Source organism: Mytilus californianus, unplaced genomic scaffold (assembly GCF_021869535.1).
Source record: "Mytilus californianus isolate M0D057914Y unplaced genomic scaffold, xbMytCali1.0.p SCAF_5, whole genome shotgun sequence".
Classification (NCBI taxonomy): domain Eukaryota; kingdom Metazoa; phylum Mollusca; class Bivalvia; order Mytilida; family Mytilidae; genus Mytilus; species Mytilus californianus.
Genome location: NW_026262701.1, coordinates 110,182,135 through 110,319,099, shown reverse-complemented (window position 1 = coordinate 110,319,099; position 136,965 = coordinate 110,182,135). Strand labels below are relative to the sequence as shown.

At 33.1% G+C, this 136,965-nt stretch overlaps 2 protein-coding genes across 4 annotated transcripts; both read left to right on the top strand.

The window, feature by feature from the left end:
- Nucleotides 1-23,626: 23,626 nt before the first annotated feature.
- Nucleotides 23,627-109,658, top strand: LOC127700596 (uncharacterized). Of its 3 annotated transcripts, none has more exons than XM_052204144.1 (11): nt 23,627-23,706; nt 33,640-33,715; nt 35,059-35,264; nt 46,082-46,174; nt 47,049-47,261; nt 49,674-49,879; nt 89,257-90,172; nt 90,731-90,770; nt 98,128-98,255; nt 105,314-105,445; nt 106,766-109,658. In XM_052204144.1, the coding sequence occupies exons 2-11, from the start codon at nt 33,640-33,642 to the stop codon at nt 106,817-106,819; spliced, it is 2,064 nt and encodes a 687-aa protein (XP_052060104.1). In that variant the 5' UTR covers nt 23,627-23,706; the 3' UTR covers nt 106,820-109,658. The 3 variants fall into 3 exon arrangements, with proteins under 3 accessions (XP_052060104.1, XP_052060103.1, XP_052060102.1); XM_052204143.1 differs by having other exon boundaries at nt 23,627-23,711; XM_052204142.1 differs by lacking the exon at nt 23,627-23,706 and adding an exon at nt 23,721-23,847.
- A 21,200-nt stretch (nt 109,659-130,858) lies between these two features.
- Nucleotides 130,859-136,370, top strand: LOC127702866 (tyrosinase-like protein 1). The gene is made up of 3 exons (XM_052207170.1): nt 130,859-130,891; nt 132,504-132,619; nt 134,435-136,370. The coding sequence occupies exons 1-3, from the start codon at nt 130,859-130,861 to the stop codon at nt 135,687-135,689; spliced, it is 1,404 nt and encodes a 467-aa protein (XP_052063130.1). The 3' UTR covers nt 135,690-136,370.
- The last annotated feature ends 595 nt before the right edge of the window (nt 136,371-136,965 follow it).

The following is a 136,965-nucleotide window of genomic DNA, read 5'->3' as shown; positions in this document are numbered from 1 at the left end:
ATAGCTCTTCATATTTTTAATAAGCTTTGGATTTTCAAATATTTTGGCCTCGAGCATCACTGAAGAGACATTGATTGTCGAAATGCGCATCTGGTGCAAAAAATTGGTACCGTTTATGTTATTAATAATAGCATCAGAAGCAACATAAGTCAGATGGTCTCAGGGAAGATAATATATAATATAAATCAGTGCCCATGATCTCAAAATAGAAAGGGACAGGTATAAAACTTTATATATAGAAAGAGATCAAAGGCTTTGTAAGAAATGTACCATTAATTTGGTTGAAGATAAACAACATTTTATTACTAGTTTTCCAGCATACAAGATGACAGGGAGATATTTTTCAAGTTGATGAACAGTATTTCACGGTCCGAAATTTTCATATCTCTCAAATGAGTCAAAATTTGTTTGGTTATTTACTAATGAAAATTTGTATGTCCTGAAATATTTAGGGAACTATATTATTATTTGTCCAGATGTTAGACGAAATGTAAATCAATATACGTAATGACGATGATTATTGTAATGATTGTATGGTTCTGGTCCTGCCTGGAATTAAATTTTCCATGATTTATATTAAATGAAAAAATATATGTAGCTTTATCATGATAACATCTATATGAACTTTTAATATTTCATTTCAATGTAAAAAAAAAAAAAAAAAAAAAAATGTTACAAATCACAATGTATTGTTTTGTGTGTATATAATTATGTCATGCTGCTCATCAAGGGCACTTGATTGGAATAATAAGTATTCTTATTCTTATTCTTATACTCACACCTGATGATGAAGAAAAGTCAAAATTAGATAATTGTAAAGAAAAATCTACAAGAGAACAAAAAAATTCTGGTCTCACATCAATGGCCAAAAAAAAAATAACATCACTATGCTTAGACAAAAGGAAAAAGATATAATTGACACAGAAGGAAAAGCAAATGTATTGAGCCAACAATATGAATCTGTATTCTCTGATGTTGACTTCAACCAATATATCGATATCAAGTATTACACCAACAAAACATTTAGACTACCAGTTCTACTTGATGGAAGCAGGTCTAGCTCAACAGGGAACAGTCCTTGGACCCGAGGATTAAAAAATTTCAATTTTTGCTTTCCATTAATGATATTGGCCGGGAACAATCTCAGTCCGGGAACAAGCATATGACTATTTGCAGACGACTGCTTGGTGAACAGAAACTCCTAAACTCCTACAGATACCAAAATACTGCAAAAAGATCTCGCAGGGCTAAAAAGGTGGTCTCTAGACTGGAAAATGTCTTTTAACCCTAAAAAGTGCTATGTACTCCAGTGACTACTGTATGAGAAATATCGCGAACTTCAAACTTATCAGTAAAATGTTATGAGAAACGGGTGCGCATGTACGAGTGAATGAAGCAAGAATATTTTTGACGAGAGAAAAGATTGAATATTTTACCTATTACTTGTGTGATATTGAACTACTTATGTGTTAAAACAGGATTCCAAGAACTATTTCAGTCCAACGCAAAACATTGTCCTGAAAAACTGTTAAACTATACACAAAATCTTTATTTTCCTTCGAAAATTTGGTACCGATTTTTGAAAAATGGCGGCATAGTGGCCATTTTGGTAACGTGGTCAGCATAACATAGCAAAAACCCTCTATGTCTCCTGCCGTTATTTATTCCTTATATCGTATATCCATGGTATATGCATACAATATAATGAATAACAATATTAACATTTTCAAATATATATATCAAGAAAACTGGCATAATACCCGTAAACTCCTGGTTACAACAAAACTTCCTGCTTCATGTCGGTAAACCGATTAGTGAAATTTCTCGGAAAACCTAGAATACAACAAGGCAACTTAAAGACCATACCCCAGTTGTTCTAAAAGATAGTAAGGGAACTTGGCTATAAAAAAAAAGGCGGAACGTAGGTCAGAAAGGGATATCATCTGGTGGGCAAAGAGCTCTGACAAAATTTAAAATCGTTTTGACTGGCTAGAAGTAAATATAGAGCACGGAATACAAAGATTAGGAAACATCTGGTTATACGTATGGCTAGGAACTTGCAATCTGACAACCAAAAATAATAAATTTATTTCCATTACAAGTCCACAAGGGGATGACACAATAGACTGTATTTTGTCATACTACAGGAAAATAGTACAATTAATGCAAAATCACCCAAATAGCCGAGTCACATTTCTGGAAATACCACTTTATTCTATCTGCGAGTATAATAAACAACAAAATCACACTGATGTGGACCAGTTTACTGAACAGGATACTGAACTAAACAGGCAGGTTTACAAATTAATCAGGAAATGAGGGAGTTAAACAGAGTTGCCAACTCGCATTCACCATCATTTACTTCGGACCTCATATACAAAACAACTGTAAAAAAGGGGGATCACAGAAGAGCTGAAAATAAGAAAAAGTATAACTTTCAACTACTAGTAGATAGAATTCATCCTACCAATCGTTTAGCCAAAACCTGGGTGAGGAGAATGACCGAAATATATATAAGGAAGACATAAACATAGGCTCTGTCTTGCGTGGACATGTTGTTTTAACTATTGCTATTACATTTTACATTCATCATTGTGTTGTATATAGACATCATAATAGTTTTTAGATTTTAAAATCTGCCTGAAATTTTTATATAGAAATCGTAGTAAAATATTTGATTTTACTTTATTGTCAATATAAATGTGGTACTAGTAAAGCACAAAATATGCGACAGGTGGTTCAAGCCAACCGCAAGCATTACGCAGAAGCCAGCGATCTAATACCAACCTTATGCGTCAAAGCTTATCGCCTCAAAAGAACCACGCTAGCTTGGTACATAAAGACTATAAACTTAACCCAGAAGTAGCAATAAACAAAAAGAAGATTAATTGTTTATCTGCACCAATCACCTGTGAACTGAAAGCCAAAAGCAATTTTATTGTCAAACGTAAAATTATACTGCTTCCTTTGAGTTGGTAAAGACTAAATCATATGACATCTTATTTAGTCATGCTTTCCAGACAGACTATGTTGTTAGCTCTGAAAAAGGGAAAGACAATTCACAAAGTGAAGTTGAGCTTAGATACAAGATACATAATAAAAGGAAAGATGGAAGTACAGGCACATACCACAAGTTCACAATCAATGTTTACAACACTAGCCAAAACAACAAAAACTCTCAGAGCTTCTTGACTAAACAACAGTCTGCAACTTTATTCCAAACATTAGCAGACTCGCCAATCTTAGAATCACAATCTCGAATCATAATCCACTCCGGTACAACTCCAGAGATAAGTCCAGCCAAAACTCCATCATCAGTGGCGACCTCTGCACAAAATAACTTTCCTGCGAAAAAAGTTATACAGGGACCTAGAGATCACACAGGTGAACCTAAACAGAGCATAGTTCACTCAAGCTCATCTATACAAAAACCTGTTGTAGAAACTCCTAAATCTCACGAATCAAAAAGCCACTTCAGATAATCAGATGAGACAAAAAACAATCGGCACGGCAAAGAACCACAACCAAGTCTATAGAAAATAAAACCTATATAATGGAACTGGAAAAAAGAATACGAGAACATGAAAAAACTATAAACCTCTTAGAAAAAAGAGAAGAACTAAGATCAGAAAATAATGCGAGCTTTACCCAGATGAATAGACCCTCAAACTCATGTACCTGTATTAATCAAAACCAATCTTCTCCAGACCTTTACTTTCTCAATATACAGAGACAAATGGAGATTCAAGCAATGGAAATGAGATTAAAAGCCTTAGAAACACAGACGATGCAAAATCTTTCGATCCAAACAGCTATGACAACTCAATTAGCTCTACAAATTCAACAACAGACGATAGCAAAATTGCAAAATTCAGCAAACTTACCAACTTATATGGCGCCTCCATCATATACTCAACCACAAAATTATAACTATATAACACCAGCATACTTTTATCAAAATATACAACCACCACAAATGCCATTGTCAGGGTCAACCATGTCTCATCCCGGACATATGATTCCACAAAATATGTTCATGAATCATCCACCGCCTCTCCGTCAAAACTATAACATGGCAGCACACTTGCATATGAACATGAGCACAAATCAGCAAATTCAATCAAACAGGGAATTTTCATTGCCACCACAAGCCTCAACTGCTCAGCCATTTAGAAGTAATGCAAAAGTTCAAAATCCACAAATTCCGAAGCAACGTCTTTATGATTAAACTCAAATCCATGGTTGGAATAAAAAGCCAACTGAACAAGATATAAAACAAAGAACAATCATTGACAGCTCCCAAAATGAGATACATCAAAACAAACAGAAAATGAGTTCTAATGAGGCAAAGGATTACTCTACAAATACTAGTCAGGAAAGTACAAAAGAACAACAACAAGATCTGTTAGACCAGTCAGCATGGATGTTCCAAGCTAAACTGGCTAATAGGTCTGGAAACAAAGATTGTACCGTTAATGCCAACCATATAGATCAAAAGAAGCAAAACCAAAGGAACGAAAGATCAGACCAGTCAGCATGGATGTTCCAAGCTAAACTGGCAACTGATCCTGATAACAATTACCCAGTGAGAGATCAATCGAATAACAAACCTAACCTAGGACATCATTTTTTATACCTTCCGCCTCGGAAAAAGGTACCAAACATTGCTCAAGACCAATTGACTTACAACCGGGATTAAATTTAATGACTTTTAATATTGAGGGGGCAAAAACTAATATCAACTATTTAAAAGATTTGGGAAACGATCATACACTTATTATCTGTCTTCAAGAACATTGGCTGTGGGGATTCGAAAAGGACTTTTTACAGAAACATTTTTCATTATATTCTATATTCATCCGCTCTCAAGACGAAAATGATCCACTTCTCAATTTCAAGGCCCCCCGAGGACAGGCAGGAACTGCAATAATGTAGCCACAATCAATGAATAACTTTATACAAAAACTCCCAGATGGAAATGACCGAATAATGGCTATCAAGATTGAACTTAGAAATCAAAACCTATGCCTTATCAACACCTATATGCCTACAACAACTTCTAATTCGGAGGTAAAATATAAAGAATTCCTGGATATCATCACTCATATAAATGAAAAATATACTGATTTAACAACGATACTGTGCGGCGATCTAAATGGTACGTTAAAAACCTCACGATCAAACCAACATGATAAAATCCTACAAAGATATACTAGTACCCAAAGTTGGATAAATAAATGCCACTCACAAAAAAAACCACTTTCTCCCATCACAATGGTAGATCAACATCTGAAATTGACTATATTCTTGCCAAGAATGAAGACATAATTGATAAAATCACAATTATGGATATGACAGGTATAAACCTATCAACACATGTACCAGTAATTAGTACCCTAGCTGCCAGAACAAAAAATGGAAAAACCCAATTCAAGAAACAGTCTACTGTGAAATATAAAATAGAATGGGACCGGGGAAACACAATTCAGTATAAAACAAAGCTAAATGAATTATTAACACAACAGATATCTAGTCACAATAGTTATCAAAGGTCTGACAATCTGACAACAACAGTTGTAGTTGCCATTATTATTGACTGTTTAAAAAAAGCAGAGAAACAATCAATTCTATCTAGGATCATAAAGCTAAATGGGCCAAAAATTAAGGTGTCGCCTGAGGCAAAAAGGCTGCTAATTTTGGGACATAAAGGGTCGTCCAATGCCAAACGTCAAATCATACATTGAACTAAAGGAAGCAAAATATAATGCAAGGAAAATCCTCCGCAAAGAAAGAGCCATAGAAAAAGAAAATTTTTACCAACAACTTTAACAAAAAAATTCAAATAAAACATTTTTTTAAAAATAGAAACATGGGCAGAGAAAATTTAAATACTCCAGTTATTCAGCATGAAAATAAGGAAATAAGATGCCCAGATGAACAGAAAGAAGTTTTGGCAAAATATTATGAACATTTAGCTACACCTCAAATTTCTAATGAAAATGACAAAGAATATCTCCAAACATGTCAGCTTCGATGTAACATCATTAAAGAACTTGCTCAAAACAGCAAGGACAGTAGCGTCGACTTCAGCGAGAACGATATCCTAGCGGCCGTCCAAAACCTTAACAGTGGTAAAGCAGGAGATCCATATGGCTTATTTGCAGAACATCTTAAATTGGTAGGCACAGAAATTACTCCGGTATTGAAATTGGTCTTCAACAGAATAATTAAAGAAAAGAGAACTCCCGAACACTTCAAAACAGGAATTATCACCCCGGTATGCAAAAAAAGGGAAAAGACAGTAGCCTGTTAGACAGCTATAGAGGAATAACAGTCTCCTCAATATTAGGAAAAAACATTCGAACATGAATTACTCAATAAAATTATTATCTAACTTGAAAACCATTCATCTCAACAATTCGGCTTTTCACAATGATTATCTCCTTCTATGACAGCTCTACTAATTTCAGAAGCACAAATGAATTCAAAACAAATGAAAGAAATTTTATATTTGGCAACTCTTGATACTAAAAAGGCATTTGATGTGGTAAATCACGATATTCTCCTAGACAAATTATTTCAAAGGGACATCCCACTAGACATCTGGGAAACTATTTATGAAATGTATCATGATGTAACTTCAAGAATCAACTGGAAAGGAAAATATAGTACAAGTTTTCCCATAAGACAAGGGGTCCGCCAAGGAGGTATCCTCTAAACTCATTTCTATAAGGGATATATTGAAGATCTCTTAATACAATTTGAGGAATCAAATGTAGGGCTACATATGGGAACGAATTATTCTTGCTGTCCGACTTGTGCTGACGATATACTTTTATTGTCAATCTCGGATGAAGATATGCAGGTTATGTTAAACACCGTTAACAGCTATTCTAAAGAACATCAATATACAATCCATCCATCAAAGAGTGTTTTATTAAAACAGAATCAAACCTCGTATAACAGTGGAAAAGAGACGTTATCAGCATGGGAATTAGAGAAGATGGAAATTACAATATCTGACCAAGCTACTCATCTAGGAATAACAAGATCCTCCAAAAAGAAAAATATGATGAATGTTGATGAAAGAATAAGTTTGACGAGAAGAACATCTTACTCACTGATGAAAACAGGCGTTCATGGAACTAATGGACTGAACCCACGCGTATCCTACTATATATACAGAATATATATATTGCCACGCCTCCTTTACAGCTTAGAGGTCCTTCCACTAAATATAAGGCAACTAAAAGCACTTAGTGACTTTCACTCAACATTCCTGAGAAACATCCAATCTCTGCCCGCCAGAACAGTTTCAGTAGCAATTTATGCGTTACTTGGTGTCCTCCCGCTCGAGGCTGAGCTTCATAAACGTCAACTCAGTCTTCACTCCATTCTTATCTCAGAAAATCAAAACCTGAAAGAAATTTTACTACGACAATATCGTCTCCAAGTAAATCAAGGAACTTTTCTAGAAAAAAACAGAATCTATTCTACAAAAATATAATCTGCCTACTATAGAGGAACTTTGGGAAATACACCAACTAAAACTAACTGGAAACACACAACAAGATCTGCAATCATAAAATTTTAGCATGAATGGATAAAAACAGAAATTTCTCAAAAATCAACTCTTCATCGTCTTGACATTAACTCAATAAATATTGGAGAAACTCATGCAGTCTGGAACACCGCTTTGAATTTACCAAGAGAAACAAAAATGGCAATACTTAAAGCAAGAATTCTTACTGGAACTTACATGCTTCAAGCAAATAAGGCAAAATTCACAATAGATAACGTAGATTCAATCTGTCCAATCTGTAGGATTGAAGAAGAAAACCTCATCCACTTTATCACTACAGATGTCCTGCCCTTGAAGGTATCCGTAGAAACCATTATGGATCCATCGAACAACAGATTGTGCACAAAATTGGAAGTAGTTAGTGGAATAGTAAGTTCCGTGATAGAGACAATGTATGCCAGTTGATAACAGACTGCAGGAAACTTACTGGAGAATATCTGCCTCATGATGTAGAGCTTATGAACAATATAGAGATTATATCTCGTAGTATGTGCTATGAAATGCATGTTAAGCGACTTAATTCAATGAACATAGATAAATTAAAGTGAATATGTGTATTCAGTATTAACCATAGTGACTAATCGATAGATGTTGTTTTATATCATCACCTGTGTGCTTGGACTTTTGCACGCTAAACTATAGCATTATTGAATGGCTTAATCTGTGTGGATTGGTATGCCTGCTAGAATAACAGTATTATTAGTGGCCTTGTCTTGCTATGTTGTGCTGATAACAAAACCATTTATATGATAAACTTTTCATCTTTTTAAAAATTTCAGTCTGAAATTTTTACCTTATACAAATATTAACATTTAAAACAGTGCATACTTTTAAGTTTTAAGTGACATACTATGTGGAATACTTTCGTTTATAAGGGACGAAGTCCCCTATAACAGTAGAAAAATCAATAAAAAAAAAAAAAAAAAAAAAAAAAATCGGGAAAATTTCCCGAAATTTTCATTGTACTAATAAACTCAAAATCGTTAACTTTTTTTTTGTAACTTTTTTTAATTCCCGCATTTGCGCAGAAATCTACTTCCTTCTTCCGGTCTCGTTTGTCATGAGAATTTTAGTGAAATATATATTTATCAGTCCAGTAAAATATAGGAAGGAACACAATAACAATTTCATTTCAAATTATTCTTTGATATGAAAAAACGTTACCTGATGATAGCGTTTCTTTGTTTACATTGAATATGACGTCATAACTAAAATAACGTCACAACTAAAATCCCTAACAACAGAACCAAAATCGGAAACGTTACGGTATTTCCGTTTCTTTTTTAACAGATTTAGAACTTAAAATATGTTTGAATTAAAAAAAAAAAATTTATATAGACTTCGTCCCCTTTCAAAGGTAATGCCTGCCTCATATTATGGGGACGAAGTCCCCAATTACGGTAGAAAAATCAATAAAAAAAAAAAAAAAAAAAAAAAAATCCGGGAAAATTTCCCGAAATTTTCATTGTACTAATGAACTCAAAATCGTTAACTTTTTTTTGTAACTTTTTTTAATTCCCGCATTTGCGCAGAAATCTACTTACTTCTTCCGGTCTCGTTTGTCATGAGACTTTGAGTGAAATATATATTTATCAGTCCAGTAAAATATAGGAAGGAACACAATAACAATTTCATTTCTAATATTCTTTGATATGAAAAAACGTTACCTGATGATAGCGTTTCTTTGTTTACATTGAATATGACGTCATAACTAAAATAACGTCACTACTAAAATCCCTAACAACAGAACCAAAATCGGAAACGTTACGGTATTTCCGTTTCTTTTTTAACAGATTTAGAACTTAAAATATGTTTGAATTAAAAAAAAAAAATTATATAAACTTCGTCCCCTTTCACAGGTAATGTCTGTCTCATATTAATGGGACGAAGTCCCCTATGACGGTAGAAAAATCAATTAAAAAAAAAAAAAAAAAAAAAAAAAAATCGGGAAAATTTCCCGAAATTTTCATTCTACTAATGAACTCAAAATCGTTAACTTTTTTATTTTCAGACTTTTTTATTTTCCCGCATTTGCGCAGAAATCTACTTCCTTTTTCCGGTCTCGTTTACATGAGTCTTTGAGTAAAATATATATTTATCAGTCTAGTAAAATATAGGAAGGAACGCAATACCAATTCCATTATTAATAATTCCTTGAATGGCTTGATATGAAAAAACGTTACCTGATAGCGTTTCTTTGTTTACATTGAATATGACGTCATAACATAAATAACGTCACAACTAAAATTCCGAACAACAGAACCGAAATCGGAAACGTAAGGGTATTTCCGTTTCTTTTTGAACAGATTTTGAAGTTAAAATATGTTTGAATTAAAAAAAAAAATTCATACAGACTTCGTCCCCTTTCACAGGTAACGCCTGCCTCATATTATAAACTATATTGTTAGATATAATTTCAATGAAGTTATTTCATTTAGTTGAAGAATATATATGTTTAATCCAATTTACAGCCTGTCTAATTGGCAATCATATCCTCACATTTATTACAGCTAAATAATATTAGAGACATTATTTAGTATATATGCCTCTGGTAATAATTTAATGTCAATCAATAATCTTCGATAACATACATAGCACATTAATGCATTTGCCTGGGACACTATATAGGACTTAAAATATGTTTATTATCTATAAATTTAAAAAGATAATTAAAAATATTTGAAAATTATACAGCATTTTTAGGTGTAAAATTCCTGATTTCACATGTTTCAAGACTGTAGTTTTTTTTTTAATAAATAATATCAGATCTTTCAAAGTTGTAAATTTAACCAACCATTCGCTATAAATTAACAAATTATTTCAGACAATCCTTAATTATCTTCTTAAAACATACTTATTAATAAGCCAAATAAAAATATATATTGGCCGATCCAGAACTTTTCATAGGGTGGGGGGCACTAACTGACCTAAGGGGGTGCCTCTCCAGTCATGCTTCAGTGATTCCCTATATAATCAACCAAAAATTTTCCCACAAAAGGGGGGGGTTGGATTTACCTTAATCAGGAACGTCATGCCTAAATATTTAAAGGCCAATGATGTATAAATATGGAACAGACCCTAAAAGAATAGTCGAATTCATATTGAAGATTGATACTTACCAAAACTTAGGGAACTGTTAAAGTATTTTGACATTCATAGTAAAAATCTGACGTTTCCATATTAGGGAGCTTCCATTTGATTTTTATGGGGGGCTAGGATGAAAAATTTTGTCCTGCTTGTTTTTTAGTTGTAATCTCTGTCCTGTCTTTTTATTTTTTACTCTATTCGGTCCTGCCTTTTTTTTTACTAGTTTATCCTGAATTTTTTTAACCAAATTGTTATCCTGCCTTTTTTTTTTACCAAGTTGCTCATCCTGCCTATTTTTTTACTCAAAACTCCTGTCCTGCCTATTTTTTTTCAAATTTCATCCTAGCCCCCCCCCCCCCCCCCCCCCCCCCCATAAAAATCAAATGGTAGCTCCCTTACGAAATTCAGTTTCAATTTTGATTTTTGCTCACATATGATTACTCCAAATCTTTATTCTCTTTTCCTCCACAATACAAACAACGCTATGATTTCGCTAAATGATATTTCGTGTTTACAATCATAATTTAGAATGAGAATGGAAATGGGGAATGTGTCAAAGAGGCAACAACCCGACCAAAGAGAAGAAAACAGCCGAAGGCCATCAATGGGTCTTCAACACAGCGAGAAAATCCCGCACCCGGAGGCAGGCTTCAGCTGGCCCCTAAAGAAAATGTGTACTAGCTCAATGAAAATGGACATCACACCAAACTCCAAAACATATAAATGAACTAAAATTAAAAACAAATACAAGACTAACAAATGACAGAGGCTCCTGACTTGGGACAGGCGCAACAATGCAGCGGGGTTAAACATGTTTTGTGAGATCTCAACCCTCCTCCTATACCTCTAGCCAATGTAGAATAAACAAACACACACCAATACGCACAGTAAAATTGAATGCTTCACTTTAAGACACATTTGCAATAATGATTCATTTGTTAATTTTCTTTACCCGAGGGTATAATATTATTCACAACTGTCTCCGAATTAGTACGTGTGTAAGGATAAATTCTAATATTCAATGTTCAATATATAAAATGATATTTTTTCATAAGCCTAAATATTATTTTATCTACTTTCATAAAGGGAATGATGTCATCGTAACTTAAAAATTTAAACATTTGTAAATATCACATAACTGAGAGGGTGATAATTAAAATCTGGCATTTAACGTGACGTATAATAATGAAAAGTATTACACGTATCAATACTGTAGCAGATCTAGATTGGTTAACATTTCAAAATTGAAGCATGTGACCCTATTATTTTTCAATAAAAAGACAATGTATATAGCAACATATCTTTTTTATAAATGTTTGTGGTTTTAATTGGAGATTTAATGATTGACAATCAAATGGACGTTTTCCATCAATTTTACGTGTTTTATTTACAAAATACACTAAGGAATTTGGCTTTGATACATAAGTTGAATTGGTTTTTTAAACTATTATTACTGTGCTGCATTTCCATATCGCGTTGTATGATATATAGAGAACAATACATGGCAAAATCAGTATCACATGCCGGATCATCCCGAGATACCAATATCAGCCCGAGGGCCTATAGGCCCTAGGGATGATATTGGTCGAGGGTGATACGTCATGTGATACGGATTTTGCCATGCTTTATACGCTTTATCATATATTTAAACAGGAGAGTATATAGGAACGGTCCGAGAGGCTCCGTATAGAATACGAACGAGAAATCCAAGTAGGGGTGCGATAAAGGGGTGTGATAAAATGTGCGCATCAAAGTTGAACGATACGGATTAAACAGCAGGCTATTTATCAAATATTCAAAACTACTGTATTTACTACTAAATATATGATAAATATATATATATATATATATATATATACCATACAAATGTAAGATGTGTTTGTATCACTTGTTCCTCATATCAGACTTAATTTTATCTACTGTGGTAATATCGGAAAAGGCGACTTAGTGATTCAATAGACTTAATCTACTGTGGTAATATCGGAAAAGGCGACTTAATGATTCAATAGACTTAATCTACTGTGGTAATATCGGAAAAGGCGACTTAATGATGCAATAGACTTAATCTACTGTGGTAATATCGGAAAAGGCGACTTAGTGATTCAATAGACTTAATCTACTGTGGTAATATCGGAAAAGGCGACTTAATGATTCAATAGACTTAATCTACTGTGGTAATATCGGAAAGGGCGACTTAATGATTCAATAGACTTAATCCACTGTGGTAATATCGGAAAAGGCGACTTAATGATTCAATAGACTTAATCTACTATGGTAATATAGGAAAAGGCGACTTAATGATTAAATAGAATTGAGTATTATAACTGAAGAAAAAAGGAGAATGATTGTGCAACATATGTGAATATACTTTGTTGGTTTATGTATCATTGTCATTTTTCTTGGTTTCTTCTGTTGCCTGTTCTGACATCGGACTCGGACTTCTTTCGGACTGAGTTTTACTGTGCGTATTACTGTGAGTTTGTTCTACATTGGCTGGAAGTGTAGGGGGATGGTTGGGGTCTCACAGGGCATGTTTGACGCCGCCGCATTTTTCCACCTGTTCCAGGTCGGTAGCCTCTGGCCTTTGTTAGTCTTGTGTTTTTTTTTTTTTGGGGGGGGGGGGGGGGGGTTATTATTTTGGTTCATTTATATGTTTCGGAGTTTAGTTTGACATCCATTTTCACTATACTAGTACACATTTTTGTTTAGGGCCAGCTGAAGCCCGCCTTCTAGTGCGGGATTTTCTCACTGTGTTCAAGACCCATTGGTGGCCTTATTTTACGATCATATTTATATATTTCTTTTTTCTCACTGTTTTTTACGCAAATTAAGACAACGTGGTGGTTAAATTCCCGAGTTTTCTTTTATTTACAGTTATCTGATTTCAAAAAATGAATTATTTAATATTTAGTCACAATGATTCGAATATATCTCTAATCATGTAGAAAAACAAAATTGTGTCTAGTCTTCAATATCATATGGGAGTTAATCTGACGATTTTAGTATGATTCCTATCCATTAAAACCATTATTCGCATATACTTCATAATCACATCCATGAAATTATCTTTTTCTCTAATGTGCTAAAAATAACAATTGATTTAATCCCAAATGAATCGTTTGTTGTTTTAAGCTAGAAAATATTCTTTTCGAAGACTTGTGTGGAAAGAACTAACAGCAACTCACCATAAAAGATTATAAAACGATTAGTATAATTATTACATTTATTATAATTAAGTTAACTACCTCGGAGTCCGTAGAATTCGATGGAAGAATTTTGGAAGCGTTTATAAAAGGACGGCTGTAGTCATAAGCGACTCGTACATCGGATTTTTCGAAGAACATTAAGGTAAGGAATGAGTTTTTTTTACTGATATACAGTTTATAAAGTAACAAAAAGGGCAATGTGCTGATTAAGAAAAAAGATGAAATCAATATTTTTGCTGCGTTCGAAGTTCATTATTAGATTTACCTGCAATAGGATCGATCAAATAAAAAAAAAAACACGCTTAAAAAATTATAAACTTTAAACTGCAACCTAGTATGATGATTGCCGCCTCTCCATCAAACGATCACGTGCTATATATATTTTCGACGAATAGAAAAGGTAAATAAATGTAACATTATGCATATTCCCAAAATGTTATTTTGAATAGGCGCAGGTGACCGTGGAAATAAAAGGTTTTTTTTCTGGTAATGGAAAGAAAAAAAATGTTGTAATATCTTTCTTATTCTATTAGGGGTTACTATATTAAAGTATGATAACATAAACGGTACCAATTTCATTGCACCAAATGCGTATGTCGACAATTAATAATGTGTACTTCGACAATTAAGGTCTCGTTAGTGATGATCGAGGCAAAAATATTTGCAAATCCAAAACCTTATAAAATTATTAATAATAAGTGATTTCAAAAACGAGAAAAAGATCGAAAAGGACATTGAGGCTTCATTTCCAAAATGATATCTATGATATCCATATCATCCTAGTGTCCGTAAAACTTTCGAGAAAATGGCTTTTACTTAATCATTTTGACTACTTAGTGTAACACTCCTAGTAGAGCAGGTACTTCTAAATAATTAAGTCTTGTTTTAAAATCATCTTTGCTGAATTCATACATGAATCTGTAATAGAATATATTTACAAATGAATTACTTGTAAAACAGGTTTGTATTTTAACAACCAATAAACGGTACTTTTTTCTGCCCCTGTTGAACATTTCGACAATTAATGTATTAAGAATTATACTGCCGAAGACGAAAATGAGACAACTTATTAATTGCCGCCATTTCCGTCAAACGATCACGTGCTATGTATATTTTCGACGTGCAAACGAACCTAATTTGGTGAAAATGGTGGCAACGGCATAAGACTAAGTTTAATATAATAATCTATTATCATAATGGACACGTTGAAAATTAAGCTGATATAATCGAGAAGGGCCGAAAGTATTGCCAAACCAAACCCGGAAAAAGAATGAAAGCCATGAAATGAGTGGGGCGGGTACATCCATTATTTTAAAATGATTTTATTTCTCCAAGGAACGGAGAGCTTATAGTGCAATTGTAATAACTTTTTTTAAATACTCTTTCTTAACCAAAAATGAAAATGAATTATTTGCAGGATGCAACGCATATTATAAAACTGCCTTATGTGATCCATTCTTAAAAATGAAATAGTGTATTAATTAATTAGGTTAGGGAACCAATGAGACAGTAACTAATAAATGTATTGTAATTACAAAAATACTGAACTATAAAGTAATTCAAAAAGTTGATAGAGCTAGACAAAAAAGGATAAAAAAAAACATCAAATGTCACAATTTAACAAAATGATCCGGCCTTTATGAACATTGTCTAAGACAACTCTTCTCTTATGACTTATATTATTGGGTTATTTTTTGTGTTTTTTTTTCAGGTCTGCAATGAATTCATTGAGTTATTCTGCTCCTTTGCTTTTGATGTCAGCTTCTTTATTCTCGTATCTCGCTATAGTTTCCTCGAGGTTATCCCCGGGAACTTCGGAACTGGAAAATGAAAAGGCTGATGTAACATGCAAATGTGAGAATGGAGATGTTGGATTAAGATACCTTTGTGAAACTTTCACAACTGATATTCAAGGATGTATGATGTTTGCTACAAACAGTGTACGTGCTGCATACAAAATTAACGATCCTCATGGTTCGTTTAAGCGTATGAGAAAACAATTGTCGTTCAATGGAGCAATTTCATCGATAGTCAGTTTGTTGAATGGAGAAAGATCGAGAAATGATGGCGAATCTCTCAGATCAAGAATTAAGATGATGGGTTAAAATAGTTTAACAGAACCAAATTTGAATATTTTTTGCTTAATGACAGTTTTCTTGAATGTTTCAGTAAATTTCATTTCATTAAACTTCCACAACTAATAGATAGTTATAATGTTTATAAATAATCTATATTATGTATAAGTCAAACATTGTAGATTTTAGAACACAGTCTGTGCCTAGAGCTACTTTTCCATTTTTATTTTAATGGTAACAAAATAGATACTGTATAATTATCTTGGTTTACTTTTTACTGAATTTTTGAGTTATGGTGATATGGCAAAAGCGGTGGCAAAATCCGTTAGTAGATCATTAGGGTTGTTAATATCCAAGTGTAAAGCAAATGGAGGTTTTCAGTACTCCACATTTACAAAACTTTTTGATTCACTAGTTTTGTCTGTAATTGAGTATGGTGCTGCCATATGGGGTACGAAGGATTTATCATGTATCAATAGTGGGTAGAGCCATACGCCTTTTTATGGGTGTCGGTAAATATACACCTAATCTGTCATTATATGGTGATATCGGTTGGATGCCTAGTAGTATTAAACAATGGTCTTGTGTATTTAGAGTAAATGCCAAATTTATAAGTCTTGGTATGAATTATTTACAAAACTATATATAATACGTAGAACATTTACAGGATTTCATTAAAAACATACAATATTGGACAGTTCAACAGACCACGCTAACCACAACACCCGACTCCTCATATATAATAGACAATACACATAACACAAAAACACATGGTCCAGATAGGCTGACTTTCAAAATGTGGTAGGGTTATCCCAGTTTTACGTTATTATTGTGTGAAATTTTAATAATGACTGTCTTGATACCCATCATTTGAGTGTCGATTTTTCTAGTATCGTGTATAAACTCCTAAACGAGAGGCGAAAGATACGAAAGGGACATTCAAACTCAAAAGTGAAAATAAACTGACAACGCCATGGCTAAAAAAGAAAAAGACAAACAGACAAACAGCAGTACACAAAAAAAACAACAAAATAGCTAGAAAACTAAGACTGAGCAACACGAACCCCACCTAAAATTTGGGGTGATCTCAGGTGTTCCGGTTAGGTGAGCAGATCCCAATCCACATGTGGCACCCGTCGTGTTGCTCATGTAAGTACAAACCCGGTGATAAGTTTAGTTCGGTAAGTAACATTCGGGGAAAAGGGGACGGGCTTGTAGTTACGACAATTTGGTCTTTAGACACGATAAAATAATCTAACACATTATCGTTTATATTATGAATTGAATTAAGAGACGTTGGGTAAACTCAAATGTAACAGCAAAAGTACAAGAAAAGAAATCAAGAGGTTATTATACAGCAACCAACAAAAAGTATATATTCACGGGTGTCATTCGGTATAGTGAGAAAAATTATCGTGAAAGAATAACCGACGGGGGTCAAGTTGTGTGACTGTGACTGAATCGTGAAAGCTCTGGTAAAGCATATAAAGGATCGTGAAATCTTATCGAGAAGACATATTCAATGTGAATTAAGGAAGGACAATTTACTTATAACTTCAAGGGGGTGGGGGGCAATGTTATGGTTTTTTCCTATAAAATCTGATCCCCAATTTGATCGGAAAAATAATATTGTGGTCAAGCAGATGACAAAAAAAAAAAAATATTCTGAATTCAGATTTTCCCCATACCTTATACATGTTATAGTGTTAAATTTAAAAAAAAATAATTTGATTGATAGCGTCGAAAAACTAAAAAAAAAAATGTTCGCGATTTGTGCGAAAAATAAATCTTACTCAGACAAAAACCATAACCCCCCTTGAAGTTAAATGGTTGCTCCCTTACTAATCTAATGTAATGAATTATACTGACAAAGTTACAAAAAAATAAAACTGTCTGTCAAAATGGTTCAACATTATGATCAGTATCTGAAAAAAATCAGGGTTTAAAAGTACACATTTTTTACAAAATTACAAAGGGCAGATTGCTCCTCGACATTTCAATGACATTAAATATGTAAACAAACAAGATTTTATTCATAATTCGAATGACTAAACAACTTTTCTTTGTAAAATGTTATTCCATTGTAATGATTCAAATGGTTCTTAAAGTTACTTTGTGTTAGCATAATCAGAAATTTCGCAAAAAATGAAATATTTATAAAAAAAAAATGATTTTTCGGATCATGAAAGATCGCGTACCGCTTTTTGAAGATCGTGAAAGATCTGATACTACGAAAACGTTCAAATCATTATTTAATTATAGGATAATTTATACTTTTAATTGGTATAGCAAATACTGGATTTGCATGACTCATGCTGGTTCTATTTTGTTGGTGAATAAGGCTACAATTAATTGTTCAATGCCATATTGGATCTGATTATCTGATAATACCATACCGACTAGGTGCCTTATATTAATATCAGTCTATTTGTCCGTTCTTCATAAGTTTTGATATCTCATACAAATTTAAGATTAAGAATAGAACTTAATCGGCTAAATTACAGTTCAAACAGGGCATCATGCACAATCGAGATACGTTGATTGGCAATTTCCCCATTAAGTTGAGTACAATGACGTATAGCTATTGTGAACAGACTAATCAAACAATCAAGTAAAAATAACGTTATCTTGGTACCTTTGTAGTTTATGTCAGCGCAGCCACGAAATAAACATTAAATTAGCCAATATTGTCATACTATGTACGCACGAACGACACTCCATGTAACTGAAAGTATCAATCCTTATACACACAAAAAATGCGTACACATGCATATATTTCCAGGGCGGATGCATTAGGCATTATAGATACATATATACTTTTACTTTTCGACAATTTACTCTTCAGAAGGTTCTTTCATCTTGTAAATCTTCTTATCTAGACACGTGTTTAGTTATTTAAATAACTTCTAAGGGAAAGTGTTGAAATAAAAACAAAAGTGAATATAAAATGAAAGCATTAATGTTCGTTCTTGTTAAAATAAAAACACGCTTCAACTAGTTGCAAGTATATCAATTGGTAAAAGAAATACTGTTTTTGATTATTAAGTCTTGTCCGGCGCGGGATGTTTGCGGGCAGCACATTTGCGCTTTTTTAATGGACATTTGCGCTTTAATTTTTTGGACATTTCCGCTTTTTGAAAAAGGACATTTGCGCTTTTTCAATAGGACATTTGCGCTTTATCAACATAACATAAAAAAAAAAACATTAAATATAAAAAAAAACATTTAATATAAAAAAAAACACAAAACATTCATATATATTAATACACAGCTAGAAGCATCAACCTTTCCCCATCATGCTTGTGTCAGATGAAAACGACAACCATCCAAGAGCGTAGATGGGAGTAAATTCCTTATAACAACGGTTTATTCCTTGAATGCCAACATCCTTTGATCTACCGACGATTTACCTGTAAAATTATGTTGGCGTTCAAGGAAAAGGTGTAAGTAGTTATCACAACAAAAGTGCATGCTTATCAAAACAATCATACTAATTAAACAGATAGGTAAATTACAGGTAGCTAAATCTAATTCATGTTTGTCAAGTTGTTGAATATCATTTTTTGCTTTTACTGCTTGAACAAATATGGATTCTCTTAAAATGAAACTTTGAAAAGTGTTGCATCACAAAGTGAACATGTGCATATTGTCAGGAATTCCAGTTTACTCAAATTCTACAATAGCCTCTTTAGTCTTTGAAGTTTTTTTTCAATATTTCTATAGTTGTGTGTGCTGTAATATCCTCCCATATTACTTGATGGAATTTCTTGAAACTTTGTATCACGTGTTAGATTACAATGTTTTTATTTTGTTCAGTTTGTTCAGGATATTTTTCTTGATAATAATACTACACCTTTTTTTGATTGTAATTGATTCATAAAATAATATTGTTTAGGTGTTTAAAATGTTCGCAACTCATCGGAATTCTTGTTTCCCCATTATTATGGATTTTCTTGAAACTTTTAAAGTTTCCAGCTTCGAAGTTATCAAATTTACTTAATTAGTTCTGATGATTTTTGTCGAGCATGCGACTTTTGTCGCAGAAAGCTCGACATAGGGATAGTGATGCGGCGGTGTTAGCTAACTTCTTAAAAGCTTTGTATTTTAGAAGGTGGAAGACCTGGATGCTTCATACTTTGTATATAGATGCCTTATGTTACGAATTTTCAGTTTGTCACATGTCCATTGTCCATGACCTCATTTTCATGGTTCAGTGATTACTTGAAAAAAAGTTAAGATTTTTTGTAATGTTAATTTCTCTCTTATAATGAGTAATAGGATAACTATATTTGGTATGTGCGTACCTTGCAAGCAAGGTCCTCATGCCCATCAGACAGTTTTCACTTGCCGTTGACCTCATTTCATGGATCAGTGAACAAGGTTAAGTTTTGGTGGTCAAGTCTATATCTCAGATACTAGAAGCAATAGGTCTAGCATATTCGGTGTATGGAAGGACTGTAAGGTGTACATGTCCAACTGGCAGGTTTCATCTGACCTTGACCTCATTTTCATGGTTCAGTGGTTATAGTTAAGTTTTTGTGCTTTGGTCTGTTTTTTCTTATACTGTATGCAATAGGTCTACTATATTTGGTGTATGGAATGATTGTAAGGTGTACATGTCTAGCTGGCAGGTGTCTTCTGACGTTGACCTCATTTTCATGGTTCAGTGGTCAATGTTAAATTTTTGAGTTTTGGTCTTTTTTTCTAATACTATATGCAATAGGTCAACTATATTTGGTGTATGGAATGATTGCAAGCTGTACATGTCTGCCTGGCATGGTTCATCTGACCTTGACCTCATTTTCATGGTTCATTAGTCAATATTTAGTTTTCTTGGTTAAGTCTGTATCTTAGAAACTATAAGCAATAGGTCAACTATATTTAGTGTATTGAATGATTGTAAGGTGTACATGTATTTCTTGTTTGGTTTATATGACCTTGACCTCATTTTCTTGGATCATGTTAAATTTATGTGATAGTTGTAGTAAAGCTTTATATTTAGAACTATCAACATAATATCAATGATTAGTAAAGAAGGCGAGACATTTCAGCGTGTGCCCTCTTGTTAAAGTTTAATTACTTATTCAATTGAAATCTTCATTTAGTTCATATTAACCATAGTCTATATAATATAATATTTAAATTGATATGGAATTAAATAAATCTCTAATATCCTTTTTTTAATGTCTTATGTTAATAAGCATTTCCATTCTCAAAATATCTTTTTTTTTAATAAAAAGTAATAAAAATGTTTTCATCTTCTTTATTTCTTTAAAATTCATAATAATTTTATCCTAATGTCTACTATTTTTTCTTATCAAAAAGTGATAAAATGTTGCAATTTTATCAAGTTCACTAATTATTTAACAGTTAAATACTTATAAAAACACCTATTGTTATTATATAAACATCCATTGAAATATTTTTGTTGGCATTCAAGGAATAGGTAACATATAAAATGTTGGCATTCGAGGAAGACACCATAACAACCATGGCTCTTTCTCAAAGTTACATGTAACAGGTACAGCAGGTGGTTTAAAAATAAAATTTCGATCTTCACAAATTGAAACAAGCTTAGATAAACTATGATGGTACAGTTCATCGGACTATTCATGCAACAGATTGGACACAAGAGGAATATAGTTTCCAATTTTAAATCCACTAATTAGAAATTAATTGAAGAATTTCGGTCAAAATTTAAATGTTCCATCTATAAAAGTTTCGGTTTCTCTATCGTTTACCCAGAAACGTATACTATATTTTTTATAATATGTCTGGTTTACCCGAATAATTTGTTCTGATTTTGTCGTTTGTTCGGAAGAATTTTCAAAGAATCCATGACTTTGGTAATTTTTCTAAAGATTACAGGTAAACTATTATAGCACAACTTTTTGAAATTTTAGGTCCTCAATGCTCTTCAACTTTGTACTTGTTTGGCTTAATAACTATTTTGTTCTGAGCGTCACTGATGAGTCTTAAGTAGACGAAACGCGCGTCTGGCGTATTAAATTATAATCCTGGTACCTTTGATAACTATTTACACCACTGGGTCGATGCCACTGCTGGTGGACGTTTCGTCCCCGAGGGTATCACCAGCCCAGTAGTCAGCACTTCGGTGTCGACATGAATATCAATCATGTGGTCATTTTATAAATTTCCTGTTTACAAAAGTATGAATTTTTCGAAATACTAAGGATTTTCTTATCCCAGGCATAGATTACCTTAGCCGTATTTGGCACAACTTTTTGAAATTTTAGGTCCTCAATGCTCTTCAACTTTGTACTTGTTTGGCTTAATAACTATTTTGATCTGAGCGTCACTGATGAGTCTTAAGTAGACGACACGCGCGTCTGGCGTATTAAAATATAATCCTGGTATCTTTGATAACTATAGGTAAAAAACGCAATTGTCTTGTCAATTTTGTACAGGTGTATCAAAGTTTTAAGCGAAAATGTCCATAGTGTTTGAAGCGCAAATGTCCTTTTGTGTTACAGGTAAAAATAGCGCAAACGTCCTGCGTCCGTCTGATCACGGCTTGTCTTTCACGATCAAGATAATGCGTTGCCCGATCTTTCACGATCAATTTTGATGAAAAATCAACGAAATTCAATGTTTCAAAAACAAAATGAACGGTTTCAAGGAATAAAAAACTTTTATATTACTGTATTATCTGACACACCAAAGATTCAGTTTCAAATATATCATTATATATATATATATATATATTTGAATGTGACCATTACAAGTACAAAACATTTTTTAATGAGTCCCATAGACTCCCAGCAAACACACGACGTACTCCCGACGTCGGTAAATGGTCGTCTGAACGTCATGTCTTGAGTTTACGTCGTACCAACGTTGTGGGGACGTAAAAACCCAACGTTGGATACAGACGTACAGACGACGTTATAAAACTACGTCGAATTTCACTTAGTACCCTGTCAGCACGTAACATTTTATTACGTTGTGACAACGTGCTTATAACTGTAATAATCCGTTTCTTTGTTTACATTGAATATGACGTCATAACATAAATAACATAAATAACGTCACAACTAAAATTCTGAACAACAGAACCGAAATCGGAAACGTAAGGGTATTTCCGTTTCTTTTTGAACAGATTTTGAAGTTAAAATATGTTTGAATTAAAAAAAAAAAATTCATACAGACTTCGTCCCCTTTCACAGGTAACGCCTGCCTCATATTAGTGGATTTTATTGCGCCCGTGTAATACAAGCCTTACATTCTATGTGGATATTGTGTCCGTGTAATTTAAGCCCAGATTTTAAAATCCTTTTGGATGTACTCCTCATTAGCAGGAGGAAGATACAGAAAAAAAGAAGAAGAAGAAGTTATGCAAGTCCCAGACTAGTCTTAATCATTTGTCATCATCCAAATAAATATATTCTTCAGATCTATATATTGATTGGGAAAATAAACAAACTTTGGAAGTCATTTTAAAGAATATATTGCTTTTTTAACTCTTAACTATAATACAATCAATGTTGTCACCAACACCTACCTTGTGCATTAAATGTGTAATGGTAGGTTGTAGTTTGAAATGTTTTGTTGGTGTTTAATTATATTTTGAAATGATCCGGGAAAGAATAATCTTAATACAACGTGAATCTTTACGCTGCTAATTATCCGTAACATCTATATCTGGAACTGTTCTGCATTTACACACGCCTATTAACTTTTTGAAATTAGCAACTTGAAAGAAAAAACGTTTTTAGGAGCTTGATACAGCACATGTGTAAAGTATTATGCTTTAGTTTTTGCATACTCTTGTTTGGATTGTTCTTGACTAATAATTAAATGACAGATTGGCACATATATAATGATAATTCTCAGATCACATTCACCAGAATGTACATTCATAGACCATGTAGAGGAGGTTTGTATCGTGTCCGTTCGCTCCCAATACACGTACGCGCCATACACGTTCGCATCCCAACACGTTCGTCCCATGGGTGCGATCGCACCCTATTCTTATTTAGATACTGGTTGTTTTTTTAATGTATTTATCAAAATATTCAAACTTTTATGAATAAAAATTCGGGATTTTTAATTGAAATCCTGATCCTGATCCTAAGGTCAATATTATGACACAACTGTTCTCTTTGTGCTGGATTTTTTCATCCGGGTACTTAATTTCTCCGTTAGTATTTTCACCTGGTACTTATTGGTTAATTTGTTAGGCGCAGGATCGGGGGTTTTCAGGGATAAATGAATCTTTAAATCGCCCTGAACTTTTTACATATTCTCCAATTATATCTGCTGTTCTTTCGTACGTCTCCTTACTTGCTGGTGCTAACAGGGTTTGAAGATCTATTTTGATGTTTTGAATTTCGAGCTGTCTTTCCATTTCTTCTCTTTCCTGGTGGTATATCGGACAGTTTAGTAGGTAGTGTTCAGTGTTTTCTTCTTCACCACATTCACAGTATGGCGTGAGGGATTGGCCTATCTGATGGCGATATTTATTTAGCCTATTGTAGCCGGTTCTGAATTCCGACATGATTCTCCCTATAGTTGGGTTTCGGATAATCAAGTGGATGGGTCTTACCTACAATAGGAACTAATTCATGTAGTTGTCTCCCAGTTTCACTTCTAGTCCATCTATTTTGCCATTTTAATTTTGTTGACATCTTGACTGCACTTTTCACATCAGACATTGTTATGACGTTGTACTGGTCATTTAGATTTGAGGCCTCCTGTGCTGCATCTTTTGCTAACTGGTCCGCTATCTCGTTCCCGTCTATATTAGAATGGCCTGGGATCCAAGATAGGGTAGTTTGTATGCCGCCTCTCAGGAGGGTCCCAATGCTTTCTTTGATGTCTGTGATAGTGTCGATGTAGTTCGATGACTTCCAATTGAGAGTCAAGATGCCAACAGCTGTCTGGCTATCTGATAGAATATTTATTTCAGTGAATTGTTCTCTAAGTGTGCAAATGCAGTGTTCTAGGACCATAAGGATAGCTACAAGTTCTGCTAAGAGTATTGAGCCTCTGCTTGCTACTGGTCTTTTTAGGCTCGTTCCTTGGTGGTTCTTAATATAAATAACTGCTCCTGCTCCACATGGTCCTGGATTTCCCTGACAGGAGCCATCTGTAATTTGTAAATGCGATAGCTGTTGACTCTGAGCTTTCTCCTATCAGTTCTTGTACTACTTGTTTACTTTGGGCAGTTTGTTCTGCAGTTCTGTTTTTCGAGCTTCCTAATTGGCTCCAGTAGCTTGGCGCTCTCATCAGCATAAAGTCTATTCCTGCCTTGTAGGTAAACTCGGGTTCTATCAGTTTTATGTCTACTTTTGTTGTTTTTAGCATATCCATAGCCTGATTAATAGCCTTACCAAATGGAGATTCTTGACGTTCATATGTATCATTGTTGGTAAGATACTCCTCCAGCTGTTGTTTGATTGGTTCTGCTATATTTTTTGATTGGATTTTTGCTATTTCTCGGACTGAGATTTCTTCCATTCGGAGGTCGATTGGTTGCATATTTGCCTCTACTTCCATTGCTTCTCTACCTGCTGTTCCTGGTAATCCGAGGCAGACTGATAATCCTTTTCTTTGTATTGCTTCCAGTTTTTTCATACTTTCCATTGATGTTATCTGCCAAACTGGGCATGCATATTCAATGATAGATCTCACCATGCTGTTATGTATCTGCAGAAGTTTTGTTCTTGAGATTTAACTATGCCTTTTATTTCTCGTATAACATTTAATGCATTGTTTGCCCTTTTCTGTACTGTATCCGTGTGTATGTCAAATTTGATTTTTTCATCTAATGTTACGCCAAGTAGTTTGGGTGTAGGACTGTATTTGAAGTTGAAGGAGTTGACAGTCCGAGTTTTTTGTGTTATATCTAGATCTTTAGAGAAAAGACATACTTCGCATTTGCCCATATTGACATTTATCCTCCATTGTTTAGTCCATTCTAAGACTATATTAACGTCCTTTGATGTTTTTTCTTTTAGTTCTTTAACATCGTGTCCTTTGTGCCACAATGTGCCGTCGTCAGCAAATTTGCAATTTTGTCCTGCGGTGTTATCCATAATGTCTGCTATAAAGATGTTGAAAAGGGTAGGTGACAGAACTGACCCTTGTGGTAAGCCAATTTTTGTTTAAAATTGACTCCCAGAGAAGTTATTCAGTATGCATCTGGCTGTCCTATTTGTGAGGAAGCTGTTTATCCAAATCCAGATTTTTCCTTTTATTCCTAACTTATGTAGTTTAACCATCAATCCCTCACGCCATATTGAGTCATATGCCTTTTCCAGATCTACTAGCCTAGCCAGAACCGATTCATTACTATTCAGAGCATCTACTATTGTTTGAACTAGTCTAAGAAGGGCATTAGTTGTTGAATGATTTTTTCTGAATCCTTCTTGGTTCAAATCAATCAGTCTGTGTCCCTCTATATATGCAACTATTCGTTCTAATATTACTCTTTCCATAAGTTTGCATATAATGCATGTAAGACTAATTGGCCTGTATGAAGCGGTGGAGTAGTAGCTTGTTTTTCCAGGCTTTCTCAGGAATTTTACATCTGCGTTTTTCCATTCTGTTGGGATTTCGCCTTTTTTTCATATGATGTTCATCATAACTACCAAAGCCTCTATGAAATTTTCACCTGCATTTTTAAAGAATTCAGCAAATTGTTGGTCTGGCCCTGGAGCTGTCCCAGTCCGTAAGCGATATACTGCCGCCTCTACTTCTTCCTTGCTGATTTCTCTGTCAGGCCCATCCCTCTCCTGTTGTGATCTTGTTTCTTCTTTGTACTGGTTACTTATATGTTAGTATACTCTTTGTTGATTTCTTCAAAGAAGTTGTTATCAAAAGAGTCTGCATTTAGATGACTGCCTCCGAAAAAAATGTTTTGCAGGATTTTTACTTTGCCCTGATCAGTCAGGGGTACTACTTAAACAAGTGATCTCAGAATCACTTCCTCGAGTGATTTTGGCTGTGAAATATTAAAAATTTTCACACAGACTTTTTAAAATCACTGAAACAAGTAATTTTAGAAGTTAAAATGTAATCACTTTAATAAGTGTTTATAACATTTTCTTGATATTTTTCCAACAAGCTTGATTTTTTTATTGGTAAAAAGACAACAATTCCATTGAAAAAACAACTATGTAAATGCAGAAATTGTCTTTTGCTTGATAAGCCTGACACTTTTACAGTTTTTTTAAAATATGCAAAAACTGGAATAGTTTGTAGATCAGGTCATAACCTTGAAGTAGATCATTCTAACTCTAAAGAAAACCAATCAGGTTACCTAATATTGTTGATCTTTGTCTGATAGTAAGAGTAGTTAATGAATTTTTGATTACAGAAAAATTCCCAAGGGTACTTTTAAAAGCTTTAGCGCACTAACTTACTGCCCAAGCGCACTGGCGAAATTAATATACAAAGAAAAAGGGATAATTGATTTATGTAGGAAAAATTTAAATTATAGAAAAGATTGTGAAAATATGGAAAATCAATGAAATTAGCATTTGAAGATCAAAGAAAACACTAAAATCACTTAAATAGGTGATAACTGAATTTATCAAATCACTGAAATAAGTGATGATGAAATCACTTGTTTAAGTAGCACCCCTGACTGCTGATTATCGAATATTGGATCTTTATTTGCAGCTATCAGCGGTAATACAGAGTTATCCTCTGTTTTTCTGGTTATTTTTTTATATGTGTTCCAGAAGTCTTTTGAGTTTTTGGAATTGTTTAGTTCGTTTACCAGCTTGTTACTCCAGTTATCTTGTGCTTCTTCTTTTGCTTTATTAAGGTTGTCTTCAGCAATTATAAGTCTCTGTTTATTCTGTGGGATATTTCTCATTCTAAACTGTTTCTGGCAGTGATTAAGGTGTTTTTTAGCAGATGTTACATTACTATCCCACCAGCATGGTATTTTATTTGGTGATTTAATTATTCAATTCATCATTAAATGTTAATTACATATCATTACTGTTAATTGGTATTTACCAAGACAAATTTGGGGAAGCAAGTTAACTCGTACCACGTAAACTCGTACCAAAAAAGTTAACTCGTACCAACGTAAACTCGTACCACGTAAACTCGTACCAAAAAAGTTAACTCGTACCAACGTAAACTCGTACCACTGGGAAGTCGTACCAATCAGAACTCGTACCACTGCAAACTCCTACCATTAAAAATATATTCAAAAATACGAATGTTTTATGATTATTTTTTTTTTGGTAAACTCAATAAAAAAAGTTGAATTACTTGAATTTTATACTAGATTTTAATAAAAACTTTGTCTTAGACAAAAATATGAATGTTTTATGATTATTTTTTTAAGCTTTATACAAAAAATTAAAATATCTTTGAATTCATACCAGATTTTAATGAAAAGTTAGACAAAATAATATATGATATATATGTGAATAAAACATAAGGTGTATTTCTTGAGAGAAAAAAATAGTAATATTTGATGTTTTGTTAATTTTTTATACATGAATGTTCTTGAAATTGTGGTAAATAAAGCATCAAAATGAAACATATTCTTTGTTATTCTGCCAACACTACCATTACGCCTACTGGTCATTCACAATACCATTAGACACATCATTAAAAAAGAGGGGAGAAAGATCTCAGGTAGCAATACACAGTTAGGAGTTTGGTTTCGCATTTTGGCACTGGTGGATTTTTCAAATATGAAAGTTATTGTGTAATAAAATTCATTTTTAGACAGCTGAGTACTAATTTAGCCTTCAAAGGTGGTTTATAAGAACATCAAGATTATTTTTTACATGTTTTATGGGCTATTTTCTGTTTGACTCTCCGTATTTTCATAGCTAGACCGGTCATCGATATGATTTTCATTGGATTTATTGAAAGATATATGTTAACAGTTTCAGAAAAGGTATTACTTGAAGTGATTGAAATTCTACTTTTGGTCAAATTTTGGGAAAATATGTGACATCTTTTCCCCCCTTTTTGCTATATTTTATAACAAAAAAATGCAGATTGTTGCCATGGATACACCAAAAAGAAATTATATTTTACCATTTTATATACTGGATATGAAATCTATGGAAGATTCTGATTACATACATATGCACATATATGACACAAACAGTAAGCTTAATATTGCAAGAAGGCAATGAAAAGGGGATGGTAAAATTTATGAGGGAAAATTTTAACATTTTTTCCTAACTGTTTATTGCTACCTCAGGTGCCATTTCATCTATAAAGATGCATAATTACCACTACAGGTGATAATTATAAATGAGAAGAATGATAATGACCTATTATTTTTAGATATGAAATAAAAGCATGGTCATATACTGCTACAAAGTGCTGAATATTGTATAAAAACAAATTTCATACTTTCTAACTGTTGGTCATAAACAATTTTAAACCTATAAAACACAATAAATAAATTCTTTCATTAAATAAAATTCCTTTTAGAAACTATAGAAAAATACCCAAATCTATTCAGTGTTACTGATTTGGAATGATTAAAAATTAAATCAAATAGTTGTCAGTAAAAGTTTAAAAAAGAGTCTATTCAAGGGAGACAACAAAGCCAATCTGCCACGGTTTTCTCTATCCAATTAGACAAGGAAAATTAGCTACAAATTGGTCATTGTAATTTCAAATTATATACATTTTATAGACTTAAGAGGTATTGAGTGATATTTAAGTATATATTCATCATTAAACTCAATTTAAATGTATTTAAATAAGTTGGTACGAGTTTATAATGGTATGAATGTACCGTGGTACGAGTTAGCAGTGGTACGAGTTTGCATTGGTAAGAGTTTTTTTTTAGTGGTACGAGTTGACATTGGTACGAGTTTACAATGGTACGAGGTAACTATAATTCCACATTTGGTATTATTGTTCTGTGTTTTAAAGTCATGGTTGTTGTTATAACTAGATGTTAATACTGCACGTAGTCGTAGTCAGCTTGGTATGAGTAAACTCAATGCAGAATTGGTATTTTCCACCTTTCATTTACAATCTTAGATGAACGAACTTAGCATTGGTCATCACTGGGACACCATATATTGTATAATAGTCCAAGAACATCATGACATTTTTTTCATCATGATTCATTTCGTCAAAATAATTAATAAAACACTAAAGGAAACTTGTTATATTTTTATAATGTCACTTTATTTTGAAAAAAAAAAACATATTTCTAGGAATACACTAACTTAAACATGATTAAATATTTATTCCACACAAAACACAATAAAAGGGTGTGAACGTGAATGGGAGCGAACATGATTTTGGGCAAACAGACCTGGAAACGACGAGGATAGACTGGTACCCAGCCGTTTTTTGACAAGTTTGACAATAAGTTAATATTTGTTTATTACGAAAGGCATACTGAATATTTTATATTTTACGGAGGGAACCAACCTAAGACGAGGGTCCATAATTTTTGTATTCTATAATTTTTGAGGCCATTTTTCTCCATTCTTTATATTTTTTACCTACATGTATTATTCTCTATTCTTTACATTTAAGCACCTCATTATTCTTTATATTTTTAGCCCATTATTCTCTATTCTGTAAACCCCCATTACCACTCCATAGACACTTGTCCCTGATTTTTTAATTAAATATATCTTTATAGTAAAAGTTATGATAAAATCAACCCTTATACGGAAAATCAGCATGTGCATAAAAGATGATGTCGTCCTGTTAATTTTGATACAGATATTCGGTTGCAGTCCGGTCCAATATGGAAAAAACTGTATTACGCCATGGGGACATTCACTTCTGATACAAAATATTGTAAGCCCCACCTAACTTTTGACGTATTGTTATGCATACAATACATTTTTATCATATTTTCTATCTTAAAATAATGATGTATAGTCATTTCGAATCCTGGCAAAAACCATTTCGTACCTTGACCATTGTTGACCATTTTGTACCTCATAGAATATTTCTATGTATAAAATTGAGAATGGAAATGGGGAATGTGTCAAAGAGACAACAACCCGACCATAGAGCAGACAACAGCCGAAGGCCACCAATGGGTCTTCAATGCAGCGAGAAACTCCTGCACCCGGAGGCGTCCTTCAGCTGGCCCCTAAACAAATATGTATACTAGTTCAGTGATAATGGACGTCATACTAAACTCCAAATTATACACAAGAAACTAAAATTAAAAATGATACAAGACTAACAAAGGCCAGAGGCTCCTGACTTGGGACAGGCGCAAAAATGTGGCGGGGTTAAACATGTTTTTTTGAGATCTCAACCCTCCCCCTATACCTCTAGCCAATGTAGAAAAAACAAACGTACAACAGTACGCACAGTAAAACTCAGTTTAAGAGAAGTCCGAGTCCGATGTCAGAATAGGAAACAAAAGAAAATAAACAAAATGACAATAATGCATAAATAACAACAGACTACTAGCAGTTACTGACATGCCAGCTCCAGACCTCAATTAAACTGATTGAAAGATTATGTCTTCATCATATGAATATCAGGCACAATCCCTCCTGTTAGGGGTTTAGTATTATACCATCATAAAATATATGAGAAGAACATAACCCGTGTCATGCCAACAACTGGTTTTAGAATAAATATGTTTAATTCCGATGCAAAGACCCTATAAGTGAATCAATATTAAAGCCAAAATATGCAATCTTTAATGACCTGACAACAGTATCGTAACTATATCCCTTCTTAATAAGTCTGTTTAAAGGTTTTGTTAGCTTTTGAGGTGAATACTGACATTTTTGTGCTTTGTAAAGAATATTACCATAAAAGATTGGATGTGAAATACCCGAACGTATAAGATATCTGCATGTTGAGTTATATTTACAAATGATGTCCTTATACCGATGATAAAATTTAGTAAATGTTTTGACTAGTTTATGATATCGAAAACCCTGGTGTAATAATTTTTCAGTAATACATAAATATCTTTTGCCTTTTTGTACCTCACGGAAGATTTATATGTATTCCATACCTCAAGGAAGATGTATATGTATACCATTTCGTACCTTCTGGAAGTTTTAAATGTATTGATTTACATACCATATTGAAGATTTAAATGTGTGTCATTTCTTGGTAAAAACTGTTTCATTGATGTTTACTCCACATGTCCTTATTAGTATTACTGAATCATCATGATCATGTATAAATAAAAAGCAAACAAATTTCTTGAGTGAATATCAGCTTGTGTCCTTTTTCACTGCAAATCCTTGAAAAAACAGCTGTTGATAATTATAAAATAAGTTGCAGATTGTTATTTTTTTGTTGGTTAATTAACTTCATATTTTTAGAGTTGAAAAATTAATTAAGGATAAATATTGCAAACAAAGTGCAATAAACATTATTACAATTCCCAAGTACTGGCCTGCACAATTATGAATTAAACAAATCACAGGTCTTAGAAAATTTCTACTGCTGGAAGCATTTTGTTAATGTTGTAATATCTTTTTTTTTAAATTAAAATCATTTCAAATGATTTTTTTAACATATATTTTACCTACATGACCTACAAACATGACAAATGTATATATATCTAAAAAAATAACACTTTACAAAATTTCAACAATTTACAAATATCATGAATATATGATACTAAATTAAATAGTAACCTGTATTTAGTTTATGAGGTACGAAATATTTGGTTTACTCAGTTGGTGACAGACCATATATATGTATAGGGTACGAGTGGTTTTGATCAGGGGTACGAAATGGTAGATTTTAGGTACAAAAGGGTAATTTTGGGTATCAAGGTATGAAATGACTTGCTACCAAAATAACATAAAAAAGTTTAAACCTGTATTTAAACCATTTTAAATGTAAATATTCCGCAGCCTTTCTTAGTAAAACTTTTGATTACTATCACTGTTTCATTTCCGTCGATCAATCATCCAAACACAGACAATAAAGATTAAGAAAGTTAAAATGTTTGGATTTATTCTTCCCACATTTTTTTTTTGTCCCAGCAAGGATTTATATATTTTTCAATTCCACAGTTGTCTATCCCAAAACTTATTATGCCATAAATCAATATTAGTTTTTCTACACAATGGTGTATAACATGCCTACCTTTGTTATCTAAATTAATTGTGGCATGCCTTCCAAATAGGCCAACCCTAAGCCTTGTCTTCTGTATTAATTACAGCTGCAGGTGATTAGATTACCTAGGCATTGCCAATGGCTAACCGTTTGCTAACAGGTGTCAAAGTTTAACTACTATAACAACAGACCCTATTAAATATTTACACAACATGAAAAAAGTAATAAAATGGATTTTTGAGGACAATAAATTATGGCACTGGCTATAAAGATTATGTTGAAAACATCTTAATAAAGAAAAAATATGTTACTGTACATTTACTACTGATTGTAGAAATGCAAGGTTGGGTTAGGAAGCGATTATTTATGGATGTAACAATAATCATGATAATGTTTCTGTCTATGGTATAGGGGGAGGGCTGCTGCCCCCTTTATCATGTTTATGGAGGTACATATGATATTTATGTTAAATGCATAGATTATTTTCACAAGTATCACTCCAAACATTGGCTTTAATAACAACAATACATGAACTTATCAGATATTGAAGCACTGCAGCTGGTTACCCACAATGCATTGCTTTAGTAATCTCTCAGAATGCTTTATTCAAGTGTTTCAAGGTGGGCCATATCATCTAGTTTAAAATTTCGTTTCATTTCAGATGGATACTAAACAGAAAATTTTAACCTGGACATTAGAGTATGCTTGTAAATATAAATTCCACAACGTAATTTCTGGTAAGTTGTGTTTTCATGTAGTATCCTTTTAAATAAAGATATATACAGTGTACCACAATTTAATAATTCTAGTATAAAGTTACTTAGACAAAGAAAGCCATGCATTTTTGATATTGCTTTAAATGCAAGTAAGATTTAAAAGTTGATAGTTACTGATTTCAAAACATTTCATTCTTTGGTTGAATTCCCACAATGAATAGTGGTGATTGTTGGTTATTCACTATGTGAAATCTCTCTGTATATTAGTAGGTAATACATTGATTGATTGATTGGTGTTTAACACCATTTTCAGCACTATTGTGCTATTTCATGGCCTACAGTTTAATTTGGTGCAGGAATCTGGTGTGCCAGGAGAAAACCACCAACCTTTGTTAGAAAAACTGACAATCCTAGTCAATTATGCCAAATAGCCACAAGCGGGATTCGAACTTACAACCTTAGGTGTTGAAAGAATAGTGATACTGTAGTTTGACTACTTAGACCACTTGGCCATTGAGGCCCCCACTTAGGTAATATATTACAGGGTTGTAAATCAGAGTGTTGTCACTTTATATCACTCTGTTTCACAGTGAATCGCTCAACACCAGCAAGAGTGAATTTTCACAAAACTTCCCTGTGGGTAGTGTAGTACATGTGTACCTTACATGATTCTCATGATTATCCAACACAACATTGGAGAAAGGATATATGGTAATACTGATTGTCTTTCTATTTTATTTATCTTCAGATCTAAGTCCAATCAAGTAATATTTATAATTATTCACTGGATTTTAAGTTCCAAAGACATGTGCATGAATAGGAAAATATATAAAATGACAAACTTATACTAAGTGAGAAATGCTGAGTAGGAACCATACAATTATTTCAGAAGATGGTGTGGATTTTATAGGCAGAAGTTTTGGTAAACATTATCTATTTGGTTTTGATCACATGTGATTGTATAAATTTGATAATTTATTTCTAATTATAATGCATGTTATACAGCTTGCTAAAAGGTTCTTCTATAAGAGATATCACTGGACTGTAGCATTTGTGAACATAGTGAAGAAATGATACAGTTTTTCATGTAACTCATGGTCATAACTGCTGTATTTTGTGTAACTACTATTACAAGAGCTAAAGAAAAGTCACAAACTGTACCAGCCAAACCAGCACTAAACCAATGCCTGTAAAATATCAGATTTGTCCATGGTAAAGTTGCAGAAAAACAAGAAAGTTTAACTTAATTATTTACTTTCACCTGGGAAAATTGTTATTGATATTTAGATAATTTGAACTGAAATTAGTTTAATATACTTTTTAATTGACCATTTGAATAATTAATATGTAAAACGTATTTTCAGCTGTATCCCAGAATGCATCAGACATTGAGGATTGGAATGTTTCAAGGTTATATTTAGTAACAAGTGGTTTACACTGCATTGTGACCTCGGCAGACTATAACAGTTATCCTCAAGCCATTCAGTTCTTAGAATATTTATATGAGAATTGTATAGAATTCATCCCATTCAGAGCATACTCCAAATTAGTCACTGGGATTAAAATGATGGTAGGTTATGTCAAAATAATTCTTGCAATTTAGCTATTTGTATAAAAAAAAAATTACAAATGGAACAAATTATCACTATTTTACATTGTATATATAACAACCTAACATACAAATTTAGATAAAAACTTTAATAAAAAGCAGACATCTGCATCCGTGATGATTATGCCTAAAAACTTTGCACATGTGGTGCAGACTTTCTGAGGTCATGGATGACAATAGTGCAGTGGGCCATCTGAGATGTATTTTAATGTAAAAGTTGTATTATTCATGGTATAATATAACATATTAAAGAAAAACTGTGACCAAGTTCTTTGCAATCACACTAGTTGATCTGAAAGTTAGGCCAAGGTTATATTGGTCAAACAAGTTGATAATCTGTTCTCAGATATGGTTTTGGTGACCTTTTACATCAGAAGAAAAAAATTGATATTACATAGTACTCTGACTGCTTAAGTCACTCAAGGACTGTTATCATGGTTATGATCTTTCTGAAATAAATGTGGATAGTGTCCACATGTGGACACAGATGATGCCCCCGCTTGCATATCATATAGTTATAAAGGGACATAACTCAAGAACGGTAAAAGTGACGCTACCCAAATTTGAACTTGATCTGAGTTTTGTGGTAATAAGCATTGTGTGTAAGTCTCATAACATTTGGTTGCGGCTAACTTAAGTAGAGAACAGAAACTAAAAATTCAGCAATTTTTCTATTTGTAAACACGCATAACTCTAGAACGGTTGTGTATAAGTTTTATAACATTTGGTTGAGACAAACTAAAGTTAGAGAACGGAAACGAAAAGTTCAGCAATTTTTGTGTTTATAAAGGGACATAACTGAAGAATGGTAAAAGTGTCGCCACCAAATTTCGTACTCAATCTGTATTATGTAGTAATAAGCATTGTGTATAAGTTTCATAACATTTGGTTGAGGCAAACTAAAGTTAGAAAACAGAAACAAAAAAATTGTACTTGATCTTAGTTTTGTGGTAATGAATATTGTGTATAGGTTTCATAATGTTTGGTTGGGGCAAACTTAAGTTACAGAATGGAAACTAAAAATTTTGCAATCTTTTGATTTATAAAGGGGCATAACTCAATAATGGTTAAAGTGACACTACCCAAATTCAACTTGATCTGTGTTTTATAAATGGAAGTCAAAATTAAACATTGCATTGTATAAAGCATTGATTGTAGTTGATTCAACTATAATCATGGACAAAGGAAGATAACTCCAATTTAAAAATCACTTAATATTTAGAAGAAAATAAAAATTTTGCAATTTTTCCATTTATAAAGAGGCATAACTCTAGAACAATTAAAGTGACACCACCAAAATTCAAACTTGACCTGTGTTTTATGGTAATAAGCACTGTGTATAAGTTTCATAACATTTGGTTAAGGCAAATTAAAATTAGAGAACGGAAACAAAAAATTCAGCAATTTTTATACGCCCGTTTACGGGACGTATTATGGTATACCGTTGTCCGTCCGTCCGTCTGTCCGTCCGTCGTCAACATGTCGGACATTAACTCAAAAACTCATTAACCAATTTGCATAAAACTTTGGTGAATTGTTTATATCTATTGACGTGAGCTCCCTTTCGTTTTTTATAAATTTTAGATTTTACGTTTCCGAGTTGTGGGGTTTTATTCATTAAAAAAAGGGGGATTTTCCAGTTTTCGGACAATAACTCAAGAATGCTTTCACCAACTTGCAAAAAATTGTGGTGAATTGTTTATATCTATTGACATGAGCTCCCTTTCGATTTTTATATATTTTAAATTTTACGTTTCCGAGTTACAGGGTTTTATTCATTAAAAAAGGGGGGATTTTCCAGTTTTCGGACAATAACTCAAAAATGCTGTCAGCAATTCTCATGAAACTTTGGTGAATTGTTTATATCTATTGATGTAAGCTCCCTTTACATTTTCATAAATTTCTAATATGACATTGAGAATTAATTGAACTTTATTTGTTTATAGTCTGACAACAGATTTTCTAAGTATTGCGCAACAGTACAGTATATTGCACAACAGCAAGAAATCTTTTCATATAACCAATTTCAAGTTCTTTGACTACATTTATTCAGAAACCTATAATATGTCAAATATTCAATACAATCCAAATTTAGACCTGTATCAAGCTTGAATATTGTGTCCATTTTTGCCCCAACTGTTCAGGGATGGACCTCTGCGGGCGTATCCAGCTGCGCTCAGCGAAGCAGTTTATTCCATTTGTAAAGGGGCATAACTCTAGAACGGTAAAAGTGACGCCACCACAATTCAAACTTGATCTGTGTTTTGTGGTAATAAGCATTGTGTATAAGTTTCATAACATTTGGTTAAGGCAAATTAAAATTAGAGAACGGAAACAAAAAATTCAGCAATTTTTCCATTTGTAAAGGGGCATAACTCTAGAACGGTTAAAGTGACGCCACCACAATTCAAACTTCATCTGTGTTTTCTGGTAATAAGCATTGTGTATAAGTTTCATAACATTTGGTTGAGGCAAACTAAAGTTAGAGAACGGAAACGATAAATTCAGCAATTTTTCCATTTGTAAAGGGGCATAACTCTAGAACGGTAAAAGTGACGCCACCAAAATTCAAACTCAATCTGTGTTTTGTGGTAATAAGCATTGTGTATAAGTTTCATAACATTTGGTTGAGGCAAACTAAAGTAAGAGAACGGAAACGATAAATTCAGCAATTTTTCCCTTTTTAAAGGGGCATAGCTCTAGAATGGTTAAAGTGACGCCACCAAAATTCAAACTTGATCTGTGTTTTGTGGTAATAAGCATTGTGTATAAGTAAATAACATTTGGTTGAGGCAAACTAAAGTTAGAGAACGGAAACGATAAATTCAGCAATTTTTCCATTTGTAAAGGGGCATAACTCTAGAACGGTTAAAGTGAAGCCACCAAAATTCAAACTCGATCTGTGTTTTGTGGTAATAAACATTGTGTATAAGTTTCATAACATGTGGTTGAGGCAAACTAAAGTTAGAGAATGGAAACCAATTTTGGGACGTACGTACGTACGTACAGACGGACAAGGGTAAAACTTAATGCCCCCTCCGCTACGGCGGGGGCATAAAAATGTGATCATTTGCAGTTCATAGTTGAAGACCGTAGTTGCCAAGGTGCAGTAAAATCACTTATCCTTTGGCATAAGGGCATATAAGATTGTTGTTTCAGGAACACTATTTCTTTGATATATATGAGATTGTTGTTTCAAGAACACTGTTCCTTTGATATATATGAGATTATTGTTTCAAGACCACTGTTCCTTTGTCATATGAGATTGTCGTTTTAATAACACCATTCCTTTGTCATATGAGATTGTGGTTTTATAAGGAACACTGTTTCTTTGTCATATGAGATTGTTGTTTTATTAGGAACACTGTTCCTTTGTCTTATGAGATTGTTGTTTAATGAACATTGTGTTTTTGACATATGAGATTGTTGTTTGAAGAACACTGTTCCTTTCACATGAGATTGTTGTTTGAAGAACACTGTTCCTTTCACATATGAGATTGTTGTTTCAAGAACACAGGCCTTTGACATATGAGATTTTTGTTTCAGGAACACATGCCTTTGACATATGAGATTGTTGTTTCAGGAACACTGTTCCTTTGACATATGAGATTGTTGTTTCAGGAACACAGGCCTTTTACATGAGATTATTGTTTAAGGAACACAGGCCTTTGACATATGAGATTGTTGTTTGAAGAACACTGTTCCTTTCACATATGAGATTGTTGTTTCAAGAACACAGGCCTTTGACATATGAGATTTTTGTTTCAGGAACACATGCCTTTGACATATTAGATTGTTGTTTCAGGAACACTGTTCCTTTGACATATGAGATTGTTGTTTCAGGAACATAGGCCTTTTACATGAGATTATTGTTTAAGGAACACAGGCCTTTGACTTATGAGATTGTTGTTTTAAGAACACTCTTTCTTTGACATATGAGATTGTTGTTTCAGGAACACATGCCTTTGTCATATGAGATTGTTTTTAGGAACACCTGTGACAGGTAAAGTGATATCAATTATGGAGAATAATTTTTATTGTGTGGTCTAACTGAGAAGGTCAGAGGTCATTGCTACATTTTAACTTGTAAAACTCTGTTAGTATTGGTATTGAATTGATATTTAGTGTATACCTAGGAATAGACAATAAACTACACTGCTGAACTGAGTGAATGGTTTCCTTGATTATAACGTGTAAAGTTTAATAACAAACTAAAACGGTTATAAACACAGACATCTACATCTATGATGATTATGCCTAATAACCTTGCACATGTGGTGCAGACTTTCTGAGGTCACTGATGACAATAGTGCAGTGGGCCATCTGAGGTGTATTTTAATGTAAAAGACGTCATTCTGAGGTTTCTTTTTAAGTCTATCTTTCTTATTTTATTATATTATATATAGATAGTAGCACAGAGTTAGATTCTCTGCAATCACAAAAGTTTGATTAAAAAAGTAAATTATAGTTATAATAAGGAATAAAACATTTTTTAAAGAAGATGTGGTTTATATCAATTAATTTTAAGACAGCAACCCAAGGACACAAAAATAACCGAAATTCATCTAGAACTCAACGTACAATCTTCAAAAATAGACAGGTGAATAAGAAAAAATTATTAAATTATCTCCACATTAATATCATAAAATATCATCTACAAGCCACAATGTAAACTTTTTTGGAGAGCTTAGTGCAGGAAACAAACAAAAAAGCTTTAGATTGTGTTGAGCAGCTGATATTCAATGATATCTTTATGCAGAAAACCTACTAATCTGTTTCTTGTGGTAGTTCTGTAAATCTGGTCTATTTCACCTTCATTAGATAGTTTTACGCTTGACGTAAGTAAGATTGGTAATTTCTTCTCACACTTTGTTACGTCTGGGGTGATGTTGCTGATAAGTTCTACTTAAGTCAAAGAATTGAGATGAGATTCTCTGAACAACTGTGGAGGGTGAGACAGGTGAAGAGAAAGACAATGTAAAGCCTTAGGTCCCACTGAGTCTAAAAAAGTTATATTCTGTATTCAATATATCATTTATGAAGAACAAATTTGATTTTGTAGTCCCCTGTAGGTCAGGAAACAGTGCTGCAATTAAACTTATGCAACTCTGTTAGTACATGTATTGGAATTAAAAAGTTGATAAAATGTATGATCAGAAAAAATTGTTTATTTAAGTGAATGTTAACTGCGATTATTGAAAAATTACCTAGATTTCAACATTACAAAGTTGAATAATGAACTAAAATGGTTATAAACAAAGACAACTGCATCCATGATGATTATGCCTTGAAACCTTTGCACATGTGGTGCAGACTATCTGAGGTCATTGATGACAATAGTGCAGTGGGCCATCTGAGATTTATTGAATGTTAATGTCATTGTTCTGACATATCTTTTAAAGTCAATCTATCTTACAGTATTACATTTAGATAGTAGCCACAGAGCTAGAGCAAGGTGTGAAAGGTGAAAGAAAGACAAGGTGTAATTCCCTCTAAGTCTGAAAATGTTGTGATCAAATTAAAAAGTATCAAAGGCATATCCTGTATTCATTTATCCTTTTTAGCTCACCTGACCTGAAAGGTCAAGTGAGCTTTTCTCATCACTTGTCGTCCGTCGTCCTGCGTCCGTCGTCCGTAAACTTTTACAAAAATATTCTCCTCTGAAACTACTGGGCCAAATTTGACCAAACTTGGCCACAATCATCATTGGGGTATCTAGTTTAAAAAATGTGTCCGGTGACCCGGCCAACCAACCAAGATGGCCGCCATGGCTGAAAATAGAACATAGGGGTAAAATGTAGATTTTGGTTTATATCTCTGAAACCAAAGCATTTAGAGCAAATCTGACATGGGGTAAAATTGTTTATCAGGTCAAGATCTATCTGCCCTGAAATTTTTGGACCAATCAGACAACCCGTTGTTGGGTTGCTGCCCCTGAATTGGTAATTTTAAGGAAATTTTGCAGTTTTTGGTTATTATCTTGAACATTATTATAGATAGAGATAAACTGTAAACAGCAATAATGTTCAGCAAAGTAAGATCTACAAATAAGTCAACATGACCAAAATGGTCAGTTGACCCCTTAAGGAGTTATTGCCCTTTATAGTCAATTTTTAACCATTTTTCGTAATTTTTTGTAATTTTTTACAAAAATCTTCTCCTCTGAAACTACTAAGACAAATTTAACCAAACTTGTCCACAATCATCATTAGGGTATCTAGTTTAAAAAATATGTCCGATGACCCTGCCCGCGAACCAAGATGGCCGACATGGCTAAAAAATAGTACATAGGGTAAAATGCAGTTTTTGGCTCATATCTCTGAAACCAAAGCATTTAGAGCAAATCTGATGGGATAAAATTGTTCATTAGGTCAAGATCTATCTGCCCTGAAATTTTCAGACCAATCAGGCAACCCGTTGTTGGGTTGCTGCCCCTAAATTGGTAATTTTAAGAAAATTTTGCTGCTTTTGGTTATTATCTTGAATATTGTTATAGATAGAGATAAACTGTTAACAGCAATAATGTACAGCAAAGTTAGATCTACAAATAAGGCAACATGACCAAAATTGTCAATTGACCCCTTAAGGAGTTATTGCCCTTTATAGTCAATTTTTTACAATTTTCATAAATTTTGTAAATTTTTGTAAATTTTTACAAAGTATTTTCCACTGTAACTACCGGGCCAAGTTCATTATAGATAGAGATAATAGTAAGGAGCAAAAATGTTCAGTAAAGTAAGATCTACAAACACATCACCATCACCAAAACACAATTTTGTCATGAATCCATCTGTGTCCTTTGTTTAATATGCACATAGACCAAGGTGAGCGACACAGGCTCTTTAGAGCCTCTAGTTTAAGATCAAGTTTTATTTGTGGTCTCCTGTATGTCAGGGATCAATGCTGAAATTTAACTACATTTGCTATTCAACTTTATTAATGTTGGAATTAAATTGTTATTAAAATGGAAGATCAGACAAACAGTGACTAACTATAAAGTAAATGTTGACTGATTATTAAAATATGACCTTGATTTAAACATTATAAAGCTATATACTGAACTAAAATGGTTATAAATAAAGACAACTGCATCCGTGATGATTATGCCTAAAAACTTGCACATGTGGTGCAGACTTTCTGAGGTCATTGATGACAATAGTGCAGTGGGCCATCTGAGGTGTATTTTAATGTAAAAGTTGTCATTCTGATGTTTCTTTTTAAGTAGATCTTTCTTATTATATTATATATAGATAGTAGAACAGAGTTAGATTCTCTGCAATCACAAAAGTTTGATTAAAAAAGTAAATTATAGTTATAATAAGGAATAAAACATTTTTTAAAGAAGATGTGGTTTATATCAATTAATTTTAAGACAGCAACCCAAGGACACAAAAATAACTGAATTTCATCTAGAAGTCAACAAACAATCTTCAAAAATAGACAGGTGAATAAGAAAAAATTATTAAATTATCTGCATATTAATATCATAAAATATCATCTACAAGCCACAATGTAAACTTTTTTGGAGAGCTTAGTGCAGGAAACAAACAAAAAAGCTTTAGATTGTGTTGAGCAGCTGATATTCAATGATATCTTTATGCAGAAAACCTACTAATCTGTTTCTTGTGGTAGTTCTGTAAATCTGGTCTATTTCACCTTCATTAGATAGTTTTACGCTTGACGTAAGTAAGATTGGTAATTTCTTCTCACACTTTGTTACGTCTGGGGTGATGTTGCTGATAAGTTCTACTTAAGTTAAAGAATTGAGATGAGATTCTCTGAACAACTGTGGAGGGTGAGACAGGTGAAGAGAAAGACAATGTAAAGCCTTAGGTCCCACTGAGTCTAAAAAAGTTATATTATGTATTCAATATATCCTTTATGGAGAACAAACCAGATTTTGTAGTCTCCTGAAGGTATCACCGGGATCATTGGTGCAATTAAACTTATACAACTCTGTTGGTACATGTATAGGAATTAAAAAGTTAATAAAATGTAAGATCAGACAAAAATTGTTTAACTACCCGTTAGTAAATGTTGACTGTGATTATTGAAAAATTACCTAGATTTCAACATTACAAAGTTGAATAATGAACTAAAATGGTTATAAACAAAGACAATTGCATCTGTGATGATTATGCCTAAAACCTTGCACATGTGGTGCAGACTTTCTGAGGTCATTGATGACAATAGTGCAGTGGGCCATCTGAGATGTATTGAATGTTAATGTCATCGCTCTGAAGTCAATCTATCTTACAGTATTACATTTAAATAGTAGTCACAGGGCTAGAGCAGGGTGAGAAAAGTGAAGGTAAAGACAAGGTGTAAGTCCCTGTAAGTCTGAAAAACTATTAGTTAATTATGACTGACTATTAAAATATGACCTAGATTTCAACATTATAAAGCTTAATACAGAACTAAAATAATTATAAACAAAGACAACTGCATCTGTGATGATTATGCCTTGAAACCTTTGCACATGTGGTGCAAACTTTCTGAGGTCATTGATGACAATAGTGCAGTGGGCCATCTGAGATGTATTTTAATGTAAAAGTCATCATTCTGATATTTTTTTAGGCAACCTATCTAACAATAATATATATATAAACAAGTCGAAATTGAAAACAACGTTCAAACCTATGATTGCGTTGGATAAATATATATATATATATGAGCTGCGTCAGATATAAATCGACCTTTTGCAAGTGCACGTATACATGTACATGTATAAGACTTTTATTGATTTTGGTACATTCAGATAGGTATACGTAATAAAAGATGAATTTTGGTCTGTTTTGTGAGGTTTTTATATCAACTCAATTTTTAAAGAGTTCAGTTACAGACTTTGAATAGAAATTTTTCAACCCAAAATAAGTTAACAGATGTATTGATATTCCTTTTTATCCGTGTTCCCACGGTCTGTATTGTTCTTCCAGCTCTCCATGAAACTGCATATCATGGCTTTGTGACATCATATATGTCAACCCGGCCTTAATAAAAATGAACCAACATTGATAAGTTTGACCCAGATTTATCAAGTCTTGTTCCAGTTTGCTGGTGGAACAAAGAAAAGCTCTTGTTTCTATCATGCAAAATACACATAAATAGAATCTGATAAATTGATTATCAGATTGTCATCATATTTATATTGTAAAATATCAGCTGCTCAACACAATATGAAACCTTTTTGAACTCATTCCCTTGGCTCAATCAACAATAAGCTTCATATTGTGACTCGCAGCTGATATTTTACAATATCTATATACGGTACAGACAACCAGATAAACAATACACATAAGGGCGATTTTTATCCAATGCAGCTTATATATAAGTATCCACAGAGTTGGATTTTTTTGAAATCATGAAAGTTTGATAAGAAAAGTAGACTAGGGTTATAATTAGGAATAAAAGAAGATGTGGTTTATGTCAATTAGGCAGCATCTAAATGATATCTTTACGCAGAAAACCCAATAATCTGTTTCTCATGGTATTTCTGGTCTTTCCCCCTTCATTTGACAGTTTGACCCTTGAGGAAAGTAAGCTTGATAATCCCCCCTCACACTTTGTGATGTCTGGGATGATCTCACACACAGTTTGACATTACTGATAAGTTCTGCTCAAATCTCAAAGAAGTGAGATGAAAATTTCTAAATGGCTGAGCTGGTCAAGAAAGACGAAGGAAAATAAGATGCCAAGCTTTAATTCCCTTGAGTCTAAAATAGTTGTGATCAAATTAGAAACTATTAAAGTTGTATTCTGTATTCATATATCCTTTATGAAGAACAGATTTGATTTTTGTGGTCTACTGTAGGTCAGGGATCATTGCTGTAATTTAAATAATGCAACTCTGTTAGTATTGGAATTAAATAGTTATTAAAATAAAAGATCAGACAAAATTTGTTTAATTAAGTGAACATTGACCTTGGTTATTGAAAAATTATGTACATTACACAGTTGATAATAAATAAAATAATTATAAAAAAAAATCAACTGCATCTGTGATGATTATGCCTAAAAACTGTGCACATGTGGTGCAGACTTTCTGAGGTCATTGATGATAATAGTGCAGTGGGCCATCTGAAATGTATTTTAATGGGAAAGTCATCATTCTTCATTTGTCAGTAACCTTCAATTTATAATGCAATTTGACCAACTTATCATGTTATTTTCAACAAAATGTAGACCGTAAGACGGAAACTATTTTGAGTAACTCAATCCTGTATGTAGGTATGTGTTGTTCAAAATCTGCTTTTATAGAGGTACACACTCCTAGACAGGGGCGTAACAGTTTGGTCCAAACTCCCTAAAAGCAAAAAAATTATGAATGCCTATTTAAGAGACAGATAGAAGTTTGACAGTCATGACCCCAAATCCCCCCTTTTTTCCACCCCCTTTTAAGAGGTATCCTGGCTAAGGGCCTGACTGAGGACACCATTTTTGAGAGATGATAAAAAAGTAAATCTTTGGTTTAAAAAAGGTTTTTCATTGTGTGTATTGATAGAGAAATGAAAGTGTATTTTCAAATAAAATTTCCATCCCTTTTAAGAGGTATCCTAGCTAAGGGCCTGACTGAAGACACCATTTTTGAGAGATGATAAAAAAGTAAATTTTCTTTGGTTAGTAAAAGGTTTTTCATTGTGTGTATTGATAGAGAAATGAAAGTGTATTTTCGAATCAAATAGCCAAATGTTTATGGTAATTAGAACTAGGTCAAAGTTGAATGTTGTAACACAGGTTATTTAATACAAGTTTACTTTGACACTTCAATTTTGTTGCAGGTACTACTGAAAATGTTGGAACTTAACAAAGAGGGTGTTCTTGTTAAACTAAATGAATATTTTCCGAGGTCAGGGGCAGACTACCCAGGTGCTGTGAGTATACTCTTATAACATTTTAGGATGCATCAAACAATTTTGTGGTAAAAAATTAGAATAGTCGAGAATGGCATCTGTATGAGCAGGTTTGCATAATTCTGTTTTTTTTATATAAATAATTTACTCTCAGTCTAAAACATGACAAGATGTAGACAGGTAGCCGTCTTGAGGTTTCTGTAGGGTATAAGAATTATGGATAGCCTTTTACTTACTCTGTTTTTTCGAAAGCATTTCTCCCATCCCTGTCAGTTAATATCCTGCCTTAAGGAAATTTAATACAATTAAGATCCATCATTGATTTTTTTTCCTGAAAATTTTAAAAGAAACACTTGACCGATAAATGTCTTAATCATCAAAATCAGACTCCACCTGTAGTTTATGATCCATGACATTGTGTTCAAATTTCAGCAGATTTGGTCAATTGGTACATTTAATTTTATCCAGATTTTTTTTAGGCATCTGAAGGGCAACATAAAATGTTAATCTATGCAATGCTGTTACCTACCCACTACTATTGTACAATATGCCTTTAAAAGTTAATGAGATACCCAATTTTTCACAGGATAAGATACTTAAAAATAGACATATGAAACTTCTTCATTCTTTAATCACATTATTTTGGGTTTAGATAAAAACTTTCCTTACTTACTGAATTTAAACCAAATAAGAATATAAAGATTATTCAGTGTATTATTATAAAAAAGTATTTCATTGAATTGATGATATTTTTTTAATATAGTATGAAAAATAATATAGAATTAATTATAAATTCTATGGTAACTGATAAAACTGTGGATAATTATATGGTGAAATGAGAATTTTGATAATATCAGTATCATGTCTGACTAATATTGTTGTTGGTATATTACAGGATAAAAAGGAATTAAAACGTCTGTCATCTGTATACAGTAACTTCAGAAAGTTTTACTTGCCATTAGCAGCAGAAGAGAAACTCCGTACTGCCTATTTTGTAGAGGAATTTCATGAGGAATATGGACCAGAATTCCATGCTGCACTCAAAAGACTCACAGAAAATTTCCTGTCTAAGATTGAAAGCTATCTCCCAGTAACCGTGCTTGAAAGGGTTTGTATTTCAAGAAAACAAAATTATGTGTGTTTCATTCATAGTTCAATTATAAAAAGATTTTATGACTCACTAAAAGTAAAAGTGTTAATAAAGATTTTCTATATTTGCTTTGTCAAATGAAAATTGCTATTCATACTTGAATATTTATAACCTTCAGTGACATATGTAAAACACATTAACAAATTAATTACACAGACTGCGAATTTTATGAAAGGAAATTTTAGTTTGTGGTTATAATGAATTGTGTAAACATTATTGCGAACCCAATGAAAGTTTTCCACAGTGCCATCTCTATCTTGACCAGGTATTTAAACTTTTGTAAGTTCACCTGTCCTATTGAATGAATACAACAGCTATTGTTCTCCATGTAGTTTTTTCACTGGGACCTTTAAATTTCTTCTAAGAGAAATCTTTCACTCATTGATTAATTTACCTGAGTAAAAAAAAAATCTTGTAAATAGAGGAAAATAGATATAGGAAGATGTGGTATGAGTGCCAATGACTTTGAGACAACTCTCCATCCAAGTTTTATACTCAAAACTGCATGTGATGTTATATTTATGCAATATTGATAATATATTTTCAATCGGTTGAATGTAAACAGTGATGCAAAGTTGAAACATTAATAAAATATAAAAAAGAAGATGTGGTATGATTGCCAATAAGACAACTCTCCACAAGAGACCAAATGACACAGAAATTAACAACTATAGGTCACTGTACGGCCTTCAACAATGAGCAAAGCCCATACCGCACAGTCAGCTATAAAAGGCCCCGAAATGACAATGTAAAACAATTCAAACGAGAAAACTAACGGCCTAATTTATGTACAAAAAATGAACGAAAAACAAATATGTAACACATAAACAAACGACAACCACTGAATTACAGGCTCCTGACTTGGGACAGGCACATACATACAGAATGTGGCGGGGTTAAACATGTTAGCGTTGATTTATGTTATATTAATAATATATTAATAATATATTTTCATTCAGTTTAATATAAAAATTGATTCAATCATAAAAAATTGATTTCTGACAAAACTTTCAACATTGTTCCTTTTAAAAAAAATTTGTTTGACATGAATAAAAACTTGAAAATTGTGATGTTCAAATTAAGATCTTCTTAAATGTATTCTATAACTGGACAAAAAAAAATCAAATTTCAATAGGAACATTGATAAAACTTTTGTTTGAAATCAACTTTCTATGATTGAATCAATATTTACATTAAACCGAATGAAAACATATTATTAATATTAGATAAATACATCATCACACACAGTTAATGAGTATAAAAAAAGTATTTTTGTCTATATATAAGAAAATTTTTTTACTCAGGTAAATTAATCAATGAGTGATAGATTTCTCTTAGAAGAAATTTAAAGGTCCCAGAGAATAAACTACACAGAGAACAATAGCTATTGTATTTATTCAATAGGACAGATGAACTTGCAAAAGTTTAAATACCTGGTCAAGATAGAGATGGCACTGTGGAAAACTTTCATTGGGTTCGCAATAATTGAATGGATTAACAAATAAAGAAGGTTTGATAGATGATTGGAACTGTAGTTTCATTAGCAATCAGTTGATACATGTAATTCATAAGTATTTAACACTAGATGAAAATATTTGATTGCTGTTATCTCCTTTAAATTTGGTGCATATGCCCTGTTATATCAGTAGTAGCATGCTTTGCCCAGAGGTCAAGTTTTATTTTGAATACACCTATGAAACTAACAGACTTTAGAATTCAGTAGTTTGGCTAAAACCAGTACAATGAAACACTCTTTTACTTATAAGATAGCCCACAGAACATGTAATGCAACTTATGAAACTTAATCATGTTAATGAGGTGGATTCAAGGATTTATTAATAATATTATACTTAAAGAGGCCTAAGGCTGTGGTTTATTTGAAATGTTTTTGGTTTTATAAATCTTTTTCCCATTGAATTATAATTCACTTATATTTTTGCTAAAAACTCAGTTTGTTTTCTATCATTAATTTGCTTACAATTAATTGTTTTCATTGATTTGGTTGTGTGCCAAGTGTTGGAACCTAATTTTTGGCCACACATCACATAGCACCATTAATCATAGAACATTCCTAAGGATGTCAGATAAAATGAGTAGCTGGAGTCTTTAGATAAGCATGATAAGTATAATAGACATGCATTTTTCATTTTAAAGCCAAATCATAGTCATTGATATTGTTACTTTTTTAATCTGAGTTCTATTTTTACTACTTTATTTTTTGTAGTAATTTGAATTCAGTATAGCTATTTCTGCTCTTTTTTACCAGTTGTTAAAATCATATCTGCTATAATGAAACAAATGTATCAGTTGTGACTTCTAAAATTATTACGTTGATTTGACATTTGTTAAACACCCCTTTTTCCCTTACAGTTCATGCAGTGCAGTGAAGATAAGTGCTACGAACTACACCAAGATTCATCATCGGCAGCTTTTGAAATTTTCCTTGATGTTATACTGACCAAATCAAAACTTAGTGAATCTGATTTGATTCATATGTTGACCATGCTTGGGACCATCACAGAATGTGACAGGGTACAGCCTCTTGATCATACTGGCTTACGTACCTCATCTGAGAGGTGATTCATCTACAAAGATGGCTTATTTACTGAAAGTTTGTAAATTTTCTAAGGATATACTGCTTTCTATTTATAATATATCTAAAACTTTAAAAGAGAACACATACGGAGTAAATGGACATATAATATAAATTTAAAAATAAACTAGCTGTCAGTAACTGCTAGTACTCTACGATCTGTACTTAATGTCTAATGTAGGGATGTACACTACCAACAATTTGCCTAACGTTTACATGTACATTAAATGCCGCTATATAAATAGTACTTTTAGGAAACACCACTAATCAGTACATTAAATACCACTATATAAACAGTACATTTAATGCCGCTATATGAACAGTACTTTTAAAAAACATCACTAATCAGTACATTAAATGCCGATATATAAACAGTACTTTTAAGAAACATCACTAATCAGTACATTTATTTATATATCATTTTTAGTAATGTTGAGAAAAATTGTTTTCGGTACTGAAAATTTCGGTCACTTTCCAGTACTGAAAATTTCAGTAATTTTTCAGTACTGAATATTTCAGTCATTTTTCAGTACTGAAAATTTCAGTCATTTTTCAGTACTGTAAATTTCAGTCATTTTTCAGTACTGTAAATTTCAGTCATTTTTCAGTACTGAATATTTCAGTCATTTTTCAGTACTGTAAATTTCAGTCATTTTTCAGTACTGTAAATTTCAGTCATTTTTCAGTACTGAATATTTCAGTCATTTTTCAGTACTGAATATTTCAGTCATTTTTCAGTACTGTAAAGTTTAGTAGTTTTTCAGTTCTGAACATTTCAATCAACTTTCAGTAATGAAATAGTATTCATATTTTATACCTAATCAAAAAGTCATCTAAGAACTATACTATTGTAAGATGATTTTTGTTAAGTATTCTTTCATTTAACTTTCCATTTTGCCTTGAAAGTTTTTTCGATGAACCACATGCTTACGCTGCATTTTGTTTATATATCTTATTAACCTTGTTTATATCTTGTTTCATTTTTGGCTGCTGCTTTAATGTTAAAGTTGAATATTCAAATAGACACTTCAGCTAGAACAGATGTGTCTCCTAAAGGTAAGGAGTGTTACACTAACAGAGATTTGAGTTTCCATGCAATATTATATCCTCATTGTTAATGTGTATGAAAAGCAGATTTTCAGCAATGTCATTTATAAGTCACAATGCCACAGTCTTTAACAGTAGGTAGTCCATGCCATGCAATAAGCTGCGACTTGCTTCAACAAAAATTAAAATGGTAATACTATTCTGACGTGCAACACAAAATTTCACTCAGTAAAGTAAATGCTAAACTACACAATTACATACCAATGGCACTATGTCCTTTTTTGACTTTGGACAGACTCATATAAATGTGGCGGACTTACACTTTTGCTGACCTCAAATGTAAATTACATTATGATTACTGGTTACTCCTGTTCTTTGGTTGAAAGATTGCAATCCTACCACATGTCCTTGTTTTTTATTACCACATTAAACTATAGATTATAAAGTAGTCCATATCAGAACTGTTACTGTTTAAACGTCAAACAGTGGTTATAATGATAAGACAGTTTACTTGTTTGAACTACTTAAACTGCAAATCCAGTCTTAAATGTAAAGTTCACATATTTCCTTACTAGATACAAAGTTTTTTTTCTGGTACATTGACTATTTTGTATGGTTATATTTTGCAAAGGTACTTTTAAGAAAGTACACACCTATCAATATCTCTTGGCCCAGTTTAACCAATTTTTTGGGATACCTCATTTAAAGTGACACTAGCAGACATTGTCCTTTGACATTGTAATGTCTAATATTTGCAGGGTATTTCCATGGAGAATTTTGTGGAGACGATACCCATGTTGACTCCATATCAATACGGATGAAGTTTTCATGATTTTTTGGTTATGAAATTAAGCACGCAGGGAGAACTTGACAAAAAAATTAAAATGTTCGTGATTAAATTGTATTTCAGGTATCTGACAATTGATTAATTTTTTACAAAAAATCTTTTTTTTTAAGAAATGTCTTGAAATACTCAACATTAGTATTTTGTATTCAACGAGAACAAATTGTAAACCGACTTTATGGTTTTCTTATCTTTTTATTTGTGTTGTTTTAATGTTGAAGGACAATTTTGAATGAAGAGCTGAATAATTTTAGGGTATTAAGGCATCATTCGTTTATACTAATTTGAATAAAAAGAAATGTTAGCTAGGTTATTGCACATGCACATCAATTTTTAACAAGGATATTCAAGTTAATTACATATTATAGTTATTAACCAAGCAAGTCTGTATACATCATTTAATCTGCACGGCTCGGGTGACCCTAAATAACCCGAACAATGTAGGACGCCTATCTGTTGTTGAAAACAATACTATACGTTGTCCTCTGGTAGTCATTAGTTTGGTTTTTTTTGTCATTTGCTTGCTGACTTATTGACGTACAACCTACATCTCCTACAGTTTTAGTTCCGTTTTGTGTACTTTTAAATCGATGTATGAAAAATCATAACTGAAAGGGTTATTGAGTATATTAATTTACTTTCTTTCCCTCAATAATATGCTTAGAGGAAGTGAACCGAGGAGAAATTTACCAATATTTGAAATATTAAGTAAACAGAAAAAAAAATGTTTCACTTTTCAATCTTTGACTTCCCCCGTTCCCCCTTCAATTTTTTTCTACTGTATTAATTTTTAAGACAATTCGCATCTAAACAATTGATCTGCAGCTTATTATCCCTCGCCCTGTTTGAGGTAGTTAAAGTTGCACACGTTTGCTGTGCATTATCCAGATTATAGCACAGTAAGAACGAAGAGATTTCACCCATTTGATGTGTTAACCAGATGTTATTGTACAGTATATATGCATCAAGACTATGCAAGGTCCTAAAAACTGTCCACATTTGAGTACGAACATGATTAAATATCTTAAGAAAACATTAATCCAAATAGTCCAACAACAATGAGTTTCAAGTTTTTTATTGTTCTCTTTCCTCCCTCCTTAAGAGTCCTTGGTAGAGGGAAAAGGCGTGTTTCTTTTTCCTTTCCCTCAATTTCAGTATGTAGACCTTCCACCTTTCTCCAAAAGGTTCCCTTTGGCGGATTTTCTCTATGAAGAAATCTCTATAAAATAAATGAATACAAAAATTGATTTAATTCCCACTAAAAACAAAGGAATTTCCCGGCATAATATTTTAGTAATAAATTAATAAAATGTAAAAGAATTTTGCAAATGTTTGAATAGTATTGTTATCAAATATATCATTTCAAGACTGCGTTCAATGAAATCCAAAAAATGGCGGCATAAACAGGCATATCAAACACAACGTGAAAATGACATATCGTAAGGTCAGACTTAAAGAACATTCCCATCTCAAAATGATTAATCAACTTTATCTTCATTTTCCGGTAAAACTCTTAATTTTCAAAACAATTACAGTACCTAAAAGTATTTGGTCTTGTCCGGAATATGCCTGAAATATTTGCAACTTGACATTAAGCAAACCATCAATCAATCAATTGGTATTTAGTGTAAATTTAAGTATCGTGTCTTTCTTAAGTAACAGAAATATTCATAATAGAAAAGTCATTTTTTTTGTCAATATATTACAAGAATATTTTGTATGAATGCCAATCAGACAACTCTTTGCTGGTGATCAAATCACACAGAAATCAACCACAATAGGTCACCGTACGGCCTCCAACAATGAGCAAAGCCCATACCACATAGTCAGCTTAAAAAGGCCCCGAAATGACAAATATAAAACAATTCAAACGAGAAAACTAACGGCCTAATTAATATACAAAAAATAACGAAAAGAAAATATGTAACACAGCACAAAACGACTGACTTGGGACAGGCACATACATATAGAATGTGGCGTAAATTTTATATGTGATTGAATTTGTTACTGGATGTGGTGGTTTTTTTTAATGAAAATTCTTCTTATTTACCATTATCAACACCATTTGTTTTCTGTAATCAACAACTTCTTTGTCTGCTGTTGATGCGTCGGTGTAGTTTCCGAACAAACTCCGTAGTTGCTTCTCTTTAGTTTGTTCCATAGTTGCTCTGAGCTACAATACGAAATTTTAAATTGATCATGTGACAGCATGCAGTGTGGAAGCAAATGTAACTAGTGAATACATAACAGATTTAGCACTTAGCAGTCAAATGAACTTCTACGTTTTTTTTCTTTTTCTTAAGTTCGAGTAGATGCAGGTGAATGGCATTTTCTTGAACTTAATGTGAACTTGCTGACTGTGAACTTCATGCTTTGCTTAATCTTAGCTTAATTTCAGCCTTCATTGTTAAGTGATAATTAAATTTAGTTGCAGTTGATTTGGATATTATTCAAAATATACATTATTTGGTTTTGTGGTTTGGTTTTTATTTATTTTAGTTCATTTATATGTTTTGGAGTTTAGTGCGATGTCTATTTTCACTGAGCTAGTACTCATTATTGGTTAGGGGCCAGCTGAAGACAGCCTCTGTGTGTGGGGTTTACTCGCTGTGTTGAAAGCCCGTCGATGGCCTTGGGCAGTTTTCTGTTCTGTTGTCGGTGTGTTGTCTCTTTGACACAATGCACATCTCCATTCACAATTTCATATTGTTAGTAGATAGGTATAAAAAAAAAATCTGTTTTTTTTATTGAATTGTATGACAGTAACATAACCTAGCTTTATTCAAACTACATTTACCGTTCTATAAATGGCTGGCCTGTATTCAGTTGAATACTTTCTTTTTACAAAAGATAAAGCTTTCTTTATTTCGGAAATTTTTGCCTGCCTGCCCATTTCCTCTTGTATCAATTCACTTACTTCAGTCTACAAGAAGAATAGAAAGTTTTCCTCCTAGACCTTATATTAAACAAGATTGCACACGCTGAAATATCTTGCCTTTCTTACTTACCATTGATTTTATGTTGTTAAGCTTTAATTACTACAACTATCACATAAACTGAACTGGATCCAAGACAATGAGGTCAAGGTCAGATAAACCCAACTTGAAATACTTGTACATTTTACAATCAATTCATACACCAAATTTGCTTTGAATATATTTGATATATTGCACAATGTTTCTATGAAACAACATTTAACAAGGAAAATTTAACATTGATCAATGAACCATGAAAATGATGTCAAGGTCAAATGAGCCCCGCCAGACAGACGTGTACATCATATATTTATTACATGCTTTATATATTGTTGACATATTCCATATCATAGAATCTGAGAAACAAAAAATAACTAGGACAATTTAAGATTGACCACTGAGGTCATGGTCAGAACATTATTGCCAGATAGACATATACACCTTACAATCATTCATACAACAAATATAGTTGGCCTATTGCTTTAAGTATTAGACACCCGTCGTGACTTTATTGAGCGAAAATACCATCAAAACGTAGAAAGTCACTGTTCATGCAATATATGAAGCCTCAAATAAAGTAATCCATTACACAGTTTAAAGATCAGCTATAAAAGTCTATCTTGTTCAAGTAAGTGTGTTAAAAACGGCCATTGACTATACTCTTATGGATACAAGTTTCCTTTTTAGACTCGTATCTTATTAACGAAATAGACCAAGTACCGGCAATCATATCAAATAAGAAGATGATAAGTAAGTATCGTTGTCAATGAGACAGCTCTCCACCAGAGACCAAATAACGTAAAAGACAACAACTTTAGGTCACTGTACCGCCTTCAACCGAATGAGAAAACCATATCGAAAAGTAATTTATAAAAGGCCCCAAAATTATAAAAGTAAAAAAATTCAAACGAGAAAACTAACGTCTTTATTGATTTACAAAACAATAAACGGAAACAAATATGATATACTACACCAAACGACATTCACCGATTTACAGGATAGTGACTAGGGACATACACATACAAAATGTGGCGGGACAAACATGCATGTATGCTGACCTGAGACAGTTGTGTAACAGTAAAACATCAGGACAAGCTATAAATACCAGATCGATCCAAAACACAAATAACGCAACTTACAGAAACACCAAAGACACAAAGTTTAGAAATACCCGTCGATACTGAAAGCTTCTTGAAAGCCAAAACAAGCAATAAAAAGGTAACGTTTATGATGCTAAAGTATCAAACCGAAGGATTTAACATATAGTCGTCATTAACAGTCATAGAAATACATAACTGTGTGCAATGTTTAAATATATACATGTAAGTAGCGACAGATTGTAGGACTGTGAATGCTCATATGTTCAGATTGATATGAATTTACTGACAACACAATTAAATTGTATTGAGCACCGACTAAAAACCAGCAAATATCGAATATAACAGCCGTTTCCACGAATTCCGAAAATGATAATTCCTGGTTGACAAAATACAATCAATACAATAAAAACTTTATTATTATAGCACTCACTTTGCAAGCATCCGGAATTGAGAACATATTACGGCCAAAATACCGCTTTGCAATTACGGCTATATCCCTTTTTATCTGGCCTTCTACCCTAAATTGATGGCTTTGTTGCATGGTCTGATGCATAGCCTTAATTTCCATTTCCATGTCCTGTAACATTTTGAAGATGTTTCCGTCTGTAAAATAATACATTACGGCTGTTTGACCATTTGCTTTGTATGTTTTAATATATATGCCCCAAAAAGAAAGTGTGAAAGTACTAAGGAACCCAAAAAAAGCAATTTTAAGATAAATACCTTGACATTATTAAAGTCGAAATTTACAGGGCCGTAACTAGTCTCTTTTAAAAGTGAGGCAAAATATATTCGGCGAGGGGTCTGGGAAAAAGCTTTGGAAAAATTGACGCAAAATTGTGCATTTTGAGCGTTTCTCGGACCCGTTCTCAATCTGAAACGCAAGTTTTGTTTTAATTATGTTTTCGACAATATTCTGGTCTCAAAGCAAAATATATAGATTCATTGTAAGACTCTTAGTTTTTAAGGACAACATCAAAAGACCGATAAGAAGGATTAAGCAAAAATCGTATTTCACATAATTAAATGTGTGGCTGCTGTTTTTTTTGGTTTTTTTTGGCAGGCAGAAAACGTATTGTACCTGTCAATTATTTTTTTAAGAGTTAAGAGGGGGCTGATTATCATTTATTTAACTATGTGAATTCAGATTTTATAACGCATTTCAATTACAACTACTTGATGTAGTTGCTAACTGGGATAAAAGGGTATACTCAGGGTAGTCTCAGGAAAACTGTTCTTAGACCTCATTGCTACATTTTATACCGGCTGATAATGTCGGATCTGTCTGTTCTGGTCTTGTATTGTGTTTAGACTTTGGTGTATTTTTTTGTGACTTTGAAATTTATTCACAGTACAATACTTTAAGTATCGCTTAAGTTGACGCTAGGGGCCGTCTTGACCTTGTTGTAGGGTATGAATGATTCTTTCATTGTTGAAGACCCTCAAGCGACTGTCAAGATGAAGAACAAAAATAAAAACCCTGCATGTTCATTGATAATTTGTACTTTTTCTATGTAGTGTGTGCGATTTTGCCCCGTGCACATTTACTCCATATCCATTTACTTTCTATTTAAGGGCCTGAACACGGCTAAATGCAAGTTTAGCCTTCAGTGTAAAAGGTCGTATGGCAATACATGATTTTTCTTTTTAAATGATTTGATTCCGGGAGATTGGTTGTCTCACTTTAATTTAACCCATGTCAGCTTTTTCAATGAGTTTTATTTACAGAAAAGAGAGCCAGTCTTGTATTCTTTAATATAAAGTTTAATTTTCCATGAAAAAAACGACCAATTTTTCTATGTCCGGTAGCATGGAATCTTCTCAAACCATTTTTTCGAACAATATCTGGACATCGGTGGACATGCAACATTGCCAAACCACACAACCTTTCACCCGTCATCGTTGATCTTTCTCAAGTCTTAAGTCTACTCAAAGCAGAGAATGAACGTTTACAACATACAGATGTTACGAGAAGAAACCAACAACAGCTTAATATTGGACAACTAAAGCGTTAGTCATAAAGATTGATTGATTGATTGATTGGTGTCCGCTTAACGCCGCCTTAGAACAAAAAATTGAGAGCTAATTTCAAATAGTTTTACAATTTAAAGTAGGTTTTGAAATTAGACAAAAGGTCCTTAAATATAATAAAACTCAAGTTTAAAACAAAATTACTAAATTAAATTTACAAATGAAATTCAACACTAAGACAATAGTCATAAAGAAGGGCAATAAACGACCAAAAGACAAACCCGGTAACAGATAAGACACATAACGACAAACAATAGACCATCAACACTGAAAACTAAAAATAAATGAGGAACATGGATCCCAAAAAACAGGGGACGACATCAGAGGATGAACAGAACTTGCTTCTTGCAAGACACTCGCCGTGAAAACAATTTGATATGAAGGCAAGCTTTTGTTTCAATTTATCATTTTTTTTTCGAAATTTTCAACATGAGGCATTTGCCTTATTTGCCTCAATGTAGTTACGGTCCTGATTTAATTAAAAAGAAATGGAGAAAAAAATAAGGAGGTGTGGTATGATAACAATGATTACCAATGATACAATTATCCACCAAATTTCAAACGAAGTAAATGTAAGCAATTAAAAGGCAAATGTACGGTTTTCAACAATGTGAAAAATACACACCAAATATTTGGCTATAAAGGAGACACTTTGTATTTATATTAAATCTGTTTCTGACCCTATAATCATCTTACATCTTTAACTGTTGATTTTGTTTTACCGACACCACATTGAAGAAAAATCTACGTATCAAAAGTTTTAAAACATTTTTATGCCCCACCTACGATAGTAGAGGGCATTATGTTTTCTGGTCTGTGCGTTCGTTCGTTCGTCCGTCTGTCCCGCTCCAGGTTAAATTTTTTGGTCAAGGTAGTTTTTGATGAAGTTGAAATTCAATCAACTTGAAACTTAGTACACATGTACCCTATGATATGATCTGTCTAATTTGAATGACAAATTAGAGTTTTGGCCACAATTTTACGGTCCACTAAACATAGAAAATGATAGTGCGAGTGGGGCATCAGTGTGCTATGGACACATTCTTGTTTTAAATTTAGATCGTTTTTCGTAAATTTTATATATTTCCTATACAATATTTATGTTCACCTATTTTGAAAGATTTAAATCATATATACTTAAGACTAGACAAAGTGATGCCCCCGCACTCCACTGTGAAGTAACTGTATTATAAAAAAGTCAATGTGAGACTTTCTTTGAGATATTGTTGTGTATGGGAGACAAATTGATGCCCCACAGATGCAACGTGTTATTTAAAAATAACTATAACATTTAACCGCATACACCCCAAAAAATGACAAAGTAATTTTATCTCCCAAAAGCAAAAATTAATAAATTAATCCTGACCACATTCACACCTTCAACATATGTACAAACAGCCATCATAGTGAAAACTGCCTAGCATTAAAACTGTAGGAGGAGTTATCTGGAAACAGTTAACCTCCTCTTATGCAAGTATATACATCAAAATGGGATGGACTGACGGACGGAAGGACAGACAGACAGACAGACAGACAGGGGTAAAACAATATACCCCAAACTTTCAGTTACAAATATAAGAGATAAAAGGGATTTTTTTCGATATTTAGTTGTTCAACGAGCCAATTGAAAGGTGTATGCGAAATATTTTAAGAAAATCTATGACATAAATTGAGAATGGAAATAGGGAATGTGTCTTTATCACAGCTAGAAAACTTTGGTAGTGTCACTTTTATCTTTCTTGCGTTTATGGCCTTTTATAATCTTATATGGATCATCTGTGTCTCATGGACACATTCCCCACTTATTTCTTAATAAGACACTTGTTCTCCACTTGTAGTAAACTGTTACTTGACCTTAATTGCCAATTTCTTACCTGGAACATGGTCTTGGTTGTCACTTGTTCCTGAAACATTTGTGTGAGAAAGATGCGTATAAGAAATTGCTAAGTAAAAAATTATAACGAACAATAAATAAAACTTAAGATGATTTGCGACGTTTAACACACCGTGCAAATCCCGCACCCTTCAAGTGGGCTTCACCTGGCCCCGTAACAAAAATGTATACTAGTTAAGCGAAAAAAGACCTAACCCTAAGGTCAGAAACATATAAATGAACCACAATTAAAAAGAACATAAAAGACTAACAAAGGACAGAGGTTCCGGATTTAGGACAGTTGCCAAAAGCAACGGGGTTATAAGTGTTTTGTTTTCCTCTAGCCAATGTCGAATAAACAAATACACACTTACACCGCTGTTCCATGTTAGGGGAGGGTTTAGTTCCTGCTAACATGTTTATCCCAGCCACATTGTGTATGGGCCTGTCCAAAGTCAGGAGCCTGTAATTCAGTGGTTGTCGTTTGTTGCTGTGCTACCTATCTGTTTTTCGTTCATTACTTTCTACATGAATTGGGCCGTTAGTTTTCTGGTTTGTATTGTTTTTACATTTGTCATTTCTGGGCCTTTTATAGCTGACTATGCGATATAGACTATGCTCATTTTCGAAGGCGTTACGCCAACCTATAGTTGTTTATTTCTGTATCATGCTTGTATTAAGTCATAAATGGCTCTATATTGCAACCCTTATATTTTGCGCAGTCATGATGCATTGACTGTATATTTTTTTCCAATTCTTTTTTGTATATACTTAGCAATTAAAACATATTTCTAAGTGCAGAATATTATTTTTTCTCATGGAGAGTCTGCTTTTTATAATTTTATATTAGAAAATATCTCTACATAAAAAGTAGTTTTCTCGATTTGCACCTTGCATGTAATTTAAACTGATTAGAAATAAGGGAAATAAAATAACTGGTTATGGATTCTGGAACTGTGTTACTACTAGAGAAAGAATAAGATTTGTTCAACCCTTGATTAGCCAAATGTTCCAAGAAATGATGTATTTGTAGTTGTTCATAGTATTTTATAAAAATCTAATGGCTAAAGTGTAATAAAAGAGTACGTATAATTCACCTTCATTTCTTTCAACAATCTGTGAAATTGTTTGGCTCTCAAAGCTGTCTGGAACATAATCCAACTGATCCTAAATTAATGAATTAAAAACTTCATAAACTGATTTTGAAATTGTAGTTTCTTAATCTGTATTCAAATAGTATTTTTTTTTCATTGTATGGTTACTAAAATAATGCTAAGGGCAGCATAAATCGTTAATGACGAATACTTAGGAGATATCTGTATTGTATTTTAAGCTACGACGGCATCTATTGGTTATTTGATGGTCGCAAATTAAGAGTACGGGTATTTGTCACCATCAAATCACCAATTGATGCCGTCAGAGCTTAAAATACAACATTGTTATCTCCATTCTAATGAAAATGACAGAAAACAACGTCCAATATACATTTAAATTTGTCATACGTCGATTGCACATTCGCGCACGTTTAAATAGCACCAATTGTTGATACCATGAAAATTGGTGACGTTATCCTATGAAAATGAACCTTAAAACATTTTCATAGAAAACTATAAATTCTGCTTATGTGTTGTAAAATTTCACTTTATCTTTCAAACAAGTTGAAGAAGTGTCTGCATTACAGATCAAAACTTGAGTAAACACTTAAACTGAAGTTTCATGCTACAGTCAAAATATATGACATTGTTGCTCCTGTCCAAATTCAGGAGCCTCTATTAGTCTTGCATGTTTTTCAATTTTAGTTTATTTATATGTTTTGGAGTTTAGTGTGACGTACATTTTCACTGAATTAGTACACAATTTTAGTAAGGGGCCAGCTGAGGACCACCTCCTGTTGTGGGATTTTCTTGCTGCGTTGAAAACCCATTGGTGGCCTTCGGCTGTTGTCTGGTTTTTGGTCTTGTTGTTTCTTTGACATATTCCCCATTTCCATTCTCAATTTTGATAATTCTATTTGATGCCAAGACAACTATGACGAAAATTTATCTTGTACCATAAACATTTGAATGAATCGTTTAAGTAGATTCAATGAGATGTAAAACGCTGATCGAGGCACACTTTGTGTGAACCTCAGGAGCTTGCTGAACATGTGTGCTTAGTCAACAATTTAACAGCCATAATGTAATTACAAAAACGATGCTAAAATCACTATGTATATAATCCATTTCTTATAAATAATCAAAAAGTCATTTCACTTTTGCTATTACGTTCACAGAACCTTTGTCAGTTGTTACCTAAATCTTTTTGTGCAGTTGTATGTCTGCTTTGAATACAGTTTTTTGTGTCAATTGTTTCTTAAAAATATATAGAAGGTTAATGCCAAGTTCTACCAACCACTCTATTTTGATTTCTTTGAAGATTTTCTGCACTTTCTGTTTCTTCTTCTACTTCATTCTATTTTATGATGAAAGACATAAAGACATATATAGTTTAGCAGCAAGAACTTTTTATCTACAAACGATCTAGATGATGAATTTAAAACTGCTGACAGTATTCACTTTTAAAGCTTTTATATGATCATATTCATACATTTTAGTATAAGCTTTTTGTTTAATTCTATGAAAATTTTGAACTGTCAATTCTTCACATTTGACTTCGATTTAACGGAATTTACCATGTATTTTTTTTTAAACGGACGAAGAAGAAAGTACAAATAACAATCTTTCGAATGTTATACATCATGAAATGGCCGTTTGTGCGGTGGCTACATTAAATTCGTTCACTTAAATTCTGTTTGAAGTTTGTCACTCCAATTGAAGACTTCATTGATTGTTGAGTCTTTAAAAAATATACCTAATTCTGGGCGACATAATGAGAATAATCAAAACAAGAAGACAACTTTTGTGTTATCATCCCAGCACAGTTTATCTAATTTTTCTAAGCGTAGATGTTTTCTACTAACTAATACTTAATTATGATTTATATACATGTAATACCTCAAGTGGCATCAAGAAAAGTTTTCTCAGCATTTCAGCCATATCTGGATCTAGGAATGATAGTAAAGAAAATATATACTTATTACATTATTAAAGCAGCAACTTATGTCTGTAACACGGTAAAAAAGTCAAATTTGATCAAATATGCATTGGGATTACCCAGTTGTTTAAACCCATTGCCCCAGCAGTTCTGTATGGCTAGGGATTATAGACTTTGCTCTTATAAATAGCTATTAGGTAGTACTTCATCGAAAGGGCAACGAATTTATGGGATGAACATTCCTAGGGTACGAAAATTACGTCCGTAACATGGAAATAAAGCCAAATTCGATAAAATACGCGGAAAAATAGTCCAATTTTATCAAAGATGCACTGGGGTCACCCACTAGTTTAAACCCATTGCACCGGCAGTTCTGTATGGCTAAGGATTATAGACTCTACTCTAATAAATAACTATTGGGTAGTACTACAACGAGGGGAACGATTTTATGGGATAATCATTCATAGAGAACGAAAATTGCGTCCGTAACATGGAAATAAAGCCAAATTCAACCCATTGTCTCGGTAGTTCTTTATGGCTAGGCATTATAGATGCTGCCCTAATGAATATTTATTGGATAGTACTTCAAGGTTAGAGTAAAAAATTTCTGGGCTAAGCATTGTTAAAGGCCCAAAATTCCGTCCGTTACACAGAAAAAAAGTCAAATTTTATAAAATATGCACTGAAGTCACCCACTTGTTCAAACCAATTGCCTCGGCATTTCAGTATGGCTAGGCATTATAGACTCTGCTTTAATAAATAGCTATTGGAGAGTACTACAACGAATGGGCAAAGAGTTTCCGGGGTAAACATTCGTAGAGGACGAAAATTGCGTCCAAATCAGAAAATAAAGAAAAATCTGATCAAATATACACTTCGGTCACCCACTTGTTCAAACCCATTGCCCCGGCAGTTATATATGGCTAGGAATTATAGACTCTGCATGCCCTCATAAATTATATAGCTATTGGGTAGAACTACAATGAGGGGGCAACGAATTTCTGGGGTATGAATGAAAATGTTAATACTTTAACACGTTTAAACCCGCTGCATTTGTTTGCACCTGTCCTAAGTCAGGAATTTGATGCCCAGTAGTTGTCGTTTGTTGATATGGTCCATAAGTGTTTCTCGCTTCTCATTTTTTATATAGATTATAGACCGTTTATCTTCCCTTTTCAATGGTTTTACACTTGTCATTTTTAGGACCCTTTATGGTTTGCTGTTCGGTGTGAGCTTAGCTTCTGTGTTGAAGACCGTACTTTGACCTATAATGGTTTACTTTTACAAATTGTTACTAGGATGGAGAGTTATTTTTTGATATTTTATAAAAAAAATTTGGCACTCATACCACATCTTCTTATATCTATTTAGATGATAATCACAAGTTAGTGTTCACATCCTTAAAAATTGAATAACAGATGTTTTGTTCAATTTCTTCAAATATTTAGAACAACCTGGGAACAGTATATCTAACATATATGTTCCTGGAAAACTTCACATTAGTCCGTGCTCACTTTTCATTTTTTTTTAAGAAATGGATGCTTGTAACATATTTAATTTGCTCATTCAGTTTAAACATGGAAGTAATATTGTTTGAATATTACTTCCATGGTTTAAATGATGACTTTTTGAGAACGTTGCATGGCGAAGTTTCCATAAATTTCCTTTTTTAAGTGAATAATTCATCTGTTGATATATACTGTGAACGTTTTGTGTATATTCATATGCGGACCCAGGGGGTCTAGTCCGCCCCCTTTCGTGGGAACAATTTGGTTGATTATATAGGGAATCACTGAAGCATGACTCGACCCCCCGGCTCATTTTTAATTAAGACTTGTATGACTTGTATATATGACGGTGCATTACGTTTGCGCGCATTACTATTACATTTGTGAGCAAAAATCATTACGTTTGCGCACAGCTTTTGATAACATTTGCGCGCATTTATTTGGCAGGTAACTACAGGTAATAGTACTTATTTATTTATTAATTTATTCAATTATTTACTAGTACAAATACCCTTTCCGTTAGTCTTACTCTGAGTCCCCTACACACCAACGAGGAAGTGGAACCCAAGTGGGATTTCAAGCAGAATAAGTCCGTTTTATTATATTCTGTCAGTATGGAAAGTAAATCCATCGTATACTATAAATGATTTTTAGCCGGTTTGTAATTTTTTGGCCCGATTTAAAAAACATAACAAAATAGGGCCAATTTTAACCCTTCGTGAACCTTCTCCTTTGTGACGATGACCCTCGGCGACTGAGCTCGGCGATATTTGATCTTTCAACGTTCACGTCTCCATTAAATCGGAATAGATCTACTCGTGTTCCGTGCGACAATTTCTATTGCATTTTTTTTTAAACATACCCTGAAGACCCTCAATGGTTTCAATGTTTTTCTATTATCTGCTTCAGTGAAGACACCAATGGATAGATCGTATGTAAATTAGCCACGTGTAAGTGATTTGTTGGACTTCATCTTACTTTTATATCAAAATATACGTTACTTTAGTGTTTTGCAAATCACCTGTTATTGTCTCTCTAAGACTATCAAAAATTCTTCTTTTTTTTGTTTTAAAAATATGTCTTCTTTTAATCTTTATAATATGTCTCGTGAAATAGTTGCAGACGAAAATTATACTCCAAGGTTTTAAAAACGTTTGAATCGACGCGTTCTAAAGAGCTTTTACAAGCGCTTCAATCACCTGATCACTGCACGAGCATTCTGCTTCTGATTCTGCATTTGAAATGTTTCAGTGTAATCCTTGCGAATTTTCAACAGAAAAACAGAGCAATTACTGCAAACATCTAGAAACAAAAAAGCATAAAGATGTAATAGGTTTATTGCAGTTTTGTGAAGAAGAACAAAGTACAGAGACAAATGATGTGTGGCAAGAGAACTTCAACATTGACAGTGACAGTGCAACTAAACAGGAACTCGATGACTCAGAGATTTTTACAGACGACTACTTCCCTTTCGCCAACTGCTCTACGTGTTACGTGGATCAAAATATCACTGTATAGTAAGCGCTTTTATAATCATATATATTGCAATCTTCAATCTTGCAATCATGGTGTCCGGTAGTCCAAATAATTATGACGTCTTGAAAGGCTATTATATTTTTTTTCTTTGACGCCTTACATCGATGTAAGGCGTTCAAGACGTCATAATTATTTGGACTAGGTGTCCGGTCAAGCAAATTAGTATCAATCCCGGGGGGGGGTTACTGACTATCCTTTTGGCTATAACTGTGCCGACAGCACTTGCCAAATCATACCCTGTTCTAACTAGAAAACATTGAAAAATATACCCTGTTCTAAACAGATATATTGAAAAACATACCCTGTTCTAGACACACCCAAGAAAATGTAAAATAGATGCTGTTCTAGACCCGGGACCGGGTTCTAGACTGTATCTTAAACAGTTAAATAAGCGATCCTGTTCTAGACAAATACTTTGTTTAAAAAAAGACCCTGTTCTCACCAGCAGGGCATGAAAAAGCGACCTTGTTCTAACCAGCAGGACATGAAAAGGGACCCTGTTCTAACCAGCAGGGCATGATAAAGCGACCCTGTTTTGCGGCACACTCGTACCACTAAAAATATAGGAAGTAAACCCCCCCCCCCCCCCCCGGGTATCAATTTCCAAAAATACACTTGATATGGATGCATAAAAATATGAAAAAATCTTGCACTGAAGTTTCTTTATGATATATAAATGCATTTCACATGTTTCAAGAATTGGATAAATATTATTTTTCACCAGTAATTCGTTTCATATGACTTTAAGAAGATGTGGTATGATTGCCAATGAGACTATGAAATCATCCTGATAGTGATAATTAAATGACAACAACTACATGTCTATGCACAACCTTCAACTATGAGTAAAACTAATGCATCAAAGTAAGCTATATCATGATAGAAGGCCCAGAAATGACAAATAATAAACAATAGAAAAAAGAAAATTAATGGCCTGATTTAATTTATACTGTACAAAATATTAAAAATGAAAAACAAATATGATGTATAATTTAACAGCCAAAAAAGATGACCACTAAAATTGTGAACTACATGCATGCAGACTTCCACATACAGGAAGTTGCTGGTTAACCAAACCCTTCGCCAAACCTGGAACAATGGTGTACATTGCAACTCTTTCTATTTTTAGGATCAAGAACTTTTTAAGTTTATTTTACACATAATCAGAGTAGTAGTTGAAGACAATATAAAGAGTATTCCTCCATTCCATAAGATATGGAATCTTGACATTGAAGGATTACAACTTAAACCATCAGTGGTAAGATACATGTAATCTAGCTGTTTTGACAAATTTGCTATTTTTAGAATACTTTTAATTGAAAATGGATAGTAATGAAATTTTCCCTACAAATGTATGTATGTTATAATGTACAATGTATTACTTATTTAAAAAAAATTGCCATGATTTTACCACTACAAATTTTAGATGAACATCGAAAAGTCAGAAAGAGAAAATTCCATAGCACAATCACAAATTGCTAATATGACCATGCTAAATTTTCAACAAAAAACCAGAAAATTATGATACTAAGAATTTCAGAGAACTTTTCAATATCTTACAAAGCTGTAAGATGAATATAATTATGCCATATTTGTCATTTTTGTTTGTTTATTGCTTTGTGCATGAATTGTGCAGTTAAGTTTCCTTGTTTGAATTATAATAATGGATAGATTATAAAATGATAGGGTTTGGAAATTAATATAGGGACCAGGAGAGGCAATTTATATTATTATACCTTACATATATGACAAACAATTCTATTGGGTAACACCTTATCATGTGACATGGAATAATTCAGTTAATTTTCATTTAATTGCAAGGGAGGACGAATAACCCTTAAAATTTACACCAGCGATGAATGACCCTATCATTCACCGGCGAATAACCTTTTGAGAGTCTAGATTTGCACTTGAGTTATCTCCCATGAAAATGACGTCACAGACGTAAATAAACAAAATGGCATCGTTCACGTTACACTGACAGCCTATCGAGAGACGAGGAAATAAGGCTTTGGACACGACTAGAGTGCCAGCAGCCAATGAAATCTCTTATAAACGGTCCTTTTCAGGGCCATCAATATTTAACAAAAAGATTCTACCTTTGTTGTACATTCGAGAAATTCCAGAACACAAATGTATTTTCAAACCTCAGCTTGTGTTTGTTATGTAAAGAAGATAGTAAGTGTTCTAAATGCCCTTCCACTGTTAGTTCGGTATATCATAAAACAATTGTGGCCCTTAGAATCCATGAATATCCAAAATTGTCAACCCTTAAAAGTTATTTCACTTCGGGCTGCGCCCTCATTGAAATAACCTTCTCGTGTTGACAATTTTGGATATTCACCTTTTCAACGGGCCATAATTGTTTATTGTTTAAAGACAAACTTTAATGTTATTTCTTTCAGTCTTCTAATAAGGGTTTGGAAATTAATATAGGGACCAGGAGAGGCAATTTATATTGATTAAAGACAAACTTTAATGTTTTTCTTTCAGTCTTCTAATAAAGATACCGACAAAGACATCTTTTACATAAAGCCATCTAGTATAATTGAAATGCAGCTTTCAAAGAAAAACACAGCAATACAGTTACAAAGGTAGTTCATAATGTTATTTTTCTATTATTCTTTATACCAGCCTACCACTTAATTGTTTCATCAGCTTTAAGTTATTTAAGTGTTATCTTAAGTCTAAAAGAGAGGTGAAAGATACCGAAGGGACATTCAAACTCATGAGTCAAAGATAATGGCTATAATAGAAAAATACTCAACAGTCACAAACAATTTAATGGTTCTTTGAAATTTTTTATTTATTTATAGAAAAGAAAGTTAAGAATTTTAAAAATATTGAAATATGTACAGATTTTCTTTACAATTATCAAGATTTAGTTAGCAGGAATTTCTTAGTAGGAATATTGTATATTCCTACCAGGAATATTTAAATTATTAGGAATAATTTGGCGGGAAAATAAAATTCCTACTAGAAAACCTGGTAGGAATTTTTCAAATTCCACATAGAAAAAACATATTTTCTAGTAGGAATCTAAAAATATACAAAATGTAAGTGTATATTCACAAATACACAACTGGGTCAATCATTTAAGTTTGAATCTCAACAACAAAGAACAAAGGAAATGTCTGGAATAGATTTATTAAAAAAAAATGACTTTTGAAATGTATGAGGAAACTGTGATGCATTCAAGTTAGAAATTGTGTTATATATGTAGATGGACAAAAATGTTGATTAGATGAAATTAAAGAGTTATGAACTAATAATGAGGAAAGTTATGCACTGTTGTTGAATTAACTAATATATATTGGCAAACAGATAACAAATTTCATATTAAAAGTATAAAAATTACCTTCAATCAAAATGAGCCATATTTTCTCATATTTCAATATTGTAGTTGTTTGATCCTTGCAGCGTTGTGTTCCAACACAACTTTTCATTCTTCTACCCTCCAACTTTTGAATTTGTGAACTGGAACTTGGTTGCATTCAACACAGCAAAATTTGTGTCATTAGCAAACAGGAATCCAGTTTAAGATTATTAAAAAGATTCCATGTAAAAACATTTTCTAGTAGGATTAAATAAATTCTGGTAGGAATCTTGTAGTAGGAAAATGAATAATCTAATCATATTTCCTGTCTAAATTCCCACTTAAGATTTTCAAAACAGAAAAAAATCCATACAGACTTTTAAAATTCCTGCTAGATGGTAGGATTTTGCTAGTGAGAAAATAAAAAAATCCAGTCAGAATTTTGTTCATTTTCCCTGTCCGTCTACTTTCTATACAGAATCTTTGATTCTAGGTAGATTCCTACTACATTCCTACTAGTGTCTAGGTGGAATCCTACTACTTATTTCATACGGGACACTACGTCTATATATAAGTAATTACTAAAACAAAAATTACCAATAAAATAAATTTTAAAAAAAGTATGCCACTAGTTTAAAAGAAAAACATATGTTCAGTCACTAATCATTATACAAAAAAGTAAGTACTTTAGCAGGGAAAGCAAAAACATTACTCATTAATCTGTTTGTCAAGTTATTGAATGGTTATTTTTATGGAATCAAAAAGACATAATTATCTTCAGCAAGACAGATGACATGACAGATGAGATGAGGCAAATACATGAAACGTTATTTTTTTTCTCAAAAAATTTGAGAGAAAACTAGGTCAAAAATCAATTAAGTTTTTAGTGTATTTTGGATGATGTTTGTTTCACTTTCTATTATTCTTCACTAGGTGTATGAGGGTGATGATGTTGAAAGAGTACAAAATCTGATTGAGATGTCAAAACAGCTAGACATGGACATATACACAGTTCCTATAAATATATTTGTAGATGACACAAGTGGTAACAGGTACATAGAGTATAAACATGCAAGAAATTGTAAAATTATTTAAATTTTAAAATAGTGATTTGATAACAGGTATCAATACCCCCAAAAGGGTTAGTGAAAGTTATTGTCATTGTGGATCGTTCTTTATCTATCATTAAATATGAAAATAAATCTTCTCTGATGAAACCACTGAACTAGTGTAAACCATATTTGTTTTTCGTAAATTGTTTTGTTATAAATTAAACATTTTGTTTTCTCAGTTGAATAGTGACATTTTTTCATGTGGGAAATACTGTATGGATTTTTTTCATTGTTGATCAACATGATCAAAGCTGTGTACACAAGCCTACAATTGCTTACATAAACTTCATTAGACTGTATAAGACAATTACTTATATAAACATTATACAGGTCAAAAAAATGGAACCCATTAAGTGTGTGGACTCTTCAGTTGGCAGGATTACCAACTTCTGAAAAGATGAAGAAATCATCACATCATTTCATTGGAGTAACAAAACCAGAAGACGGGTCATTCGTTACACCTGTGGTGAATGATTTGAATGACATGTTTTAGTAATTGTAAACATTAATTAGCAAAATAGAAAAAAAAATATACTTTCAAGAAAAAGACTCTTTGATGTGTTTATTTTTACAAGAGAGGGTCAGTGTAGAGCAACACCTGTAAGGTGGTAGTTGCTAATGGCTAGTACTTCATCTCTGTTTGATCAGATTTAGGTTGAACAGAGACAAACATTGAAAAGAACTCAATAACATGTCTAGCGGAGTCATCGATCTCTCGTTTGTGCATTGGGGTATTTTAAGGGGCCTGAATAAGGGAAGGGTTAACTAGAACACTATGGGCCCGATCCCCACCTAAACCATATATATACTTGTATAGGACAATAAAACAAATCAATTGAAAAATATTAATTAATTTGCCTTAATCAATTCATTAAATAAATATACATGTTTAAATGATTTTACACTATTCATTTTTTGGGGCTCTTTATAGCTTGCTGTTCGGTGTGAGCCAAGGCTCTGTGTTGAAGACCGTACCTTGACCTATAATGGTTTCCTTTTATAAAATGTGATTTTGATGGAGAGTTGTCTCATTGGCACTCATACCACATCTTCCTATATCTATGTACAATGAATGCTTAATGTTTGTTCTTTCAAATTGTTTGCATTGATTTTTGGTTAACTGTCTATAGCGCTATGATTTATATCGCTTATTATCAGTGGTCCAATTGACAGTTATTTATATGGCGTCTAGACTAAAATACACAAGAAACGAAGCTACATATTATCGAGCTATTATATTGTTTATTTTAGAATTTTTATAATTTGGATAAATATTTTACATTGTTATAAATCAAATATGAGAATTTGAGTCAAATCAGAATACATGAAATCCCAAACTTGATCAATGTATTTAAATTTTAGTGAAGGAAAAGTAATGTATGATGCAGCTTACAATAAAAATGTTATTGTAACATCCCAAATAGCAGTTGGGTTAATGGACAACAGTATGGCCTCAGAATTTTGTCACCACATGGGTGCTGCAGCTAAAGAAAACTGTAGATTTTGCAGGGTAAGACAATTAATGATAAATATTATCACTGATAAATAGTATCTGAGTCAACAATAGTCTCAGGTTTCCTTTTTTCCATTGCTGTGTAATATATTATAAAGGTTTATTGACATATGATAAATTGTTTTCTTTTTTTCTTCTGTTGAAATAAGCTAGGTCTACAGGACACAGTTTTAAATCTATGACTTATACAATATGAAATTCATGTCAATAGCTATAAACAGTTCCCAAAAGTTCATGAACACTGCTTACAGCTCTTTTGGATTACTTGTCCAAAAACTAAAATCCTCTTTTAGCCCTCATGGCCATCACTTGGTAATTTCTGCCATCGTTCTTAAACTTTCACAAAATTCTTCTATGAAACTATTTAGCCATTATTAGGGTGTCTTGTTTTAAGATATGTGTCTGATGACCCCCACCTGCCAACCAACATGTCCTACATGGCTGAAAATAGAACATAAGGGTAAAAAGCAAGTTTTGTTTATTATTTTGAAGCTGTTATAAATATTGAAAATCTGAAAGGGGCAAAAATGTTCAGAATGTTTAGCTCTACCAATTGTAAATATACATCAAAACTTTTCTTGATATTTCACAAAATAGCACTGAAACTGACTGATTTGCATTAACAACCTGTTTAAATATTTATTATCTCCCCTTGAATTTGATCATTATCATTTCTTGCTGATAGAAATGACATTGCATTTAAGGAATAACAGTACTGTAGTTGAAAAGTTGCCACCTTCAATTGTCCATTTGACGGTTGCAAATGTAGTTTTACTGGTGACGCGTAGCGGAGACAGTAAAACGGAGATTTGCGGCCTTCAAATCAAAATTAACGGTAGCAACTCTTTAACTACAGTACTGTTATTCCGATTCTAATACATTACAAAAAGAAATAATACAATAAAGCTTGAAAAAATGTATAAATTTGACATACAAAATAAATTCTGCGAAACTTCATGAATGATTTTGGCGCGAAGACGTCATGGCTAAACGTGACGTCATACAAATGAAAACTTACAAACTGGAGGTTATTACGTTACCTCTGCGATTCAAATTCGGATAAAATTACTTTAAAACAGTGAATTCGAGGTAGGTGTTGTTTTATTTTCGATGATATTAGTAATTGAACATTTATTGATTCAATCAATTCAAAATGGCGGGTCCCTCCTTAGTTACCCCTGGTCAACTGTGGATTTGATGGTAACTTTTAGCCAATGAAAAAAATTGTTACATAAAAATTGCATTAAACTTTATGAGCCATCAATGTTCCCAGTCTGCTAATTTATTCAGGTCCTATATTTGATGGTCTTGAATTGGATCACATTTTTTTTTTACAAAAACCCAATGACTAAAAATTAATCATATATATTTTATCTTGTTCCTTTTTTTGTCAGTATCGAAATAACCACTTACTTATTGGAGAATTAAGAACAAAAAATAAAACTGAGGAAATTCTAAAAGAGATTGAAAATAGTACAGAAACATCAACAATGACTGGGATAAAAAAGAAAATATTGGCTGAAGAAATGAACAAAGCTGCTCATTGGGATCCACACAGGTATGCATGACTTTATTATATATTATTATATATGGTGTGAAAGCATTATTAGAATTACAATATTATATAATCATTTTATAGTTATATATACAAGAAGCAAAAACAATTACATGCACTGAAAATTGAAACTTAGCTTTGGACATGCACACTTCATATATATTGTGATGCCCACACATACACAGGAATGTTGAGAATGCTGAGCTCTGCCAATTGTTTACATTACAAAAAATCTGAACTTTTTTTTTCAAATAATCACTGAACCATGAAAGTGAGGTTAAGGACAATGGACGTATGACAGGCAAAAGCTTATGAACATGAGGCATAAACAAAGTATGAAACATGCATGTCTTCCAACTTCTTAGATCATAAAGCTTTTAAAAAGTTAGTTGGCATCGCCGCCGCTGGATCACTATCCCTATGTCTAACTTTCCGAGACAGAAGTTGTGGATTACGGTAATGTTAACAATAAATCATAAGGTACAGGTGCAGGGTAGTTAATTTAAGAACCATATATATTTGTATTCTGTAAATTTGTTACACCTAAATCAAGATTCATTATTGATTTAATCAATAATTTATAATAAAACTGCAATAAAAATATTCTTACAATTGGTATCACATATGATATCAAGAAATCCACAGTTTTACTAAAGCTAAACAACCAGCTGCACTGTTTAATTATTGTTTTCTTTTTAATTATAATTTCAGGGACATTCCTCCAGATATGCTTCATTGCATATACTTAGGAGAAGTTGCAATCCTATTAAAATGTATGCTAGGCAACTGTACTGACCAGCAGAAGGTAATTGTGACTTGATATCTTTTGTTTTAATGCTAATCATTCTTTTAAATACTATAAAATTTATTTATGTAATAGTCTGATTTATTTCTTTTGGATGCCTACAATTTAATTTTTTTTTCACAGGTCTATGTTCTAATTATTTCTATTGGGTCAAACACATAATGGCACATAATGTTGTTAAATTCTTTCATATGGAAAACATGTTATCATACTGACACATCTGCAACTTACATTTATGAAAGCAAGTTATAAATTATAAATGTAAAAATTAACTCAATTTTAATGATTATTGATCATAAGTTAATGTGTATATATAAGCTTTACTCATTGTTGAAGGCCGTACAGTGACCTATAGTTGTTTATTTTTGTGTCATTTGGTCTCTTGCGTAGAGTTGTCTCATTGGCAATCATACCACATCTTCTTTTTTATATTTATTAATTATTATTTACTGAACATACATTGAAATCAAATTGACATATACTATTGTCCATTAAAGAAACAAATTATGAAATATGAAATACATATTTGAACTTAACCATTGAGACTTTTGGACTGAGCTATGCAAATGTTAGAATAAGTTCAATACCGTTTTAGAATCTAATGCATTCAGGGTAATATTTACAATAGCGTACACCAAAACGTTGTGATTGGTTTAAAACGTGATAAACAATAGAAATGCAACCAATGACGTAAATTTATTTTCATTTTGGTGTACGAACAATGAGATTACCCATAGTCCTCTAGATTCTGAAAAGGCGAATTTACAATATGTATTCCCTTTACTTTTAATGGATCCTGAGTAATTGTCTCTATTATTGGAAAATTGTAGAATACAGTTGTGAATTCCAGCTGATAAAAAGCCAGTTTATCTTTATGAAATGTTTATACATTGTATTTAAATTTATGAAGTGTTTTGTAACACAGCACACTTTAAGATCAATCTTTGATAAAACATTTTTGGTAAAGATTACATAATCAAAACCGTTTTGTTGCTGGCTAAGGATAGTTGAAGATAATTCTGGTTCTTTTAATACTTCTGGTTCTTTCTTACAGGAAAATTTACAGCTAACGTTAAATGCAGCTGACTGGAAGGGCTTTCATCACAAATGTGGAGAAAACTTTGTGAAATATCACAAATCAAGCCAAGGGAAAGACTTCAGGTCATTTGTAAGTGCCAACTCATTAAATTGCTGAATCCAAGAATTATATGTTTTATATAGAAATCTGGAATCAGTTGTGGATTGGTGATTTCAATTGAGTGTTACTTATCACTTAGCAATGCATGGGAAATTGCAGTTGAATCCAGAAACAGACCATGTAAAATATTGTGACTGTCATAATCATCACTTTGCATCTATCCATGAAACCTATGGCAAATAACATCTTACACATTTGGAACTGTATCATAGTAACAATTAATGTACGTTGAGGTTCCAATTAGGGTTAAAAAAAACCATCTGATATACCCTTGCTTTTTCCAGTTTTCCAGAACATATACTGTTATTGCTATTTTATGAATTTTCCTTTGATCTTGTTGACTGATAATTTCCTTTCTCAGCGGAGTCATCAGTGATATGAAAATAGAGTTGAGTGATGAAAATTATGGCTAGAAATTAAGGGAACATGTGCTGTTGTCCAGGAAATTAACAACATCTTCATAGGCTAAATAGCGATAAAGAGATTATCATTGGTCATCTCAACTCAATTGCTTATCTTACTTTCCCCGTCCAGCTGAAGCAAGAAAATCAATCTCTTGAGATGATCAACGATAATCTATAAATATCTCTTGTTTTTAATCCTATGATTAAAACTATATAGACATATTGTAATCTGTAACTATTTTAACTAATCGATCAACAAGTAAAATAGTGTTACTATATGCAGTATCTGTTTGAAATAATAAAAATACTGCATAAATGTATATTTAATATAGAGCATTTTTATTTCTAAATCTAGGTACAACTTGCACCCTTTACAGTTCATCACGCAGGATTTAGTAAAGAAATAGTAAAACTTTGGTGTCTATTGTCTGAGGTAGGTAAAACTAACAGGTTCAACTATCTTACAAGTATCATAACTATTTATAAATTGTTTTATATTACATAAGCAAAAGGAAGCATTCTTAGGAAAATATTCTCATTTATACTGCAACTAGTTGTGTTTATTTCTTAAATAAAGTAACACAGCTATAGTTTGTGCAATGTCAATTTCATCATGGAACACTTTCTCCACAATCAGTGGTTCATTAAGAGATGAAAATAAGTTGGACATTTGTGTTACAATTTGAAAAGCTATCATTGTATTAGTTTAAGTTGCACCCTTCCCCAGTTTCTCAGCCTCATACAAAAAAGTTTATATTTTTCTGACATTGACCTTATATTGTTTATTTACTTCTTGCCAGAAAATTAGGCACTTATTGGCCTAGTTTTCTTTGTAGATAGATATAGGAAGATGTGGTATGAGTGCCAATGAGACAATAATTTAACTCTCTATCCAAGTAATAATTTATAAAAGTAAACCCTTATAGGTATACATTACATATGAAAACTAGCATATCATCTCTTGGTGTTTGTTGCTAAACAATAGTTTAGTTATGCAGTATACAGTAAAGTTTGATGTTTGCTTAACACATAATTTACTATTTCAATGAGTACTTACTGTGACACAAATTATTATTTAAATAACCTATGTATGAGCTTTCCATACTTTTTTTTTCGTGCTTAAAGATACTGATTTTATATTTGATTTAAAGTTTTGCATTTAGTTCTGGTTCTAAAAGTTACAGAATTATGGTCTCTGGTGTTATAGTAATGTGTTTTAATCTCACCTGGCTCAATGGGCCAAGTGACCTTTCTTCTCATCACTTGGCATCTGTCGTCCGTTGTCTTAACTTTTACAAAAATCTTTTCCTCGGAAACTATTGGGCCAAATTGAACCAAACTTGTCCACAATCATCCTTGGGGTAACTTATTTTAAAAAATGTGTCCGATGACCCGGCCAACCAACCGAGATGGTCGCCATGGCTAAAAATAGAACATAGGGGTAAAATGTAGATTTTGGCTTATATCTCTGAAACCAAAGCATTTAGAGCAAATTAGACTCATCAGTAATGCTCAGACCAAAATAAGTAAAAAGCCAAACAAGTACAAAGCTGAAGAGCATTGAGGACCCAAAATTCTCAAAAGTTGTGGCAAATACGGCTAAGGTAATCTATGCCTGGGATAAGAAAATACTTCGTATTTCAAATAATTCATACTTTTTCATACAATTAATTTAAACATATGACAATATAATTAATATTCATGTCAGCACTGGGTTTGTGGTTCATTAGTAATTATTATTATATTTATATTTTCAGATTGTTCAGTTGAGTAACAAAATGAAATTGCTGGAATCGGAACTCACTAGGCTGGGTGATCTGCAGTACCAATTTAATGAAAACATTTACAAGCAGTTTCCAGAAACATTGAAAAAACAGAAAATACACCATAATCTTCATACTGAGCAACAAATCAGACTTCATGGGGTCCCTATAGGTTATACTACTGGTAAAAGTTAATAAATGTTATTTTTATACACCTAGCTGTTGATTATTTGTTAATTTGCTATTCAAGATGTTTGGATTTTTTAGTACTAATTTATCAGTTGATTTTTTTTTTAAAACAAACTACAATTTGGTTGAATTTTAACAGGATTGATATTCCAGCATATAAAAGCATGTAGTCAAGTAATTGTTAAAACGATTTTCAAATTGAAAAAATTCAAAATTGAGAAAAGTAAAAAAAATTTTCCGGAATTGTTGAAAGACATGTTCAAGATGAAGAGACAAAAAGACAACTCAGACCACACAGAATTGTAAAAATTAAGAACTGAATGTTATATAATGCAACTTATTAATTTGACATATTTTTCAATTTACCTACAATTGTATAATTATTTTTTTTATTTTAGAGACAGGGGAAAGCTGGTGTGGTATAGTCAAACATTTTCAGAGCATTACAAACCACCACAATGCCAACAAAGACACAGCTTTGAAGTTAGCTCATGTTGAGGAAGTTTGCCATATCATTGACAGTGGGACATGGTTTTCAAATGGGAAAAGGTATAGGACAGCATTTATCATGTGATAATTCTTATATGATTTGCATATTTGGGAATACATTGATATGATTAGTCGAGAAAACTTCGAGAAGTTGTTCTTAATGTTGTTTTTTTTCCGATAGACGACATTGACCTAACTTCTTTTCATAACCAATGTAAACAAGATGGTGGCAATGATAACACAATCTGGACCGAGGTTAACAAAATCTATTTTCACTTAGCATTAATTGTTAAATCAAAAAATAAACACAAAACATTTTTTTGAATGATAATAAGAGTTTTTGTAGTTTATTCTTTATCAGATAGCAAATTCACGAAGTACATATATTTTAGTTAACCATCATATATATTCTTGCGCTAGGCTTATTCAATTTCACAAAAATACAATTTACGTGTGATATGGGTTATGAGTATGGTTAAATGTATTCCTTATCTCCAATTCTAAAGAATTTTATCGCACGGCGGGTAAATTATCACGTTTTGATTGGATTTTACTAACCCTCTATGGATCGGTAGGGGTCAGTAGCAAACCATATAACTTATAATAAGGAGTAAACACCTTTTAAAGGAATTTATTGGTGTAGAAACTGGACCAAGTCACTCACAAACTTCGGACTTTTATTTGTTTGTGAGTGAATTGATCGAGTTTATACAGGGGAACTAAAAGTAATATATTTTTTTACAGAGTTCAACCTGCACAACAGACAATTGAAGAGATAAATCATCCACGGATTCAAACTTTTGTAATGGGAAATAGGACACAGAAAAAAGATGGTAGGATTTTAGTTTTGGATACAATAATTTTTTTTAAAGTTGCTACAAGCTTTGAATGAAGTTGCAGAGGGTATCATGTTTTTGACCCGTTGTCTGTCCTTCTGTCAGTCTATCAGTCCTGTTCTTGTCATCGCAACTCCTCTAAACCACACACCAGAATTTCATGAAACTGGTAGATAATAAAGACATACTTTGAAGGTGTGCATATTGACAAGAAATTGATTCAATTTTTTTTTCTAGGAGTAATGCCCCTTTGAACTTATTTGCCTCAATACACTTCTGCAACAGTTTGTCATCGCAGCTCCTCTGAAACTGCACAACAGAACACCCTGTTGATATCTGTTGGGCTGTTAATGTATGATAAGACACCTAATTGCAGGATAAATTTATAAACCAAAACACTGAAAGCTAAAGTTTTAGGCATTATGACTTCCCACAAGAAACTGGGAGTTGAAATCAGATGCTATAGAATTGTAAGCCTATTCTCCTTAACTAATGGCACCTGTAATGTTAAACAATTAAAAGTCAAATCATTAGAAGTCAAAGTCTAGTATTTTAATGAGTCAATAAATAAGTTAAAAAGGAAGAATGTAAGGAAATATATGTTCAGCTGTTCTTGAAACACTTAACACCATTTTCTATACAATAAAACTGAATTCTTAAATAATTTAGCAGATATCACTTAAATGTATTATAGTCTTCTTAAATAAATTGACATTTTACAATTTTTATTAGAACAAATTATAGGAGTGAAAAGAAATGTAGGAGACGAAATCAGAAACATGAAAAGGAAGGATGGAAGTAAATTAAACATTGGAGAAATTGTTTATTTTAAATTAGATGACCATGTAAGTATGCCATTTTTTTTATTCCAGACAAGTTTGTTCACTGTGATTTTCTCACATGCTTTTATCATGATAGATAGACAATAATAGTGCATTGACTTGACATTTCAACGATATAAGGATGAGGCTTAGAAACAGGGAAATGCGAGGCTCTGCAATCTAGAAAAAAACATTTTCAATTGTTGTTTAATGTGTTAATATTATTTATTTGATTCAAATATTGTGAAAAATCGCCCTTTAAAAGGCCTCATATCAGGCGGAGAAATATACAACACAGTGAACTGTACATTACCTGTTGAAACCCTCAATCGATGGTGGACAAATTTGTTTGAGTATGGACTAAATTATCAACTATACATAAATCATTTATAGATTTCAAACAAATATTATTAACAAATGAAATATGTTTTTCCAAAATATGTAAAAGAAATAATTAAGTTTGAGTCGTTCCACTCATCATTGTAACATTGGAAACAAGAACAGGTTGAAGAGGTAAATATTTATGAGGAAAAGTGATATCAGGTCAGTGACGGTATGTGACAAAGAAATATACAGTCAACGCATTTTGACTGCTCAAATAGAATGAGTGCAGTATGAAATAATACAATATGAGGATGAATACCATTAAACCCTGGAGCTTGTTCATTGTCCAATAGTTCCAAGCTAATGATTGCCATATTAGAGATATGAACATGTTCAATTTAAGATGAAAACACTAAGTTAATATCAAAAATTATTACATAAACATGTCTGTTTAACAACTAATCTGTGTATCTCCGGGTGATTTAAAACAAAAACAAAAATCAGATGTTACACACCTATAATGTATTTCCCCAGATAAATCACTCAATAATGAAAATTTTTCCTTTTGATAAGTTCATTGTTCATTTTTAGAATTTAAACAATAAACTGATACCAAGGGGTAGAGATACATTAATAAATGCTTATAAACGATTTTTTTTTATGGATTTTTATTGGTTGGAATCTAAAAGTTTTTACACCTACCTTAATCAATTGTTGTAAAAGATGCAAAATATCATAAATTATGCAAACAATTCAAATTTAAAGTTGTTATTTTTTTGAAAGATAAAGTATCTTTAAAATGTTCTTTTTCAGATTAATTATGGTAAAATTGACTGCAAAACCAGTTCAGATGTTACTGTTTTGTTGATGATACCTCACCAGGAAGATCCCTTATTCCATTGCAAGAGCCTTACACTCACCACAAGAAGAAAAAGTTTGCCTTACAATATCATTGAGGGCTCTTTGTTTGTATCTCATGATTGTAGAAATGGTGGATGCTGTTCCATGGTTACAAACCAATCTATTAGACAATTTCGTCATAATTATAAACATGGTGTCTATCTTATTAACAGATTTAAAATTCGTTTTAATTATAAACAATTTAATTCCTGATTTAAGGGCATACTATATAGTTAAGCTATATGTTCAGGTTAAACACAATAAAGGGAACAGTCCAAGTTTGCACCTGGGGTAAGAAATAGAGATCAGCACAATTGAAAAAGAATTGTTATCCTCAATCAATAATATTCGATTTTTATAAAACTTATTTGGTAAGTGAAAAAACTACTGGAAATGTTTTACATTTTAATTTTACATTCTAATTTGTATTTGGTTAGGCAAGTGCTCAGGTCACAGACACTACTGGTAATAGTCACCTCTGGAAATATATGTCTTTAATAAAATATAACAAGTCTTTAAAGCACTATTATAATTCCAAAATCAACTAATTATTATACCAAACAAAGAAATTATAGGAAAAATGTTATATCTTTTATATTCAGAAAAAAATAATACCACCATTCTTAATAAATGAAAAACCGGATTATTGGCTACCTTTTTCCATAAATTTTCTGAAAACATCAATACTTTAGGTGAATAAAATTTAGTCAAATATATTTTTCCGTCAGTCATACTACTGGAATTGTAAATAAGTCAAAAATAAAGGAAAATTTACCATAGAATATACTTGTGGTCATCAAAATAACTTTTAAATGCATTCTTCAAACAAACAAAAAACTCTAATGTCAAATACAGATCTATAACAATTCTACATGATTGTGTTCATAATATGAATTTGAAATAATACCAAAAAAACTCATCTTTTCAGTTTATAACCAACTGATACAAAATTGTTTTTTAATAATATTTTCTGGTTTTAAATTAGTACATCAAGAATTTTAAGCAAATTATTGTTTTCATCATTTTTATGCCCTTCCCCCCTTTTCCTGTAGACATAGGCAATAGGGGCATTAAGAGTTACCCTTTACTGTCTGACCATCCCATTTTCGTCTCTGCACTTTAAATTAAGTATGACTTATAGAAATTTAATTAAACTCCTACACAACTCTAAATAAAAACTCACTCGCAGACAAGATCTAATTGAGCAGTACGTCAATAACCTTTCTAGAATTATGCCCCTTTATAACATGGAAAATTGCAATATTTTTTTCTTGCAATCTAAAGTTTTCCTGATCCAAGTTTTATGAAACTCAAACAAAATGCTAAGAACCACGACAGGTAGACAAAATTCAAATATAGGTTGTGAGTCATTTACCATTCTTGATTTATGCCCCTTTTTAACTTTGAAAATTGGAAAGTTTGGGTGGATACCTTCATATTCTAAGACACACTCTTATTCTATTTTTTTAAATTTTGTATCAAGCAATAAATGATGCTACATTAAGGCAGACTTCAAAGAATCTATACATTCAGCCATAGTAGTTACACAAAAAATATTTATTGTTGTAGTGGACTGAAAATATTTTCCAGGCTATAAATGATCAACACTTAATAGATTTAAAAATGTATAGATATGAAAATTAAGTTTATTTCAATTTTTTATGGGCATTAAGATAATCTGAAAATGAATACATTTACAATTTGAATAAATTTAATGGAAAAAATATGGTCATTTTTGAAGGGCAATTTCAAAATTTCTGAAAAGGACAATTTTTGGATCCCTTATCTCACCTGAATTTAAATATTATTTTAGTCAGAATTTTCAAATTTTGAATTAAGCTAAAGGATCCAATGGCTTATATTGATAAACATGATAAAGAGAACTGTATTTATTGTATTAAGTAGTTTAGCTGTATAGCTAACATAATGAAGACATATTGTAAATGTCCCTTTTATTGTGTTTCACCCTTTGTATGTGAATGTGTTTTAAGAATTTAACATAGACTACACATCATGTTTTATATTTGTATAAAAATAAGAGATGTCATATGAATGCAATTAAGACTATTATATATCCACTAGTCTGTTGTTGTTAACTTTTACAAAAATTTTCTCCTCTGAAACTACTGGGCCAATTTAACCAAATTTGACCACAATCATTATACAAAATGTAAGGGTGTCTAGTTTAAAATTTGTTCGACGACCCTGCCTGCCAACCAACATGGCTGCCATGACTAAAAATAGAACGTAAAAACCTGTTTTTTGCTTATATCTCTCAAACTAAAGCATTTAGAGTAAATTTGACATGGGTACAAATGTTCATCAGGTTTAAAATCAGTCAACCAGTAGTTGGGTAACACTGCACTTGAAATATTAATTTTAAGAAAATTTTGGAGGTTTTAGTTATCTTGAATATTTTTATATATAGAAATAAACTGTAAACCCAATAATATTCAGCAGAGTAAGATCTACAAATAAGTCAACTTACCAAAATTATCAATTGACTCCTTAAGGAGTTATTGCCCTAAATAGTCAATTTTTACCAATTATTTGTAAATTTTTGTCATATTTTACAAAAATCTTTTTCCTGAAAATAGAACATATAGGTAAAATGCAGTTTTTGGCTTATAACTCTGAAACTTCTAAGACAAATTTAATCAACCTTGGCCACAATCATGAAGAGGGTATCTAGTTTAAAATTGTGTCTGATGATCCTGCCTGCTCACCAACATGCCTGACATGGTTAAAAACAGAACATACATGTAATGGTAAAATGAGTTCTTGGCTTATAGCTCTGAAACTTAAGCAAAAGTATAATGGTTGCATTATTTTATGCATCAATTGTAACAAAAAATTCAGGTGAACGACACAGGCTCCTTGGAGCCTCTAGTTAAATAATTAGATTATCTTCATATAATAGCTTGTTTTCTGCTTAGCATGATTGTTTCTTGATATTGTTAAGAAATATATTAAATTCAAGAAGGAAAACGGAGATGATTTTGTTCAATTTTACTGATAGTACTCATGGAAATAAGGTCTTAAATGTAATTAAGAAGCATACAGAGATTTTTTTTAAATCTATTTATACTGATTACAATCTAAATGAAAGCTATAACTGTATTAGAATTTGATAAAAATACCAAAGTGTACCACTAACTGAGCATTGCTATCTCATAGATTGAGCCATTTGCTTCCTTGTTTAGTATATTTCTTATTAAAGTTTATTTATCAGTGTACATGAGTATCTGGTAAATTTGATTTCTAAAACTAAAAATAACAATATCAAACCTTTTGCATTTTGGCATTTTACAAGATTTGCATAAGAAATTTCGTGAAAATTTTACTGTACAATAAATCAATATATGTAAAGATATCTGGTTTTGAACACAACCATATTGTAAAATATCAGCAGTGAGTGCAGTCAATGATCTGTAAGGCAAAACAAAAACTTATTTTGTATTGATTTGTATAATGGTATAATGGTGTGATGGTGTTGTTGAATATCTGTAGACACTGTGTAAATATTCAGTTATTATGAACCAAAACATGAGAATTTTTTTACTATAACAATGTTTAAGACCATAAAAAAAAGCCTGTTCTAGACCCTCAAAAAAGGGGATCAAAACAGGTTAATCACTTTATTGCAATACAACATTTTATTAAAAAGTATGATGGAAAGCCTTGTTTCTTTGTATTCTTTGTATAATTTCCATTGTGATATATATGACAGTTTTAATATAACATTTATGGTTTATGAGTCAAAAGTTGTCTATACAGGGGTCAACCCTAAGTATTTGAAGTTGGAATTTTTTCTTTGTATACCATGTGAAAATTCTGGCCATTTATATTTGTGCTAGACTTTATTGGGTATCTCCATTCAAAAGGCCAAAATTTCCACTTTATTCCTATGAATTTTTTTCCCTAAATAGCCAGTGCTTATTCATAAATGATTTAAGTATTTAAATTTTCCTTGGTGATATGTTAAGCATGAATTATGATGCATTAATCACAGCCCTTTATCTAATCTTTATTGCCTTACCAGAGGTATACTTGATAAGTTCTCTCTCATTGTGACATGACTGATTAATCCTGCACTTTTAAAAGATATGATAATGTTGCTGATACAAGCTTTATCTCTTTATCTTATCATTTTACAGGCAATTGAAGTACATCCAATCATATTGCTAAATCATGTAAAATTACATATGTAGGATAAAAAAGTTGTTTGATTTATTGAGAAATTATAGATATTAACTCTATGATGTTGAGAAGAGTGGTGATGTCAGAAGGCATCGATATGCCCCTGCTGTAGCAGAGGGGGCATTACATTTTACCTTTGTCTGTCTGTACGTCAGTATGTCTGTATATAAGTCTGTACGTCCCAAAGTTGGTTCAAAACTGTCCGTTATCTTACTTTAGTTTGCCTCAACCAAATGTTATGAAACTTATACACAATGCTAGTTAACACAACACACAGATCAAGTTTGAATTTTGGTGGTGTCACTTTAATCGTTCTAGAGTTATGTCCCTTTACAACTGGAAAAAATGCTGATTTTGTTTTCGTTTCTGTAATCCAACATAAGTTTACTACAACCAAATGTTATAAAACTTATAGACAATGCTTATTCAACAAAGTACTGATCAAGTTTGAATTTTGGGAGTGTACCAATTTTTTTTTGTAGAGTGATGCCTCTATACAAATGTTTTTGTTTCTGTTCTCCAACTTAAGTCATCTCAACCAAATTTTATGAAACTTATACACAATACTTATGTCCCTTTATATAATATGCAAGCAGTGGTATCATCTGTGTCCAATGAACACATTCCCTATTTTTTTCTATGTTTAATTTATGTTTATTCATTATAACTCTATTGCACATCATTACAGAAAAAAACAGTTTTTATCTCTCCTCGACAAGAGATTAAATTTGAGACTTAGGTATGCTATAAACAGGAAATGTCAGTTGAAGTGGAACCACTAATGGTATGTCCATGATATGTGGTATGCAGCTCCCATCTCATGTACTTCCATGGAGATAATTTGGCCGGCCCCATCAGTTATGGTCCATTGACTCTGAAACTTTTTTCTATTTAACTTACTTTCATAATTTATACATTAGACACAAATTTGTGTCTTAAGCCACAAAAAACTATGAAATATTATCAAGGCCATGTAATACCAGAGAAAGGTTTGGTCAGTTAAAAGAAAGAATTCCAGCATGTAAACCTGTAAGAATTCAGATATATGCACGCTAAAATATCTGTTCTTTCTGTTGTAAATAATTTAGATGAGAATTAAGTTGAAACCTACAGAAAACCTGATAGACAATTAACTTTCAGAAAATATTCTCTGAACCACTTGACATGCAGGGCTTAAACAGCAACCATGGCAAAAATATACCTCGAAATTTTATTATTTATTACCGATAAGGCTGTTCAAATCATTTACAAATGTTCCATCATGTATTTTATCGATTCTGATCAACTCTGTGACATCATAACACGGAATTTGTACTAATGTAAAAATAAGAAGATGCGGTATGATTGCCAATGAGACAACACTTGAGACCAAATGACGTAGAAGATAATAATCAAAAGTGACTGTATGGACTTTTCGATGTGCAAACCCATACTGCATAGATAGCTTTTAAGGCCGCGAAATAACAAATGTAAAACAATTTAAACGAGAAAAACTAACGGCCTGATGTACGTATAAACAAAAACAAAATATGATATTTATACAATAACACAAACACTGAATTACAGGATTCTAAATCTTGACATACAGAGTGATGAAGGGTTTGTATTGTGTAACTGATAACAATCACATCAACGAAACTTCTTTTAATGACAACATGTCGAAATGTCACAAAAATAGCATGTATACTTTCGGATTAAAAATTCCAATTTGTCTGTTTGTCTTTTTCTTTTTTAGCTAAGGCGTTCTCCGTTTATTTTTAGATCTACTTGGTGACTGGGACTATTATACTAATAGTATAATAGTCCCAGTTGGTGACAAGTATGTCGAATCAAAATAGAGTTTTACCTGAATACTTTTGATTGTCTCTCTGGTATCTTAATTTCGCCCCTCTTCTATGGTCTTTGCTTTATCGTACTTAATGATTGCTATCATTTAGCGATCACTATGATGTCTTTAATCATTTTTAGTTTGTTTCTTTGTATATAGTTTCTAAATGAAAAGCAAGTTGTCCATTATCACTTAACGTAAGTAATTATACAAATAAAATAGTTTCAAGTCTAAAAAAGATTGTGTTACCTTTTATTGATCTTCCATTTTGATGTCATAGATAGCAATGTCTTCTTTTCTGACAAACTCTCATAATGAACATATTTGCATAATCATCCTTATGCTTTCGATTTATATCTTATTAACTATATTAAAGTACTGAAACTATCAGTTCTTGAAAATGACTGACTTTTGCAGTTCTGAAAAAATGACGGGAAAATGCAGTACTGAAAAATGACTGAAATATTCAGTACTGAAAAATGACTGAAATTTACAGTACTGAAAAATGACTGAAATTTACAGTACTGAAAAATGACTGAAATATTCAGTACTGACATATGACTGAAATTTACAGTACTGAAAAATGACTCAAATATTCAGTACTGAAAAATGACTGAAATTTACAGTACTGAAAAATGACTGAAATTTTCAGTACTGAAAACAACTTTTTCTAAACATTACTAAAAATGATATATAAATTAATGTACTGAAAATACATGGGTAAGAAATGTACTGATTAGTGATGTTTCCTAAAAGTACTGTTTATATAGCGGGATTTAATGTACTGATTAGTGATGTTTCCTAAAAGTACTGTTTATATAACGGCATTTAATTTACTGAGAAGTGATGTTTCCTAAAAGTACTGTTTATATAGCGGCATTTAATGTACATGTAAACGTTAGGCAAATTGTTGGTAGTGTATAAATACCCTGCCACGTCCTCTCTGTGTTTTTGTGATCTGATGAGTTAAGCCCTTATCAACTGATTTTTATAGTTAGTTCATATGTTGTACTGTTACACTGCTGTCCCAGGTTAGGGGTGGGTGCCCGCTAACATGGTTAACCCCGCCACATTTTGTATGTGCCTGTCCCAAGTCAGGAGCCTGTCATTCAGTGGTTGTCGTTTGTTGCTGTATATCGTATATCATATTTGTATTTCGATCATTGTTTTTTTACACAAATCAAGCCGTTAGTTTTCTCCTTTGAATTGTTTTACATTTTTCATTTCGGGGTCTTTTATAGCTGACTATGTAGTATGGGTTTTGCTCATTGTTGAAGGCCGTACAGTGACCTATAGTTGTTAACTTCTATGTCATATGGTCTCTGGTGGAAAGTTGTCTCATTGGCAATTATACCACATCTTCTTATTTTTATATCACTAACTTCAAAATATAAAAAGTAAATACAACCAAACATCAGACAAAAGTCTTTGTACATGCAAAGTTAATTCTAATATTTAATATGGTTATTCATGTATATGAATATTGCATATACATGTATGCATAGGAGAGTTATAAATGCAGTGGAAAAGTTAACTTATTATTAATGGATATTAATATTTGACAGTAATTTACAATCTTGATAAAAGAAGAAAAAAACTTAAAGAGAAAGAACAGTTCAAGTACTAACAAAACAAAACAGATTAAATTTATAAGTTATCAGTTTTCCTGAATTTCTAGTTTAACCATAATTATATTCCAGATGAAAGTTTATCTCTCAATTGCTTAAGAATTAATATGTGGCCTTGAATTTAAAAAAAAAACAAATGTTATCTTATCTATATTACAAAATACAATCCTAAAAGAGAGACCACATGCAAATTTTAGAAATAACAGTATAGTTTTGGAATTTCTGAAGTAAGTTTGGAAAACCAATAATAATAAGTTTTAAGATTTATGATGAAATTGGCATTTTTTAATATACAAGCCAAAACAAGTCATAAACATACATGAAACTAGCCTTTCATAATGAACAGACCTTTTACTTACAAAGCCTGGGGGTAATGTTGTTTGTCCCATCATAAGTCGCGTTGCTTTATGAATTGTCAACAAAATGCACAGAACTATCGGATGAACAAAATTACCAAATTTGACTTAAATTATATAAAAAAATGAATCTGCCCAATGTTGAATAATATAATATATTTTAATGTATTTTTCAGGACTGACAGTAGAAAATATATGGATGGAAGCAAATCTTTGTTTTCTTCAAGTTCAAATTATGACAAAAACAGTATTAAAAGAAAAGGAGAAATGTTATCGGGGAAATCAAGTTCCAGTTTGTCCGATGATGTGTTTAATAGTCACTCTGCCTATGAGAAAAATACATTTTTTAAAGCGAAAAATAGTAATAGTAGTGTATATAATAGTCATGAAACATACAAATTTAAAAATAGATTTGATCCAATAGCAGATCATAGTAAAAATTATTCAATTGAAGAAAACAAAAATAGTAATGGAATTCATATGACTGACGATCTTACGGACTGTGAGTTAGCTAGAAATTGTCAATTATCGTCGTGTGTACATAAGCATGTTAAACAGTTAACAGAACAGAAGTGTGATATTTGTAAAGAAATAGACTTGCCTACTGGCAAAGCAAGTACTCGGGGACAAAAAATTGTTGATATTGAATTTTTAGGTATAAAACCAATACAACAGAGTCCAACTTCTTTAAAATGGCATACAAAATTAACTACAAGGACAATAAATATGAGATCTATGAAAATGCCAACTTTAAGACTGAGGGGAAAACCTACTAATGAAAATTTAAAAGGAGATTTAGAAAGCCAGAATATCAAGAAGAAAAATTCAAATATTTTGAAGGACATTTCTGGTGAGATAGACAGGCAGACTTTTGTGGCACAGTATGTGGATAATCTTGAACTTCCTCTGGAAATAGATAATCTTGAATGCAATGCAAAAGAAAATAAATTTAAAAATGATCATTCAGACTCTCAGGAATCTTCGAACTTTCAACTTACTCAGTCTGTAGTTCATGATGTTGGACCTGGTCCATTTATACAGGAACCAACTCAGGTGCAGTACATCTCTAGCAGCAGTGAAGAAAAGACACAGGTACTTCTATGCATTGTTGTAATTGTTTTAAACTTGTACTTACTGTCATTTTGAAATAATTAAAACTGGCATAAAGATTCATATACATATATATTTAATGTAATTATTGAGCACTGTAATCTCTGTAGAAGATGTACAGAGGTAGGTTTGTGTCAATTCATTTAATGACGGACGAAACATGTATTATAATAATATATATCTGTTTTTCCAACACACAAAATAGTGTAAATTATATTGCTGTGGACCCATTATTTTTGTTTGTATAAATTTTCATGGATTGAGGGAAAAAATAATTTTTGTGGATACTTGATTTCATGTTTTGACAAATTCTACATACATGTGAATAGATAATATATATTGTGTGGAACATTAGTGAAATTTGTGGTTAACCTTTACCCAGCATGCCCCATTAGTTCAAGAAAATTAGAAACAAACACATGATAAATGACAAATCTAAAACTATAAATATTTATTACACATACATCTGTAAACTACAGTTGGTGTTGAAACATGACTTGAATCTTGCTGTAGACTGCTATGTTTTTGTTTGTTTTACAGAATGGTACAGTTATGGAAACTGCTGAATCTGAAAACTTTGGTATGTGTTCTTCTACAGTTTGTAAAGAGGGGTTGGAGTATAATGATATCAGTAGCGGATCCAAGGGGGTTCCAGGGGTTAGAACCCCCCTTTTTTTTTGACGATCTATGCTTTTGAATGAGGACATATGGTTGGAACTCCCCCTTTATCCTGGGTTGGAACCCCCCCTTTTAAATATGGCTGGATCCGCCCCTGGATACCCATGCTCTGAAGGAGGGTGGTATACTGTTAATTTTGTTATAAGGGTTTATCTGAACCTACTAGTTTGTGTGATGCCTTTTCAAATCCAGTAAGCAACATTAAGCAGTAAGAGAACAGCATGGTCATTATGGGGTCAGATTAATTTGTCTATGTACTGTGACATGTCTTTCTGCTGACTGATCAAGTTTAGAACTAGTTTGTACAAATGAGGCTCAGTGTATCAGTATAATAAGGCACAGTAAATTCATATGACATTAGGTATGTAATTGTCCTAAACATACATGTTATATCTGCAGCTGGATGTTAAACACCCATCAATCAGCCAAAGGAGAATAAATGTTGGCTTTATAATGACTCATAACTACATGTACATAAAATTGAGAATGGAAATGGGGAATATGTCAAAGAGACAACAACCCAACCAAAGAGCAGATAACAGCCGAAGGCCAGCAATGGGTCTTCAACGCGGCGACAAAATTCCGCACCCGGAGGTGGGTCTCAGCTGGCCTCTAAATAAAAATGTGTACTAGTTCAGTGAAAATGGATGTTATACTTACTCCAAAACATATAAATGAACTAAAATTAAAAAACATACAAGACTAACAAAGGCCAGAGGCTCCTGGCTTGGGACAGGCGCAAAATGTGGCGGGGTTAAACACGTTTTGTGAGATCTCAACCCTCCCCCTATACCTCTAGCCAATGTAGAATAAACAAACACACAGCAATACGCGCAGTAAAACTCAGTTTAAAAGAAGTCCGAGTCCGATGTCAGAATAGGTAACAAAAGAAACTAAGCAAAATGACAATGATACATAAATTAACAAAGGACTACTAGCAGTTACTGACATGCCAGCTCCAGACCTCAATTAAACTGATTGAAAGATTATGTCTTCATCATATGAAAATCAAGCACAATCCCTCCTGTTAGGGGTTTAGTATTATACCATCATAAAATATATGAGAAGAACATAACCCGTATCATGCCAATAACTGGTTTTAGAATAAATGTGTTTTTTTCCGAATCCCGATGCAAAGACCCTATGAGTGAATCAATATTAATACCAAAATATGCCATCCTTAATGACATGACAACAGTATCGTAACTATATCCCTTCTGAATAAGTCTGTTTAAAGGTTTGGATGTCGACATTTTTGTGCTTTGTAAAGAATATTACGATAAAAGAAATGATAAAAGATTGGATGTGAAATACCTGAACGTATAAGGGAGCTACCATTTGATTTTTATGGGGGGGCTAGGATGAAAAATTTTGTCCTGCATTTTTTTTTAGTTGTAATCTCGGTCCTACCTTTTTATTTTTCACTTTATTCGGTCCTGCCTTTTATTTTATTAGTTTATCCTGACTTTTTATACATAATTTGTCATCCTGCCTTTTTATACATAATTTGTCATCCTGCCTTTTTTTGTTTGCCAAGTTGCTCATCCTGCCTATTTTTTTACTCAAAACTTCTGTCCTGCCTTTTTTTTTCAAATTTCATCCTAGCCCCCATAAAAATCAAATGGTAGCTCCCTAAGATGTCTGCATGTTGATTTATATTTACGAATGATGTCCTTGTACCGATGATAAAATTTAGTAAATGTTTTGACTAGTTTGTGATATCGAAAACCCTGGTGTAATAATTTTTCAGTAATACAGAGATTTCTTTCATTAAAATCAAATACGTTGTTACATACATGAGCGAATCAAACAAGTTGAGATATATAAACACCATAAGATGGTGACAAGGGAACGTCACCCTCTAAAAATGCATAATTAACAATAGGAAATGAAAAATCATCTCTTTTTTATCATAAATTTTGGTATTAAGCTTCCCGTTAAAGATATACCGGTAGATATCAAGATCCAGGAAAGGGCAGTGTTTATTGTTAGTATTAGCTTTATTTAAAGTCAGTTCAACAGGATAAATCTCTTTAGTGTACATACTGAAGTCATCATTATTGACACACAATTGAGAGCCAATATATCATCCAAATATCTAAAAGTGTTATTAAATTTTATGTTGTAATAAAAAGTAAGTCTTCTTTATAAAAACAACTATTATACAAGGGGAACTAACTGTTATTTATAGACGACTCTCAGGCATTTCATTATTGTTTGCTCATTCAATAATCTCCCTGAAAAAGCATCATAATTCAGTTGAAGCTGATATTTTGTACAAATGATTATGCAACACAAACTATAGCATGTATAGCTAAAAGGGAAGTAATGTTTCCGATTAAAAAAAACACACATTGGTTGGGTCCATTTTTTTGATACCAAAAATCAGATTAAGGAATCTGAGCAGATGTAGGTGTAATACCACCATTGATTTTCCCCTATAAGCAATGATTAGTCTTTGTTAAATTTGCACTTTTCAAAAAATTATGCAGAATTTATCTTTGTTTCAAATAAAGAAATACTTGGCATGAGTAAAGTTTTATCCTGTCCAGTACTATAGACAAAATTTCACATAACATTTCATTTCATATAAGAAAATAACCATCAGCGATAGTTAAGCAATCAAATTTTCACCCCTTTTCTTCCTGTGTACAAGCTTTAGTAACCATGTAACCTCAAGTTTCCTAAATATTCTATAGAAACACCAAAAAAAAAATAAGGGTGCTTTGAAACACCCAAGATATATGTTTATGACTCAGAAATTGTTGACTGCAATGAAATGTAGGATTTATTTTCTACAACTCAAATTCAAGGGAATATTTTTTTTCAACCATTTTTCGTATGCAACCGGATGTGACGAACTATAATTTGATGGTATTACACCTGTACCTTGGTTTACAATTCATTTTTTATTTTCTCCCAATATTTCTCTCTTGTGACAGGTGAGGACTCTAAAAGAGAGGCTAAACATAGTAAAGGGACATTCAAACTCATATTTTAAAAATAAACTGACAACGCCATGGCTAAAAATGAAAAAGACAAACAGTCAAACAACAGTGCACAAAACACAACATAGAAAACTAAAGACTGAGCAACACGAACTCCACCAAAAACTGGGGATGATCTCAGGTGCTCTGGAAGGGTAAGCAGGTCCTGCTCCACATGTGGCACTCCTCTTGTTGCTCATTTTAGTATAATCCCAGTAATAAGTCTAATTAGGTACCCGTAGGTCACATTCGGGGAAAGGGGGATGGGATTGTAGTTACGACATTGGAACATATCCACTATCATCTGTGAAACAGATATTCCATAAATGTCAACCAACTGGTGATGGCGTCTGTAAAATTTACGAAGGGATGACTTCAACTTCACCACTTGAAACTCTTGGTTTAATAGCTTCCTTGTGAGCAGCAACCCTCTATCAAGGAAATCATGATAGGAAATACAAGCCCTGAAATATTGTACACTGCACCATAGATTTCACATGAATAGCTGATGATTTAGTTTACAGCAGACACATCACTTTTGTTTCTGATGGCCTTTTATGTCTGTTGAACTTTTGTAACTTGATTACAGAATCCTTATTTGGATACTTTCCCAATTGTATCTGTTATAATGTGTTGTTCATTCCAACAATTCCTTTCCTGTACAAATATCCAGTACAATGCCTCTTCCTTAATTTGCAGAAACACTACATTTACCTTGAAATGATAAAAATAACAGTAACAAATGTAAAAGCTTGAAATATACTTTATAACGTTATCTATGTTCCTGTTGTCAAACTCTACTGTACACACAAATTAATTCCTAATTTACACAGCGCCCTGAGCGGCAGGGCATATTTCCCCACAGTGTAGCAGTCTTGTATTGATTCACCTGGTGTGCCAGATAACCTATCACCAAGATTGTTGAAGTCCATCTTCCCATCACTGGTCATACCCTTTACTTTCTTAGTTAATAAAATTGTGCCTAGTGGAAGGAAGTTGGCTAATGTACCTGCATTGTACAAATAAATGCAAGGGAGGTAGTGATAATGTGCTGCATCTATAGACCAACAGACCAATACCTGTTACCAACTGTTTTTGTTGAATGTTTCAAAATTATTCCAGATTCAAAAAGTTCCTTGTTTGTAGTATAAATTAGGATAATAAGATAATAGTGTATGCAATATAACTGGGATTCTTGGTTATTAGCCTCTTCTTTGATAGGCTTTGAACACAATAGCTATAAATAAGTGATGTCAGTTGACATTATTTGACCATATGCATGGTAAAAATATTAAAATCATATATATTAAAAAAAACAATTCAACATGCTCCAATCATCTGATGAGATGGTTCTTACACCAAGTAAAAATTTACAGAAATGTCAGTTTATATTAAACACATTTATTTTATTAATACATCAAATTTTGCCACAAACAAGGATTTGTATAGTAAGACAATAGAACTATGGTACTATACACATCCTTGCTACAGATAAGAATATAATATATCATCTACAAAAACTAAGTAATTAACATGATGTTTTTCTTCTTCTTCTTTAATATGGTATCCAGTTATCCATCAGATTTTTGGTGATTATTAACTGCTTTGCATGCATAGGATAATTATAAGTAAATATTTACAATGAAAATAGTGCCAAAAATAAATAATAACATGACATGTGGTTCAAACTATTTACATAAATACTAAGGTTTACTATTCTATATTGTACAGTAGGTGTCAACTGTTCTCTAAAATTATTGAGTGTAGGGGAAAGTACTACTTTTGAAGGTAGTAAATTCCATTGTATAATTGTGTAAGAGAAAAAATGAATATCTGTAGCAGTCTTTAGATATAAGTAGGTGTCTGTGAGTATATGGATGGATTTGCCGGGTTCTATTGCCTGTTTGTAGTAAAAGTAATACTGAGGGTTATGAGACGATATGGTGTACTATTTTATAGAACATTATGATATAAAAAAGAAGATGTGGTATGATTGCCAATGAGACAACTCTCCACAAGAGACCAAATGAGTCTAGTTTTAAGTCTGCATTGTTGTAAGGTAGGCCAGTTTAGAGTATTGAGCATGTCTGTAACGCTACTGGTGTTATGATAACGATTACAGGCGTACCTAGCAGCCCAACGCTAAACTATCTCAAGTTTATTGCATTGTTCAGCCGTATGAGGGTTCCAAACCGAGCATTGAAGCTTACTCTAGTTTTGGACGGACAAGTGCTAGGTATGCCTGCCTAGGCTTATTTGCATTTGCGATATTATAGTTTGTATGTTTAGTCCATTTTAAATCAGATTTTTCCCTGAATAATCCATACAAAATGTGTCATTTTTCCACAACCTTGAAAAAAATCTTGGTGACCTATCATTTTTATTATATTTTTAAATATATCATAATGGCGTACAATGGGAGGTAACTCTCATTGTACCTAATTGATAACGCCTTGTACAAGATTGCTTCCCCTTGTTATTTCATCTGGGTTTTAATTAACATGTGGTTTAAAGCAAGAGAGTATGTTCCAGCCACACTTTTATAATTATGTAATTGATATTTTTTTTTTTTTTTCGTTGTTGATTTTTTCTAATTACTGTTATTATTACCCACATCAGGGTTTAGGTGCTTCATATTGACACTTTGTTCATTGTAGCTTATTGATACCATGTTTGGTATAACTATATATGATTGCATTATTATTATAATAAAGCACCTTTTGCCGAACACTATTAGTTGTCAATTTATACTACATTTTGGCAAAGTATGAACATTTTTTTTTCATTTTTCTTTAACACTTCCATACCACCTTAAAACTGGGACTTTTATAGTAACAGGTACAACAGTCCCAGTGTAAAATATAATTTCAACATGTTCTTGTGTGATCATGACTGTTTATTTCTCTTGGGTATTTAGCTATATTCATATTAGATATCAATAAGGGAGATAACACATGCAAAACAAAAAAGCGGCAAACATTGTTTACACTTTCCCTAGAACACCTGAGACGTTAAAGGCGCGTAGTTTGAATCTACAAGAGAAAATGTTGGGAAGATAATCTAGAGAAGCTCTGAATACCGATTTTCCTCTTAACTTAGGTACGTAAGCATTGGCATTCTCTCCAATTAACTTTCTAAAACGTTCACGTTTTTAATTTTATAGAAATTTTCCCAAAAGGGATAATTTTCTGTGTTCGGATCGAATTTCTAATTAGATCGCCCTTTGTTTGTCCTAGTCCTTTACAACGGCACTTTTACAATGAGAACAGAGTTACAGCTATAACGAAATAAACTTCTGCCATGGGAGTATTTTTTTTTGGGGGGGGGGGGGGGAATACTCGGATAGTCATAATTTAATAGGTGATAAGTGAACATATGCTTTCTTACACGTAGGTTTACATGGCAAGTCAATGTGACATATATGTCTGGACAAAATAATATCTCATATGAAAAATGATAAACTAAACTATATAGTATAGATGGTATGAATACTTGTCATGCTCAAAATTACTGTGAATTGGTTTGGAAGTAAAATCCCGGGACATACATTGTTTTGGGCTTTGTGATTTTCATGCATGGTGGATTAGCATTATAAAATTAAATATGGCACAAGATGTGCTCTAAAATTAAGTTATTTTGTTTAGTAACCTTCATTGACACAATGGTTTCATTGGTTACAATGTACATATACATGCATCTAAAATAACAGATGATGGGCTTTAACCATTATTAAACTTTTGAATCAAATTAGTGCTATTAAGTTATAATTTATACATGTACATGTAGGTGTACATAATCAAGTAAAGTCATGACAATTGGCAATAGATTTATCGTAAAATATATCAAACTTCTTTGTCGTATATATATGTTATGTGGTTTTATTAATACGTGCATGTATATTTATAGTTCTGTGGGAAAAATTATAACAATGAACCTGAATATGATCAAATTTAACAAAAAAGTATTTGATTAAAAGATGTTTATTTTTATGATTGACATATATGTACATGTCATATAGGATATATCATGTATATAGGATATATGGATCCCTATATATCTTAAAAAAAGAAATGCAATCTTATTTAAGGGATAATCCTCTATATATGGGCTTTAATTATGTTTGTAAACCTGTTGATCAAGTATTGTGCCTATAGCATGCAATAAGCAATTAAACAATAAATGTCAGATATTATAAAGATTACTCACTTGTCACATTTACCTAACTTGAATTATGAATACAATAAATAATCTTGAATATCTTGTTTCTTTCAGAGATTTTTACCTGTCAGTCCACACCCTGTCCAAGATCTCCATCTAATATCGATATTATTGACAGTATGTCTGATGCTAGCTTTGACGATGAAGTATTAGTTCCTACCTCGGACCTAGACGAAATTGATGTAAGCTTTAGTTTATAAAATTTCTGTTGTTTTAAAATTTGCACAAAAATTTATGTCTTAAATGTAAGGCCTAAGGGTAAATACTAATACTAATATTATTTTTGAATGTTTGTCTTTTTTCATGTATATATACACACCCTCCAAAAAAGTCTTGATCATACCAATAAACAACTCTTACTTATATTGAGTATTTAAGAAATAATTCATGGCAGTCTGATTTATCCTTTTCCTGACCTGTTGATTATTTTTATTTAATCACCATGTGGTTCGTTTGATCTCAGTTCTTCATTGGTCAAAATTTGATTTAATATGACGTCAAATTTCCTTGCTTTCCTCTGAATTTCCTATTGTGACGTCATGAATAAAGGCGACCATTCCTGATGACGTCACATTGAAAGAACACATCTTTTTGCAGATCATTCAAAAAGAAGGATTAAGATTGTCTGTATATCGTGTAAAAATCATTATAGAAACACCACCAAATCTTGTGCAATATGATATTTATCCACTCAACAGTTAAATTTTAAATATTTAAAATGCTCGGCGAGCCTAGTGTTTTAAATTTGAAAATTAAACTGTCTAGAGTGGATAAATATCATATCACACTTAATGCAGTGGTAGAATCTATATTTATTTAACCATGGGTTGGGCATTATATTCTATTATTTTATCCCGAGCGATATCCGTATATGCCAAGAATTAGTTCCATTCTAATAGGACAAATACAGTAATTTTGTCAACCTTGAAAGCCCTATACACACGATACTGTTTTGTCTGTTCCGTTTTACTCCCATATAATAATATGAATAATTTTATATTATTCAATAATGAATAAAAAACTCACATTTTTCAACTGAAACCGTGGTAGCGGAGGGGCATTAAGTTTTACCCTTGTCCATCTGTATGTATGTCCGTCCGTCCATATGTCCCAAAGTTGGTTTCCGTTCTCTAACTTTAGTTTGCCTCAACCAAATGCTATGAAACTTATACACGATGCTTATTACCACAAAATACAGATCAAATTTGAATTTTGGTGGCATCACTTTAACTGTTCTAGAGTTATGCCCCTTTACAAAGGGAAAAATTGCTGAATTTTTCCTTTCCGTTCTCTAACTTTAGTTTGCCTCAACCAAATGCTATTAAACTTATACACAATGCTTATTACCACAAAATACAGATCAAGTTTGAATTTTGGTGGTGTCACTTTAACTGTTCTAGAGTTTAATATGCCCTTACAAAGGGAAAAATTGCTGAATTTTTCGTTTCTGTTCTCTAACTTAAGTTTGCCTCAACCAAATTTTATGAAACTTATACACAATACTTATTACCACAAAACTCAGATCAAGTTCAAATTTGGGTACGGTCAGACACTTTTACCGTTCTTTAGTCATGTTAGTTATGTCCGTTTATAATTTTATATGATATCATATGCAAGCAGGGGCATCATCTGTGTCCCATCGACACATTCCACATTTACTTATCTAATTTTATTACATTCTGAGGTGTACAAAAAGCCTGAAAACATTTGATGCCTGAAACATACGTATATTTGTATGGCGTCAATTTGTTTAGTTGCCAAAGACAATAACATTACATTGTATTTCACGAAATTTTTGTTTTTAATATGACATTTTACATCAAAATAATAACTGAAATGGACTGATTTGTTTATTTAGCTTTAGAATAGAGATAACCGTATTGTATTTGAAGCTTAGCCTACATAAAACATGGATTTTACTGTCAAAAATTCAGTTCACCTGGTCGTATATATAAGATTTGGTAAAGCAGAACAGCCAATTTTGTGTGTTAATGCGTCTGCATTGAAAGTAGATTTGCTGTGATTATACTGATTGACAATGAATATATAGGTAGTCATATTAGAATAGTCATAGTTGACCTAAAAATTAGTTTTAAACCATTCAAAGGTGACCCAATGATTATTTTACATCATTTTAGATATCTGTTTAATAACAACATATCAATTTTTATGGAAATACACTAATTGGTTTTGAAGGAATGAGGATAACATTAAGATTTTTGTTTGTACATGTATGCAACATTTATGTCGTGGAAGTGTTACATAGCGATCCTACATTTCTGTCATGTCTGTTGTCATTGGCAGTAATGTCAACATTCAGGTTCAGTCTGTGGGTGGAAGTTTTATTTGACATTAATTCGTCAAACCTTTATAAAATTTTATGAATCATTGGCAGAAGCTTTTTTATGAATAAGAGATAATGTCTGAAGCAAAATTTTCAAAATCATTTTTTTATATTTTTCAGTTTTGTTTTTTTTAAATTTTTTACTGTTAGTTTTTTGTAGTTAAAATTTACAGACAGTCTGGGAGTTTTGTTGACATGATAAATTTGTAAACCTTCATGGATTGTTATTAAACTTGGACAGAAGCTTATATTCAAGATCAAGAAATATTATCGGAAGATGAAAGTTTAATTTTAAAATAAAAAATCTGTATTTTACTGAAACATTTGTACATGTAACATATATACATTTTAGTGCATGCATCTCATTGGAAAACATATAAGGGTCCTGTACATTCAGTTATTCTCCAATACACATTTGCCAAATAATAGTGAATGAGCATAAGTTTTAGGATGGAACTTTTTTTATGTACATTTTGTAAATGTACAGGGCCTAAAATAAAATATTGTTTGTTTCCCCAATCCCGACCGACCCGGAAAAATCGCCGCGACCGGAATAATTTTATTGCCGATTTTGTGTAGAAATTTTTTTTTATCGAAATTCATGTGGTTGTGCGGTGCTCCTATGAAATGGAGGAGTCAAATACATAAGACATAAGAAGGAGACGCTGTTCTTCAAAGCGCCTATGTAATCGGCATAGTTGAAAACGCCTTGATGACACGACTTGGCTTTCTTCTTGCACGTGGTCTCGAGTCTTTACGATATTCTCTAGATTGTTCATACATTTGAATGTCAGAACATGGACATCGTTCTGTCGGTTTCTGTTGCCGTTTATTTGAAAAAGGTTGTGTGTGGACTGCAAATCTCATGCTATCTAAGGACTCATTTATTTAGATTTTATAGACAAGAATGTGTGTGATACTGGTGTAGAGATATACCGACAATTGTATATAGTGTACATCGTTATACATATTCTATTGGTGATTGGATACTTTTAACATAACATTCCACTGGTGAAGGGATATTGTTGACTTCATTCTGAAGGTGTGCCTATATTGGCAGAAAATATACAGATACAGATACAGATGGAAACTTTAAGAAAGACTACCGGTAGGTAACAAATGTGTTGCGCAGATTTTCGAAGAAGGAAATATTGGAAGACATATGTAAGGACGTGATAGCCGATTTAGAATTGACTGAAGAGGAGGAGGATGCTCTTGACAAAAAACACATCCGTGTATCCATTTCTGAAAAAAAGTGGTTCTACAGAAATTTTCAGTCCACACTACGGTGATGACATGAAACTGGCACTAGACTTTAATAAAGACTTTAAGTTTTTGTAATTTTGCATTGACATTGATGGGACCTCTACAGAAAAGAAGCCTCCTCAAATATTGTCAATACCTTTGACAAAATGATTTGAGCCAGTCAAGCTGTCAACAAACATCTTAAGCGAAAAGAAGAAGCTATTAACAAGTTTACAGGTATGCATAATAAGTGACTGTCCCAACATCTATTTCTTGCAAGCAAAGGTAGATTTTTAGCTCACCTGACCTGAAAGGTCAAGTGAGCTTTTCTCATCACTTTGCGTCCGTCGTCCTGCGTCCGTCGTCCGTAAACTTTTACAAAAATCTTCTCCTCTGAAACTACTGGGCCAAATGCACCCAAACTTGGCCACAATCATCATTCAAGTATCTAGTTTAAAAAATGTGTCCGGTGACCCGGCCAACCAACCAAGATGGCCGCCATGGCTAAAAATAGAACATAGGGGTAAAATGTAGATTTTGGCTTATATCTCTGAAACCAAAGCATTTAGAGGAAATCTGACTTGGGTAAAATTGTTTATCAGGTCAAGATCTATCTGCCCTGAAATTTTCAGATGAATCGGACAACCCGTTGTTGGGTTGCTGCCTCTGAATTGGCAATTTTAAGGAAATTTTGCCGTTTTTGGTTATTATCTTGAATGTTATTATAGATAGAGATAAACTGTAAACAGCAATAATGTTCAGCAAAGTAAGATCTACAAATAAGTCAACTTGACCAAAATGGTCAGTTGATCTCTTAAGGAGTTATTGCCCTTTATAGTCAATTTTTAACCATTTTTCGTAAATTTTTGTAATCTTTTAAAAAAATCTTCTCCTCTGAAACTACTTGGCCAAATTTAACCAAACTTGGCCACAATCATCATTGGGGTATCTAGTTTGAAAAATGTGTCCAGTGACCCGGCCAACCAACCAAGATGGCCGCCATGGCTAAAAATAGAACATAGGGGTAAAATGTAGATTTTGGCTTATATCTCTGAAACCAAAGCATTTAGAGCAAATCTGACGTGGGGTAAAATTGTTTATCAGGTCAAGATCTATATGCCCTGAAATTTTCAGATGAATAGGACAACCCGTTGTTAGGGTTGCTGCCTCTGACTTGGTAATTTTAAGGAAATTTTGCCGTTTTTGGTTATTATCTTGAATATTATTATAGATAGAGATAAACTGTAAACAGCAATAATGTTCAGCAAAGTAAGATCTACAAATAAGTCAACTTGACCAAAATGGTCAGTTGATCCCTTAAGGAGTTATTGCCCTTTATAGTCAATTTTTAACCATTTTTCGTAAATTTTTGTAATCTTTTAAAAAAATCTTCTCCTCTGAAACTACTTGGCCAAATTTGTCCAAACTTGGCCACAATCATCATTGGGGTATTTAGTTTAAAAAATGTTTCCGGTGACCCGGCCAACCAATCAAGATGGCCGCCATGGCTAAAAATAGAACATAGGGGTAAAATGTAGATTTTGGCTTATATCTCTGAAACCAAAGCATTTAGAGCAAATCTGACGCGAATAAAATTGTTCATTAGGTCAAGATCTATCTGCCCTGAAATTTTCAGACCAATCAGGCAACACGTTGTTGGGTTGCTGCCCCTGAATTGGTCATTTTAAGAAAATTTTGCAGCTTATGGTTATTATCTTGAATATTATTATAGATAGAGATAAACTGTAAACGGCAATAATGTACAGCAAAGTAAGATCTACAAAAAAGTCACATGATCAAAATTGTCAATTGTCCTCTTAAGGAGTTATTGCCCTTTATAGTCAATTTTTTACAATTTTCATAAATTTTGTAAATTTTTGTAAATTTTTACATAATATTTTCCACTGTAACTACTGGACTGGGCCAAGTTCATTATAGATAAAGATAATAGTAAGGAGCAAGAATGTTCAGTAAAGTAAGATCTACAAACACATCACCATCACCGAAACGCAATTTTGTCATGAATCCATCTGTGTCCTTTGTTTGATATGCACATAGACCAAGGTGAGCGACACAGGCTCTTTAGAGCCTCTAGTTTTAGGATAAGGAGAGTTTCCCCACCTTTGTTTGCATTCTTTTTCTTGTTTTCTTGCAAATTTTCAAACCCTTAACCTAAATTCCCTAATGATTTCCTTATGCCCTTACTAATTTGACCCGAGGCCTGAAAGCAATTGATTTAAATTAATCATTTGGTCCCTAATAAAAGCAGACCACTCCACACTAGTCTCGTAAAAGCAGACAGCCCATACTTCTCTAAAAAGAAGGCTGCCACAATGGTAGTGTGCTCGCCTCGAGTACGGTGGCTTCGATCCCTGACAGAGTCACTGAACCAAAGGCTTTAAAATTGGTATTTGCTGCTTTTCCGCGAAGCATGCAGTACTAGAGTTAGAGCAAAGACTGGTTTGCCCGGAATCAGAATAATGTGTCCGAGTAGGGCGACACGTCTTCCTGCAGACTGTTATCTTCAATGTGTGATTGCACGTTTAAGATCCGGCTTAGCGTGTCTGACTAGTAAAAAGCAGGCTTCTTTCCATGGTCATTTCACACATACACTTCATGTCCAAGCTTACCAAGTACAACTACTGTTGTGGATCTGTTATCACACCTGAAGGTTTGCTTTTATAGTATTCCCAAAAGATTTTCTTATCACTTTTAATATATAATAACATGGTCTTGCATAGCATGATTTTGTGAACCAACATTGAATGAAAGTTCCACATTTTTAACATACAATAAAATGTTCATACATTCTCAGTTGATTGTATTTTATATGCATGTTCCATTGAGTTATTCAGTGTTTGATATGGTTTCAATGTTTAAATCCTTCTTTCAGTGGAAAATTGCATACTTCAATGAATGGTATAAACTTCATTCTAGTAGTACACTCTCTGACATTGAACTTGGACAGATTTCTGACAGATTATACTGCTTAATATAATAAACAGAAGGCTCAGTATTTTAGACATTTTATTCATTGAAAATTACCAATATATATATACAAAGTACTCTAGGATATTATTTTTTATTTATTAAAGATCTTTGTTGTTCTTTATTTCAGGTGATGCTCTTGAAGGCGTGGTGAATGTGCACCTACAGATAGACTGTAATACACATGTGGAATATCCGTATTATGACTCTACCCTGGCACATCCCGATATCTGTGCCTTCTGTGCAGCTGTGGGGGCAACAAGGGACCAAGATGCCATTAAAACACATCGTATTGTTCTACAAGTTTGCAGAGACTGTGTCATTATTGGAAAATTACCACCCAAGAAAAATCCAATTCAATAAATTATTTCAAATTATACATAAGAGTTTTATTTAATATATCTGACATGAGGAAACTGATAGCTTGATACACCCTAGAATTTAAAATACTGCCCTATAATGATGGTTTGTAATTTCCTATTTACAAGTACCAAAAAAAACCAAATTTACCAAAAAAATAAAATAATTTACCTACCTACCTACCCACACCTGACTTGATAGGGTCGGGTTTGGGGAAACAAACAATTATCTATTTTTGGCCCAGCAGGATAAGCCTCTATTGCAAGAAAGATGTACATGTAAGTTGTGACTTTATTTTCTCAGTTAGATGATATATATAACTTTGATGAGGACAGACTTTCACCTGTGAGTAAAGACCTAGCAGTACCAGAAATCTCTTCTCACGCCAGACACCCTGACCTTAAACTCTGCATTATAAAGCTGTATAGAAAGAAGGTTGGTATAAATATCATAATTCTGCAAAGTGTTTTGGGATAAATCCTTATCATTTAATGTGATAAATGCTTTGTTCTTGATGCATAGAAGATTATTGTTTGTTCTGTTTTGATGTGAAGATATGGTTTGTTCTTGGTGCATAGACAATTATTGTATGTTCTGTTTTGATGTGATTATGAGATGGTTCGATGCTGAGTGTTTTTTGCTCTATAAAAGCTTTTAAAGATAATATTTATCAAGAAGAAAAAAATTGTCTTCCTGTAGAAACATGGAAATTATGCATGTATGATGCTCAGAAACTTTACCAATTGATATTTGACAACCCCAACTACAAGCAAAATGGCTGTCATTGATCAGCTGGTCATTAAAAGATATGTTGTCAGTGACTTAAGACATTATATGTTTATGCTTTAGCTTTAAAACTTGGTGTCATTTTCACCAAGACCTTTAAATTCCCTTAGAACATGTTCACCAGTTAGACTATTCCTGCTGGCCAACTGTTGGAAGTAATGTCCAATTACCCTGTCATGTTAACAAGATGGCTGCCATTGCAGAACAGTCATTTCACATAGGACCTAGAAGATATGAAAACCAGTACCTCATCTCTTTTTGAAAGGACTTAATAATAACCAATCTAGTCTGAAATAATTCCAATAGTGTCTAGTTTTAAAATTATGTCTTATGCATAATCTTTATCATTTCAGGTAATCAAACTGAGTCTGTATTGTTCCTAGATTGATTATTTAAGGAATGACTGTAACATATTTTTTCTGTCTATGAATATTAATAAATAACATCAAAAATTAGGTGCACACTGAATAACCCGCTACAGGGGTTATTTAAAAGTGTGCATTACAGTTTTTAGGTTATTTTGAATAGACCAAAAAAATATTACAGTCAATCCTTATAATTTAATTTTAAATTCCATTTTATGGAGTTAATCATAAAAAAACGTTGATGAAGTCACAGTAACCTATGAGCTGATTGACAAAAAACTTGGTCAATCAGAAGACGTATTGCATCCAAAATTAAATTATGTGATGGTCACATGATGGTAGAAAAACAAAATACAGATATATATATATGAGGGTTTGATTGGGGTCCTTCAGTTCTGTATTCTTTAATTTTGTAGGTAATTTTTCTCTATTCTTTTTTTTTTTTGGTCTATTTTTCAGTAGAATTGGCCCATTATTCTTTATTCTGTAAACCCCATCCAGACCTTCATATATGACTTAAAACCTGTACTTTGTTTTCCATGAATCTAGAGAAAAAAGGGAATTAAATTGACATGTGCTAACACACAAATATGTTTTGTTTCAGGGTCTTGATGTCAAAGACAAAAGAAAAAAGAAAGTGTTCCATGTGTATTCATAAGACTAGTCATCATTTTTGATACAAACATTAAATGATAACATATGTACATTGGTGTAGGAGAGCAAATAAGTGCATATACAGGCCTAACATTGTCCAATCAAGGTACCTGGTATGTGTACATATTCTGATACAAAATCTTCTGAATGGAGAACAAGGATTGTCACTGACACAAGGTTGACTATGAATCAGTGATTTATGACTGTTAAGCATTTGAAGCAACTATAAACCAGTAAAGCATAGGATAAAATATTGATATATCATCATGTCATACATGTTCAATTTTCATATGCACGCGTTACATCAATCATACACAGGCAAAACAATACATTTTGTATGAGAGAGATTTGACACTGAAGATTTCATTCCTACCTCTTGATATTAACATTTTGTTGTTTATTTTTTACATCATTGTTTTCATTTCATACACTTTATTTATTTTATTTTAAGTGGATCTCTAGATCTACATCATACCAGGGCTTTCAAAATTATTTTTAGCCAGCCGGACATTTTATATATTATCCCGATTTTAATCCCTTAAGACTAAATAAACAAAAGGCAATTATGGTTATCAGTTGCTGAGTCGCCAATCCAAATGATTGACATTAAGAAAAAAACGATATTAAACTTTCTTTGATTCAAATTCGAAGTTCTGACGTAAACTGTTAAATTGGCAGTGCATCATTCGAAGTGTGCAACATCAGCGTACTTATAATTATATCTGCCTTAGACGCTTTATTAGTGCAAATAACGTTGTCAAAAACTTTACTTTCGTTTTTAAATCTAATACCGGATGTTATTTTGACAATGGTAAAACATGGACCAGAGACAGATACGTAAATTCCGTGTACATTTGCAAAGCATGAATGAGTGTAAGTAGCTCTTTCTACGTTATTTCTTTAAGAAAATATTCGAAATAAACGTGAGATAAAGGTATCAATGACAATTTAAGCATTTTTTGAAGAAATACGGATGCATAATTAAATTTCACACCTGCGCACATGTGTACTGGTTCAAACAACGTGGTTAAGACGATTTTTCATTCACCTTTTTAATTTTTTCATCAAATGATATTTGTAAAAGTATTTCTGATAATTTAAATCTTTCTGACTAAATTAATTAGATGCAAACCGCTGAAATGTAAGAAAATAACTTTGAATAGACCGATCAATGTCCGGTTCAAAATAGTTTACCTGTCACCTGAACAGGTAAATTTCAGCTGTTCGACAACTAATTAGCCTTGATTAAAATGAGAAGGTATTAAAGTAGGGGTTGTTTTGATAGTACTTAATGAACATGTCACTTATATGACCGGAAATGTGTGACTGTGAAAGGCAAAAGGTTGGGTCAAAAAGATCGCGAATTATGTTTAAATGACCGTCTCTTAAGAAAGTATTGAAAACTAAAAAGTAGATGACCGTTTCATGCTTTTCCCAGCCAGACTTTTACCGGACATTATACAAATGTTCGGAATATATGACCGTTTTGGAAGCCTTGCATCATACATATGATCTCATTACAATACTAAAGTTAGAATACTGATTTTGTTCTGCAAACAGATCTAGTTAGTAAATATGTTATAATACGTTTCTATTGATAATATGTCAGCCTCATTGCACCAGTAAAAATTACAATCTATTTGGCAACATTTGATTGATAATGACATGTATTTGACTAGTTGGAGATTCTCCTGATGTATAACTGCCTTTTTCACTTGCCAATGCTGTGGGATATCAGATCACAATCCATATAGAAAACATAGAATTTGACATCTCAGATTTCAAACTGCCATAGATCCACTGTCAAGAAGATAAATCATACACCATATATTGTTCCATTTTCAAATGTCGGAAAAAAAACCATCTCAAAATCACCAAAACTGTAAGATACATGTGGAGAACTCCTGTTTTCCTGTGAGGAACCCATACAGGTTATCAATGATCTTTCAAACTCGAGGGTTTCTCGGCTACATCTCATCTCAGAGCTGTCACCCTTTGATGTGATTGCTGCAGAGAAACACCCTTTTGTTTGAAAAACCATCGATAATCTATAAGTTAATCAGCATTCCTTTAATGCTGCATTGGCAGAATTCTACCGAAAGTTTTTTGTTGATCCAAGTGACTAGGGATTTTCTAAGCTTTTTTCCCTAAATACTATTTTTTGTGATAAAAGATTGCATGAAATGCAACCAAAACCCCTGTGTCACTGCCTTGACATCTCATCTTTCCAGGCCTCGTAGATCTCTACCTTTAAGAGCACATAGAACATAGTGCAGTGAGGTGAACATTCTTTAGATCCTTTCCTTGTCCATTTCTAGGAACTTATTTATTTACTAAGAAATTTAAATAACAAAATTATTTGTATTTGTATAACCATACTTGTCAAGAAAACTATTTTATTAGAAAATAACATAAGTTGAGCATGGTGTATGAATCTTATCTAAATCTGTTCCAAAAAATAAGTTCAACTACAATTGCAATATATGGACAAAGGAAGATCACACCATTTTAAAATGTTGCCTTCCAATGCTAAATACAATACAATATTTATTTAAGTTCACAATTAAAATATGCCTTTAGAACAAAGAATTTGAATGAGGGGAGAGAGGGGGTCTACAATGCTATTCGCATATCCAACAGCCCTAGTCCAGAACAGGTAGTTGAGCATCATAATTAAGTTACATGTTTTACCTCATTGTATTTCGTAATTTAATATTTATTTACATTTATATAGTATTTTATATATTTTAATCGTGTATATTTATTATCTAAATACATCTATAACAAAATGAAAGTACCCGTTTCCAGGAGTAGTGATAATGATCAATAAAATTAAAATTTGATTCATTCACTTATAATGCATTGCACATGTTAAAATCTGAAAATGTAATAACTTGATAATGTTGATATGCATCATAGTTATCAAAGGTACCTGACTAAAAATTTGATATGCCAGACGCGCCTTTCGTCTACATAAGACTCATCAGTGACGCTCACATCAAAATAGTTAGAAAGCCAAACAAGTATTAAGGTGAAGAGCATTGAGGACCTAATTGAATAGAATTGAAAATGGAAATAAGGAATGTGTCAAAGAGAGAAGAACTTGACCAGAAAGAGCATAAAACAGCCCAAGGCCACCAATGGGTCTTCAACGCAGCGAGAAAGTCTGCATCTGGAGGCAGGCTTCAACTGGCCCTTTTTAAAATAATGAAGACGTACGACTTGTTCAGCAAAATGGACGCAACATTAAACTCTGAAACATATAAATGAACCAAAATTTAAAAAACACACAAGACTAACAAAGACTAGAGGTTCCTGACTTGGGACAGGTGCAAAAATGCAGCTGGGTTAAACATGGTTTGTGCGATCTCAACCCTCCTCCTATACCTCTAGCCTATGTGGAATGAATAAACACACAGCAATGCTGAATAGGTCACAGAAGAAACTAAGCAAAATGACAATGATCAAAATAAATTATTAAAGGACTATTGGCAATTACTGACATACCAGCTCAAGACCTCAATTAAACTGAAAGATTATGTCTGCTTCATATGAAAATCAAGCACAATCCCTCATAAAACATGTCCATTTTAATGAATGAAATTGATGGGAAATTTACTACATTGTTTATGATTTATACTTCTACCGTATAGCAACAAATTAAAGATCATGTCGCAGGAGCTTGAGAAGTCTTAATTTTTTTTCAATCCCAGTATGTTATGTCATGCATAAAATCACTGTTCTATTGTTCTATGGTATAAATGGTTATTTCTGGTCTATAAAACTGCAGTACCACTATATTTTATCTTATGTAATGGTTCACCATCATAAAAAGTGTGATACCAACAAGGTGCAAATGTCCATGCAGTTATTGAGTCCAGGTCAAATATATTATTATATCCAGCTGTTCTGTTAGGCTTTATTATCCAGTCATTAAGGTGACAATTCATGCAAGGCTTTAGTTATCAGTCAATAAGATGATCTGTTCTGTAAGGCATTAGTTTCCAGTCAATAAGATGATCTGTCCTGTAAGACTTGAATTTCAAGCCAATTAGATGATCTGCCCTGTAAAACTTGAATATCAAGTCAAGGAAATCTGTCCTGTAAGGCTGGAGTATCCAGCCATTAATTTAAGGTGATAATTCAAGATAGACTTGAGTATCCAGTCAATACAATGATCTGTCCTGTAAGGTTTGAGTAACCAGCCAGTAAGATGATCTGTCCTGTAAGGCTTGAGTATCCAGCTAATAAGATTATCTGTCCTGTAATGCTTAAGTATCCAGCTAACAAGATGATCTGTCCTGTAAGGCTTGAGTATCCATTCAATAAGAATCCTGTAAGGCTTGAGTATCCAGGCAATAAAATGATCTGTCCTGTAAGGTTTGAGTATCCATGCAATAAGATGATCTGCCTCGCAAACCTTCAATATCCAGCCAATAAGTTGATCAGTCATGTAAGGCTTCAGTATCTAGGCAATACGGTTTTGTGTTTTGTAAGGCTGGAGTTTCCAGCCATTAATATAAGGTGATATTTCAGGAACTACTTGAGTATCCAGTCAATTAGATGATCTTTCCTGTAAAGGCTTCAGTGTCTATTCAATAAGATGATCTGTCCTATTAGGCTTGCTTATCCAGTCAAAAAGATGATTTGTCCTGTAGGGCTGAGTATTCATTCCATAAGATAATCTGTCCTGTGAGGCTTGAGTGTCCAGGCAATAAGATGATCTGCCCTGTATGACTTGAAAATCCATTCCAGTAGATAATCTGTCCTGTAAGGTTTGAGTATCCAGGCAATAAGATGATCTGTCATGTAAGGCTTGAATATCCAGGCAATAAGATGATCTGTCCTGTAGGGCTTGAGTATCCATTCCATAAGATAATCTGTCCTGTAAGATTTGAGTAGTATCCAGCCAATAAGATGATCTGTCCTGTTAGGCTTGCGTATCCAGCCAATAAGATGATTGTCCTGTGAGGCTGCAGTATCCAATCAATAAAATAATCTGTCCTGTGAGGCTTGCGTATCCAGCCAATAAGATGATCTGTCCTGTTAGGCTTGTGTATCCAGCCAATAAGATGATTGTCCTGTGAGGCTGCAGTATCCAATCAATAAAATAATCTGTCCTGTGAGGCTTGAGTATCCAGCCAATAAGATGATCTGTCCTGTTTAGGCTGTTAGGTGAACATATCTAGGCTTTAAGGTTTTCTGGAAAGTAAGGCTTGAGTATCGAGCCAATTAGGTCATCTGAACTGTTATTATCCAGGAATAAAATGATCTGTCCTGTTAGGCTTTTGCGTATTTAAAAGTCAATAAGATGATCTGTCCTGTTATGCTCGAGTATCCAGTCAATAAGATAATCTGTCTTATGAGGCTTGGGTATTAGCCAATAAGATAATCTGTCCCATGACGCTTGAGTATCCAGGCAATAAGATGATCTGTCCTGTAAGGTTTGAATATCTAGTCATTAAGATGTTCTGTCCTGTAAGGCTTTAGTATCCAGACAATAAGATCATCTGTCTTCTAAGGCTTGAGTATCCATTCAATAAGATGATCTGTCCTGTAAGGTTTGAGTATCTAGTCATTTAGGTGATCTGTTCCGAAGGCTTGAGTATCCAGACAGAAATATGATCTGTCATGTCAGGCTTGAGTATCCAGCCAATGATATGATCTGTCCTGTAAGGCTTGGGTACTAGTATATAGTCATTAAGATGATCTGTCCTGTAAGGCTTGTGTATCCAGCCAATAAGATGATCTGTCCTGTAAGGCTTGAGTATCCAGGCAATGAGATGATTTGTCCTGTAAGGCTTGAGTATAGAGTCAATAAGGCCATCTGTCCTGTAAGGCTTGAGTATCCAGACAAAAAGATGATCTGTCATGTAAAGCTTGGGTATCCAGTCATTAAGATGATCTGTCCTATTAGGCTTGCTTATCCAGTCAAAAAGATGATTTGTCCTGTAGGGCTGAGTATTCATTCCATAAGATAATCTGTCCTGTGAGGCTTGAGTGTCCAGGCAATAAGATGATCTGCCCTGTATGACTTGAAAATCCATTCCAGTAGATAATCTGTCCTGTAAGGTTTGAGTATCCAGGCAATAAGATGATCTGTCATGTAAGGCTTGAATATCCAGGCAATAAGATGATCTGTCCTGTAGGGCTTGAGTATCCATTCCATAAGATAATCTGTCCTGTAAGATTTGAGTAGTATCCAGCCAATAAGATGATCTCTCCTGTTAGGCTTGCGTATCCAGCCAATAAGATGATTGTCCTGTGAGGCTGCAGTATCCAATCAATAAAATAATCTGTCCTGTGAGGCTTGCGTATCCAGCCAATAAGATGATCTGTCCTGTTAGGCTTGTGTATCCAGCCAATAAGATGATTGTCCTGTGAGGCTGCAGTATCCAATCAATAAAATAATCTGTCCTGTGAGGCTTGAGTATCCAGCCAATAAGATGATCTGTCCTGTTTAGGCTGTTAGGTGAACATATCTAGGCTTTAAGGTTTTCTGGAAAGTAAGGCTTGAGTATCGAGCCAATTAGGTCATCTGAACTGTTATTATCCAGGAATAAAATGATCTGTCCTGTTAGGCTTTTGCGTATTTAAAAGTCAATAAGATGATCTGTCCTGTTATGCTCGAGTATCCAGTCAATAAGATAATCTGTCTTATGAGGCTTGGGTATTAGCCAATAAGATAATCTGTCCCATGACGCTTGAGTATCCAGGCAATAAGATGATCTGTCCTGTAAGGTTTGAATATCTAGTCATTAAGATGTTCTGTCCTGTAAGGCTTTAGTATCCAGACAATAAGATCATCTGTCTTCTAAGGCTTGAGTATCCATTCAATAAGATGATCTGTCCTGTAAGGTTTGAGTATCTAGTCATTTAGGTGATCTGTTCCGAAGGCTTGAGTATCCAGACAGAAATATGATCTGTCATGTCAGGCTTGAGTATCCAGCCAATGATATGATCTGTCCTGTAAGGCTTGGGTACTAGTATATAGTCATTAAGATGATCTGTCCTGTAAGGCTTGTGTATCCAGCCAATAAGATGATCTGTCCTGTAAGGCTTGAGTATCCAGGCAATGAGATGATTTGTCCTGTAAGGCTTGAGTATAGAGTCAATAAGGCCATCTGTCCTGTAAGGCTTGAGTATCCAGACAAAAAGATGATCTGTCATGTAAAGCTTGGGTATCCAGTCATTAAGATGATCTGTCCTATTAGGCTTGCTTATCCAGTCAAAAAGATGATTTGTCCTGTAGGGCTGAGTATTCATTCCATAAGATAATCTGTCCTGTGAGGCTTGAGTGTCCAGGCAATAAGATGATCTGCCCTGTATGACTTGAAAATCCATTCCAGTAGATAATCTGTCCTGTAAGGTTTGAGTATCCAGGCAATAAGATGATCTGTCCTGTAAGGCTTGAATATCCAGGCAATAAGATGATCTGTCCTGTAGGGCTTGAGTATCCATTCCATAAGATAATCTGTCCTGTAAGATTTGAGTAGTATCCAGCCAATAAGATGATCTGTCCTGTTAGGCTTGCGTATCCAGCCAATAAGATGATTGTCCTGTGAGGCTGCAGTATCCAATCAATAAAATAATCTGTCCTGTGAGGCTTGCGTATCCAGCCAATAAGATGATCTGTCCTGTTAGGCTTGTGTATCCAGCCAATAAGATGATTGTCCTGTGAGGCTGCAGTATCCAATCAATAAAATAATCTGTCCTGTGAGGCTTGAGTATCCAGCCAATAAGATGATCTGTCCTGTTTAGGCTGTTAGGTGAACATATCTAGGCTTTAAGGTTTTCTGGAAAGTAAGGCTTGAGTATCGAGCCAATTAGGTCATCTGAACTGTTATTATCCAGGAATAAAATGATCTGTCCTGTTAGGCTTTTGCGTATTTAAAAGTCAATAAGATGATCTGTCCTGTTATGCTCGAGTATCCAGTCAATAAGATAATCTGTCTTATGAGGCTTGGGTATTAGCCAATAAGATAATCTGTCCCATGACGCTTGAGTATCCAGGCAATAAGATGATCTGTCCTGTAAGGTTTGAATATCTAGTCATTAAGATGTTCTGTCCTGTAAGGCTTTAGTATCCAGACAATAAGATCATCTGTCTTCTAAGGCTTGAGTATCCATTCAATAAGATGATCTGTCCTGTAAGGTTTGAGTATCTAGTCATTTAGGTGATCTGTTCCGAAGGCTTGAGTATCCAGACAGAAATATGATCTGTCATGTCAGGCTTGAGTATCCAGCCAATGATATGATCTGTCCTGTAAGGCTTGGGTACTAGTATATAGTCATTAAGATGATCTGTCCTGTAAGGCTTGTGTATCCAGCCAATAAGATGATCTGTCCTGTAAGGCTTGAGTATCCAGGCAATGAGATGATTTGTCCTGTAAGGCTTGAGTATAGAGTCAATAAGGCCATCTGTCCTGTAAGGCTTGAGTATCCAGACAAAAAGATGATCTGTCATGTAAGGCTTGGATATCCAGTCATTAAGATGGTCTGTCCTGTAAGGCTTGAGTATCCAGTCAATAAGATGATCTGTCCTGTAAGGCTGAAGTATCCAGGCAATAAGGTGTTCTGTCCTGTAAGGCTGAATTGATCAGACAATAAGATGATCTGTCCTGTTATGCTTTTGCGTATTCAGTCAATAAGATGATGTGTCCTATAAGGCTCGAGTATCCAGTCAATAATGTAATCTGTCCTATGATGCTTGAGTATCAGTCAATAAGATGATCTGTACTGTAAGGCTTGAGGATCCAGGCAATGAGATGATCTGTCCTGTAAGGTTTGAACATCTAGTCATTAAGATGATCTGTCCTGTAAGGATTGAGTATCCAGACAATAAGATGATCTGTCAAGAAAGGCTTGAGTATCCAGTCAATAAGATGATTTGTCCTGTTAGGCTTAGGTATCTTGTCATTTAGATGATCTGTATTGATATTTGAAGAAAAACTCGAGTATCCAGGCAACAAGATGATCTGTCATGTAAGGCTTGAGTATCCAGGCAATGAGATGATCTTTCCTGTAAAGGCTTGAGTGTCCATTCAATAAGATGATCTGTCCTGTGAGGCTTGAGTATCCATTCAATAAGATGATATGTCCTGAAACGCTTGAGTTTCCAGCTAATAAGATGATCTGTTCTGTAAGGCTGAAGTATCCAGGCAATAAGGTGATCTTTCCTGTAATGTTTGAGTATCCAGTCTAAGATTATCTGTCCTGTAAGGCTTGAGTATCCAGGCAATGAGATGATCTTTCCTGTAAAGGCTTGAGTGTCCATTCAATAAGATGATCTGTCCTGTGAGGCTTGAGTATCGCGTCAATTAGGCGTTCTGACCTGTAAGGCTGAAGTATCCAGCCAATAAGATGATCTGTCCTGTAAGGCTGAAGTATCCAGGCAATAAGATGATCTGTCCTGTAAGGCTTGAGTATCCAGCCAATAAGATGATCTGTCCTGTAAGGCTTGAGTATCGCGTCAATTAGGCCATCTGACCTGTAAGGCTGAAGTATCCAGCCAATAAAATGATATGTCCTGTAAGGCTTGAGAATTCAGCCAAAAAGATGATCTGTCCTGTAAGGCTTGGGTATCCAGTCATTTAGATGGTCTGTCCTGGAAGTCTTGAGTATCCAGTCAATATGATGATATGTCCTGTAAGGCTGAAGTATCCAGGCAATAAGATGTTCTGTCCTGTTAGGCTGAAGTATTCAGACAATAAGATGATCTGTCCTATTAGGCTTTTGCGTATTCACTCAATAAGATGATCTGTCCTGTAAAGCTTGAGTATCCAGTCAATAAGATGATTAGTCCTGTAAGGCTTGAGTATCCAGGCAATAAGATGATCTGTCCTGTAAGGGTTGAGTATTCAACCAATAAGATGATCTGTCATGATTGGCCTGAGTATCCAGTCAATAAGATGATCTGTCCTGTAAGGCTTGGGTATCTAGTCATTTAGATGATCTGTATTGATATTTGCAGAAAAACTCGAGTATCCAGGCATTAAGATAATCTGTCCTGTAATGCTTGAGTATCTAGTCAATAAGATGATCTGTCCTGAAAGGCTTGAGTATCAATTTAATAAAATGATCTTTCCTGAAAGGCTTTGAGTATCCAGCCAATAAGATAACCTGTCCTGTAAGGCTGAAGTATCCAGGCAATAAGATGATCTATCCTGTGAGGCTTGAGTATCCAGGCAATAAGGTGATATTTCCTGTAATATGTGCGTATCCAGTCTAAGATTATCTGTCCTGTAAGGCTGAAGTATCCAGGCAATAAGATGATCTATCCTGTAAGACTTTAGTATCCATTCAATAAGATGATCTGTCCTGTGAGGCTTGAGTATCTAGTCAATAAGATGATGTGTCCTGTAAGGCTTGAGTATCCATTTAATAAGATGATCTGTTCTGAAAGGCTTGAGTATCCAGCCTATAAGATGTTCTGTTCTGTAAGGCTGAAGTATCCAGACAATATGATGATTAGTTCTGTAAGGCTTGAGTATCAAGACAATAAGATGATTTGTCCTGTAAGGCTTGAGTATCCAGCTAATAAGATGATCTGTCCTGTAAGGCTTGGGTATCCAGCTAATATGATGATCTGTCCTGTTAGGTTTAAGTATCCAGTCTAAGACGATCTGTCCAGTAAGGCTTGAGTATCCAGCAATAAAAATATTGTATTTACTAGAAGGGAAAGGGAGCATCTACCTGTATTTTTGGTGACAAATGGCGAAGAGATTGAGAAAATAAATATTCACTGTCATCTTGGGATAACATTTCAGTCATCAGCTTCATGGAACACACATATTGATATTATTTATAAAAAAGCATGCTCTCGTCTATCTGTGCTTCGTCAAGTTAAACATTTATTAGATAGGAGTTCACTTATACGTATTTATTATGCTTTTATTAGACCTATATTAGAGTATGGTGATGTTGTTTGGGGCAATTGCTCCCAGCACGAGTCTGAGCTTCTTGAAAATATCCAAATAGAAGCTGCTAGAATTATTACAGGATTACGACGTAATTCCTCAAGACAAAAACTTTATATTGAATTAGGTTTAGAAACTCTGGAGAATAGACGTAATAAACATAAGCTTATACTATTCTATAAAATATTAAATGGGATGACACCTACATACTTATATGAGTTAGTCCAGCCATATCTTCCCAGACAAACCCCTTATACTTTGAGGAATGAAAATAACACTTTTCATCCGCCTCTTGCTAGAACTAGCTCTTATTTTAATAGTTTCATTCCTTCCACTATAAGACTTTGGAATAGTCTTCCATTGAGTTTACAAAAATCCCCAAGTTTGGGTATATTTAGAAGTGGACTGGACAAGTTTTATAGGACCGTAAATATATTTAAACCTTTCAACTATGGGATAAGGAAACTTAATATAAGTCATTGTCAACTCAGAAATAATGCTAGCAACCTAAAATCTCATTTGTTTAATCAGTTCTTATCCGAGAACACTTGTTTGTGCAAACTGTAATCACCCTGTTGAGGATAACCAACATTTCTTTTTTATTTGCCCTAAGTACAATGATGTAAGACAGATCCTACTTGATTCGATTTACTCCATTGCTGATAATGTTGACATAATTATTGAATTATTACTTTTTGGAAACAGATTATTTCCATATGATATGAATATTGCTATTTTTAAATCTCTTCAGAAATATATCAGTGACACTCAACGTTTTGTTTCAAATTTACTCAATTTTTGTTTTATTTAGTTTTATTTTTTATTTTCTTTCTCCTCCACTTCAACATTAATTCATTTATTCCACTAAGTAAGCTTAGTTTCTCTTTCAAGCCATACATATATATTTCTAATGACTTATAAAGGATATTTGCATGTTTCAAGGTACTTGAATAAATGATGAGTAATTGCCTATATACTTAAATATACTTTACATTTAGTAATTTACACTGTAAACACATATTTGCTCGTGTGTGCTCATAAGTAGCATGCATGTTCCACTATATTACATTATTTTTAAATACAGTTGTTATAATTGAATTATACCTTGTACATGTAATATGGAGAGAGCTTTTATAGGCTGTGCCTGTTGCTCAATCCTTTTCATATCTTAATGAATAAAATATGTTTAAAATCAAAATTAAATCCAGCAATATGATGATCTGTCATGAAAGGCTTGAGTATCCAGCTAATGAGATAATCTGTCCTGTAAGGCTTGAGTATCCAGGCAATAAGATTATCTGTCCTGTAAGGCTAGAGTATCCAGGCAATAAGATTATCTGTCTTGTAAGGCTTGAGTATCCAGGCAATAAGATGATCTGTCCTGTAAGGCTTGAGTATCCAGGCAATAATTAAGATGATTTGTCCTATAAGGCTTGAGTATCCAGGCAATAAGATGATCTGTCCTGTAAGGCTTGAGTATCCAGGCAATAAGATGATCTGTCCTGTAAGGCTTGAGTATCCAGGCAATGAGATGATCTGTCATGTACGGCTTGAGTATCCAGGAAATGAGGTAGTTGTTATGTCCTGTAAGTCTTGATATCCAAATTAAACGGTTATTTTTCCTGTAAGGCTTGAGTATCCAGGCAATAAGATGATCTGCCCTGTAAACCTTCAATATCCAGCCTATAAAATGATCTGTCAAGTAAGTCTTGAAGCTTATGGAAAATGTTTGCCTCAACCTTCGATCCAAAATGTTCTGTAACCAAAATGTGCCAAGGTTTTATATTCGATCCGTAGACACACAAATTTTCTGGATCAGAGATATGGCCAAAGTAAATTATGCTAAAAATTGTTATAAATATTGAAAAATTTGACAAAAACAAACTTAACAACACCAAAAATGCATAATTAAGGGGTCATGACTCCGTAATTTATAAAGTAATGTGATAAAGAGAAGTTATTTTGTATTAATACTAATATCACAACTATGTCTATGTGAAATTTGAAACATGTTGGCCTAGACTGATTTGAACAACATTAAAATCTTAGGGCCAATGTTAGCCCTTCGTGAACCTTCTCATTTAATGACAAGTATTTTTTGTCAAGCCTGGGAATTCTGTCGCAGAAAGCTCGACATAGGGAAAGTGATCAGGCGGCGGCGGCGTTAACTAACTACTTTAAAGCTTTATATTTTAGAAGGTGGAAGACATGGATAATTCATACTTTGTATATAGATGCCTTATGTTATGAAGTTTCCGTCTGTCATATGTCCATTATCCTTGACCACATTTTCATGGTACAATGACTACTGAAATAAAAGTTGAAATTTTTTGTAATGTTAATTTCTCTCTTATTATGAGTAATATGATAACTATATTTAGTATTACGTACCTTGCTAGGTCCTCATGCCTGTCAGACAGTTTTCATCTGATCTCGACCTCGTTTCATGGATCAGTGAACAAAGTTAAGTTTTCGTGGTCAAATCCATATATCAGATACTATAAGCAATATGTCTACTATATTGGTGTATGGAATGATTGTAAGGTGTACATGTCCAACTGGCAGTTTGGCAGTTGTCATTTGACCTTGACCTCATTTTCAAGGTTCAGTGGTTAAAGTTAAGTTTTTGTGTTTTTGGTCTTCTTTTTTTTCCTCATACTATATGCAATAGGTCAACTATATTAGGTGTATGGAAATATTTTACAATGTACATGTCAGTCTGGCAGATTATATTTGGTGTATGGAATGATTTTAGGGTGTATATACGTCTGTCTGGCAGGTATCATCTGACCTTGACCTCATTTTCATAGTTCATTGGTCAATGTTAAATTTTCGTGGTTAAGTTTGTTTCCGGTTTGGTTTGTCTGACCTTGACCTCATTTTCTTGGATCATGTTAAGTTTATGTGATACTTGTAGTAAAGCTTTATATTTAGGACTATCAACATAAAATCAATGATCAGTAAAGCAGGCGAGACATTTCAGCGTGTGCACTATTGTTTAAAAAAATGGAATGCTGGTGTGAGTTATCGAAATAAGGAACTTTCGAAGGACAATATACAGAATCAAAGGTGTTTATTTGATTTTAATGATTTTTTTTAATGCAAAATAAGGGACACTTGTCCTGAACAAGAACGTATAACCATAGATGTATAAACATACATCTATGGTATAACTAACTAATACACGTCCTTGTCCTGTACAATTCTCTGGTCCGCTATCTGTACAATTCTCTGGTCCGCTATCTGTACAATTCTCTGGTCCGCTATCTGTACAATTCTCTGGTCCGCTATCTGTACAATTCTCTGGTCCGCTATCTGTACAATTCTCTGGTCCGCTATCTGTACAATTCTCTGGTCCGCTATCTGTACAATTCTCTGGTCCGCTATCTGTACAATTCTCTGGTCCGCTATCTGTACAATTCTCTGGTCCGCTATATGTACACTTCTCTGGTCCGCTATCTGTACAATTCTCTGGTCCGCTATCTGTACAATTCTCTGGTCCGCTATCTGTACTGCGGGAATCTATTTTTATACGAATTGTTGGTAAAGTTAAGTCTCGACTTGTTCCAAAATAAATTCTAATACCAAAAGAGAAGGCAATCAAAAGTGCCATGATGCATCTATCATATCTCGGTCGTGTATATGTTAGGCGACCATATAATATATCTTGCTGAAATTAACATACAATATAGATTGCATTCTCAATTCGAGTTTAGTCAACGCCTTATATATTTGCATATCATTACACAATCCTTTTATTGATTAGAGAGATTGATTTTTGGTGTTTACCACTTTCATTGCTCTCAGCTATATCGTTTTTTATTGATAGAGGGAGAAAATATCAAACCACCGACCATCGGCAGAAATAACTGGTAATCATAGTCAATTAAGATAGGATGATGTATTGCCAACATAACCTCAGAGGTCCCGAACATTATTCTACAAACTTTTTTTATTCAATATTATCGGTACACTACCAGTTTTTGCTTTCACAAGAAAAGAGCGTCAACATACTAACGACTTGTCGATCAGTCAGACTGAGCTCAAAATGGTGCAGTAGTTCCTTTACAAATATGTTCAGTGTTTTTTTTCTGTAAGGTGCTATGTTAAACTATTTTAACAATGAAATTATCTTGGATTTTGGAAAGGGTAATCGGAATTTTATTATAAAGGATAATATTATATTACTTCTTGGCAAAATTTCGAACATGAACACCTAAAGAATTATACAGACAGGATAATTTTGATTCAAATTGGTCTGTATTTAATTCATTCACAGATTGCATGTCTTATTTGCATTCGTTGTGAATTTGAAGTTATCTTGTGATCATCGTTGAAGCTTGTAAGACATTGTGCTGTAAGCTGGTAGTTGTCTCATTGACGCTCATTCACACCACCCTTTTATATGGGACTAGTATATGTCCCAGATTTTAAATATGCACTATAAATATTGCAGACGATAAGAAATTTCCATAATCTGACATGTGACATGCCCTTTGTAAAATTGACAGTTTTATTGCTCATTTCCGCGTTCTACTTGGTTATACTTTTACTTTCTAGAGTATTATTTAAAAGCAGAACGAATTTGATTATTTTGGTCTGTCGATCATCACGCAAGACCGACACTACGCGCTAAATTTGGGACTTACATCTGACACTCTCATGTCGTTTTGTCTAGCCTGTGACGAATTAAAGGCAAGATATATAGCGATCCTAGATTTCGTTGTCGGCGTCGTCAACATTTAGGTCAATATGTGGTTATTTTTTTTAAGACATCTTTAACTTTGTCACGGAATTGTAAGACTTCTCCATAACCTAAGACTAATATATTTATGTAATAGTCACAGTTCAAGACCCAGAAATAACATCTGGAGAAAAGATCTGGATATTTTTTCTCTTCACTTTTCCGAATTTTACCGATTACTGCGGTAGAGATTGCGATCAAGACGCTATTGTCTGTGGCTTGACTGCTCAGTATATTCAAGCTTTATTCAAGGCTTAATCTCTACCTTTAATACCCGACATAGTGCAGTCAATCGAACATTATTAATATCCTATCTATGGGTCATTGCAAGCAATGTATAAATGATATAACTTCTGGGGTATTCAAGCTACGTACAAGATGTGTATGACCATACCTGACTAAGAACAATATTTTATTCAAAATAACATAAGTTGCAGATGAATCTCTGATTTATAATTATGGACAAAAGAAATTAACTTCCAATTCAAAATAGTGCATAAATTGTTCCGTTTCTAAAAGGGTATTGAGCTGTCAAATTTATGCTCACCGATTTTATCCAAATTCTCATATTTGATATATTACATACTAAACGTATATCCAAATTACAAAAAGTCTAAAAGAAACAATTTGCAATGTATGGACTCATTATTATGTATCAACATTTCGTTCGTATTTTCGACTTGACGCCATCTAATTATTCATCGATATAACATCCGAAGACTGCCGATGTTCATATACTAAAACCAATATAAACATCAATATAAATATATAGATAGACAGGCAAACATGTGCAATCGTATACTGACGATTTTTCTAGGTCTGTTTGATTTCAAAATATTTAAAATATATATGTAAATCATCGTTTTAATGATTTTGTGGGTTGTAACAGTCAACGAAACTGTTTTTCTTGGTGGCTCCCTTGTTTCAATTTTCAATGTTGGCATTCTTTTCTTTTTCATGAATGAACAATGTTGACCACATGCTTCACACATGCGCAATCCATCTTCATTAAGGGTCAAATTAAAGGTTGCATGAATACGAATTCAAATGAGGTTGAACTTTTGACTTGCGAGCCAATAATACATCAGCGATGTTTTTTCTAATAGCGAAATATTATTTCAGTCTGTATTCCGCTATTATAAATGTTTGAAACAATAAATCATATTTTGATATTTCTTAGCTAATGCCCCCTTAAAAGAATGCAGTTCACAATGCAAAATGAAAGCAATCGGTTTTAGACTTCATTGCTCACAAGCGTTTGATTTGCAGAAACATTAAGAAATAAATATTAATTTTGGATAAATTTTTTTTTATATCAATGTCAAACCTTTATTGAATTTCGGAATATTATACAGAAGTTGCACAATTAAAAGATAGCATATAAAGCATTTTTTGGGAAATATATTTCTTTTCAATTATCCGTATTTTACTGATGTATGGACTTTGAAGTTGACATCAAGATACAGTTTAGGGTTAAAGTTAAAATAATCTTTTCAAACCTCCATTGAATACTAGGAAACTTACAGAATTTTGATCTGCAAAATCAGGAGAAACCACCCAGAGTAAAATGTCAAACCTTCATGGAATTTTACAAACTTAAGACAGAAGTTTCGTCATAACCAAGAGATTGTGAGCAAAATTTGTTGCAAAACAATAAGAAATATGCGTGTTCTCAGTTAGTTTACCGTTATGTCCTCTACAACAGAATGAACTGACAGCCGATAACAGTATGTATTTTTCATGAACATTATCTCAGAAACGGAAGGATTCAGGTTGGGGATAAGAAATCGGGCGGATTTGATCCTTTCAGGAGGAAATAGTCTACATATATTTGGTATTTACAGCACCTCTTTCTTACAGAACAAAATATCGCAAATGTTTGCGCCTCTCCTTTCCTCTGAAATGCCATTATTAAATCGACGGAAATCTGATGGTTGTTTAACAATCTACTCCACCTTTGTTTTTTTTTTTAAATTTTGGTCTCAAAAGCATTGCCCACAAGGTCTGATATAATGATTTCAATTTGGAGACAATATGTATCATACATTTACATATAATTTATTCACACATTTATTTGAGTCTGAAATCACAGATATTATTATCCAAAAGGAAAATTTGTAAATTTCTGTTATGAATCTCTACATCAAGATTCATTGAGTGGTTGATTTTTTTTTGTGCTTTTAACGTACGCCACTTTTACCACTCGGTTACCGAGGGCCCTTTACATAAAGAAGGTTTTTCTTGCATTGTAAAGTGCAAATGAAAGTCCATCGTATTTTCATACTTATAAAAGTAAATACTTTATCTGTGTTCATGCAGGGATATAACTTATGAACATTAATATATCTATGATGTATGAATTACGCAGTTTGTGTAAGATAATTTCGTGTAATATTCACTAAATTGGCATGCCTGTTTTTTTTAATCGTGTTGCTCGTGTTGCTAGTGCTGAAGAACTGAGGAAACTCAAACGCTTCCAAAAGTTTTGACGTAAATGAATCCTTCAAAAACACTAATATCTTTATTAATTTGTCATAAACTTACTGTATGCAGTTCATTGTCGTTATTATTGCGTTTTTATATGAACATTTATTGCACTTTTATTTTTTCCAGTATCATAACGTTGTTGGAATTCAGGTGTATGACTCAAGTTTAATGCTGATATTGTGATAATCTCATGAACAAGTTAATCCCGCCAAATACTTTCGAGTGTCCATAGAGAGGAATACATTTTTTTAAAAGGTTATATTCCGTGTACTTTCACAGTACAAGAACAAAAAGTCTTGGCTTGGTTATTGTCTGCATAGTTTTCAACGACTTGCGAGGACTAAACTGGATAAATAATTTGTGGTTAAATATCAATTATGTGTAATAATTTACTATTCAAATGAATGAAAATAACTTCCTGTATGTTTGATACCGGTTCTATAATTGATAGATGTTTAATTTATGAAACAATAAATCCGTGTGTTTCTTTAGGAAATACCTCATTTGCATATTTCACTAAAGGTGTAAATCGCTCATAACAGCATAATTTACGACCAATCAAAATTGACACCGTGAAAAAAAATTAATTTGGAAACGCTCATTTTTCTTTTTTCAATTTGAAGGATACAGAAATAGCAGGTATGTTTTTAACATTAGATAGATAGTTACTTTTATTAAATATTATAAAATATTTATTCAAGAACGGCGTGTTGTATAAAGATTGTAATTATAATATAACATGTAGAGGAGAGGACTTCATAGTTAGTTAAACTTTCGTCTGATCCTCTTTGTCTTTTGAGAAAAAGTTATAAAAAAACGGCATTTCTCTCTACCGCGATAGTGCGTAAAACATGCGATTTGTTCTGTTATTTTTGATAGCTCAAGGGTGTCTTCAATTCCTTCGCTTTGCACGGAAAATATAATCCAATGATGTGAAAAAAGAAAAAAGAAAACTAGACGCCAGAACTTTGAAATTTTATTTGAAGAGGTAGCCTTCGTTGAACATTTTCAGAACAGTAAAAAGAGGAAAATTTAGATTACCGGTCGCGCCATTTTACTGCATAGCAAAATAGATACAATATTAACAGTGCTAGTAGATTCAAATGCCTCCCTATTTATTTTAACCTCATTGAATTTAAAAAAAAATGTAATTATGAAAAAAAAGAAGAAAGCGACATTTCTTTTAAGCCATATATGTAGCATCTTTTTTTTTGTCATATATTGAAGAAAAAAAGGTTGGCCTGAAAAGTGGGAATTGGGAACAAAGGGATGAATTGCCGCGTTGTTTATGCAAAATATTTTAACATATAATTATTTTACTTTTAAAATTAGATTGTGTAACTGTAATCACTATACACTAAACTCTTAATAAAATGTAAATACATTTCACCCGAATAAAAACCAACGAACTAAATAATAATCAGGTCAATAGGTTCTTCTCTCAGTTTGTTCTGTCAAATATATACATTTGGCAAATAAAAAAGTGTTGATAAACGAAGTTCGTATGAATATTGATTTGCGGTTTACATGAAAATATATCGTCAAATTAATGAATACCACGATATGTCAATTAAATCAAATATTTCAGTATACAGGTATGTTAAGTCATCAAACGTACTTAAATAAAACTGGAAGTTACCTAGAAAGACAGGCAACATCATGGCTAAACTATAAAAACAAATAGACGAGAGCATACGAGCCAAACTACAGTTAAGGTAACACCACCACCCTTAATTGTTGTGTCCCGTGACCCAAAAGGAAGGAGAGTGAACTCAAGTACTCCGGAAGAGTAAGCAGTTCCTGATCCACTAGTAAGTCGTATAGTACTCCGGAAGAGTAAGCAGTTCCTGATCCACTAGTAAGTCGTATAGTACTCCGGAAGAATAAGCAGTTTCTGATCCACTAATAAGTCGTATAGTACTCCGGAACAGTAAAAAGCAGTTCCTGATCCACTAGTAAGTCGTATAGTACTCCGTTAGAGTAATCAGTTACTGATCCACTAGTAAGTCGTTTAGTACTCCGGAAGAGTAAGCAGTTTCTGATCCACTAGTAAGTCGTATAGTACTCCGGAACAGTAAAAAGCAGTTCCTGATCCACTAGTAAGTCGTATAGTACTCCGGAAGAGTAAGCAGTTACTAATCCACTAGTAAGTCGTATAGTACTCCGGAAGAGTAAGCAGTTCCTGATCCACTAGTAAGTCGTATAGTACTCCGGAAGAGTAAGCAGTTACTGATCCACTAGTAAGTCGCATAGTACTCCGGAACAGTAAAAAGCAGTTCCTGATCCACTAGTAAGTCGTATAGTACTCCGGAAGAGTAAGCAGTTACTGATCTACTAGTAAGTCGCATAGTACTCCGGAACAGTAAAAAGCAGTTCCTGATCCACTAGTAAGTCGTATAGTACTCCGGAACAGTAAAAAGCAGTTCCTGACCCACTAGTAAGTCGCATAGTACTCCGGAACAGTAAAAAGCAGTCCCTGATCCACTAGTAAGTCGTATAGTACTCCGTTAGAGTAAGCAGTTACTGATCCACTAGTAAGTCGTATAGTATTCCGTTAGAGTAAGCAGTTACTGATCCACTAGTAAGTCGTATAGTACTCCGGAAGAGTAAGCAGTTCCTGATCCACTAGTAAGTCGTATAGTACTCCGTTAGAGTAAGCAGTTATTGATCCACTAGTAAGTCGTATAGTACTCCGTTAGAGTAAGCAGTTACTGATCCACTAGTAAGTCGTATAGTACTCCGGAAGAGTAAGCAGTTACTGATCCACTAGTAAGTCGTATAGTACTCCGGAAGAGTAAGCAGTTCCTGATCCACTAGTAAGTCGTATAGTACTCCGGAAGAGTAAGCAGTTCCTGATCCACTAGTAAGTCGTATAGTATTCCGTTAGAGTAAGCAGTTACTGATCCACTAGTAAGTCGTATAGTACTCCGTTAGAGTAAGCAGTTCCTGATCCACTAGTAAGTCGTATAGTACTCCGTTAGAGTAAACAGTTACTGATCCACTAGTAAGTCGTTATTGGTACACAAAGCATCCTTTATTTAGTAGATCAACTGTACGCAGCAGCATCTATCAAAAATAGTATTATGATTGCTCATTCCTATTGTATCATGAAAAAACTTTCAAACCATAAGAAGTTATAAAAAAAAAACGTAATGCCACCTCTTTAATTGTTTTATTTATTTGAATGTGCTAGCAGAATTAACATCTCACACGGAGGTAACACTAATTTGAGTATCGATTGTCACGAAATCAACACTTAAGTGTTAAGTATAAGCGGGAAATCACTCCTAAGTGATACATTACACGATTTTTTGTGTTAAACACCCAAACACACTGATTATCTGCAACAGTTGCTCTAAATATGGTGTTACTTTTGGTGTAACGTTTCATCTTTTTTTTTTACAGTGTAGACCATAAGCACCACGTTAAAAAATGCTATAATCACACTCCCTATTTCCTAAATTTGAAAAAAAAAACAAAAAAAACCGCTCGTTTCAAAATCGAATTGAAACGTGCAAGTTATATCATCTTTAAAAAAAAGAGATATCAAAACTTTAGCATCTTCAAATTAGGAATCCCATAATTTATTGTGAAAGGATATATGTGAATTATGATATATAACAATTTTCTAAGATTAAGTAGCTCGATTTACAGTTTTTATGTATCTGCACCCCACCTCCAATATTATATACAAAATTGATATTATATACAAAATTGATATTATATACAAAATTGATATTATATACAAAATTGATATTATAAATAGCAGGGGTCATTTTCAAATAAGAAAAGGAAAAACATAAAAATTCATCTTAGCAGAAAAATAAATTGGAAAAACTGTTTTTAAATTATCCAATGAAAACATTTATTGGCAAAGCAATTGCATATATATGATTCAGAAATTTGACCGAGTTAGAAAGAGGTAAAATCGCGCGTTATTGGACACAGGTATCAAATTTATTTGGCGAAAAATGATGACAAAAATCGGCACTCAATTTCGAAGAAAATTTTTATCAGACAATATTTATATTTATAATTGGTTATCATACCACACCTTCTTATTCTAATATTTAAGAATTTAACATTTACCCTGTTAACGAAAGAATAATTGGGCAATTTCTTACCTCGATACCGTGCATTCAATTTCAATATATAAATATGAAAAATGAATTACCTTGTACTGTGTAGTTTGTTGACTAGTAATACATGATCTTTTTTTGTTTAGATTTGTAATCATCTAAATCATTGTGATTTAACTTCGTAACGATAAACAGGGAGTAAAACCCTATATTTTGTTTACTTCACTTGTATTTCTAGTCAAATTCAGATGTAAAATGGTGTAATATAGTATATCTAAATCTGATGACTTAAAGAACGTATGATAAAAAGGTTACATAAAAATCCTTAATGTTAGTGACTGGAGTATCATAGTTGAATGTAAAAAATGCAAGACATGTCAAATTTGATAAATCTTATCAAGGTATTAATTGTTTTTTTATTGTTTTAATGAATATTAATCTTGTAGAATAGATTTGTATTCCATTTTAACATGAATGGAAGTGAGGCATACTTTCTTTTTGTTTTGTATTCCATTTTACATGAATGGAAGTGAGGCATACTTTCTTTTTGTTTTGTATTCCATTTTAACATGAATGGAAGTGAGGCATACATTCTTTTTGTTTTGTATGTGTACTTTTTCTTAAATCGAGCCGCTAGTTTTCTCTTTTGCATTGTTTTACTTTATGTTACCTCGGAGCTTTGATGAATGCTGAACGATGTCCTGAAATTATTTCACATCTTTGTCCCTATGTTTTTGGTGGATTGTTTTCTCATTTGCATTTATATACCATATAATTATCTCCGCTTTTGTTTTATATTGAATATATTTTAATTAGTTTTGTGTCCCTTTTATATTTTTTTAGATATATTGACAGATTTTTTTTTTATTATACTTCAAGGATTTAAGAATATTATTCAACTAAACATCTTCTCTATAATAAATGGATACCTGAATCATATATCTAGATGTTACAATTCTTAACAACCTTTTACTGGTTGACATGTACACCTGGTAAAATATTCTTGAGCAATTTTGAATATTTGACAGGAGCCATCAATAATGTAAATGTAGCAGACGGTGGTGTGACTGTCATCATTTTAGAAATCTCCGAATCATCAAAGAATGCCCGATTTTACGAAGTGTATGTGTCTCAACTCACCATAGCGACATATTTTTGTGGTCATACCAGAATGGTATTTAACGATTGTGTCCATTTTTCGATTGTGACATTTTGACTGAGGCAGGTTTTTTTTATGAAACTAGAACAAATGTAAAACGCCTGAGACCTGAATCGCTGTTTTATAATTGATTGAAATTTCAAACTATCGACACACAGGAAGTAGCTGAACGGCAGATAGATGCTTACATGCTACAACTCCATTAGCTTGGCATCCTGACCCAACCTCCTCTTCACGTCTACTGTCACGGAGAAGGGAGCCAGGATCTCAAGCTACAACTCAGCATTATCAAGCTACAGAAATACTATAAAATCATTCCAAGAAAACTTTGACGAAAGTTTTCTACCTAAGGTCTTTCGGACGGACGGAATGAATGACAGAATGATGGACAGAGTTACGCAGTTAAGTAAACCTGTTTTAATTTCGCTTTTGGCGACGCATGTTAAAATTGGCACGTGTTTCCTTTAAACCGATGTAAAACATGGTTACCCGTGGCAATGTTTCCCTGATATTATTATGTTGTTTTCTCTTACACATTTTCAAACAATAAACTGAACATAAGCAGATTATTCTAACTATTCATGTACCAATGAAATTTATCCATCTTATCCAAACTTTCATCTTAGTTTTCAAAGTTCCTATCAACATGATCGCAATGGCTAAAATAGAACATAGTGATACAATACCAGTATTTTCTAAAAACCGTAATAGATAGATAGAATCTTGCAGGGCGAAAATTCGTTACCCTAAATCAACTTTGCTAATTTGAAACAAACTTAGTAGAAATAATATATATGGAGCGTCATGCAGTCTTATTTGAAAATGCATTATTTAATTTACTTCGGGCTGAAACAGGGCTAGCAAATTAATATCTCCATTCCGATTGCCCCCCGGGTCAATTTTGAAATATCGTAAACTACGTAGAAACCAACTATTTAATGACACTCTACAAATTCCTGATGTCTTGCTGGTCGGATAGTAAACGCAGCAGCAATAGAGCTTTCTAGATTTTATATGGGAACCCTAATGATTTTAGTGTCGCCAAGTCTGTACCAAACCTAGCAAGCATTGTGTTTGGAAACGTCTTTTTTCTCGGTCGAAAATATTAACATACTTCCCAGATACCATTCTTGATTCTATTTCAACGATTTTACTATTAGTATTTCCTTATCTCTGAAAATGCTCGCGATATCAGTGCTAATTTGGAGACCATCTACAAAGACTCCTGGATTGTAATGGTTTTGATGACATATACAAGACGAAGTACAGGGTAGCTATTGTGTTATATGCTTCCAGTTTTGATTATATAGTATGTTTGCTTTGTACCGAATATCTGATACTTTTACTTCGTGATTTTTTCCTTTGTAGTTTACTTGATGTCTCGTTTCTTTCTTGAGGACAATTATGAGTGTTTAATTATTTTTCAGATGGAGACTCCAATTTATGTCACACTTGCCTTGTTAACACTTGGATATGCTGTAACAGTTGTAGTCAGCTTGATAGAATCAGTGCCTCTACCATACGACCTTGACAATTGTATAAAACAGCATATATTACACTTGAATACCTCTCATACACCGCCTCATTTGGCCGAGGCCTTCTGCGTGAAAAAATTTATATTACTTAACCCTAATATGAGGGTGAAAGTGAACTTCACAACAGACGAAACTGATTATATACAATCGTTATTCAGACAAGTAGAGGCAGACTCCGGTGTAGATACACAGAAAGGTAGATTTAAACGACAAACGATGAGACGGAGAAGACACCGGCGGGAAATGAGATCAGCGCCTTATCTACAGTGGCAACAGTATGTACGTGCAGTGACAAGCTTGAAAAGGGCCCAGGTAATGAAAGCGTCTTTTATAAAGGGCTACTATGCTTACCATTTTAAGATTGAAGAGAAACAGTAAAAAATCTTCCTTGCAAACATTTATTTACATCGCTTTAATTTTAATTGAGATGCAACTTAAAGTTTTTGGTGGGGTTCGTGTTGCTTAGTCTTTAGTTTTCTATGTTGTGTCATCTGTACTATTATTTGTCTGTTTGTCTTTTTGTTTTTGGCCATGGCGTTGTCAATTTGTTTTCGATCTATGAGTTTGACTGTCCCTCTGGTATCTTTCGTCCCTCTTTTAAAATCATTAAAAGAAAAAAAAATGATAACACATCGACAAAAAAGCGTGTCCATCAGCCATTTTGCAAAGAAAACTATACAACATACCAGTATCTAGTTATGATCGAATAGACGTTAAATATCAATTTTTGTCTTTGTCACAAAAACATAATCATATACATTGTAGAGAGGAACCAATGGGAGAAGCCGTTATGATACCTTGGCAGCAATACACACTGCAGCAGTTGACGAAGTACATTTTGGTCCATCCTTTTGTCCATGGCATAGACTGTATTTAATACTGTAAGTAACACTGGTTTATTTTTTATTTTGAGGCGATAACTTTCATAACTTATCTTTTATGACAAGGTCACCTTCTTCTTTTTAAGACTTACAACTAGATCCACATAACAAAGAACTAGTTCCCGTCCAATGCTAAATAGATATTCCTAAATGTTTCCATTCGGTGATAAATCGTAAACGAGAAAAAAGAGGTCAGGATATTGGCTACTGAAAAAACAAACACAACCGTTGTCAATGAGAGTTGACATGTATGACACAGATATTCGGTCGTTCCTTGTTTATTCGTGCACCCGGCTTATTGCTCCTTGTTTCTGGTCCGTGTATTATCCTTTAGGTTTCAGTTTTGGTTCCCTGTTTACAAAAAGGCTACAGTATCTTTCAGCTGCAGTTGTGAACAGTTATTGAAAACAAATGATACACTAGTTTAAACATCATTGTGTCATAAAATATAATAAAAGAATAAAGAAACTGTTAAATTCTCCACTGAAAAACTTTCCAAGGTAAACCCAGAAAAGCGCTTCGGACGCACGAATGTATAAAGTTTTTATCTCATTTACTAGCACTCGGTCGATACCGCTGCTCGTGGACTGTTAGTCCCCGAGTTTATCATCAGCTCAGTAGTCAGTGCTTCGGTACTGACATGATTTATAACATATATATTTGTTTAAATTCCAGTTCATGAATTAGAAATTATGAAGAAACTAAAGTTCCAACTTCCTCAGGCAAAGTTGACCTTAGCTAATTTGCTTATTCTGTTTAAGTCTTTTTTTTTTGTCATATATTTCCCACGGGGGGTCTCTTCCTATATGAAGGTATATACATATGTGCCGCTGGAATTGGTCCCTTTTTTATGATTCGTCAAATATATCAATGGGGTGCAATTTTACCGAGGAAATATATCAATAGGTAGTAATTGACCAATAAATTAAAGTATATTATATAATTGAAAAGTGTTTTAATATATAATAAGATTGTATATGCATATAGGTACTATTTGAGCTGATAAAGATATGAATGGGTTATGATTTCGCTGTGAAATATATGTTTAGGTAGGTATTTCACAATAATTCAGTATATGAATGGGGGTGTTTTTTAAATCCCAGCTGCACAACTGTACCCAAAATCCCATGTTGAGACCCCCCCCCCCCCCCCCCCCCCGTGATATTTCCTAATATTTCAGTGCATTTACGCATCTCTGGCTTACAAATGTTTAAGTTGGAGCGATCCCGATGAAGGTTAATCCAGAAAAGCGCTTTGGACGCACCGAAATTTTTAAAATGTTAATTTCATTTAAAAAGCAAACTCATATGATTAAGATACTCTGACCAAGTAAGAAAGTGAGAAACTTTCGTGTTTTGAACACAGAGGTCAGACTTATTTTTTGGGGAATGATGACAAAAATCGGAACTCAATTTCGAATATGAAAATTTAGTATTCAAGTATCTGCAAAGGCATTCAAGGTTAATCAGAACATTTTTTTGGATGAACAAATCATTTTTGAAATCAATAGAATTTCGCATTTTTGTTTTAAAACAATACTTTTAATAAGAAAACAACACCCTGTAAATATTAAATAAATGGGCTTTTTTTCGTAGCTTGGTACCGTGTATCATCATATGTGGAAATCATTGCCCTGTTTCATTTCCGTAAAGACAAGCACCTGTTCACAAACACTACGCCCCCCCCCCCCCCCCCCCCAAAAAAAAAAAAACAAAAAAATAAAGAAAAAATGGTAGTAATTTCTTTATTGGCATTTGCTGATAATGTGAATTTTATTTTTTCTCTTTTGAATTATCTATTTTCTTTCTAATATAGTATTGAAACAGCTCTAAGAGTTCCTATACCTTACTGGGACCCAACCATTGATGGTGAGATGACAGACCCAACACAGTCCGTTGTTTGGACCAATAAATACTTTGGTAATGGCAATGGTTTGGTAGTGACTGGTCCGTTTAGAAATTATTATACACCCACAGGACCACTTGCTCGTAACATAGGATCGGATGGACTTTTGTTCTCAAAAGAAAATATACAGCAGTTATTTAGATATCGTTTTAATAGAGATATTTTTGAACCAGCCTCATTTGGTGGTCAGATGTCAACACTGGAAGGACAACATAACATGGTCCATTTCTGGATTGGTGGACATATGAATGAATTTGAATATGCTGCGTATGATCCAGTTTTCTGGAATTACCATGCATACGTTGATTATGTTTGGGAAAATTTCCGTAGATTGCAAGTCAGGAGAGGAGTGAATCCTGAGCAGGATATAGTGAGATCTTGGGAACAAGATCCGAACAGTTTTGCTGTTGGATTGCAAGGTTTAAGGATTCGGGAGGGTTATTCCGGGCGAATTGCTAGAATGGTGACCTATGAGTCAATGCCAAAATGTCCAGAGTGTGGGAATAGTTCTGACATGTTTTGTCGCCGAGGTGTCTGCGTTTCAACAAGTGGGTCTTACAGGCGAAATCGAATCTCTTTTCCTCGTAGGGTCAACCATAGAAGTTTTGGAAATACGTTCAGGCGGATAAGAGGGAAACGAAGTGTAATAAGTAAATTCAATGGTGCTAAGGACACCAGTGTTGAATTAACAGATCTTGCTTTTGTGCCTGTGAAGGTTATCAGAAATCTAAATCAAGACATAACTAACTATACCTCTGTCAACCTAACTATCGGAACAACTCGGGTTGTTAGTCCAGAATGTATAAGACATCCAGAAACTCTGCACAATAATGTCATTTACGCAGAGGCTGACGGACTTAACTATAAAGGAAAATACAAAGACTTTGCTTACGTGAATAATTCAGCTATAATTTATTTAGGGGCTCAGAAACCGACAAATGATACGTCGGAGGTCTTTATAACTGCTTATGACAGATGTGGTAGAACATGTATCCCAAATTGTTTGGTCAAAGACAGCAAACCACCAATATATAATACTTGTACAGGGGCCATTCGAATAACATCACAAAATCCAGTTATGTACTTATCCTTTCCGTATGAGCCTGAACTCCAACACCAAGATAATACGACAATACCACCAATAGAATTTCATTGTACATTTTGAGGAAACATTAAAAGTTGGTACAATATTTTCATATTACAGAAAATAATTATTTGAATAAAGGTTTTTGCAATTTTATTGAAAAAAATACCGCTAATTGACCATCAAGTTACAAGAAGAAGAAAACGACTTTATTTTCCAAACATATGCCGACTAAGTGATTGATAATTAAATAGGACAACACCAATTATTGAACAATTAAAAAAAATCAAATAAAACAGAATTAAAACAAGTGACATGACCCTTTTTAGAGTTATTTTCCTAATGCTTGTAGTTTAAAGGTTTGGTTGGCTTGCTTGCTGTGCATTGCTACAAGCATTAGGAAAATAGCTCTAAATACTAGTAAGTTTTAAAAAAAACTATAAATTAGAATAGCATGGTTGCAATCCGTCCGTAAGACAGTATTAATTAAAGCAGTTGACATCAGAAATATAAGCTTACGTGGTTGATATCTTTGATCAGTTTTTGCATGCTTAGAAATATGTGTGAATGTAAATTTCCCGTCCGTGTCAAAAACGTTTACATGAATACTTTGTAACGTATGGGTATTTTTCTTCTTGTTTGATTAATTTTGGTGTATAATTTTCAAAACAAGACAGAGAGAGAGACAGAGAGAGAAAGGACTAACTACATGTATCTGATAAAATGTATAATTAATAAAAACCACATATATGTCATCGTTTGAATGCATATACATATTCTTTTCTTATGAATAATTTGTCATTAGTATGTCGTTTGAGTTATGCCTCCTGTTAAATAAATTGACGTTTTACCTATATGATCGTTGACATCGGGAATAGATGGAATATGAAGGTTGCATTGATATTCACGAAAGAAAAATCTCAATAAATACATGGTAGACTCAGAGCAATGTTAATATTATTCTTTTTCCAACCAGTTATTGGAGTGTTTTTGTTACCACGAACTCGAAAATTCACATATATAGTATTTGAGGATCACAACAACGTAAGCAGTAGATAGAAAATGGCGAAGTCCTCCTACAAAATGTCCAAAAGCTATCAGACAACGGACATTACTATCATTATTATTGTTGTTGCTGTTTTTAAAACTCGTACACAATGCTAAGAACCGAAACTTGCAGAGATATAATTTGGGCAGCGAGTTACTTACTGTTCCAGAATTATATAGAAATAAGGAGATGAGTTATGATTGCCAATGAGACAACTATCCACCGAAGTTTAAATAAAGTTGATGTAAGCAATTACAGGCAACCGTACGGCCTTCAACAATGAGAAAAACCCATACCGTATAGTCGGCT

Excerpts from the sequence above, each read along its gene's own strand:
- LOC127700596 (XM_052204142.1), top strand. The coding sequence starts at position 23,791 with ATGATAATTCTCAGATCACATTCACCAGAATGTACATTCATAGACCAT. Across the intron at positions 47,262-49,673 it reads CAGTAACCGTGCTTGAAAGG|TTCATGCAGTGCAGTGAAGA; the intron begins GTTTGTATTTCA and ends TTTCCCTTACAG. Across the intron at positions 105,446-106,765 it reads TAAAGCTGTATAGAAAGAAG|GGTCTTGATGTCAAAGACAA; the intron begins GTTGGTATAAAT and ends GTTTTGTTTCAG.
- LOC127702866 (XM_052207170.1), top strand. The coding sequence starts at position 130,859 with ATGGCTAAAATAGAACATAGTGATACAATACCA. Across the intron at positions 130,892-132,503 it reads AACATAGTGATACAATACCA|AGAGGAACCAATGGGAGAAG; the intron begins GTATTTTCTAAA and ends TATACATTGTAG. Across the intron at positions 132,620-134,434 it reads CATAGACTGTATTTAATACT|TATTGAAACAGCTCTAAGAG; the intron begins GTAAGTAACACT and ends TTTCTAATATAG.